A 102,670-nucleotide genomic window follows, 5' to 3' on the forward strand; every position below is an offset into this window, starting at 1 on the left:
ATCTATCAAAAAGTGTTTCACAGTGCTAAACCTTTCATCTTATTTCTAAATTGCTGGATTTGTAAATTCCGAAAGCCAATATAAAGCAATAGCAGTGATTATAAAAAGTACTTGTGGGTTTAATTATTATTTTTTTTTGTATTTCTCTTTTTTTTTCATTGACAGACACAGCTCCTGATCTTTATAACCATTGGGTTATACTGCCCCCTACAGGAGGACGCTGGGAAGAAAAATAATCTGGCTATGCTCATGGGCAGTCCCAGGGGGTATACTCTAGTGATCGACCGATATCAGTTTTTCGTTGCGGATACCGATATTTTGGCCATTGCATATTGGTATCGGACGATATTTCAGTACATTTAAAAAAATGTTTTATTTTTTATTTTTATCACTTGACAGGTACACTTGTGGAGGGATCTGGGGGTCTAAAAGACCCCAACCCCCTCCTCTGCGCTTAAAGTGGTTGTAAACCCACTTTGTTGACATTTACCTATAGGCAAGCCTATATTAAGGCTTACCTATAGGTGCTATAAATATCTCCTAAACATGTACCGTTTAGGAGATATATACAGTGCATGCAGCCGATGATGTCATCGGCGCATGCGCTCTGAAGGAACGGCAACCCGTGCCGTTCCTTCAGAGCCCAGTGCCGCATGGGAGTGATGTAATCGCGCCTCCAGCCAATGAGATGGCCGGAGGACGCGATCCAGGAAGCAGGGCGGCCGAACATGTAGGCCGTCCAGTCGGCACTCCGGGGGCTCCGTTTTTTTCTCACTTTATAATGAGCTAGTATGCAACGCATACTAGCTCATTATGCCTTTGTCTTTACAGGTTTATTTTTTCAGCAGGTTTACTTCCTCTTTAAAAGCATTCAAAACGCCAAGTTTGGCTGTTTTGAATGCCATCATTTTTTTTAATCTGACGCCGAGTACCCGGAAGTGACGTTATGACATCACTTCCGGGTTTTACATGGAGACCCGATCAGAGCCGAATGCGCTCTGATCGGGTCTCCATGTAAAACCCGGAAGTGATGTCATAACGTCAAACTTTGATCGGGTCTTTGGCGGCCGTGCAGGCTGGTTGCCCGGGTCTCCTGGTGGGACGGGAGACCCGGGCGAGCAGCGGAAGGCGGCAGGAGACGTCCCCTCCCGCTCCTTGTAATGACAGCCGGGCGACTTCTCAGCCGCATTGGTTGTCATTACAAGACAGCTGACCGTCGGCTATGGACGCCGGTACCGGGGTGATGCTTCTAGCTGCAGGCATCACTCCGGTACAATCACTTTCCCGAAATATCGCCAATATCGGTAACCTCCGGGCCGATTCCGATATATCGGGGAAACTGCATATCGGCCCTCGATATATCGGCTTTGCCGATAATCGGTTGATCACTAATATACGGTCCCCTGGTGTTGGCTATATGCGGTGAACGCTTCTCTCCTATACAGCATTTAACCACTTGAAGACCACCCCATGCAGATATACTGCAGCAGGGCAGCCCTCCTGCGAAAATCACGCACATGTATGTGATTGCGTGTAATGAGCCTGGGGCGCATGCCCTTGCCATCCGTGACCCGCTCTTGCTGTGATTGGACACAGCGGGAGCCAATCAGCGGGTCCAGTGGACGCGATGTCCGCTGGGACCCGCCGATCATTCACAGGAGAGGCAGAACTATGTAAACAAGGCAGACCGAGAGGAAGATGGAGATCTTGTGTTTCTGCTAAGCAGGAACACAGATCTCTGTCTTATTACAGTACCAGCACCCCCCACACAGTTAGAAAGTATTCCCTAGGAGCGCATTTAACCCTTTTATTGCCCCTGATGTTAAACCCTTCCCAGCCAGTGTCATTAGTACAGTGACAGTGCATTTTAACACTGATCACTGTATTATTGTCACTGGTTCCCAAAAAGTGTCACTTACTGTTAGATTTGTTGCAATCCCGCTAAAACCCGCCGGTGTTTAACCACTTGCCGACCGCCGCACGACTATTTACGTCGGCGGTCAGCCCCTCACAGGCAGAGTGACGTAGATCTACGTCGCTAGCCTGTGAGGGTCTAGGGAGCGAGCGCGCGCCACCGGAGGCGCGCTCCCACCCCCACGCGGTCACGGACCGCCCCGCGCGTGTGACTGACGGACCCGATGTCCGCCGGTCACTCGGCGATCGTCGGTGGAGAGGGAGAAAGGCAGGCAGCTGATGTAAACAAGCCGCCTGTCATTCTCCCCTGTGTAGAAACAGTGATCATACGGTTCTACTATGTAGGACGGTTGATCACTGTTCCTACACCTCAAGCCACAGTCAATCACAGTTAGAATCCCTAGGGATACACATAACCCCTCCCTCTCAAAAAAAGTTAACCCCTTCACTGCCAGTGTAATTTTACAGTAACAGTGCATATGTATAGCACTGATTACTGTAGAAATGTCACTGGTAACCCCAAAAGTGTCAAAAATGTCAGTCAAGGGTCCGATCTGTCCGCCGCAATATCGCAGTACCGCAAAAAAAAATCGCAGATCGCCGCCATTATGCGTTAAAAAAATTACAAAAATCTTTCCCTTTGTTAGTAAACGCAATAACATTTGCGCAAACCAATCAAAATACGCTTTTTTCAATTTTTTTTACCAAACATGGTAAAAAAAAAAAATTGGCCCAAAATGTTAAAAAATTTAGATTTTTACTTTTTTTGGGGGGGGGGGGAAATTTCATATAAAAAAAAATGTGAAAAATATTGTTATTTTTGCAAAATTTACGCTGTTTTTTTGTTTATAGCGCAAAAAGTAAAAATCGCACAGGTGATCAAATACCACCAAAAGAAAGCTCTGTTTGTGGGAAAAAAGGACGTCAAATTCGTTTAGGTAAAGCGTTGCACGACCGCGCAATTGTCCGTTAAAGTCACGCAGTGCCGAATCGCAAAATAGGCCCTGGTCAGGAAGGGGGTAAAATCTTCCGGGGCTTAAGTGTTTAATGGTTTGTCTCTGTGACTTCTAAATTCTGCTGGAGAGCTTGTGAAAATAGAAGAAAAAGAAAGCCCAAAAAAGAAAATAAATGCAGCCATCACATCTAAGAAATGATAAGCTGCAATATAATAAATGTTTGCTTTTAAGTTTTCAATAAAAAAAAAAAAACTGCATTCTGCAAAACTAACGCTAGATGGCACTATTGTAATAGACTCATTCCCATGTCTGCCTAGGAAGGTTTGTTTTGGAAGGTTGTGTGTGTGGGACTGGTTGGCAGCAGGTAAGGTGAGTGTGATTGGTGAGATGGTGGGCGTAAAGTTTGTTATGATTTACCCTCTGACATTCCCTGGGGCTCATTCTGCTGCTTTCTCATTCCTCCTATAGAATCTTATATTGTGATCTGGGAAAGGTCTGTCATTGTTATTGTCCTCATACATATTATTGTGTACACAGGGCAGGGGTAACCCATAGCAACCTGTGATAGACCGATGGGGGACCAATCAATCGTCTATCCATGTCTGAGGATCCGCCCACTTTCAGGCCTCATGCACGCTGGACACTAAAAAAACCCCGGTAGCTTTAGCTGTTGAATACAGCATTAACCACTTTACCACCGGAGGATTTTGCTGTCTTACGTCCAGGCCACTTTTTGCGATTCGGCACTGTGCAACTTTAACTGACAATTGCGCGGTCATGCAACGCCGTACCCAAACGAAATTTATGTCCTTTTTTTCCCACAAACAGAGCTTTCTTTTGGTGGTATTTGATCACCTGTGCGATTTTTACTTTTTGCGCTATAAACAAAAAAATAGCGACAATTTTGAAAAAATAACAATATTTTTTTTAAAATTTTTTATATGAATTTCCCCCCCAAAAAATGTAAAAATCTAAATTTTTTTAAATGTTTGGCCAATTTGTTTTCTGCTACCTATGTTTGGTAAAAAAAAATCACAATAAGCGTATTTTGATTGGTTTGCGCAAAAGTTATTGCATTTACTAACTAAGGGAAAGATTTCTGTCATTTTTGGTGTTTTTTTTTTTAACGAGTAATGGCGGTGATCTGCAATTTTTTTTGCGGGACTGCGACATTGCAGAGGACAGATCGGACCCTTGACTGACATTTTTGACACTTTTGGGGGTACCAGTGACATTACTGCAGTAATCAGTGCTATATATATGCACTGTTACTCTAAAAATGACACTGGCAGGGAAGGGGTTAATTTTATTGGAGAGGGAGGGGTTAATGTATGCCTGGTGCTTACTGACGTGTGTGTGGGGGGAGGTGACTGAGTGACACAGGGACAGATCGCAGGTTCAGCTATGCTGAACCCTGCAATCTGTCCCTGTCTGTCACTTAGGAGATCCGCCCGCTTTGTTTACACAAGCAGGCGGATCTCCAGACTCGATTCCCCGACGATCGGGGAAGAGCAGCAGCGATCCCTTGGCCCGACTCCCGCTGTGACTGAAAACAGCGGGAGCGAGCCTCCGGCGGCGCGCGCGCGCCGCAGAGAAACGGGAGTGTCTGGCGACGTAGGTCTACGTCGCCAGACGATAACGAGCCACTTTGCCGCAGTAGAGCTCTACTGAGCAGACGGCAAGTGGTTAAAAACAAAAGCTTTGCAGTGTTTTTGCATTAGAGTTCTTTTTTAGTGTTTTTTTTTTAGCAAAACTATACAAACCATCCGCCTCACAAAGGCTAATGGCTCAAGAAACGCTCATAAACGCCAAATAGCTGAGTTTTTCAGCATTTTTTTAGAATAAGGCTCCATGCACACTAGCGTCTTTCACAACCTCAGAAAAAGCTAGAAAAAATGCTCATAATAGCATTTTTGTGTCAGCTTCTTGTAGCATTTTAGTAGCTTTTAGGAGCATTAGCATTTTTTGCAATACATGAAAAAAAAAAGCTGTTAGGAGCATTTTAGTAGCATTAAGGCCTCATGCACACTGGATGTTATCAAAACGTCAGTAGAAAGCTGTAGCTGTAGAAGGAGTTTTTCAGCCTTTTTGCAGGAGCGTTTTTCAGCATTTTTTAGCTTTTATCAGCTGTAACGTTTTTTTAGCAAAACTATACTCCCCCGGAAGCTTATGACTCAAAAACGTTACATAGTAGGTGAGGTTGAATAAATACAATAGTCCATCCAGTTCAACCTGTGTAGGTGTGTGTGGCTGTAATCATCTCACATAGCCCTGAATGTTCTGATCCTTGAGATGTACGTCTAAGAGTCTTTTGAAAGCCACCATACTTCCCGCAGAAACCACCTCTTGTGGTAGAGAATTCCACAATCTTGTAGCCCTAACAGTAAAGAACCCCCCACGCTGCCTGAGGTTAAAACGCTTCTCCTCTAATCACATTGTATGTCCTCGAGTCCTCATGCAATCCCTTCGACTGAACAGCTTCTTTTCTAAGCTGAGATCCCCATTGAGATATTTAAAAATTGCTATCATGTCCCCTCTCAGGCGTCTCTTCTCCAGGGAGAATAAATCAAGCGATTGCAGATGCTCTTCATAATTAAGGTCCTCCAATCTAATTAGTTTAGTTGCCCTCCTCTGGACCCTCTCCAGCTCCAACACATCCCTCCTGAGGACCGGCGACCAGAACTGGACAGAATACTCCAGATGTGGTCGGACCAGAGTTTTATAAAGTGGAAGGATTATAGACTTATCTCTTATAAACGCCGAATAGCCATGTTTTTCAGTGTTTTTACAGCCTGCCAAAAACTGCTGATAACAGCCTATGTGTGCATGGACAAATAGGATAACATCCTGGGGAGTTTACTGGCTGCAAAAGAAATAAACATCTGAGCCCAAAAGCAGCCACGGTAAAAATGTCTAGTATGCATGAGGCCTTAGACGCAGTTAGGAGCATTTAGGAGCATTCAGCATTATTTTTCTGTTGGAAAAATGCTCCATAAAACTCTACAAAAACATTTTTTTTTTTGCTCCTTGACGCTGAAGCTCACAAAATGCTAATAGCCTAAAGTAGTGAGCGTGGACACATCGAATAACACTGTTTAGCTTCCAGGCGCAGAAAAAAAAATGCTAACAGCCTCTAGGAGCTTAAAAAAAAAAAAGTGTGCATGTTTTACAGCTGAAAAACTCTTCTTCAAACCCACTAGCTCTGGGTTTTTTTTTTCAGCCAGAAAATGCCCCTGCCAAAAAACGGTGATAAAAGCCTACAGTATGTGTGCGTGGGCATATGGGATAACATTAGAACCTACAGTGCATTGCGAAAGTATTCGGCCCCCTTGAACTTTTCAACCTTTTGCCACGTTTCAGGCTTCAAACATAAAGATATAAAACTGTAAACAAGTGGGACACAATCATGAAGTGGAATGAAATTTATTGGATATTTTAAACTTTTTAACAAATAAAAAACTGAAAAATTGGGCGCCACCTTTTGCTGCCATTACAGCTGTAAGTCGCTTGGGGTATGTCTCCATCAGTTTTGCACATCGAGAGACTGAAATTTTTGCCCATTCCTCCTTGCAAAACAGGTCGAGCTCAGTGAGGTTGGATGGAGAGCGTTTATGAACAGCAGTTTTCAGTTCTTTCCACAGATTCTCGATTGGATTCAGGTCTGGACTTTGACTTGGCCATTCTAACACCTGGATATGTTTATTTGTGAACCATTCCATTGTAGATTTTGCTTTATGTTTTGGATCATTGTCTTGTTGGAAGACAAATCTCCGTCCCAGTCTCAGGTCTTTTGCAGACTCCATCAGATTTTCTTCCAGAATGGTCCTGTATTTGGCTCCATCCATCTTCCCATCAATTTTAACCATCTTCCTGTCCCTGCTGAAGAAAAGCAGGCCCAAACCAGGATGCTGCCACCACCATGTTTGACAGTGGGGATGGTGTGTTCAGGGTGATGAGCTGTGTTGCTTTTACGCCAAACATAACGTTTTGCATTGTTGCCAAAAAGTTCGATTTTGGTTTCATCTGACCAGAGCACCTTCTTCCACATGTTTGGTGTGTCACCCAGGTGGCTTGTGGCAAACTTTAAACAACACTTTTTATGGATATCTTTAAGAAATGTCTTTCTTCTTGCCACTCTTCCATAAAGGCCAGATTTGTGCAGTATACGACTGATTGTTGTCCTATGGACAGAGTCTCCCACCTCAGCTGTAGATCTCTGCAGTTCACCAGAGTGATCATGGGCTTCTTGGCTGCATCTCTGATCAGTCTTCTCCTTGTATGAGCTGAAAGTTTAGAGCAGGGGGGGAACCTACGGCCCGGGGGCCGTATGCGGCCCTCGAAGTCATTTGGTCCGGCCCCCCATGCAGCTGAGTCTGTGTCTCTTAGCTGATCTGTCAGAACGGAGCCGATGCTTCCTGTATAGTTCTGGCTCCATTCTGACAGTCTGAGTGAGTCACAGGCGGAGTGATATCAAATGCACTCCGCCTGTGACCAATACAATTGCCTCTTCCTCCAGCGCGGTGCCACTGCTAGCTAGCATTTCCCGCCAGCAGCACACACAGATGTACCAGCCAGAGGCAGCAGTACTCACAGCAGTACCAGCCAGAACCAGCAGTACTCACAGCAGTACCAGCCAGAACCAGCAGTACTCACTGGAGTACCAGCCAGAACCAGCAGTACTCACTGCAGTACCAGCCAGAACCAGCAGTACTCACTGCAGTACCAGCCAGGACCAGCAGTACCAGCCAGAGCCAGCAGTACTCACAGCAGTACCAGCCAAAACCAGCAGTACCCACAGCAGAACCAGCAGTACCAGCCAGAGCCAGCAGTACTCACAGCAGTACCAGCCAGAGCCAGCAGTACCAGCAAGAGCCAGCAGTACCAGCCAGAGTCAGCAGTATCCACAGCAGAACCAGCCAGAGTCAGCAGTACTCACAACAGTACCAGCCAGTAGTACCCACAGCTGTACCAGCCAGCAGTACCAGCCTGACCCAGCAGTACCCACAGCAATACCAGCCAGCAGTACCCGCAGCAGTACCAGCCTGAGCCAGCAGTACCCACAGCAGTACCAGCCAGCAGTACTAGTCATTAGTACCAGCCTGAGCCAGCAGTACCCACAGCACAGTACCAGCCAGCAGTACCAGCCTGAGCCAGCAGTACCCACAGCACAGTACCAGCCAGCAGTACCTACAGCACAGTACCAGCCTGAGTCAGCAGTACCAGCCAGCAGTACCCACAGCACAGTACAAGCCAGCAGTACCAGCCTGCTGTACCCACCAGCAGTACCAGCCAGCAGTTCTTTTCAAAACCTACCACCACAAAGTCGACTGCGCTCCAGACTGACCAACGCAAAGCTGGAAAGCCAGTTGCGAGTAGCAACATCATCAATACAAGCTAACATCACACACTTTACCAAAGAGAAGCAGTTGCAGCCATCACATTAGAGGTGAGTTAATTAAATGTTTGACCAAATATAATAGGCACATTTTTAAGTTGATAATTTTGTATGGCCCCTGAATGATTTTATAAACACACAATGGCCCTTGGCAGAAAAAGGTTTCCCCACTCCTGGTTTAGAGGGACGGCCAGGTCTTCGTAGATTTGCAGTGGTCTGATACTCCTTCCATTTCAATATTGTCGCTTGCACAGTGCTCCTTGGGATGTTTAACCACTTTACCACCGGAGGATTTTGCTGTCTTACGTCTGGGCCACTTTTTGCGATTCAACACTGTGCGAATTTAACTGACAATTGCGCGGTCGTGCGACGCCGTACCCAAACAAAATTTACGTCCTTTTTTTCCCACAAACAGAGCTTTTTTTTGGTGGTATTTGATCACCTGTGCGATTTTTACTTTTTGCGCTATAAACAAAAAAAAAGCGTTTATTTTGAAAAAATAACAATATTTTTAACATTTTTTTATATCAAATTCCCCCCCAAAAAATGTAAAAATCTATTTTTTTTTACATTTTTGGCCAATTTATTTTATGCCACCTATGTTTGGTAAAAAAAATCACAATAAGCGTATTTTGATTGGTTTGCGCAAAAGTTATTGCGTTTACTAACAAAGGGAAAGATTTTTGTCATTTTTTTTTTTTTTTTAACGCGTAATGGCGGCAATCTGCGTTTTTTTTTGCGGGACTGCGACATTGCGGCGGACAGATCGGACCCTTGACTGACATTTTTGACACTTTTGGGGGTACCAGTGACATTACTGCAGTAATCAGTGCTATATATATGCACTGTTACTGTAAAAATGACACTGGCAGGGAAGGGGTTAATTTTATTGGAGAGGGAGGGGTTGATGTATGCCTGGTGCTTACTAACGTGTGTGGGGGAAGGTGACTGAGTGACACAGGGACAGATCGCATGTTCAGCTATGCTGAACCCTGCAATCTGACCCTGCCTGTCACTTAGGAGATCCGCCCGCTCTGTTTACACAAGCAGGCGGATCTCCACACTCGATTCCCCGACGATCGGGGAAGAGCAGCGGCGATCGCCACTGCTCCTCCCCTGGCCCGACTCCCGCTGTGACTGAATACAGCGGGAGCGAGCCTCTGGCGGCGCGCGTGCGCCGCCGAGAAAGGGGAGTGTCTGGCGACGTAGGTCTACGTCGCCAGACACTCCCCTTTCTCGACCTAGGCGTAGGTCTACGTCGCCAGACGATAACGAACCATTCTGCCACAGTAGGCTCAACGTGAGCAGACGGCAAGTGGTTAAAGCTTGGGAAATCTTTTTGTATCCAAATCCGGCTTTAAACTTCTCCACGACAGTATCTCGGACCTGCCTGGTGTGTTCCTTGTTCTTCATGATGCTCTCTGCGACTATCACAGTGCGGGTGCATTTATACGGAGACTTGATTACACACAGGTGGATTCTATTTATCATCATTAGTCATTTAGGTCAACATTGGATCATTCAGAGATCCTCACTGAACTTCTGGAGAGAGTTTGCTGCACTGAAAGTAAAGGGGCTGAATAATTTTGCACGCCCAATTTTTCAGTTTTTTATTTGTTAACAAAGTTTGAAATATCCAATAAATTTCGTTCCACTTCATGATTGTGTCCCACTTGTTGTTGATTCTTCAAAAAAAATTACAGTTTTATATCTTTATGTTTGAAGCCTGAAATGTGGCAAAAGGTTGAAAAGTTCAAGGGGGTTGAATACTTTTACAATGCACTGTATGTGAAGTTTATATTGCAATCTGCGCCTTTTGTTCTACTGACTTCTTCTGGTGTCAAATCATTAAAAATAGAGGATAAATTACCCATAATACAGATTGCAATGAATAGTAAACTTCTAACTGGATTTTAGAATTGTGATGATAGCACAGTCAATCTCACCTTGCTCATAGATTTTCCAGCCTTCTGGACAACAATCTTAGCACCAGCAGACAGAGGGATTGCAACTGGAGCAGGTTCACTGAGAGGGTAACCCTTTGCACACACTAGCTGACACACCCAGACAGCAATGTAACAGAGTTTACACTATGGTAGCTTCTTCAGAAAGCAAAGTTCTTTAGTGTCTAGTTAAAGCCTAATGTTTTTTTTTTTTTTTTAAATATGGTTTAAGAATAATTAGAGTGTGCCTGGTCTTTGCAAGTGATTTAAAATCTGCACTTGACCAGAGTAATTCCAATCTGATATGGCAGGATAACTGGCCTTCAGAAACAGGATTTCCAGCATTCTTGGGAGTTTCAATGGTAAGCAAGAGCTTCAGCGGCCAAAGGCAGCAGCTTTTTCTTGTTACTTTGAAAAGGTATCACAGAGTCAACTCCACCCAATCGAAGGGTCTGAGCGGTGTATTGTGGGTATGCTGCAGAGTGTTTTATTATGCTCACCCATAATGCCTACTATTCTGGAAAACACCAGAAAGTACCTGCGTGAGTATGGCACAAGGACAGGCTCAGGGCACCTCGGCTTTTCTCCCCAGTGCTGATAAAGCATGCATGCACTGTACTGTCACCATTTGATGAGGTGACAAGAATGGTGAGACATGACAATGCATGCATCAGTGACACAATCCCCCCTGTGTTCCTGCTGGAGCATACACTGTGTGGCATTATGGACAGAGCACTCAAGGCAGAGCAGCGGGAGGAAGAGGAGGACTTCCTTTCCTCTCAAGGCCTGCTTTCTGTAGACACCTTTCTGTCTTTCCATTTGACAAGCTTTTACTATCATAAAGCCAACACACTATTTAAAATAATGAAATTACGATTGGTTAGATACCAAATATGATATAGACTTGAGGTATATTTCTCTTAGGAGGTCTAATGGGTCTTGTTAGCTTTCTGGACCTTGTAAATTAGACGCATTTGGGTTCCGATTGGAAGGTTATTATAAATTACTGTAACCACTTTTTTTCTTGCTGTCTTTAGGCCAGTCCCAGTAATGTCATGGGTCCTTCCTTTTCTTCCTGGATGAGCTTTCCTCCTGGATACGTAAAGATGTGTGAGCACTGTTCAATGTAAGAGTACTGTGAGCCCAGGCTACATGATGAAGTGCCCCAAGGGGGTGATTTCTGCTTTGATGATTTAGAGTCCTAGTGCACAACCTGCCACCCAAGGGGCGTGTGCAACCCTTTGGTAATTTTTGTGTGGTCTTCGGGGCATCTGCAAGCATTAATCTTTGCTTCCTTATTGCCCTGTGCAGTGATATCTAGCAGTCTACTGTAATGTGTCTCCAATCTATCTCTCCTGAACCATGTCTACCATCGCCAACAATTCCCATAGCATGTTCGCTGTCTCTTGCAGCATGTCAGCGCTCTCAGACCATCTCTTGTATCAAACTCATAGTCTCTAAGCAAGTGCCTGTTATTTTCCCCTGTTTCTTTCCTACATAGGTCTGTACAGACTTAGCCTAGCCATACACCATACAAACTTCTTGTACAATTTTCCTTTAGATTTAACAAAACCATATAATATGAGGTCACGCCTAAACACTTTCAATTTGTATGCAATCAGGCAGGTCCTTACACTACATAGTTTAAGGTAAAGCTGGCTATATATTATACAATTTTCTTGTTAATTTTCCTTTAGATGTACCTTCAACTATGAAGGGCATTTTTTTATAGAATAATTCCTCCTGAACTATACTCCTGATGAAGCGGATCCCCACGAAACATGTTGAGTGAATTGGAGGTGGACTAGTAGTCCCTTTCTGTGGGAAACCACACTGTTATTACAATCTAACGCTAGAAGAATTTGTATGTTTCCTAGTGCATTGGTCTATTTCCTTGTGTGGGCTTCATTGCCCCTGGTTGACCAATACGCTATTCTACATGTGTTTCCCCCTTCCTTGGGTGGTTAAGGGTTTTTAATATTTGTAAACTAATAAATATATAATTTTTATATAAAATAATATTGTTTGCCGTACCCCTATCTTTCAATGCTATATGAACCTTAGGAAGCAGATACATTTTCATTCATTCAATATCTTGTAGCACATTCTTATATATGGAGTGCATGGGACTGCCTGATTGCAGGCAAATTGAAAATGTTTAGGTTTGTCCTCATATTATATAGTTTTGGTAAATCTAAAGGAAAATTGTACAAGAAAATTGTATAATGTATGGCCAGCCTTAATCTAAAGAAAATTGAAGAGAATTGTATAATGTATTGCCAGCTTTAGGCTAAGTTCCCACTAGAATGTGGTGTGCACCACATTCAAAATGCACTGCAATAAGGGGGACTCGGCCTACATGACTACATGCCTGCTCTCCTTCCCATATCCCTTCCTCCCTTCCTTCCCCACCCAGACATAATACCCAAAATACTCTTGACTCTGCATAGGTAACCCTGACAGTTCCACCCTCGAAATTCCTTGGTAAGACTGTTTCATTTAGCAGAGCACATCATCGTTGTATGTAATTGTATCACCTATGTTGTTGATGCTGTATCCATACTCACTGTTTAATTCTCTTGTACTGAGTTGAATTTCAATAAAATGTTGTTCAAAAAAAAAATGCACTGCAATTGCAATCTGCAGCAGGTATTAGTGATAAGTTAACGACAACCCAAACGCAGGTTGCAAAAAAAGTGTGTTTGCCTGCACCAGATCGCATGGTACAAAAGTACCATGTGATCTGCTTGTAGTGCGTTTTCAAAAGTAGTGCTTGTACTACTTTTGGTGAGATTGCAGTGTGATTTGAGCCCATTCAAAATTAATGGGCACAGATCATACCGCACTGAATCACATGTAAATTGCACATGAATGCGATCCCCCATGGGCTAAAAGCTGAACTATAGCATTGTCAGGGAAATGCAGTACTTGCCATAATATACACAGCCTATGTGGACATGATGGCAGACCTACCTCTGTGTTTGTCCTCCACCATTGCTCTATGATCCCTGTTGCTACTCTGTCCCCTACTACTCCTATACATGATCTTTGTTGCTACTCTGTCCCCAACCACTCCTATCCATGATCTTTGTTGCTACTCTGTCCCCCACCACTCCTATCCGTGATCCTTGTTGCCACTAAGGTCCCCACCACTTCTATCCATGATCTTTGCTGCTACTCTGTCCCCCCCACCACTCCTATCCATAGTCCTTAATGCTACTCTGTCCCCTACCACTCCTATCCATGATCCTTGTTGCCACTAAGTTCCCCACCCCTCCTATCCGTGATCCTTGTTGCCGCTCTGTTCTCCACCACTTCTATCCATGATCTTTGTTGCTACTCTGTCCCCCCCACCACACTCCTATCCATAGTCTTTAATGCTACTCTGTCCCCTACCACTCCTATCCATGATCCTTGTTGCCACTAAGTTCCCCACCACTTCTATTCATGATCTTTGTTGCTACTCTGTCCCCCACCACTCCTACCCATGATCTCTGTGGCTTCACTGTCCCCCCACCACTTTTTTCCATGATCCTTGCTGCTACTCTGTCCCCCACCCCTCTTATCTTCTCTGCTGCTTCTTGAGGGTCTGGCGTCTTCTATGTTCAGCCATTAGGTGGCCTTTGATGACGTAACTTTTGCACATGAGTGCTAGATTTACATTGTCCCAGCACCCAGCCCCATTCTTGGCATCTGACTGGAATGAGCCAAAAGTGTACACTTCGCTGCGCATGCGCCATAAGCGGCGCACACAAGAAGAAAATTGCTATGAGACAGAAAAAAAGAGTTTGGGTTAGAGAATTGAAGAGTACCGCCAAAGCGTATTGACCGTTTTTCATAGGATATGCTATGAATTAAATAAAAAATATTTGGACTCTCAACCATTGGTCTTACCCAAGTCATTGACACACTAGGAAGTCTACACCCTCAATAACCAAGTCAGCAGAGATATCAGCTGTATATCAGCCCAAGGTTACATTGTTAGAGTTTCTGTATGCAATAAGATTTTAAGACAAGACACGTTTGTAATTAAAATATTTTATTGTAAACAGCCACAGGATCCATGATTGAAGCGCGCCTATAAAAAGATCCTACCACTGCGCCATGCAATAAGGTCTATAAAATATGTATCTGTGCACAGCTGCCACTTTAACATAAAAGAAAGGACAATGTATCGATCAAAGTGCAAATATATAGATATAGTAGATAGTGACGCTATAAATAAACAAACCACTGTGCATAACAAGTGCACAAAGTCCAGAATAAATTAAAATAAAAGTCCTCAATCAAAAAAATTAAAAATCCAAACAATGATAATAGAAAGCATAAGAGTCCATAGTAACTTAATTTTCTCCAGCAACTATCCACCACACCATGTGCACAGGTGACACCTCTCCACTTCAGATGTCCACTCACCAAATAGGATTGCCAAATATTTTTATATTCGCAAAAATAGGCAATCACCCCCTCTAGGGTTGAGGATGATCCATACCCGGTGTCCACTCTTCAGTGTTGAGCCATACAAAGGGTATATGTATAAAACCAAGAAAAAAAAAAAAAAAAAAACGCTAGTGCAATAACGTTTAACACAATTTATTTTAAATGAATCCACATACAATGTACTCACAATATGCATAGCAGGGTATCGCATTAAAAATGGCAGCAATACTACTGGCATATCCTGGTTGCGGCAGACCGTACGTCTGTAAAGCCGGGTCTCACCCAACCACACTCGGATGTTCCCGGATCGTCACTTCTGGTATTGCGTACTATGTCACTTCTGGTTTTTGTATAGCAAACGGAAGTGACAATCTGGGGACATCGAGTGGGGTTGGGTGAGACACAGCTTTACAGACGTATGGTCTGCCGCGACCAGGATATGCCAGTAGTATTGCTGCCATTTTTAATGCGATACCCTACTGTGCATATTGTGAGTACATTGTATCGCATTAAAAATGGCAGCAATACTACTGGCATATCCTAGTCGTGGCAGACCGTACGTCTGTAAAGCTGTGTCTCACCCAACCCCACTCGATGTCCCCAGATTGTCACTTCCATTTGCTGTACAAAAACCAGAAGTGACATAGTAAGCAATACCGGAAGTGACGATCCGGGGACATCCAAGTGTGGTTGGGTGAGACCCGGCTTTACAGACATTCGGTCCACCGCAACCAGGATATGCCAGTAGTATTGCTGTCATTTTTAATGCGATACCCTGCTATGCATATTGTGAGTGCATTGTATGTGAATTTGTTTTAAAGAAAATGTGTTAAACGTTATTGCACTTTTTTTTCTTGATTTTATACAGATAACATTTGTATGGATCAACACTGAGAAGTGGACACCGGGTATGGATCATCATCAACCCTAGAGGGGTGATTGCCTATTTTTGCCAATTTGAACATTATTTGGCAATCCTTTTTTTGGGGAGTGGACATCTGAAGGGGAGAGGTGTCATCTGTGCACGTGGTGTGGTGGATAGTTGCTGGAGAAAAGTGAATTATGGACACTTATACAGTTACATAGTAGGTGAGTTTGAATAAACACAACAGTCCATCCAGTTCAACCTGTTTAGGTGTGTGTGGCTGTAATCATCTAACATAGCCCTTAATGTTCTGATCCTTGAGATGTACGTCTTATAGTCTTTTGAAAGCCACCATACTACCCGCAGAAACCACCTCTTGTGGTAGAGAATTCCACAATCTTGTAGCCCTAACAGTAAAGAACCCCCCACGTTGCCTGAGGTTAAAACGCTTCTCCTCTAATCGCATTGTATGTCCTCGAGTCCTCATGCAATCCCTTTGACTGAACAGCTTTTTTTCTAAGCTGAGATCCCCATTGAGATATTTAAAAATTGCTATCATGTCCCCTCTCAGGCGTCTCTTCTCCAGGGAGAATAAATCAAGGGATTGCAGACGCTCTTCATAATTAAGGTCCTCCAATCCCCTAATTAGTTTAGTTGCCCTTCTCTGGACTCTCTCCAGCTCCAACACATCCCTCCTGAGAACTGGCGACCAGAACTGGACAGAATACTCCAGATGCGGTCGGACCAGAGTTTTATAAAGTGGAAGGATTATAGTCTTCTCTCTGGAATACATCTCTTTCTTTATGCATGCTAATAATCTGCTGGCTTTGGCAGCTTCCGCTTGACATTGCATGCTGTTGCCTAGTCTATCCTCTACCAAGACTCCCAGATCTTTCTCCATTTTTGATTCCCCCAAGGGTTCCCTTCCTATTTTGTATTGTGCTTTTATGTTTCTAGTCCCCAAGTGCTAGTCCTTATGCTTTCTAGTATAATTTTTTGGATTTTCAATTTTTTTGATTGAGGACTTATTTTAATTTATCCTGGACTTTGTGCACTTATTAGTCACAGTGGTTTGTTTTTTTTATAAACGCCACTATCTATCAGATCTATAAATTTGCACTTTGGTAGATACGTGGTCAAAATATTTTATTGCAGTTTTGAGTAAATGAGGTAAAAAGATAATTTATTACATTCAATGGCTACTAGAAGGATTAGTCCCAGGCTGAGGTAGTGTCAGTTACAGTTAATGTTTAGAATGATGTCACCATCAAGCTTTTTCAGTAAGGTAAAGACTAAAATAACTAAAATGTGTTAATACAGTAACCAAGTAGACTTGCAGCTGATTGACTGATATGAATTTACAACCCTGTATACAACACCGCAGCCCTCTGCACTGCAGGAAGAGATTGTCATGAACGGTTGCACACAACAGCACTACGATAGGAAATATAACTTCACCACTATGCCATCACTTTCATCCCCATTCAATAAAAAAATACAGTTTTGGATGCAGCTGTTATTTAAGAGTTTTTCTATTTTAGCTAAAACACTGGATGGCTGCAATCTATAGATTAAAATTCTTGGAGCAGCGTTTTGAGAATGATCATCTACATAACAGCTGTAGACTAGAAGCATGCACCTATGTGCGCTCCTAGTTCTTAAGCCACACTGTCACTCACAACTGCCGGTCTTGGACTAACAATCAGGAATCCCTCCTTGTGCTTAATCACTCGGACAGTCGATTGTGGTGATCACAGGCAGGCTGGAGTAGTTTGTTCTCAATTTTTTAATGAAAATGATTTTGGCAAACTAGAAATGCTGTAGAATTTGGCATAAATTTCTAGGCTTCATTATCCTCTACCCTTGAAGGTATTAATGTTTTTCCAATCAATATGACAGAGGTAGCCTGCCCTGTAAGGTTCACATTTCCATGCTATCACAGACTTTATCCCTAAGCCCCTCTTCCAGTGATGTTCTTCCTGTAGGTTGGGTGGACAGATGATTACGTGAAGGGATATCTTTTCAGTCTCCATACTGGAAAGATTACCAAGATGGAAACTTCACCAATTATAATGTTCTCTTTCTCACATGAGTAGAAGGATCTTATTTCAGAATGATGGCAGTTATCCATGAAAACTACATCTGGACAGTTGAAGGAGAAGTAGGGCCAAAGCTCTTTTGGCCCTACTTCTCCTGTAGGTCACAGAAGTGCACTTTGTTCTGCACTCCTGTCACCAGTATTTAGCCATACTCATGGGATGCCATTGACGAGCCAGACTCCTGGACGCCATTGGCGAGCCAGTCTCCTGGACACCCTTGGCGAGCCAGACTCCTGGACGCCCTTGGCGAGCCAGACTCCTGGACGCCCTTGGCGAGCCAGTCTCCTGGACGCCCTTGGCGAGCCAGTCTCCTGGACGCCCTTGGCCAGCCAGTCTCCTGGACGCCCTTGGCGAGCCAGTCTCCTGGACGCCCTTGGCCAGCCAGACTCCTGGCCGCCCTTGGCCAGCCAGACTCCTGGCCGCCCTTGGCCAGCCAGACTCCTGGCCGCCCTTGGCCAGCCAGACTCCTGGCCGCCCTTGGCCAGCCAGACTCCTGGCCGCCCTTGGCCAGCCAGACTCCTGGCCGCCACTGGAGAGCCAGACTCCTGGCCGCCACTGGAGAGCCAGACAACTGGCCGCCACTGGAGAGCCAGACAACTGCCCGCCACTGGAGAGCCAGACAACTGGCCGCCACTGGAGAGCCAGACAACTGGCCGCCACTGGAGAGCCAGACAACTGGCCGCCACTGGAGAGCCAGACAACTGGCCGCCACTGGAGAGCCAGACAACTGGCCGCCACTGGAGAGCCAGACAACTGGCCGCCACTGGAAAGCCAGACAACTGGCCGCCACTGGAAAGCCAGACAACTGGCCGCCATTGGAGAGCCAGACAACTGGCCACCATTGGAGAGCCAGACAACTGGCCGCCATTGGAGAGCCAGACAACTGGCCGCCATTGGAGAGCCAGACAACTGGCCGCCATTGGCGAGCATTGGGGGGTATGCAATAGGAAGAGGACCAGATAAGGCTGTTTTCCTTGCAAAGGCTCTGCAGTGCTGGGCAGGGTCTCGCAATAAAAGTGGCAAGATGAGTATTTTACAAGTTGGGCTGCCATTGGAGAAAGGAGGAATGGCTGGTGGGTTGTGGTATTAAAAATACATCTTTATTGAAATTAAAATCGGCTTTCAATTTGTATAACCACCTATCACTTACAGACAGGTGATTTGCAATGTGTGAATTAGGACTTAGCCTTAACAAGTAGAATAAGATTCATTAACAATCAGAAATCAATTAGATTTAGGGGAAAGGTTAGAAGCTTTCAGATTTTTACTGCTGTTTCCTCATTGGGGAGATTTGCAATAATTTCCTATGTGGTCATCAGAACAAGGTACAGAGAACGCACCCCAGTTGGGACACAGTCACGGAAAAAAAAAATGGATTCTAACCTTTTCCTACCTAAAAGTATAAAAAAAGGTTTTAAAAATATTTTTGGTGTGGTTGGGCTTTAATGTGGATTTCCAGGAAAAGCAAATATTGTCTAAATCCATTTGTCATGTAAATTGCTTTATGAATCTTGGTGTATTTCTTCCAGATCTGTGCAGTTATCCAGTGTGAACCTTTATCTCTGTGTGGGCGCTTTCTGTAATAAAGACTGCTCACTGCTGCTCTCTCTACTTGAGCAGGGTGACTGGTCTTGCCTCCGCCCCTTCTGTAGTTTTCTGCAGGCAGCCTGTAGTGGGAGGGGCTGCTGGGCCCCTCCCACAGCTAAGCTTTCTGCACAGGCTATGTATAGCACAGTAATGATGTAACTGCTACTTTTAACAAGGTAATATCTGGGTTTCTAAAGACACTTTTTATTTATTTCCTATGTGACTATTAAGCATTTTTGTGCCCAGAGTTCAGCTTTAACATGCTACCTCTCTATAAAGTGCATCTTATGTAAAATAATCATTTGGTAAAATAGTTGTAAAATAGAATATGAAGCTCTTTAATTATGTACACTTTCAGCTTTATTCAAATAAACAATGCAGAATGCAATGGCTCATAGCAGCCAATCAGAATTCTCATTAGACTAGTGAAAGTCGAATCTTGATTGGTGGCTAGTGTTAATGTCATTTGTACTGATCACTTTTCACTGTTTTATTGAATAAAGACATTTATTCTTACCCATGCATAGATTTTAACCGCAGTGCTTCTCTATTTAACACTTAACTATAAAAATATTTCACCAACTGCAGGGAAAAAAAAAAAAAAAACTTAAAGGATATGTGAACCCCAACAATAAGCTTCTCTTATTTGCTCCCCTTTTGGCATGTTCTATATGCTATTAGAAGTATTTTGTTATATCTGATCAATAAGCGCAAAAAAAAATAAAAAATACTTGTTGATCCTGCCAAAAATCCAGCAAGCTGACACTGCCACTTTGCCTGAATAGGCAAGGGTGCTTTTCTTTTTTTGTATATACCAAAACCATTTCTTCAACACATCAAAGATTACACAATGCCCTTATTTTTTTCATTGTAATGCAATGCAGGTGTATGCCTGGCAATACATTAAGGTCAAGTGCATTTTTTTGATGTGTTAAAGTTTGTTGAGACCCCGTTGGACACAAATGGTATATCCTCCAAGCAAGGAAATATTAACCACTTGCCGACCAGTCACGTTGACTGTACTGCGGCAAAGTTGTTCGTTATCGTCTGGCGACGTAGACCTACATCACCAGACATTCCCCCCTCTCGGCGGCGCGCGCGCGCCGCCGGAGGCTCGGTCCCGCTGTATTCAGTTACAGCAGGAGTTGGGCCAGGGGAGGAGCGGCGGTGATCACCGCTGCTCTTCCCCGATCGTCGGGGATCGAGCGTGGAGGTCCGCCCGTTTGTGTAAACAAAGCGGGCGGATCTCCTAAGTGACAGGCAGGGTCAGATTGCAGGGTTCAGCATAGCGGAACCTGCGATTTGTCCCTGTGCCACTCAGTCACCTCCCCCCACACATGTCAGTAAGCACCAGGCATACATTAACCCCTTGATCACCAATAAAAATTAACCCCTTCCCTGCCAGTGTCATTTTTACAGTAACAGTGCATATGTATAGCACTGATTACTGTAGTAATGTCAATGGTACCCCCAAAAGTGTCAAAAATGTCAGTCAAGGGTCCGATCTGTCCGCCGCAATGTCGCAGTCCTGCAACAAAAAAAATCGCAGATCGCCGCCATTACTCGTTAAAAAAAAAAAAAAAAAACACCAAAAATGACAGAAATCTTTCCCTTAGTAAACGCAATAACTTTTGCGCAAACCAATCAAAATACGCTTATTGTGATTTTTTTTACCAAAAATATGTAGCAGAAAACAAATTGGCCTAAAATGATAAAAAAATTTGATTTTTAAATTTTTTTGGGGTGGAATTTCATATAAAAAAATGTGAAAAATATTGTTGTTTTTTCAAAATTGTCGCTCTTTTTTTGTTTATAGCGCAAAAAGTAAAAATCGCACAGGTGATCAAATACCACCAAAAGAAAGCTCTGTTTGTGGGAAAAAAAGGACGTCAATTTCATTTGGGTACGGCGTTGCATGACCGCGCAATTGTCAGTTAAATTCGCACAGCGCCGAATCGCAAAAAGTGGCCTGGACGTAAGACAGCAAAATCCTCCGGTGGTAAAGTGGTTAAGGTCAAGTGCATTTTTTTGATGTGTTTAAGTGTGTTGAGACCCAGTTGGACACGAATGGTATATCCTCCAAGCAAGGAAATTCAATTTGTTTACCTTTTCTAGATGCTATGACAAATGTATCAGACATGGCCACCCCAGGCAGACACGTAGGATGTCATTTTACATGTAATTAGATGTGTAACTAGAGCATGGGTGTCCAACCTTTTGCCTTCTCTGGGCCACATTCAGTGTACAGAAATTTTCTCGGGCCGAATATAAAATATATACTATTAGTTAAGGTATATAAGTAATAAAACGCCGCCGTGCCTTTTCTGTGCTGACGCGCCCCCTCCCCCCCCCAGCACTAATTTAACACAACCGGTGGATGATCCCCTGGACTTCCTTTCTCCCCAGCAAAAAAAAGAAAAAAATTGTCAGGGGGCAGTGGACCGCATTGCCTGCAGTTCTGGGCCGCATGCGGCCCCCGGGCCTCAGGTTGGACATGGCTGATCTAGAGCTATGCCAGACCATGCCACTGCTATCGGGTTTGGAACCCCAGGCACTGTCTGGCTACACAGATTGAGGCAGGTAGCAGAGGAACTTTAAAAATATATTAAGATCAATGTATACATAGTTTAAGCATCTATTATACATTTGCTAAAAAATAAATTAGTATTTTTTGTAATTAAAACCATTTCTTTTGAAATGGGGCCTAGAGAGTTTAGAATTTTTGTCTGTGCTGCAATACTCATTCTTCCCAGCAGGTGGCATTGCAGAAGGAAGCTATAAGTACAGCTCTGGGTCACAGAAAGACTTGGAGACTGGGGGACCCCTCTCTGTAAATACATGGCAGGATCACAAGTAGTTTTGAGATTTTCAGGTACAATGGAAGCCCATTTTAAGGATCTTAGATCAAAGTAAAGAGTTACTGCCTGAGCAGTGTATGAGCAACTCTAAACGTAGTTACAAAAATAATCATGTTTTCAGTTGCAGGTTTGGAGCGTTGATTCTAGGATTCTGGTACCTTCATGTTCTTTCAGGTTTGAAGCATGATGCCAGTTATTGGACCAAGTGTCCCCACCTTTCCCAAATACGGACGTTTAGATAGACTCATCTCTGTGATCATACTGATGTTCAGGGCGACTTAGCGGAAATTCTGTTCAGAAACTGGAGGTTAATCGGGCGGCTCGGGGTCAGCACAATCCTGGCCATAGCAGGAACCTCCACACCTTGGGGGTCAGGCTTGATCTCATACTTCTTGATTATCTATGAAAAAAAGGATAACAAATGTATGTTACAGTGGCTCTTTATGAGTTCTGCCTCAACCAAAGGTGAGAAAATGTCCATGCACCATGTGCCTTGCATTGCTTCTGTTTGCTGCTGGAGGACTCTTCTCCTTCCTCTAAAGGCCCGTACACACGTACCGATCGTCGGCCGAAAAGCTTCTGCCGACGACGATCTGCCGATTGTAGGCTTGTTAGTATGATGCCTCCGACAGCCGACAGCGCACATTCGGCCGAAAAGAATCTGTCATGCAAGCATTAAAATTTTTGTATGCCGACACCAGAACGGCCGATTGTTCGCCAGTCAGTACAGAATTCGGCCGACAGACAGCAGATTTGCAAGACTGGGCATGCTCAGAAAAGAAAAAACACAGGGAAAGTTAACCATTACATGACATCACTTCTGCAGTCGGCTGTAGTCGGCGGACAAAATTCTTGTGCAGTCTTTTGCACTTTTCAACAGACACCGACAGCCCTGGACAAAAGACGGCCGATCGTTCGGCCGACGATCGGTATGTGTGTATGGGGCTTTACTCTCCTCTCCTAAAATACTTTGCAGTGCTGGAGGACCCTGCTCCTTCCTCCACATAAATCTCCTCTTCAGAAATAGTCTGTCTTCCTGGAGGACTTTGTTCATTCCTCACTTTAAAGCGGACCATGGTTTGTTTTTTTTCCAATCAGCCAGTGGGCTGAACCAAAAAAACCAAACTGATTGGATTCCCCCATCCACACATTCGGGGTGAATGGGGGAATCCTCACCGCTGTGCTATTGTATTTTGTATATTTCAGAATACACAAATCAGTGCTGCAGCCTATTGTCTGCAGCACTGATTGAGCAGCTTTTATGACAGGGCAGTGGAATGGAAGTGTATGGGTAGATCGAATTCTGTTCAGCTGCAGTGGCCACACATGGATCGAAATTCGACCAGTTCAGCAGGTTCAGTCCATCTATGGCAGGGGTCTCCAAACTTTCTAAACAAAGGGCCAGTTTACTGTCCTTCAGACTTTAGGGGGGCCGGACTGTGGTCAGTTGGAGTAGACAAAAGGAGCCGAAATCGGTGGGAAAAAATAATGCCCCATCGTTTGTTTCAGTGGGAATAATTGCACCCCATTATTGGTGTAAGTAGGAGGAATCGCACCACATTATTGGGGTCAGTTAGAGGACTTGAGCCCCATCATTGATGTCATTGGGCCCCATAGCTTGTGTCATTGGGAGGAATTGTGACCCCTCTGTTGGTGTCAGTGGGTGGAATTGTACCCATGGTTTGTGTCATTGGGATCAAATGGGAGAAAAGGTCCTGATATCAGTGGGAATAAACAATGCCCCATCGATGGTGTCAGTGGGAGGAATTGTGCCTCGTATTTGGTGTCATAAAGGAGTATCTGTGCCCCATTGTTGGTGTCCTTGGGAGGAATTGTGCCCCATTGTTGATGTACTTGGGAGGAATTGTGCCCCATTGTTGATGTACTTGGGAGGAATTGTGCCCCCTTGTTGATGTACTTGGGAGGAATTGTGCCCCATCGTTGGTGTCCTTGGGAGGAAAAGCTCCCCATCGTTGGTGTCATTGACAGGAATTGTGCCCCATCATTGGTGTCATTGGGAGGAATTTTGCACCTTTATTGGTGTCATTGGGAGGAATTTTGCACCTTGATTGGTGTCATTGGGAGGGAATTGTACCCCATTGTTGGTGTCCTTGGGAGTAAAAGCACCCCATCGTTGGTGTCATTGACAGAAATAGTGCCCCATCATTGGTGTCATTGGGAGGAATTGTGCACCTTTATTGGTGTCATTGGGAGGGAATTGTGCCCCATTGTTGGTAACTGTGGAAGAAATAGTGCCCCAAGGGCCAGATAAAAGTAAGCAGAGGGCCACATTCAGTCCCCAGGCCGCAGTTTGGAGACCACTAATCTATGGCCACCTTAACTCTCCTCTCTCTAAATAGTCTGCACTGTTGGAGGACTCTGCTCCCTCCTCTATCTAACTCTCTTCTTCTGAAATACTCTGCTGGAGAGTTCTATGCCTTCCTCTCTCTCCTCTCCTGAAATACTTGCCACAGCTGGAATACTCTGCTCCTTGCCCTACCCAACTTTCCTCTCCCGAAATACTCTGTATTCTGGGGGGACTTTGCTCCTTTTTGTATCTAACTCTCCTCTGCCAAAATATTCGGCACTGCCGTAGAACTCTGCTCCTTCTTCCATCTAACGAAATTCCCTGCAATGCTGGTGGATTCTTATTTTTTCCTTTTTCTCACCCTCCTTTCCCAAACTACTCTACACTACTGAAGGACTCTGCTCCTTCCTCTATTTAACTCTCCTCTCCTGAAATGTTCTGCACTGCTGGAGGACTCTGCTCCTTCTATCCAAATCTGTTTTCTGGAAATACTCTGCACAGCTAAGGAATATGCACGTTCCTTTATCCAACTCTCCCCTCCTAAAATAGTATGCACTGCTGGAGGACTCTGCTCCTCACTGTCTCTACTCTTCCAAAATATTTTGCACTGCTGAAGAACTCTGCTCTATCCTCTGTGTAAAATTCCTCTAATAACTTTTTCTGCACTGCAGAGGACTCTGCTCCTTCTACCACTCCTCTTCTGAAATACTCAGTGGAGAGAATTTTACCCGTGATAAGGCGAGATACATTTCCAATTCTGCGATCCTGCGGCCAACACAAGCTCGGACTCCGTATCCAAATGGGATGGAGCTGAAGGGATTATTCTTCACCTTGTTATCCCGATGCCAGCGCTTTGGGAGGAATTTGTTAGCGTCTGGAAAGTTGTCCTCATCTCGAGAGATCTGGTAGTGATTTAACGCAAACAGCGTCTGCGGGAAAATAAAAGAAAATCATCATCACCAGCTTTGGACAATTTACAGGTCTTATTGCTCTGCAGATTGTTCCATAAATGGCATAGGATGAGTCTATGGCCAGCTTGGACCCTCTGCAGAGCAATTCAGGGGTGGTAACAAGAGAATAGTGATGCAAATATTTCAGCTTTTGTCATGTGACCAAGCATGGGAGGGACACAAAATTATCATGGTTATATGAAAACGATACATTTTTCAGTTGTTTACATAATAGGGCCGATTTACTCTGCAAGTGTATTTGCTCCAGGGCTTAGTAAATGAGATAAAGCTTCACTTTGCAAAAAATACCCAATCACGTGCAAGGAAAATAGAAAAACAGCATTTTTTGCTTGCACATGATTGGATGATGGAAATCAGCAGAGCTTATATTGATTTACTAAGCACTGGAGCAACTGCTCTTGCAGTGTGTAACTGCACTTTGTAAAGTGCACCGTTTATTGCCTTTAGTAAATCAACCCCAATGCATATTACACAGTGGAACTTGAACATTTTGAAATAACTTTTTTTTTCTTTAAATAAAGTGTGGTTTAACCCCTCTGTGCCAGGCAGTCATTGAAGCATAGTTGCCCAGACCAAATTTAGCTATTTAGCTGCATCAGTACGTGTCGGGTAACAACTGAATAATTTGAGTACCTAAAAACTTTTTTTTAAAACCAGTACACCACTTTAACCACTTTAATACCGGGCTTTTCACCCCCTTCCTGCCCAGGTCAATTTTCCCCTTTTAGCGCTGTTGCATTTTGAATGACAATTGAGCGGTCATGCAACACTGTACCTACACCAAATTTATGTCATTTTCCCCCCACAAATAGAGCTTTCTTTTGGTGGTATTTGATCACCTCTGGGTTTTTTCCTTTTTGCTAAACAAATAAAAAAAGACCGAAAAGTTTGAAAAAAAAAAAAAGTTTTTTGTTTAGGTTATACAATTTTGTAAATAAATACGTTTTTTTCCTGCACTGATGAGCACTGATGAGACTGCACTGACAGGCACTGATGAGGAGGCACTGATGGGGTGGCACTGATAGGCGGCACTGATAGGCACCACAGATATGCAGCATTGGTGGGCACTGATAGGCGGCACTGCTGGGCACGGATAGGCGGCATTGATGGGCACTCATAGGTGGCACTGACAGGCACTAATGGGCACTGATAGGCGGCACTGATCAGGCCTGACGGGCGGCACTGATGGGCACTGATAGGTGGCACTGGTGGGCAATAATGGGCACTGGTGGGCGACACTGAAAGATGGCAATGATGGGCACTGGTGGGCAGCACTGATAGGGAGGGCAATGGGGGGCTCCCTGAGCCCTGATTGCCATCCCTGGTGGCCATAGTGGGCATCCCTGGGGTCATGGGTGGGCATCCCTGGTGGTTCTAGTGGCACCCCCCCCCGAGGGTCTGCACTGGTAATCAATGATCTGATTACCGATGCTGACCCTCCCCCCCGTCAGGGGAGCCGCCGATCGGCGCTCCTTTACTCGTGCCTGTCAGGCACGAACTAAGGAAACCCGATCAACGGCTCTTCCTGTTTACTATGTGACCAGCCGTGATTGGACACGGCTGGTCAAATGGTAAAGAGCTTACGTCAGTAGGCTCTTTACCGAGATCGGAGGTGCAGGGAGTCAGACTGACACCTCGCATCACCGATCGCCGCTCTGCGTCGTCATACGACGTCCGGTCAGGATAATACAACCACAATCCCGCCGTTAATCTGCTATAGGGCGGGCGGGATGTGGTTAATAAAAAAAAAAAATATGATCAAAACACGTTTTTAATATAGGATAACAAATGGAGCAAAAAAAATTCAACTTTTTTGTAATACTTTTTTTTGTCACTAACTGTATCTGACAGTTACAGTACAAAACCAATGCACACTGCCATTTTCAGGCTACAGTAGAATCTGCAGGCTAAAACTTTTTGTTTTTTTATTTTGTCGGGATTAAAAAAAGAAAAAAAACAACATATTATACCCCTCTAGGTGGATGCAGCATAGATCCGATGCTCCACCTGTTCCTCGCCACCTCCTTTAAACCTCCAACTTGTATATGATTGCTATGTCATAGCCAGTGTTGGGGTAGTTACTCAAAAAATGTAACTAGTTACTTCTGTAAATTGTAATGAGATTACTTTACTAGTTACTGCATTTGAAAAGTAACTTCACTACTTATTACTTTACTTTCCTCTTTCTTAATTGACCGTGTAGAAGAAGATACATGACACTCTTTCTGCATAGAGTTTATTGTATAAACACAGGCTTTGGGAAACCTGAGAACAAAACCTGAAAAAAACAGAATAAAACATAAAGTGCAACAAAAAGTCATAAACTTCATCCCTCTCTATTCTTCCTAATAACGATTGCATCGCACGGCTTGGGTAACGCAGGAAAGCGCGTTCCTATAGTCTAGTAAAGTAGTGTAGTTACCAATATTAGCATTGTAACTAGTTACGTTACTTCGTTACCAAAAAATGTAATGTAGTTACTGTAATCCATTACTTTGTATCTCGTTACCCCCAACACTGGTCATAGCTGACCATTAGTGGGGATGGGATCTGTCAGTGACCGAGTCTAACAGTTCGTAACCATGCATAGTCTTGCTAGCTGTGAAAAGAGAGGGTAGATTAACGTTCCCTCAGCATGGAGCATTCCTGGAAATGGAAAGAGTATGGCACAACTGCAAACCTACCAAGACATGGCCGTCCACCTAAACTGACCGGCCGGGCAAGGAGAGCATTCATCAGAGAAGCAGCCAAGAGCCCCATGGTAACTCTGGAGGAGCTGCAGAAATCCACAGCTTAGGTGGGAGAATCTGTCCACAGGACAACTATTAGTCGTGCGCTCCACAAATCTGCCCTTTATGGAAGAGTGGGAAGAAGAAAGCCATTGGTGAAAGAAAGTCATAAGAATTCCCATTTGCAGTTTGTGAGAAGCCATGTGGGGGACACAGCAAACATGTGGAAGAAGGTGCTCTGGTCAGACGGGACCAAAATTTATATTTTTTGCCTAAAAGCAAAACGCTATGTGTGGCAGAAAACTAACACTGCACATCACCCTGAACACACCATCCCCACCGTGAAACATGGTGGTGGCAGCATTATGTTGTGGAGATGCTTTTCTTCAGCAGGGACAGGGAAGATGGTCAGAGTTGATGGGAAGATGGATGGAGCCATCACTCACAAATGAAGTCACTTTTTAAATTATATAAATATATGGGCTATAACTTAATCTTTAAAGGTGTCCCACTTCCTTCCATTGTTTTCCACTGTCTTGATGGTGAGATCTGTTGGGATCTCAGCGAGAAAAAAGGCTCTTTTTCAGATAAGTGTAATGTTGTATGGTGCATGCCCAGCTGTTTATTGTGGTACAGCGCATGCGCAAGATGAGACGCATGACATCATTGGTGGGCAGGTTGAGAAGGATGAAGCTAGCTGCTTATGAGATTTTTTTTTAAATGGCTGTGCAGATTTTAAACCAGTGGATGACACACAACTCTCAGACAGGAGAAACAATGCAAAAAGGAGGCAGGTAAATACTGTTAACTTCATTAGTTAATAGATTGTATTTAAATAACCAAGATTATTAAGGGGGGGGGGGTCTGCTTTAGGATTTCATCTTTGGGAGTGAAATGCAGGGAGAAGCTTGGGTGGTCTTCCTTAAACTAGGTAAAATTAACAGAGATAACAGATATGGAGTGTGGCTGTTTTTTTCTTTGTGTGCTACAGTAAGAGGGGATGAGCCATTTGAGAGTCGGCATCTGGGGCCGAAACACGTGTGGATACACTTATCTGTAATGGAGCAATGTATTATTTTGTATTATGGGCTTTGGTAGGGTTTAGTAGAGGTTTCAATGAGACAAAGGCAGCCTTCAGGCAGGCAGCTCCTGCTGTGACCTGTGCTGCTCTGGGAATCCTGTTTCACATTATTTGTAAAAAAAAAAAAAAGAAATATAAGTTTTAAACATCTTAATAAATAAATAAATAAATGATGCCCAAAGTTTCTTGTTTTTATAGTTTATAGCGTCTTGAATGGCAACTTTTCCTGTTTTTGGGGCACTAGGGAAATGTTCTGCCCTGATGGTGATCGGATTGCGCTTGCATGTCTAGTATCTATGGGCTGATTCACACAACAATCCACTTACATCTTTGGGAAACCAGTAGCCCCCGAGGGTTATGTCCTTCTCAACGGTCATTCTGGAATTAGTCGGTACAACTGGGTACAGTCTAAAGAAAAGAAAGAAAGTGAATTTAGTTCATCATATGCATCTGCCTTATTAACCCCTATTTCCCCCCACTCCTTATATCGAACATTCTTGACCCTGGTCTATGGTAATGATTTGTCAAGGGTAATGATCAGGTCCAAGACGATTTGTAATTAGACGTGGGAAGGATCTGTGCACTTAATGATTTATTTTACTCTTAGAGCAATTTTTACTCTGAAACATATAGTGGTCTGCTTATTAAAACAAAATGGGCAGTATGTGTGCAGTAGTAAAATACCACATTTGGAGATGACGATGAGGAGCATAAAAATACATAGAGCTTTGTAACAAAAGGGAACAATGTAACAATTCTAGAAAAGGCTAAAGGGAATTAGCGATAATGACTGGTTACATTGTAACCCTGGTTGCAAAGATGTTTGCATTTTGTATGCACCTCAGCTCCATCTAGTGGCCATAATGCATTTTTTTTTTTTTTACCACTGCTCATAGTAAAAACAAAACATTCAACACATTGGAAGAGAAAATAGTTTTAACGCGCAAGTTAACTTTAATCAGAAAAAATGAACAAGAGTAAACACCGTACACACTCCCTAGTCGCCGCTGTCCCTGGTGATGAGCTTTCAGTGCCCATGCAGCACAGAGCATTTCTCTGACCAGTCTCAGAAGCGCTGCAGAAAGAAGAGGGAGAAGAGCGAGGACTTCAAAGTGCTGGACCACTACAGCGGCTGCATTGGCACTGACAGCTCTGCGGGGCAGGGAGGGTGTACCATTTTCATCTTATTTTTTCTGAAAAAGTGAACTAACCATTTAAGCAACTTTCGTTTTTGATGAATAAGGGCTTATATATAAAATATTTACAGTCCACATGTCTTAAGCATTCGCACAGGCATAATGAATGATAGCCACGTTTGTCATATTATCTCTTATGATCATCAGCTCCATCTAGTGGCCATAATGCAGTATTTTCCTTAAATACCTAAAAAAAAATTGGCCCTACTGTGTATGTATGCGAGTTAGGGACCTTAGATTATCAGCTCCTTGAGGGCAGGGACTGATGTGAATGTGCAATGTACATGTAAAGCGCTGTGTAAATTGACAGCGCTATGCAAGTACCTGAAATAAATAATAAATAAATACCTCAAGGTGCATTATGGCCACAAGATGGCGCTGATGATCACAGGCGACAATCATATTTCCAACAATACAACAATCATTCGTTGTGCCTCTGCAAATGCTTAAGACATCTAAATTTTTCATACATGAACCCGTAAGGGGCCAATCGGTGGTCTTTTATCTTTTAGTGCAGTTTAACCCCTTAGTGGGATCGGTGCAGCAGATGCCTCAGAGGCATACCACTGATGAAGACCTGAATTACCATGCTCCCCCCAACATTTCCAGGGGTTACAACTCTATGAACATTTTTAACAGCATGGCAGCCAGGCAGTTAGTATCTGCAGGAGAGAGAGGCAATGGCAAAAAAATTCCTTCAGTGGGTGTTTCCTCTGAATGATGGGGTACAGCTGGACGCTGGGGTTTGCTTACTCGTTGTGTTGTAAGCAGGCACTCATATTTATATCCTTAGTAATGAATGGTATGCATGAACTGCACACAGTCCGGTCCTCTGACATGAAGAGGCTCATGTTACAGGGAACTGTTGAAGAGAACCAGTCATTACTGAGCTTATGTATGAATCTGAATCTTTAATGTTAAATATTACTGAAAATTCTACTTTTAAAAGCTTTATATTTGCGCCCCTTATTAAAAAAAAAAAAAAAAAAATACTAATGGGGTGAAAATTGTGGAGCATCATGCAACCCAGATGACTTAGGACATCTTGTGGCAGATAACAGGTACTGCCTGGGGAAAGCTCCAGGTAAAAGGGGAGTATTGCAGTAGCAGTATTTTTTTTAAACCTCCGGGGTAAAAAAGAATTAGCTCAGAGCCAGCCATTAAGACTTGTTTTGCCAAACTATTTTCCATAAGGATTAGTTAGCGTTTTTTCACAACACTTTTACTTTCCTATTGCGGATAATGCTAAAGTTTTGCCAAACTCCAAGCTGGTCTCTGGCTCCCCAGTATCGGTGAGAGATCCCACCCTGCTGTTTAAGGGGACTTACTGCAGGAGAGCTTGGGGACCTAACCCTAACCTGCTCTCATGCAGTAGGTTGCGGGCAGCAGGGAGCCAAGGACTGGCATCAAGAGAGGTCTCTAAAACCAACGCTGAGACATCTTTCCCCAAGATGCCTCACACCCCCTGCTGATCAACATCTCCTTCAGGCCCACTTTTACCTCCTGCTAACTTGCTGACACCCCCACAAAGTTGGCAGACACCCCTTAGCTGCCTTTTACTGACAGACATCTCCTTCAGGCCCACTCATACCTCCTGCTAACTTGCCAACTGACACCCCCCCCCCTCCTAAAGTTGGCAGACACCCCTTAGCTGCCTTATACTGATAGACATCTCCGCTCAGGCCAACTCATGCTGTTAAACATCTCCCCCAGCCATCTCCCCCTCCACCCCAATCTATGGTATGTGAGCTGCTCAGGCTGCATGGAAGTTTAGTCCTGTGCCTGCTGCGGTGAGTGCTGGCTGGGATGGTGCGCGCCCACGCTCCAGGCGATCATAGACGAGAACTAAAAGTCCTGGGAGCCGCACATCAGAAGACCCACTGTGTGTTAACAAGTGGCAGTTTCAGCCTGGACCCCCACCTGGCCAAGTCCCCTAGTGGGGGTCTGGGCTGAGACTGGCACTTGTTCACACACAGCGGGTCATGTTCTGATGTGCGGCACCCAGTACTTTTAACCCCCCCAATACCACAGACACAAATATCCCTTCTCAACCCACAGACATTAATTTCTGCCCCCTGCTGACACACCACTTACTGCCCACTCTGCTCTTTGCACATTTTTCCTAACTCTGCACTTACTCTCCTGCCCATACTCCATGCAATGATACCCCCCAGCACTCCTATTCTACACATTATTGCCTCCATCATACACTCCTAACTCCGTCTCTACACACAGACTGGGAATGCCTCACTGGTGGAAACAACTAAGAGTTGTATCAAACCAGCCAGGTAGACTCTGCCCAAAAATGAAACGGCTTTTTTGAACTGACACAAGAATAGAGAAAAGAGGGTGTAAAGGAGTGTCTGGTGTCCAGTAGATGTAAATATCGAAATGTTTTATTGAGGGGTACAGATGATAGGATAAAGCCAACGGGTTTCGGGGGACAAAAGGACTTCACCTTCCTCAGGGCTGCTAATGAATGTTATTGGGAAAGTATCCTGATATAGTCTGTCTGGGACGTATCACCTACGGAAGCAACCATCAGGCTGCATCCCGAGGTAGCAGCCCAGGCCCCCAACAGGGCACACCATTCTCCCAAAAATCAAGGCACTAATCTTTAGAAGGAAACCCTTCCTATTTGCCCCTTTGACCTCCTGTCTATAAACAGTGACCGTTCCAGTCAGTCCAGCACAATCTCTACACTCGAAAAACAAGGTACCAGAACAAATAGGGAAAGGATATGAATAAAAGGTACCGGAGTATTTCTTTAATCACAGATTTTAGCAGCGGCATCTTGGCAATATCCTCAGCGGTGGGTATACCATCATCTGGGACAATATTGTTCACCTCCTGATAAAGGGATTCCTGGATCTCTGGGTCCCTGGCAAGGTGGTACAGTGCCCAGGAGAGGGTGTTGGATGTCTGAGGGCATAGAACACAAAGATTAGAATATTTCACTGAGAGGACAACCAAAGTTCACAGACCAGTCTGCCATGTCAGGGGGTGATTGCGTAACAGCTCACAAAGCCATAGAAAAATGGTCTGCCACAGAACAGACTGAAAATATAATCAATACATTCCAGTATGTAGCATGTAGTAGGACAATGGTTTACTGCTCCTTATCTCCTTTCCATATTCAAGAGATCAAAATGGTTGTAAAGGTAGATGCATTATATGCGTTAAGGTGAAAAACCTTCTGTGTAGAAAGATTGGGGGGAGGGTAGCTTATAACAAAAAAAAAAAAAAAAAGAAGAAGGACAGGCACAATACCCAAAAGGTCAAAAGTGAAAATAGCAAGGTGTCCCCAAATCTCCCACTAGGGGAGACACGGGTACATGGGGGTAGTAGACACAAAAAAAAAAATCAATATATATTTAAAAACTAGAATATTTCATATACAGGTACATAGTTTAAAATCTGAAAGTATATTCTAAAAACATGTAAAGAAAATGCGGCCAGGTTTGTTAGTCAACCAGCAAAGTACAAAGTGATGGTCGGATCGATGCGTTTCACTCAAATTGGGCTTGTTCAGGATCCACTTGATATTTGATATGTCAACCCAAACATGGTGTTTAATATGAAGTAATATAGATGTGGGGGGGGGGGGGTGCTAGTTCTAAAGTTCATGCGACTTGTTACTTTGCTTGATATCACATGGCTGGCTCAAACTTTAGAACTAGCCCCCACAATCTTTTCAGGATCCTGATGATGCCTGCATTGATTTCTGAATGCCGTCCAGGGCCGTCTTTAACGCAGGGCAAAAGGGGCACCTGCCCAATGTCCAGTCATTGTTGGGGGGCCCCTTGAGCCTGCAAAAAGTTTGGCCACCTCGGCATTGCCGTCTACTTCCTGTAAACCATTGATGTCACGTCCGGTCACTCCTTGGAACGCATGCCAGCCGGCTGATCAGAACAGAGAGAGAGGGACTGACAGTCAACGGTGTTTCGTATGTGGGATGCAGTCTTAGCGCCATTCAAGCTGATGCCGGCTTCGGCACCGCATTTGTAAGCACAACCTTTTAGCTGTTTGTTGGTTGACATTCAATTAACCGGGTTGCACTATTATTGTGGTGTTTTTATGCCTTCATATTTATGCCATCGGCCATCTGAGATGAGGTTGTCATATGGGACGGATATGAAAAGGTGTACTGATCCTTGATTAAGCTTTGTGGTCTGTTTGGACCTAGAGTTGTGGTGAGCACAATTATTTGTTATTCACGCGGTGGAGCACTTAAATAACAGAAAAGAAGATTTCACAAATTTTGGTTGGGGTATATGGACATATACTATCACGGACATCATTTTATGGACTGTTCTCATGTTTATTATTTCAAATTTGTATAACATTTTATAGAAGGTTTCTTGGTTTAACAAATTTATCACAACTGGAGTTTATGTGCAATTTTATACACGTTTGTGGAGGTGGTGTATGTATACATATTATTTTTTCACTTAGTAGAATCTATTGACGACGTCAGCCTATGACGAAACGCGCCGGGTGGAGGAGACGCGGCTGCCATTTTGTTGGAGGGTTACGGTGGTAACCGATCACTATGAGAGGAAACACACTACGCTCCATTTGTTCTGCTATCTTGTAAGTTTGATTTTATTTTTTGCGTTAAATAAACCCATCAAACAGTTTTACACTATGTGGAGTGCTCTGTTTTATATCTTTTGAGCCTACATTTGGTGGAGAGGTGATCGTATGCCATTCCTTTGGGAGGAGAGGAGGACCCTATCTTATCTTGATCTGAAAGCTGTATATGACCTATGTAGTGAGGGTCATATATTTCTGGTAAGAGACAGTGTAAGCTGATCTTTGGTGGTGGTTCTCTGGGCTTACGGACTTTCACCTTTGTTTGCATTGAACACTTATGGACTGTGGTTTCCCTCTGCAATATATGGACATTCTATGAGAGCAGTGTTCTAGACCAGTGGTCCTCAACTCCGGTCCTCAAGGCCCACTAACAGGCCAGATTTTAAGTATTACCTTGGGGAGATGCAGACAAGAGTACTGCAATCACTGAGCAGCAAATGATATCACCTGGGATGTATTTCAGTTATCTTGCAAATCTAGCCTGTTAGTGGGCCCTGTAGGCCAGGGTTGAGGACCACTGTTCTAGACTAGCGCCACATTTCTATTACTATTCTAACAGCGCCTTACTTTACCATTTTTCACTAGTTTAATGTGTTGGGTTTTTTTTTCCAATTTAAAGGGGCGGCAGTTAGGGGTTAGCTTATCAGGTTGGCGCCTTCATAGATTACACTTTAAACCTAAACCCCTGCAGTGCTAGAAGCCACCAGGTCACCCTAGCGTCCGCCCCCTTATTCTGGCGCAGTCAATAAAAGACACATAATTGGAGATCAAGCCAACCTTTCTTCCCAACAAATAATACCAGAGTTAGTCCAAAGCCCATTTTGGTCAGGTATTCTCTCTTACAATGGCAGTTTTTCTCAGCCACAGTAAACTTTCAGCTGAGAAAAACTACGAGGCGCTCCTTTCTGTGTATGACCAGAGACAGAACAGCTTCTAAGCTCACATTGGATGCACTGCATGTGTTTGAACAACACATTTTTTAGAGAAATCACAGGCTTCCAGGGGCCAGATGGTGACACAGTACAGACTTGAGCTCCATGATAGCCCTCTGAGCCTCTGGGTTTCATTCTACCGTGACTGATTTCCAGCCTTTAGTTAGGACGGTCAAAAGATGCCACCAAGGTAGTAAAACTTGGCAGAAATCAGTGATAGTACCCAATAATAGCCAAGGATGCATGTACCTGTACAGGATTAAATAGCCTCTATTTTTTAATCTGTGGTTTTACTAATCATTTCCCTACAATTGACCCAAGGTGCTTTGCTTCCCCCATTCCTACAGTGCATTTTTTGGGGTTTACAGTGATCCCTGTTTTCTTGAGGTAGTCCAAAACCGCCTACACTTTTGGCAGGTGAGACTCCCAATCTCCTCTAAATATGACAATGTATTTTCAGTAAACAGAGGCATATCTCAAATTGAGATATAACAACTTATCCTTTGCCAGTTGGAATATGGCTTTTGCTGTCTGAAGGCCAAAAAGCATTCTTCAGTATTGAAAATGTCCATCTGGATTGAAGAATGCCATTTTCTCCCAAGTGGCCTTGGTCAGGTATATTTGCCAGTAACCCTTTGGGAGGACAAGTGGTCATGTAGTTGGCTGAGCCTAGTCCTTCAATGAGCTCATCCACTTAGGACATGGGATGGGTGTCCAATTTTGAAATGTAGTTAGGTTTCCAAAAATAATTATGCAATAATAAAAATAGAACCTGCGCACCCTACTAGACACCAGCAGCTAGCTTAAAACACTGGCAAGAAAAACAATATATAAAAACACACAAGCAGTGCTGGTTAAAATAGAATAAAATGTTCATCAAAGTCCAGCATGAATAAAGGTAATCCAGAAGCCTTTGAGCAGGAAACTTCCACCCAGGTGCTGGAAATCACACAATAGTGAGATAGGGCCTTCACCTTCACCACACACTAACTCTTACCGACAAGTATGGATTATCATTCCCACAATGGTCAAATACAGCAGGGGGTGATTTGAAGGATCACTCAACCTTAGACCTCCGGATTGGTGTGTAAAGAACATCCATAATTCCAATCGGTCTCATGCATAGGAAAAAGGTCAAGGAAAGAGGCCCATAGCGTTATATGTTTCAAAATATTTATTAAAAAAAGCTTAGAATCGCACTCACCAAACAAAAAGTAAAATATGCAGGGTATACACTGAACACGCCCCCTGATGACGGCGTAATGACGAAACGCGTTGGAAGGAGCTAGCCTTACGTTACTTCATCACGCCCGGAGGCCGGCCATTGTTCTGGTTGGAACTGATGAGTGTTCAGTGTATACCCCTGCATATTTTACTTTTTGTTTGGTGAGCGCGACTCCAAGCTTTTTAAATGAATATATTAAAACATAACGCTATGGGCCTCTTTCCTTGACCTTTTTCCTATGCATGAGGCCGATTGGAATTACGGATGTTCTTTACACACCAATCCGGAGGTCTAAGGTTAAGTGATCCTTCAAATCACCCACTGCTGTATTTGACCATTGTGGGAATGATGGTCCATACTTGTCGGTAAGAGTCAGTGTGTGGAGAGGGGGAAGGCCCTATCTCACTATTGTAGGATTTCCAGCACCTGGGTGGAAGTTTCTTGCTCAAAGGCTTCTGGATTATCTTTATTGATGCTGGACTTTGATGAACATTTTATGCAAAAATAATTGCAGAATTGCAAGGTTTTATTGGGCTTGAAAGCAATATTATGGGGCTTGACCACTCACTGCACAATTCCTCAATGATCCCCAATGCCAGCATTTTGCTTACTTCATCGGAGACCACCTTCCTTCGGGCTCCAGGAATGCCATAAGACCTAATACAAACCCTGGCCTCTATGATTAGATCCTTAAGATTCCTTAATTCCCAGCAGGAATTATTTTGCTTGTTAGGTTTCATGTTATGACAAGGTAGACACCACCCACACCAATCTGCAATCCAGTGTATATCCCTTTTGAATGACACCCTATCTGAGTTGAATCCCAGGGACTGTTTTCAATGCTGATTAGTGGTGAGTTGCCAACCCATGGGCATCTCTCTTCTGCTAAATATAAACTGACTTATTAGTCTGACTGATCAGCAATTTTTCATTCTTGAAGGAGTTTGAGCATATAGGAAGGCAAGAGATAAAGTCAAAGGATTCCTCCTTATCATTCCTATCTATTTAGGCTTCATGAAAATAGAACCTCTATTTTTGTAGTCTATTTTTGGTAAGTAGATGGTCCGAACCATTGCTGTAATATTTTTACAAGTATTTCAAGTAGTTCATGACAATATTGTAAATGTAGATTTGGATTTTTTATTTCTAGTGACCGTCTGTGTAACAGATCCCCAATACTTGGATCAAGTATTTCTGTCTTAGGTCTCCAGAATCTCATGTGATGCAGTGACCTGGCCCCTCAATTCCCCCCCAAACATCAGCCGAAGCTGGATGAAGGGTAAAACAAAAGACACTTTATTCAACAAATCACTTCCAATATATACAGTCTCATATGTTTGATTGTATTATCATATGCAAATGCAATTGCGTACAAAACATAGTCAACATACCTTGGCCTTCTGGAAAGATAGGTGAATGAGACTGCAACATTATCATAATTAACTCAACAAACAACAAGCCCAAAACATAGCCGAATACGCATTCCTAGAAGTGTGAACACACTCCATCTCTAAACAGATGAAAGCAGAAGACATAGGCTCTTAGACTGCCCGTCTCCATTTTCAACACACCTTACTATAACTTAAGTGTCAATTCACATCCCCCCAGTATACCAAAGCTGAGTCTTATGTCATTAACATCAGTTTAGTCTCTCATGGTGTGAAGTCCTTTGTTGTAATATGCAGCTTAGGCCCAAAGTCTGTGTCGCTTGGGGTGACCGGGACTTGAATTTAAAGTAACGGTACTCCAAGGGTCCCCCAGCATACACCCCCAACCAGAGCCACGCTCCCCTACAAGCCAGGGCCGTAGTCCGTGGGCAGGAGGCTGGCCTCCACACTCCTCCAGTAACCTGTGACGAACGTCCCAGCAAATGGGCGTTCGTCACAGTCTGCATATCAGCTTGATCATTTCCCTCAATAATGCTCAACAGCTACTGAGATTACAGAATAAACCACTTAGACCAGGCATGTCCAACCTGCGGCCCGGGGGCCGCATGCGGCCCAGAACCTCAGGCAATGAGGCCAACTGCCCCCTGACAATTTTTTTTTTGCTGGGGAGGAAGGAAGTCGAGTCTGGGGCACGGCCACAGAGGCAGCCTTGGAGGGGATCATCCACTAGTTGTGTTAAACTATTGCTGGGGGGGGGGGCGCAGCAGCACGGGAAGGGCGCGGCGGTGTTTTATTACTTATATACCCTAACTATAGTATATATTTTATATGCGGCCCGAGACAATTTCTCTATACTCAATGTGGCCCAGAGAAGCCAAAAGTTTGGACACCCATGACTTAGACTGTATTGTCTAAGTAGAATAATAGGTTTGCATTTACACACAAGACCAGTAAAGAACATCCACCATGCAACACTATGACACCGAAATATTTGTATTATAGCAAATAGAAGAAATCTGTATGTTATAGAATGCAAATACCGTGTCCACTCCGGCCAACAGCAGCTCTGCCACACTGCCGTTCACCTCCTTATTGGTCAGTTTTCCACTAGACAGCAGATAGGTTAGGTACTCCCCCTGCACCTCCTCCCCACGGTCCAAGCGAGCTTGAATCTTTTCCATCTTCTGCTCGATCATCTTGTTTCCTATGGATTTACCAAAAGATGCCATCACTGAGCCACAAAAGGACCATCGGGTTACACATTTATTTCTGCATTCATCATTCATGTAAAAGCCAGCTCTGCACAATCTGAGCAAAGAGGGAGAGGAAGTGTGTACAGAGAGAGAGGAGAGAGTTGAAGAGAGAAGAGAGTGGATAGAGAGGGGGAGAGCCAGAGCTGGTCCAAGAAATAAATGCTTCCAATAAAAAAATCACGCCCACCAAAAGGCCCCCACATCCATTATTTTATATCATGATAATTAAAACTAAAATAACATTTTTCAGGAAGTCAGATTTACATGCAACAGCACCTTGTCTATGAGCAGCATTATATGACATACCACCAGAGATGTATAGTAACTAAGTAGAACTACTTCACTACTGTACTTAAGTACCGAAAGGCGGTATCTGGACTTTCCTGGAGTAGAATTTTTTTCTCCTACTTCCACTTTTACTTCACTACATTTTTTCGATGATTTCAATACTTCTACTCCAATACTTTTTTTTGTGCTGCATAGTTACTCGTTACAATTATAAAAATTACCACTGCCAGAACAGTAGATGGCAGGTTTCATGAAGCTCAAAACATGTGTATTATCAGCGCATACGAAAATAAATGCTACTGTATGTATAAATAAAAGCTGCATTTGAAATAATAAAAAACAATATGATGTTCAAACTTTCGACTTCTTTCTTTAATAACTACATAACACAGTACTTGTACTTTTACTTTCAGTACTTGAGTAGCAAATTTTAAAAAAAAAAAACTACTTGCAATACTTAAGTACAAAAAATGTTGAATACTTTAGTACTTCTACTCAAGTCACTTTTTGATCGAGCACTTCCACTTCTACTCAAGTATGGGTTTCGAGTACTTTATACAACTCTGCATACCACCATGTTACATTCATTTTTTATTTCCAATCTTAAACTACTCACCAAAATTAAAAATATTGTCCCAGTTCTCTAGGTAGAGTCTGTAATAGGGTAGTAAATTTTGGGTCCAAGCTGGAAGAATGCTCACATATATTGAATATTTCAACATGGCTCCAATAGAGTCGATAAATTTTTGAGACTCCGGGGGGATGTTTTTCTCCAGACAGCCAATACGGGTCTCAAATAAGATGTACGAAATTCCTAGAGGAGAAGCAGAAGAGAGAGATATACAGATTTAAATACAGGGATGCTTAATGCAGCATGAGTGCAGACATTTTTGGGGGCCTGCTATGAAGCTAAAAACTTAAGGAGGCGCAAAGTTTAACAATGCCACAAGGCCCATAAAGTGACCAAGTCCCAAGTAGGACTACAGAAAGTCACTCCTTCACGTCTCTTTTGCTTTACTGCATACAGTACGTTTAAAGTGTCTGTAAACCTCAGACATTAAATATGAACAAAATATATCCCTCAATAGTGTGTACTTGTCTCAATCCAGAGACAAGTACTGCAGCTTCCTTCCTCTGCTATAGACACGAGTCACTTCTGACAAGTTTTTCTGACACCAAGTAAAAAAAGGTGACAGAGGAAGGAGCTCCAGCACACAACCTGGGATTGTCAGCTCTGTTCCTGTGTGAAGGGGAGATTGGGGAGGGGGGTTCCCTTCCCTTCAATAAGCTCTCTGAGCTCCGCAGAATGTAACTACAGCTCCCCGACCCCCCCCTTTTTTTTTTTTATTTACAGCCCAGACAAGTATTATAAATTCTGGATTTTGAAGTGGTGTAGAGAAGAGAAGGCTACAGATATACAGGTAATACTTATGTAGAAGGATTTTTTAATCTCTGTGTATCACCTGAAGCCAGTCACTTCACTGGGGATAAGGGTTGACAACCACTTTAAATCTCTAGCAGGTTTATGGAGGACTGGAAATTAAAACAAATTTACTTCTATAGAAATGAGCCCTTCATTGGAGGAGTGAGACAGCCGAAGGTCTTAACCACTTGAGCTCTGGAAGATAAATCCCCCTTCATGACAAGGCCATTTTTTGAGATGCGGCACTGCATTACTTTAACAATTGCGCAGTTGTGCGACGCTGTATATAAAACATATCAAATTAAAAATTAAAAATAAATAAATCGAATTTCTTCAATAAATTTAGGCAAATATGTATTCTGCTACATATTTTTGGTAAAAAAAATCCAAATAAGCGTACATTGATTGGTTTGCACAAAAATTATAGTGTCTTTATACTATGGGGTATTTTTATTCATTTTTATACTAGCAACGTTGACGATCAGCGACTTATAGCGGTGCTGCGATATTGTGGCGGACATTTGGACACTGACACTTTTGACACTTTATGGGGACCAGTGACACAAATACAGTGATCAGTGCTAAAAATATACACTGTCACTGTACTAATGACACTGGCTGGGAAGGGGTTAACATCAGGGGCGATCAAAGGGTTAACTGTGTGCCTAGCCACTGTTTTACCACATTGTGGGAGGTGCCTTTACTAGGGGGAAGACATGGATCCATGTCCCTCCTTTGCAGAGACACAGGATCCATGCCTTCCCTCCTGTCAGAGCGGCGACCTGCCTTGTTTACATAGGCAGACTGCCGTTTTGTTTTTCTGCAGGATGATCGGTGGACATCGCATTCACGCCTGTTTCTCGGAAGAGCCGGATTATATATATAAGATCCAGCGCACAGGTGCCGCCCTGTAGCAGTAAAACTGCTAAAGGGCGGTCAGAAAGTGGTTAAAGAAGGTATGAAATAACCACTAAGTCTGTTCTAGGAACAGTAGGGTAGAGTTGCAACCTCTTGATGTACAGTGCTCAGCATAAATAAGTACACCCCAACAGATTTGTCAGAAATCCTTAACTTTCCTTTCAGAATCAACATTTTCTATGGGACATTATACTACAAAATACTCCCAGAAATGCCGGCCATTGATTGCAATCAAGATTTGGTAATTTGCACACACACAAAAGTATTTTTCCTAACAAATTCATTCAAGACCCTGTTGCAAAAATGAATACACCCCAATGAAAGTCTTAGGAGTAAGGCCCCTTTCACACAGGGAGTCCATCAGGCGGTGTCAGGGAAATGGCCGTAGGAGAACTGGCAACATTGCCAGTAATAGCAATGGACATTCCTGACTCAACTGACATAGCCCTCTGCTGGCCTGTCAGGGAAATGGCCTATAAAAGGATGCCATAGGATCAGACTCATTGCTGGATTATCTCTCAGCTTCCTGTGTTCTGTGCTTCCTGTTTCCTGTTTGGATTTCCTGTTGTGACTTCGGCTTGTTCCTGATTCCGTTTGATCTCCTGCTCCTGGTTTGACCCTTGGCTTCTCCCACTGACCCTGCTTCCGTTACCTACCATGGATGACCCCGGCTTGCTTCAAGACCTCGGATATTCTGATTGTCTCCTGTGCATGACCTCGGCTTGTACTACGGTTCCCGCTGCCTGCTCCAGTCCCAGACCACGGCCAGTACCTGTCCCCGCTACTAGAGACTATTCCTTGGCACAAGGTAGCCCGGCTGCTTCAGAGCCCTTGAAAGACATACTCTGCTGTGATTCCAGCCTGTTCCAGTTCGCTCTCAGATTGCTCCTGATTCTACCTACCTGCCTGCAGCTGGTAACCCGTGCCACTTGGGGCGCCACACCCTCTGTACCATCTCCAGGGGTGCGCCGCACTGAGCCGCAAGGGGAGCCCTCTCAGCACTTCGGCCTCGGATCAGGTAACCCTGACAGGCGGACTCCGTTTTTCTCAGCGGGAGATCGATCCGCCGATCTCCCGCTGAGCAGGCGGATGGCAGCTGTTCTCTGCACTGTGTTCGGAGACACAGCTGTCAGGTCCTGCTGTTCTCTACGTGGGAATAGGAGGGGAACGGAACGTCTGTCCGTTCTCATCCGTTCCGCTGGACGGATGCAAAATAGGGTTTCCATCCGTCCAGATTTGACGGATTGGATGTCAGCGGCTATCTCCGCTGACATCCGATGCCCCATAGAGATGCCTGGGGTGTCCGTTCAGATCCGCCAAAAAAACTGACAGGCGAAACTGAATGGTCCGCCTGTGTGAAAGGGGCCTAAAGCTAAATTTTAGACAAAGTCCTAATTAACAAGTTATTCAACTACAGGTGAGTCTATTCATTAAACAGGTGTCCAGCAGAAAGTTGATTATAAAAGGGTGTTACTTAACAAAGAAAACCCCTCCCATTTCATGTCAGCAATCGCACCACATGGAGGGGAAATGTCACAAGGTCTGAGAAAAAAAAAATTCTTTACACAAGAAAGGTTAGGGCTACAAGAAGACCAGCAAAGCTTTACTTATCAGAATACTGTAGCAAAGGTGATACAAAAATTTAACAAAGATGGAACTGCAACCATCTCACAGAGAGGTCCAGGCTGTCCACGGAAGTTAACACCATGACAGGAGCGTCTTCTGATGAGAAGGGTTGAAGAAAATTGCCATGCAAGTTCACTGCAGTTAGCTAAAGACGTGGAAAGCCAAACTGGGGCGATTGTTTTCTGGAATACAATACGGCGTACGCTGCAGAGGAATGGCTTTCATGGGTGTCATCCACAAAGGAAGCCTCTCCTAAAGCCCATGCACAAAAAGGCCCACCTAGAATTTGCCAGGGCCCATGCTGAAAAAGAAGAAGACTACTAGGACTCTGTACTCTGGAGTGATGAGATCAAGATAAATGTTTTTGGAACTGATAGCTTCAAAACTGTATGGCATCACAAAGGTGAAAAGTGCAAAGAAAAATGCATGGTGCCTACAGTGAAACATGGTGGTGGCAGTGTCCTTCTGTGGGGCTGAATGAGTGCTGCTGATGTTGGGGAGCTGCATTTCATTGATGTTATAAGTTCTCAGATATACTTCTCTATATTGAAAGAGAATATACTACCATCACTCTGTGCCCTTGGTCGTTGTGCACATTTTCAACATGAAAATGAACCAAAACACACATCTAAGGCCACTGTTGCATTACTGAAGAACAGGGTGAAAGTGATTCAGTAGCCAATTATGTCTCCGATCTGAACCCAAAAGAACACCTAATGGGGAATTCTGAAGCGACAAGTTGAGCATCACTCCCCATCCAGCATCCAAGGCCCCTTACACACAGGCGGACCGTTCAGATCCGCCTGTCCATTTTTTTTGGCGGATCTGAACGGTCCCCCCATGCATCTCTATGGGTCATCGGATGTCAGCGGAGACATGTCCGCTGACATCCGATCCGTCAAATCTGGATGGTTGGAAACCCTATTTTTCATCCGTCCAGCGGATCAGATGGGATCGGATGAGAACGGACAGACGGTCCATTCCCATCCAATTTCCCCATAGAGATATATGGGGCTCTGACAGCTGTGTCTCCACACACAGTGCAGAGAAGAGCTGTCACCCTCCTGCTCAGCAGGGGATTGGCGGATCGATCCCCCGCTGAGATAAACGGAGACTGTCATGGGGTCATATCCACTCTCCCTTCCAATTACCATCTGAGCCTCATATAAGTGTGGGTATGTATGGGGGTTTGCCCCCTCTCCCTTTTCTCCAATTCATATTATCAGCATAGTGTCAACTTCCTTATAGGTTTCCTTTAGATTTTTGCATCTTCTTCTGAGAAGTGGCGATTCGGGCCACGAAACGCGTTGAGCTCATGTTTTACATCCTACTACTATTTTATTACCACTTGGAATCCCAGTTTGTGATACTATGTATACTCCCCAATACTCTGAGCTCATGAGGTTTTAAATCCTACTACTATTTTATTACCACTTGGAATCCCAGTTTGTGATACTATGTATACTCCCAATACTCTACCATATATGGAATCCTACTCTGTTGACCTCTATGTAATTGGACTATGGGATCACTTATTAGCTCTCTTAATATGTAACAATTTCTTGCAAAACATTGTATATGTCATTTGAACTGTATGTACCAATAAACATGCCGATTGTTTTCTGCCAGCCTGGTCACGTCTCTCACTCAAAGTCCCAACCTCCTCTTCTTTTTATCTATTGAACCGGGATGAAGTCGCACGGCACTCCCACTGTGCGCCTCATTTAAAGTCCCAAACCTCCCCCCCCTATGCATATGTCGCCAACTTGTTCATTCCATGCCTAGAAAACTTGGTGCTGTCTTTACAAATCATGGAGGTCATACAAAATACTAGATGTAGTAGTTTTTTGTTGTGGGGTGTATTAAATTTTGCACCAAGTTAAACTGAAGATTTTGTAATCCAAGATATATTATTAACCTTACTTTCATGTAATGGAGCTAAATAAATGTTCTATAAAACGGAGTTTTGTCAAAATTTTGGAAATTGTTCTTGTGTTCATTGAGATATTGATAAAAATCTTACTTTTCAAAAGGGGTGTACTGTTAAACTTTCAGTGCAAAATAGAAATACATTTTTATTATTACAGGTCAAGAATTGTGAACTTTGAGGCCTCCATTGACCTTGCTACATATTGAGTCAAAACTCTTTCAGTTTGAAACACACATTGCGTCCATTGTTTGAGATGGTTTTGTTTGCCTGTACTTTGAGATGAGAAGCTGTGTCATTTGCCCCGAAAGGAAATTGTGTTTGTTAAACTTTGAATAAGAGAAACCAGAAAGATCATAAAACTATGTTCAGGCCATGAGACATTTTATCACACAATGGCCGAAACTCAATTTCAGGATAACACCTGTGTTCACCCATCCACAAGCAGGATAAGCTATTGTCTATATCATGAGGAGACAAACCAACGGAAACGGACAAAGGCTAGAATCTATCATTCATTTACCTATAAACCAACAGGGGGGTAGGGTTGTTGGAATCTACATGGAGTCAAATAAACATTGTCACTTAGAATGACGAGAACTGCAAATCTCAAAATGAATTTCATAAAATCATAAACTGATACAACATCTTTGCCCCATCATATACAAAAGGTGTTATGGAACTATGTTGTTATGACAACCTCCTACTGAGAAGTACATTATATTCTATCATATAGTAGTGTCAAATGGTCAGAAATTTCGCCCATATTTTATCATCCAGTCCAAATCATAAATGTACTGTTGTTAACATAATAATCCCTTAAATGGATAATACTCTAATTGGAAACAAACCATGTGTAGAAAAAGTTACATATACAAGCTGTTGTGCATCAATATATATAACTGTATATGTATCTATATAATTCTTACTGCTACTAATCGAAGTCTTGGGTTAAAAAGTAAAATCCAATATATATATATATATTACGTAAGATATATTAAATATTAGAATAGTGTTACCAAGATTAATCTTTATTCAGATACCTGGTGGATTAAATGGACGTCATAGATGAGAGCATGATTACATTTTATGTTTTTTTTATAATAGTCTTAAATGGAGAAATTTTTATTTAATTTTAATATACTGGTTAACCAAGAGGTGTCACCCTATGACATCACCAGTTAATGAATAAGATGTTCCAACCAATAGGAATAATGTTCCTCCCACTGGGTTTGGCTTATGATAATTTTTACTGCCCTTTTGTTCAACACAAAATAAAAAGAAATCAGAGATGTAATAGGACAACACAACACAACGGACACACACAAGACACAAGACACATCACACTTACAACATACACACTACTAACAGCCATGCATAGACTCATCTACACAGACGCCATCTTGGTCCACCATGTATCTGAACCTTTGAGGGACGACAAGCGAAACTCCTCCCTAATTGGCCACCATCTTGGAAATGCAGCCTTCTTAAGGAACCTGGTAACTACCATTCTAAATTAGCGGCCATTTTAAATATAGTAATTATGCCTTGCTGTTACTTGATTATTATTCAATATTGTTTATGTACTTCCTTAAATGTTTTACATTTCCTATTTAAAGGGTAACAAAAGTACAATCCCAGCCGTATAAACCATATGTAGATTTTTCTCTAAAGAGATGATTTTTGTTTTTATAACATTTTTAATATCAGATTAAGCGCATTATTTGCGATTTTACGTCTTCCGTTTTGCATGGCTTATTCTCACTTCATCTGCAGTGGAATGACTTTCGGCCATGTGATTCGCAGACTATTGTGGTCTGATTATATAGAATATTAATTTATGGTTCATACTACACCTGGGAAAAACATAATCTTGCTTTATTTTACTTTCATCGTTTAGCTAAATATCACATTGCATTTATCGTTTTAAGTTGGTATTTTATGTAAGGTTATCTCTTTGTGTCACTCAAGTATGATCATTTATGGTGAAAATATGTCTTGCGAATAAATATTCTTATATATATATTCCCTACTGTAGACTGTTTCACTAAGATTGGTATATGCTTTTAAAAAGAAATTAACTGATAAAAAAAAAAACTCAGGAAAATTACGTGGTATACTATGAGTGTCTGAACAAAATTGATTGGGTTTTGTTTTTAGTTATTAAATTATTTGCCGTAATCGGCTGGAGGCACTGCGTCATAAATTCTATTGATAGTTCAGACATCGCCTTTTAGTAATAAATTAAAAATAGTCAAATTTTATACCAAAACGCACAACAGTACTCATTTATGCTGAGCACTGTATAGGTCTCTGCTGGGGAGATATTTCCTTGCTTTCTGTGTGGTCATCGACGTGACCTCCATATTTTACCTACAGCCGCCTCACCTTCAAATGCGAATCGATAGAAGACGTTGGCGATGTCGTTCACCATGACTCCAGACGGCGTCTCTTTCCGCAAGGCATCCAGTGAGTTTACGAAATCTGTTACTACCTCGTTGATGGCCCCGGTGTACAGAACGGCCTCAGCGGGCTTCAGCATTCTCTTATTGAGCACAGTGCGCAGCGTGTGCCAGTGGTGACCCTCCCTATGGGGACAGATACAGCACATAAGTATTTGCCCAGTCTCTTAGTGCAATTTATATATACATTTCTACTCTTTTTTTTAATAAAATCTTTCTTTAAACAATTACAAATAGAATACAGGGTTTATATATAGCACAACGATTTGCGCAGCCCTTTACAAAATAAAATAATATGGGGGCAAGCCCCGATACAATACAAGAGTCTGTAGTAGCTGTTCCCTTTTAGACTGCCTTTCTCTAATTGAAATGCCACACAGAGCCGTAGATAGTTGGAAGACAAAAGGGAAAAGCCACTCCTTCAACTCATTCTGCTATGTGAGCTTCATCTTTTTTAGCGTTCTAAACAGTGGGCTATTTTCAACCATGTAGTTCTGATTAGATCCCTACAGATGACAAAGAGCCAGCATAGCCATTTATAGCCCAATGTCAGTGAACTCACTCGGTAAAAGGACCGTAGGCCAGGTTCCTAGAGTCTCGGTGAACTTTCCAGAGGTCCATGTCTACCCTCTTTGGATATTTTCCCTCCTGTCTCAGCAACGTCTCCAGGAGATCCACATCTGTTATGTAGACTGTTTTATACATTCCAATAGTGGATTTCCATATAGGCCCATATTTTTTCTTGAATATGTCCTGCAACACAGGAATTAAAGAGGGGCAGAGCTGTTAGAAATGAATGAAGTGTGCAGCAGCTGCTTGCAAGCTTTATTTGTGCGGGAGCTCCCAAAACAAAAGAGTAGAACCTTCACTTTATGTTTGACACCGGGAAAGCGGGGGTCAGCAACTCAGCTATCGCAATCTACTCATTGATTTCAGCAGCTGATGGGGAGATCACCACCAACCCTTCTGTATCGTCCCAGACCTGAGCTCAGAGTGCCAATGTGAATGCAGAACTGAGGGAAGTTCTAGGCTACTCCTGGTCTCCGACATGTCTTGTGATCCCTGCACTTGGCGTTGCTTGCGACCGACCCCCAGCCCTTCAGCATTGCTTGCGAACGACCCCCCCTGCACTTGGCACTACTACTGACCTTCGTTGGAAATCATTTTCTGCAGTAAATTCTCCACCTCATTCCGCCCAGCCTATTGTAAAATGACCTCCTCCCAGGATTGAGCCGTGCTCTGGCGCAATGTCACCCACCATGTCTACTGGATACAGCCAATAACAGCTCACTGTATCGGTTGGCTACCGCTACCATGTAATCACTGTGTTCAATCACAGTTGTACACAATGAAAGGCTTTGTTACATGCCTTTCATTGTGTATCTTTGGGATAAGCACTGTAATTGGTCACGGTTATCACATGGTACATACAGGGCCAATCACAGCCCATCTATCCATGTAATTAGCTGTGGCCAATATCAGCTCACCACAATAGTAAATACTATAAGGGAAAAAAAAATTATATATATATATATATATATATATATATATATACATACACATACATATACACACACACGAAAATATATATACACATACATACAGTGGGTACGGAAAGTATTCAGACCCCCTTAAATTTTTCACTCTTTGTTATATTGCAGCCATTTGCTAAAATCATTTAAGTTCATTCTTCTTCCTCATGAATGTACACATAGCACCCCATACTGACAGAAAAACACAGAATTGTTGACATTGTTGCAGATTTATTAAAAAAGAAAAACTGAAATATCACATGGTCCTAAGTATTCAGACCCTTTGCTGTGACACTCATATATTTAACTCAGGTGCTTTCCATTTCTTCTGATCATCCTTGAGATGGTTCTACACCTTCATTTGAGTCCAGCTGTGTTTGATTATACTGATTGGACTTGATTAGGAAAGCCACACACCTGTCTATATAAGACCTTCCAGATCACAATGCATGTCAGAGCAAATGAGAATCATGAGGTCAAAGGAACTGCCTGGAGAGCTCAGAGACAGAATTATGGCAAGGCACAGATCTGGCCAAGGTTACAAAAAGATTTCTGCTGCACTTAAGGTTCCTAAGAGCACAGTGGCTTCCATAATCCTCAAATGGAAGACGTTTGGGATGACCAGAACCCTTCCTAGAGCTGGCCGTCCGGCCAAACTGAGCTATCGGGGGAGAAGAGCTTTGGTGAGAGAGGTAAAGAAGAACCCAAAGATCACTGTGGCTGAGCTCCAGAGATGCAGTCAGGAGATGGGAGAAAGTTGTAGAAAGTCAACCATCACTGCAGCCCTCCACCAGTTGGGGCTTTATGGCAGAGTGGCCCGACGGAAGCCTCTCCTCAGTGTAAGACACTCAGTGTACTATGTGTACATTCATGAGGAAGAATAATGAACTTAAATGATTTCAGCAAATGGCTGCAATATAACAAAGAGTGAAACATTTAAGGGGGTCTGAATACTTTCCGTACCCACTGTATATGATATATACATACACACATTAATAAATTATATATACACACACACACACACACACACACACACACACACACACACACACAGTGAGGGGGAAACAAGTATTTGATACCCTGCTGATTTTGTATGTTTGCCCACTGACAAAGAAGTGATCAGTCTATAATTTTAAGAAAATCCAGAAAAATAAATGTATTTACATTTTTTTAAAATAAGTATTTGATCCCCTATCAATCAGCAAGATTTCTGGCTCCCAGATGTCTTCTATACAGGTAATGAGCTGAGATTAAAAAGCACTCTCCTAAAGGGAGTGCTCCTAATCTCAGCTTGTTGCCTGTATAAAAAGACACCTGTCCACAGAAGCAATCAATTAGATTCCAATCTCTCCACCATGGCCAAACAGCTGTCCAAGATTGCCAGGGACAAGATTGTAGAACTACACAAGGCTGGAATGGGGTACAAGACCATCACCAAGCAGCTTGGTGAGAGGGTGACAACAGTTGGTGTGATTATTCGCAAATGGAAGAAACACAAAATAACGTTCAATCTCCCTTGGTCTGGGGCTCTATGTAAGATCTCCCCTTTTGGAGTTTTAATGATCATGAGAATGGTGAGGAATCAGCCCAGATCTACCCAGGAGAATCTTGTCAATGATCTCAAGGCAGCTGGGACCATAGTTACAAAGAAAACAATTGGTAACACTACCATAGCTCCCAACTGTCCTTGATTTCAAGGAACTGTCCCTGATTTGGAACAAAGTCCCTCTGTCCCTCCTCACTTGTCCCTCATTTTGGTCTGCTCTATATAGTTGTATATAAATTGCACTATTTATCTTTCAAAAAGGGTTTCTTAGTGCTAAATCTTTCATCCAATTTCTAAATTGCTGCATTTGTAAAATTCAAAAGCCAGTATAAAGAAATAGTAGTGGTAAAAAAAAAGCACTTGTGGGTTTAAGTAATATTTTTTTTTTTGGTATTATTCTCCTTTAACCACTTGCCGACCGCTCACTTTGAGCGTACTGCGGCAAAGTGGTTCGTTATCGTCCAGCGACGTAGGTCTACGTCGCTGGACTCCTCCCCTTGTGGGTGGCGCGCACGCCGCTGGAGGCTTGCTCCCGCTGTATTCAGTCACAGCAGGAGTCGGGCCAGGGGAGGAGCGGCGGTGATCACCGCCGCTCTTCCCCGATCGTCAGGGATCGAGTGAGGAGGTACGCCCACTTGTGTAAACAAAGTGGGCGGATCTCCTAAGTGACAGGCGGGGACAGATTATAGGATTTAGCATAGCTGAACCTGCGATCTGTGTCTGTGTCACACAGTCACCTCCCCCCACACACGTCAGTAAGCACCAGGCATACATTAACCCCTTGATCACCAATAAAGTTAACCCCTTCCCTGCCAGTGTCATTTTTACAGTAACAGTGCATATTTATAGCACTGATTACTGTAGTAATGTCACTGGTACCCCCAAAAGTGTCAAAAATGTCAGTCAAGGGTCCGATCTGTACGCCGCAATGTCTCAGTCCCGCAAAAAAAAAAAAAAAAAAAAAAAAAAAAAAAAAAAACGCAGATCGCCGCCATTACTAGTTAAAAAAAAAAAAAAACCAATAAAAATGACATAAATTTCCCGTAGTTAGTAGCTGCGATAACTTTTGCGCAAACCAATCAAAATACGCTTATTGCGATTTTTTTTACCAAAAATATGTAGCAGAAAACAAATTGGCCTAAAATGTTAAAACATTTTGATTTTTAAATTTTTTTGGGGGGGAATTTCATATAAAAAAATTTGAAAAATATTGTTATCTTTTCAAAATTGTCGCTTTTTTTTGTTTATAGCGCAAAAAGTAAAAATTGCACAGGTGATCAAATACCACCAAAAGAAAGCTCTATTTGTGGGGAAAAAAGGACAAATTTAATTTGGGTACAGCGTTGCACGACCGCGCAATTGTCCGTTAAAGTAACGCAGTGCCGAAAATATGGCCTGGTCAAGAATGGGGTAAAATCTTCTGGTCTTAAAGCGGTTAAAAATACGCTCATTGAGAATTTTTTTGTCAAAGACATGTAGCTAAATACTTTTTGGCCTAAATATACGACAAAATTGAATATATTGGATATTTTTTAACTGTCAAAGTAGAAAAATATTGTTATTTTTTCAAAATTGTCACATTTTTTTATTAATATCGCAAAAAATGAAAAGCGCAGAGGTGATCAAATACCACCAAAAGAAAGCTCTGTTTGTGGGGAAAAAAGGACGTAAATTTGTTTGGGTACGGCGTTGCATGACCGCGTTGCATGACCGCGCAATTGTCAGTTAAAGTCGCACAGTGCCGAATCGCAAAAAGTGGCCTGGACGTAAAGCAGGAAAATCCTCCGGTCCTAAAGTGGTTAAAGGGTTGTGGCAGGGGGTGTGTCCTATGCTTATATACTTTTTCTAAGGATGTCCCTCGTTCCCATCTCAAAAGGTTGGGAGGTATGCTCTACACAGTGAAACACTATGAAAGCTCAAGAAAGCACATGTACAGGTCCGTCTAAAAGTTGCTAATGAACATCTGAATGATTCAGAAGAGAACTGGGTAAAAGTGTTGTGGTCAGATGAGACCAAAGTCAAGCTCTTTGGCATCAACTCAACTTCCTGTGTGTAGAGGAGGAGGAATGGTCCCTATGACCCCAAGAACACCATCCCCACCGTCAAACAGAGGTGGAAACATGATGCTTTGGGGGTGTTTTTCTGCTAAAGGGACAATGGATAGGGCCATGTGCCAACAAATCTTCGGTGAGAACCTGCTTCCCTCAGCCAGGGCATTAAAAATGTGTCATGGATGGGTATTCCAGTATGACAATGACCCAAAACACAAGGCAACAAAGGAGTGGCTCAAGAAGAAGCACATTAAGGTCCTGGAGTGGCCTAGCAACGTGGAGCAGTCTCTCTCGCTCTCTCTCTGTGGGGAAACGTGGAGCAGTCGTTCTCTCTCTGTGGGGCAACGTGGAGCAGTCTCTCTTTGTAAAATATAGAATATATCTAATATTCTAATATCTTTAGGCGTTTCGTTTTGAATAGCATTGATAGCCAGACTGAGTTAAAAACAAAGTGTGATTTTATTCAAACACACTCGGCATCAACAATACAATGTAAAAGGTATAACAGTTCAGTTCAGTGTAGGTAAAAATATAAGGAATAAAACAATACTTCTGAAAAATGTGTCCAGCTTGGAATCATGGCTGTATAGACATGTGTATGTTCCTCTATGTCCTTCAGTGTAAAATCTTCAAGTACAGGAAGAAGCAGGAAATGACGTCTCTAGGTTTCAGAGGCCAAACACCTGCTTAAGTTGCCAAAAAGTCTATGTATAGATTTGCGGAGAAGAAGTGATGTGTGTGATCTTTCCTAGTCTGTGTGTCCTCTAGTGAAATCCCAATCTCCTGGCAATCTTACATGTAGACGTCATAATCTCAACGCTCAAAACCTTGTATGACATGCATAACTTCTGCTAACATCAGTTATTCTATACAAGAGGAGGTACTAAACTCATATATGGACTTTGATTGACAAGCCCACATGTAACACTATTCTTGTAATGTTTCTTATGTGACTGATGTCATGTTACACCATATAACCATCATTTAAATAACTTGTATAACATTAAATACATACAAATACTATTAATTATGACTGGGATTACACTAATCCTAACTAACATTATTTAAATATATGTATTATTCCTCGTATTACATGGATCATGCCTATTCTTGACTTCCATGACATTCTATACCAGATACCTTATATGTCATCTTCCAACTAGCCACATTTTACTGTCTCAGCTCAGATGAAGAACTGTTCTTTCTTAATCACTGGAACAAGGTCATTCACACATATTAATATTATGATTAATCATAAAATCACATATATTTTGCAAGCTTGCTGTGAATATAATATAATTCCAATAAGTGTCGAATTATGAATTGGGAATACATATCTAACAATTCCCCCTGAATTATGATTAATCATATTAAAATAAATAAATTCACACAAAACATTTGTATCAAATGATCGAACACAATATTCTTCAGAACTGAACCAGCCAGAAATAACTCTCCTTCTAAACTCTTTTCTCCTTACTTTAGCTCCTCTTGGATCTATCTATTCAAATTTCTAAAATAATCATATATATTTTTAAATATGTATAACATAATGATAACCGATATCAATAATGATTATTGATAGTAATAATAATAATAACTAAATAATGTAATAATATATTTCCATATTTGTGTTTAATTAATATTTTCGCTCTTTGGAAATATACTTGTCATAACTTTCTAATTTTCTTCTTTTTTAAGAGTGATATATTTTCTTAACTTAGTAACAAAAGATGTTCTATTAACTAGCATGATAGTGAAATTTTAATTAAAAAATATTCAATAAAAAATAATAATGATAATCTTAATTTAATATAAACATTAGTTTCAAAATAATTGGATAATCAAAAATGTATATGTGAAAAAATAATAATGTTTCAGTCCTTATTTTTATCAATAGTAGATAAAGTTTCTTCTGATGAATCCTTTCTTCATGCAATGTTTATGAAATATGTTCTTCTTTAAGTTCTGTTAGGTTAGAAAAACCTTATTGAATAAGATAAAACAGTCATAAATATGAAGTATAAATCGTTCGTCCAATTTTCATCTCGAAAAGATCTCTTCTTCAACTTTGAATTGCTTGATATTATCTTTGCGCTTCTTAGGAGCTTATTCTCCTCCATATTTATTTGGTTTCAAATGCCATTCTGTAAAAGAAATGCAGTATAATTGCTTTGGCATAAACAATTTACATTATTCTTGTATCCTTTTTTCCAACAAATATTAAAACATTACAGGACAAAAGTTTCATGAATTTGTAAAACTATATGTGAAATAATACTTTATATGTTTCTTCAAGGAAAACTTCTGTATGAAATGTACTTTCCTTATCCTATCTAAAGCCTCGTACACACGCATCAATTATTGGCCGGGAATTTTTGGCCAACATCCGATCGGCCGATTTTCGGCTTGTTAGTATGATGCTTCCGACAACCGACTCCGACTTTTCGGCCGAAAAAAATCTGGTGTGCAGGCTATAAAATTTATGTTGGCCCTCAACACAACGGCCGATTTTCCGTCAGTCAGTACAGATTTCGGCAGACAAAAATCTGATGAGCAAGATTGGGCATGCTCAGAGATGAAAAAACACACGGAAAGTAAACCATCACATGACATCACTTCTGAAGTAGATTTTTGTTGGCCGAGAAAATTCGTGTGCAGTCTAGAGCACATTTCAACCAACACAACAACACTGTACAAAAGTCGGCCGATAATCGTTGCGTGTGTACGGGGCATAAGATGTCCTAAACTATAATACAAATGTACTGTGAAGTTTAGGTATGACAGAACGCAACATCTCCTTTTGGTCATGACACAAAATCTTGTTTTTTACAAACAAAGAAAGGTTTTGTATCACCCCAGAGATGACAACGGACTATGCCTTTGTTCTCATCTCTATAAAATTAGAAATATGCATAACTGTTTTCTGTGTTGAAGCACTTATTCTAGTGTTAGACTGTTCTGCATTAACAAGTACTGGTTCAATACCTTTCTCAGCTCTTATCCTGGAAACATCAGATACAGCTGTATAAACATGTACTGGTGAGGTTCCCTGAAAATGTCTTGTTACATCTATCTGAATGTGTTTAGATGACAAAGTTCTAAACCAAGGGTCTTCAAACTAAGGCCCTACAGCTGTTCAGAAACTACAATTCCCATCATGCCTAGTCATGTCTTTGAATGTCAGAGTTTTACAATGCCTCATGGGATGTGTAGTTCCGCAACAGCTGGAGGGCCGTAGTTTGAGGATCCCTGTTCTAAACCATTGACAATATTTTTCTCGACATTCTCTAAAACCATCTTTCTCAAGAATATCTTTTAGTGAGCAGTCGGATGTCTCTAATATGATTTTGTTTGATTTCACTATTGTCAGAGAAACGGCCATGCTGCAACTGGCAACTCCGCCAGTACTTCCAATGGCCACAATGGACTCAGGCCAAAGACTAATTCACTGGCCTATAAAAGGACTCTGCTCAGCCCATCAGATTGCTGGATTGTCTTCAGCTCTTCATGTTTCCTGAGCATTGCTACTTCCTGGATTCCAGTTTGACCCGGCTTATTCCTGACCTGTCTGCTCTCTCTCCTGGCTTTGACCCTCGGCTTCGTCTGACCATCCCTGCTCCAGTTTGGGTCTCCCGTTATCTGATCTCGGCTTGGCTCTCGGACTTACTTCTTGTCTACCTGCCCTCCAGTACCTGATCTTGGCCTTCCCACGGACTTGTCTGCTTCTGGCCTTCCTGCTATACCTTTGGCTTGCACCTGTTGCAGCTTCCTGCCGAGCCCTGTGTTTGGCCGCCGGCCGGTCTTACACCCACTGCCTGGTTGTTCCTGGTTCCGCCTTGGACTGTCCGGTGTATTCCTGCCCAGCACTGTGCTAGAGACCACCTGTCTACCATCAGGACCCTGCCGGCAACCAGTGCTTCTGTGGGCGCTGCACCCTCTGTCTCAACCCCAGGGGTGTGCCGCACTCAGCCGCAAGGGGAGCCCTCTCTGCATCTCGGCCTAGGATCAGGTACGTGACAACTATGCTCTCTGTGGCTTTAATTGCATAGTAAACACTTAGCAGTTGCTTTACATCCGACTCAAAAGTTTTTTCCAAAAATGATAAAACTCTGGAGAAATAGGCAATTATTTTCTCCTTGCCTTCTTTTAGTTGAGACAACGTTACTGAGATTGCATTCTCAGATACATGAGTTTTCAAAACAAAAGGTGCTTCAGAACAAACTTCTATTGTACTTAACATTGGAGCATTCTGCAAATCTTTTTTCAACACTTCAAAGGCATTTTTCCTCATTTGGACCCCATTGGTCAACTATATTACCTTTATTCCTCAAAACATTATATGGTGGAATAACTTTCTCTGCGAAACTGTTTACGAATCCTCTACAATGATTTATTTTATTCAAAAACTGATGCAATGCCTTTTGAGTTATTGGAGTTGGAATAGAAGTAATATCTCCAATTGTTTCTTGCAACAATTGTTTCTTTCCTTGACTAATTTGCATGTGAAGGTATTTCACCTGACTTTTCATAAGCTGAACTTTTGCAGTGTTTTTTTAGACCTGCAAGTTGTAACAACGTAAACAACTCAGACAAAAGGTGGTTTATCCCCATCCGGGGGAATCGGTCTGCTGTCTGTTCGAGTCTGATGTTTTGATATCTCTTCTCTGAGGGACTCCCCACATCTTGGACACATTTGTGCCACATTTACTCTGGCCTGTTGCTTCCAATTGGTTACAACCATCGGTATCTGTCCTAAGCAGACATATATTTAGTTTTTTTGTCTGTAGTGACATCAGCTGATAGACTCACCACAGCCGACACCCCCCCCCCCCCCCCCCCCGTTATTTATGATCTATATACTTTTTGTGCCAAAATACATCGGCCATTGTGAATTACTATTCGTCTCTACAGGGAGTCTGTATACCAGTAGCTCCAGAAGAAGCTTGATTCCTCAAGCGAAACGTGTAGGGCATCTGGCTACATGTACTATCCCTTATTTCAGGGCTGTACCAACTACACTCGAGGACCTATATAGCGTAATTTTCCTGGCACTACCTTCGAGTCTTGTAGGATGTAATATATAGTATTCCGATACCACCATGTCTCATGTGTTATGCAATTTCTCATTTTATTATTGATATACATGTCTTATCGTCTAGGTACATTTTGGTGCTTTTTATGTATATTGTGTATGTACAAATACGCATTCCCCTGTTGTCAGGGGCTTTCCCTTTGTTTTTATATGTCAATCAATAAACAAAATTTTTTACTTCATCCTTATTTGTGCCTTTAAAGTCCATTCAACTTCTCCCAATAATTCGATATACCTATTAAGGATGTGGCACACTGTCTCCTAAACATTGTTGCACCCGTATTGTGCTGCTGTATTGGTTGCGCAAAATATCCACTTATTCAATTCAGACAAAAGAGCAATATGTTTATCACTATTCTGGGTACTCCGCAAAATCGTATCCACATGCTGATAAATACATTCTGGCCTTGAAAAGTTTAACAGTATTTTTGCTATAGATTCATGAACTACACCATCACCAATACCTAGGCTAGGTATTAATCGAGTGAACGTATAACTCTCTTTGTTGAATGTGAACGCAAGTTTGTATTGACAACTTTTAGTTAAAAGCGATTGAAAAATGACTGTTCGAGATTTCTAATACAGAAAACACTTTAGCTTTGGTATCCAAACTTAGCTTTATGTTAGATTTATCAGGAATGACCGTGTTATTTGTGATATGTTTGTTCAGTGTCCTTAAGTCAACTGATAAAGAATATGAATTATCAGCTTTTTTTGATAGGCCAAATACAATTATTTACCACTGATTGTGCTTTGTTTAAAATTCCTAGCTGTTCAAACACTTGAATAATGGCAGAAAGTGGACCAACTGATTCTAGTGGTAACTCATACTGATTATGAGGTTCTGGATCTTTTCCTTCAATATTCAGTTCAGTATTTTTCAAAGTCCCTATGTCATTTTTGAACTTTGACCACAAACATGGAAAACGTTGTACCACTTCGTGTAAAGCACAATTGCCATCAGTATTAGACCATTTTTGTTCTGTTGACATATCAGTAATGGAACCAACATTACTGTACACAGAGGGATCAATTAGCACTGATTTGGGCCTAGATGGATCTTTCCAAATACTTTTATTAGCCAAATCAATCACCCACTTTTCTTTATTGATTACATCACTGCCAAGTATATTCTCTGCGCCGTGACAAAACCAAATGTCAATGTTAGTTTTTACTAGTCCGGGTACTTCAAATGTTACATAAAAGACACCGGTCTAGCAGTAGAATTACTTTTATTATGAAAACCCACAATATGACATATAGAAGAATTTGGTTTCACAGGCATGTTTTCTCTGGTTAGACTAATCTCAGCTCCGCTATCAATGAGAAGATTCATTTTTTTACCATTCAGCAAACCTTGTATATGTGGTCTACCATTCTCATCCAATATAATTGGCGCAACATATTCTAATGGTAGAGAAATTGAAGGTCGATGTGATTCTAATTTTGGCATTGGCAATAAACCATCTCTGTCAGTGAAAGCTCATTTTGCCATGTTTGCCATGTTGTCTGAACTGCTGTGAACAGTTAAATTACTGATCTGTTTGACTTCGGTGGCATAGGGTAAGGCCCCGTTCACACTGGGGCGATCCGACTTCCCGGGGCGACCTCCGAGGTCGCGGTGCGAGCAGCGCGCCGTGACCTCGGAGCGGCCGGCACGGACTTCATAACATTGAAGTCTATGACGGTTGCTCCGGGTCGCCCCAAAGAAGCTCCGGACCCTTTTTCTAAGTCGGAGCGACTTGTGTCGCTCCTATTAGAACGGGTCCGCAGCTTCCCTATGGAAGGTGACCTACGGCGACCTGTGAGGCGACCAGGTCGCCTCACAGGTCGCCCCAGTGTGAACGGGGACTCATTCAGTCAAAAATGTATCTTGACATAATAAAGCAGGTTGTAAAAAAAGCCGCTTTTTCATTCTCCATGTCTTGAATGTTTATTTGTGAGTCTTTCTTAAGTTTACAACAATGTTTTTTCATATGGCCAAGTTTACCTCCTTGTCTCACTTGCCTACACCTGTCTTCGTCATTCTTGCTGAGATCTGTAGTGTCTGACATGTCTGCTGTTGGACTATTTTCGTCACATTGAATCATAGCTACCTCATATGTGAGATTGCTCCGTTTCAATTGTCTCCTAACTTTATCGATGAAATTTACTATATCGTTCAAATTTTGTCGTTCCTGTACTATGGCTAATGAAGTTGGGTCAAGGTAATTGAACTTTTTCACAAATAAATGTATCAATCCAGTGTCGTTGTCATCGTCTACACCCAAAATCATTTTATATGCTTTGCAAAATTTAATCTTAAATTCAAACGGGTCTTTGTCTACAGTAGTTTGTAATAATTCTAACATTTCTATGGACGGTACTTCTTCACCAGTCGTACATAGCAGCAATTGTTGCAATCTGTCCATTGCATCACTATGTCTCTCCTGTCCTTGGTCATCAGTAACAGGTGACTTTGTTAACCGTCGAGCATAATTAACAGGAACCCACAGCTGAAATATGTAATTGCGTTGATCATTTGTCAGATTAAGGCTCCGTTCACATCTAGGCGTTTTGGGGCGTTTTTGGGGAGTTTTTCTGCTCTAGGATCAGCTCTCAAAACGCCCAACAAGATAAATCCTATTCATTTCAATGGCCCCTGTTCACATCTGAGCATTTTGACGCTGTAAGCAAAACGCCCAACGCTCAAAAAAGTGCATGAGCTTCTTTTTGGGCAGATTACAGGCGTTTTCCATTGAATAGAAACCAATCTAAAAACGCCTGCACAAAAAACGCCTGTAAAAACGCCTGTAAATCGTGGTAAAATCGCGGTAAAAACGCGCGAAAACGCTACGCTCAGGTGTGAATGTAGCCTAAAACGATCCGCATGTATAAAAATAAATCTCCATTAGAAAACGCATTTGCTTCCAAGTCATAAGCAGGAAAATCCTTTAAAACTTTCATTAGTTGGTCATGTATTTGCAACTTTAGTTTTGCAGTTCTACATAATATGTTTTTTTGTTTAATCTCTGTTTTGTCATCAGCATCAACATTCTCCATTTCCGAACTTTCAGGAATATAAGGCTCCATGTACACGGGACGCTGGAAATGGCCGTTTAGGAGCAGTTGGGCGTTTTTATTAGAAGCCCCTGAACCCATCTACATTTTATCTTATCTGTCCATGTACACCAGGTCGTTTGCGGTCGTTTGCGGGCAGTTGCGTTCAGGGACTTTTTTTAGAACGCAATTATTTGCGTTCGAACGTGTGTTTCAAACGCAAAAATGCAACCAAATGTTTCCGAACGCGATTACCTGCGTTTGGCGTTCGCGTTTTTTCCATTTTAAAGGGGAATAATTTTTTTGACCTCTAGGAACGGTTCTAAACGCAAACGCCCGCTAAACGCGGGTACAAACGCGACCGAACGGACGTTTCAAACGTCCTAAAAATTCCAGCATTCAAAGGGACTTTTAACCACTTAAGCCCCGGAAGATTTTACCCCCATTCCGACCAGGGGGTATTTTGCGATTCGGCACTGCGTGAATTTAATGCACAATTGCGCGGTCGTGCGACGCTGTACCTAAACGAATTTGACGTCCTTTTTTTCCCACAAACAGAGCTTTCTTTTGGTGGTATTTGATCACCTGTGCGATTTTTTGATCACGCGCTATAAACAAAAAAAGAGCGTCAATTTTGCAAAAATAGCAATATTTTTCACATTTTTTTATATGAAATTCCCCCCAAAAAAAATGTAAAAATCAAAATTTTTAAAAATTTTCGGCCAATTTGTTTTATGCTACCTATGTTTGGTAAAAAAAATCGCAAAAAGCGTATTTTGATTGGTTTGCGCAAAAGTTATCGCGTTTACTAACAAAGGGAAAGATTTTTGTCATTTTTGTTGTTTTTTTTTTTAACGCGTAATGGCGGCGATCTGCGATTTTTTTTGCGGTACTGCGACATTGCGGCGGACAGATCGGACCCTTGACTGACATTTTTGACACTTTTGGGGTTACCAGTGACATTTCTACAGTAATCAGTGCTATACATATGCACTGTTACTGTAAAAATACACTGGTAGTGAAGGGGTTAACTTTATTTGGAAGGGAGGGGCTGTGTGTGTCCCTAGGGGCGTGGTTTCTACTGTGATTGGCTGTGGCTCTAGCTGTAAGGACACTGATCAACGGATCTACATACTAGATCCGTTTTATCAGTGTCTTTGCAGCAAGGAGAATGACAGGCAGTTTGTTTACACAAGCTGCCTGACATTCTCCCTCTCCCCCGCCGATCGCCGAGTGGCCGGCGGACATCGGGTCCGCTGGTCACACGCGCGGGGGGGTCCGTGACCACGCGGGAGCGCGCCTCCGGGGGCGCGCGCTCGCTCCCTAGACCCTCACAAGCAAGCAACGTAGCCCTACGTTAGTTTGCCTGTGAGGGGCTGACCGCCGACGTAGATAGTCGTGCGGCGGTCGGCAAGTGGTTAACAACGTCCCGTGCACATGGAGCCTAAGAGGGTTGAGCCTTTGACTTGCATTCAGTCTTTTTGTCATCTGTTGTTCTTACAGCAATCTGTTTACTGTCATTTTGTAACTCTAACAAAAGATTTGTTTTAGATTCTATTTGTTTTTCAAGATCCTCTTTGCAATTACAAAAAATCTCACAGTTTGGACAGTTAAGGGAATCTTGGGATAAATTTTCATGTATTCCTGTGTTCTGTACATTGTTAGTCTCTGTCTGATTTAATCTGCAAACATTTTTGGCAGGTATATTAATAATCATCTTATTAAATATTCTCACTAACTGTAACACATTATTTATCTTTCTTCGTAATTTGTGCACAGTAAACCTGGATTTGTCAATCTGTGTATTGGCCTGTAAACATTCATTGTACATATATTCCCATAAGTGACTGTCATTTGGATAAAAAGACACATCTTTAAGCACTAGCTTGCTTTCTCTAGCTAAAGCCCCGTACACACGCACAAATTGTTGGCCAACTGATCGGCCAACTTTTGTCCAGTGTTGTTTGTTGGTTGAAATGTGCTCTAAACTTGCACTGGACTTTTGTTGGCCAACAAAAACCAACTTCAGAAGTGATGTCATGTGATGGTTGACTTTCCCTGTGTTTTTTCTTCTCTGAGCATGCCCAGTCTTGCTCATCTGATTTTTGTCTGCCGAAATCTGTACTGACTGAGGAACAATCGACCGTTCTTTGTTGGCCAACAAAAATTTTATAGCATGCACACCAGTTTTTTTTTCGGCCGAAAATTTGCAGTTGGTTGTCGGAAGCATCATACTAACAAGCCGACAATCGGCAGATCGGACGTTGGCCAACAATTTACGGCCACCAATCTTTGCGTGTGTACGGGGCTTTAGTCATCAATAAATTCCATATTTTTTACTCACCGTGATCAGAAGATTTTCTCGTTTTCAGTCGGCTCAATCACTGGACGTCTTGTCCACATCTGATGAATCAAACGCCTCGTTCTTTCTAGGCTCTTTGATCGTTTTTTCCTTGAGACTTGATTAATCACGAAATTGTGTTAGTCTCCCCCCTTGATCGAGGATCAGGGAAAAATTACGACTATGGCTGGCGCTCGCCAAATGTAAAATATAGAATATATCTAATATTCTAATATCTTTAGGTGTTTCGTTTTGAATAGCATTGATAGCCAGACAGACTTAAAAACAAAGTGTAATTTTATTCAAACACACTCGGCATCAACAATACAATGTAAAAAGTATAACAGTTCAGTTCAGTGTAGGTAAAAATATAAGGAATAAAAACAATACTTCTGAAAAATGTGTCCAGCTTGGAATCATGGCTGTATAGACATGTGTGTGTTCCTCTATGTCCTTCAGTGTAAAATCTTCAAGTACAGGAAGAAGCAGGAAATGACGTCTCTAGGTTTCAGAGAACAAACACCTGCTTAAGTTGTCAAAGTCTATGTATAGATTTGTGGAGAAGAATTGATGTGTGTGATCTTCCCTAGTCTGTGTGTCCTCTAGTGAGATCCCAATCTCCTGGCAATTTATCTTACATGTAGACGTCATAATCTCAATGCTCAAAACCTTGTATGACATACATAACTTCTGCTAATGTCAGTTATTCTATACAAGAGGAGGTACTAAACTCATAAAGTCATATATGGACTTTGATTGACAAGCCCACATGTAACACTATATTCTTGTAAAGTTTCTTATGTGACTGATGTCATGTTACACCATATAACCATTATTTAAATAACTTGTATAACATTAAGTAAATACATACAAATACTATTAATTATGACTGGGATTACACTAATCCTAACTAACATTATTTAAACTAATATATGTATTATATGGATCATACCTATTCTTGACTTCCATGACATTCTATACCAGATACCTTATATGTCATCTTCCAACTAGCCACATTTTACTGTCTCAGCTCAGATGAAGAACTGTTATTTCTTAATCACCGGATCAAGGTCATTCACACATATTAATATTATGATTAATCATAAAATCACATATGTTTTGCAAGCTTGCTGTGAATATAATATAATTCCAATAAGTGCCGAATTTTGAATAAATATCTAACACTCTCTCTGTGGGGAAACGCGGAGCAGTCTCTCTCTCTCTGGGGAAATGTGGAGCAGTCTCTCTCTCTCTCTCTCTCTCTGTGGGGAAACGTGGAGCAGTCTCTCTCTCTCTCTCTCTCTCTCTGGGGAAACGTGGAGCAGTCTCTCTCTCTCTGTGGGGAAACGTGGAGCAGTCTCTCTCTCTCTCTCTCTCTCTCTGGGGAAACGTGGAGCAGTCTCTCTCTCTCTGTGGGGAAACGTGGAGCAGTCTCTCTCTCTCTCTGGGGAAACGTGGAGCAGTCTCTCTCTCTCACTGTGGGGGAACGTGGAGCAGTCTCTCTCTCTCTGGGGAAACGTGGAGCAGTCTCTCTCTCTCTCTGTGGGGAAACGTGGAGCAGTCTCTCTATCTCTGTGGGGAAACGTGGAGCAGTCTCTCTATCTCTGTGGGGAAACGTGGAGCAGTCTCTCTATCTCTGTGGGGAAACGTGGAGCAGTCTCTCTATCTCTGTGGGGAAACGCGGAGCAGTCTCTCTATCTCTGTGGGGAAACGTGGAGCAGTCTATCTCTCTCTGTGGGGAAAAGTGGAGCAGTCTCTCTCTCTCTCTGGGGAAACGTGGAGCAGTCTCTCTCTCTCTGTGGGGAAACGTGGAGCAGTCTCTCTCTCACTGTGGGGAAACGTGGAGCAGTCTCTCTCTCTCTCTGTGGGGAAACGTGGAGCAGTCTCTCTCTCACTGTGGGGAAACGTGGAGCAGTCTCTCTCTCTCTGTGGGGAAACGTGGAGCAGTCTCTCTCTCTCTGTGGGGAAACGTGGAGCAGTCTCTCTCTCTCTGTGGGGAAACGTGGAGCAGTCTCTCTCTGTCTCTGGGGAAACGTGGAGCAGTCTCTCTCTCTCTCTCTCTGGGGAAACGTGGAGCAGTCTCTCTCTCTCTGTGGGGAAACGTGGAGCAGTCTCTCTTTCTTATTAAGGGGAAATCTCTTCAGTTTGACATAGGTGACAAAATACTGATGGTAGTAATGTTTCTTTACCATACTGAAAATAAGAAATACGTGTTTTTTGCATTAATATCTACCTTTAATCACATTGCTAATTGCATATTGTACTTGTTTGTAGCCTAAATACTGAAATGTACACTTAAAAATTTACATTTTTAACTTTTGGAAATGCCAGTAAAAACTTGGCTGTGCCAGTAGATTTTGGGTGTTGTGTCCGTAAATTTCAATCTCGTAGGTTGGCAACACTGGGTGGCAGGGGCGATAAAAACAGGTGGCTGAGCGCCTTTTTTACTGCCTCCCGGCTGCCCACCTTGCTTCTAATATTACAGCTAGACAGGGCTGTAGACATGCTATGGCCACAGCAGATTTTGGTCAGCCTTGACAGGTCTTGCAACCACGGGCCAAAGGGTTGCTGTGCTATTTTTTAATACAGAATCTCCTTTGGGAATAAAAAAAACAAACATTTAGTCGATCCATCGCAGAACGCTTTTCAGATGGCAGCAAGCACTGCTGTCAAAGTATGAGAGCTCTGAGTCTATAACCCTTGTAGAGTTTCCACAGCGAGGTGAAGGAGTTCATAGACAGGTGATAAAGCAACATACAGACACCTGCATAAACTGGTTATATAATTGAGGCTTATGATGAAGCCAGTTGTACTAATAGCAGTACGTGTGGAACAATTCCAAAAGGAATAAAATATTCCAAGAGGTAACAAAGTTTATTATTTAAAGTGATTATAAACTTTATATAAAGTTATAACCTACAGTACAAACACCCCAATAATTACATATTACCAGTAGAGATGGGCTCATGCTTGTTCGGTATCCTAATCCCAACCCACCTGCTCGATCCGCGAGGAGGCCGACACTGCACACCGCCAATCACAGGCAGCGAGACATTTCCCGGTCTGTGCAACTGCGGATCAGGAAATGTGATTGGCGGTGCGCAGTGTCGGCTTCCTCGCGGGATCCAGCAGGTGGGTTGGGACTAGGATCCCAAACATGCCGAATCCCATCTCTAATTACCAGCAGTGTTCATGTTTTTTTTTTTTTGGGGGGGGGGGGGGGAATATCAAGCTACCATCAAATAATTTGTAATCAGGATATAGTGTAATGCCTCGTACACACGCACCGATTGTCGGCCGAACGATCGGCCGTCTTTTGTCCAGTGTTGTTGTGTTGGTTGAAATGTGCTCTAGACTGCACACGAATTTTGTCGGCCAACAACAACCAACTGCAGAAGTGATGTCATGTGCTGGTTTACTTTCCGTGTGTTTTTTCTTCTCTGAGCATGCCCAGTCTTGCTCATCTGACTTTTGTCGGCCGAAATCTATACTGACTGACGAACAATCGGCCGTTCTGGTGACGGCCAACAAAAATTTTATAGCATGCAGACCAGATTTTGTTCGGCCGCAAAGTTGCAGTTGGTTGTCGGAAGCATCATACTAACAAGCCGACAATCGGCCGATCGGACGTTGGCCGAAAATTTACGGCCAACAATCGGTGCGTGTGTACGGGGCTTAAAACTCCACGTTTTTGTTCCCCTGAAAAGTAAAAGGCATAATGTGCTAGTAGGCATCGTGTACTAGCACATTATGTGACACTTCCCTCCAAACTAAGCCCTCGTCGTCCCCACTGGAGGCCGCATCCATCTTCGCCCGTCTTCCTTCCGGGTCTGCGGATTCCAATGAGGTTATCGGCGCACTGTACAGTAAATATCTCCTAAACGGTGCAAGTTTAAGGCTACGTTCATATGTCAGCGTAGCGATCGCGGGGAGAATCACCGCGATTCTGCCTGCGATCTGGAATCATTGCAAATCGCGGGACTCCTGTGCGTTGCCTGTGATTTGCAATAGCACTCCAAACGCTGTGCGATGTTGCCGCGATTTCCGCCTGCCGAATCGCGGTAACATCGCGCAATTAAAATTGCGGGACGCATGACGCCCAAAAAAGGTACAAGAGCTTCTTTGGGGCATCATGCGTCCCGCGTTTTTGCGCGATGGTACCACGATTCGGCAGACGGAAATCGCGGCAATATTGCACAACGTTTGGGGTGCTATTGCAAATCACGGGCAACGCACAGGCGTCCCGCGATTTGCAATGATTTCTGGATCGCGGGCAGAATCGCTGTGATTCTGCCCGCGATCTGTACGTTGACATGTGAACGGAGCCTTAGAGATGTTTACTGTAACTATAGGTAAGCTTATTTATAGGCTTACCTATAGGTACAACTTACTGGGGGGGGTTTACAACCACTTTAACTGGTTGACGACCGCCTGCCGCAGTTACACTGCAGCAGGCAGCTGCTCCCATGCAAATCGCCGTACATGTACGGCGCTCGCTCTAGTGAGGCTAGGGGGTGAGCGCGCGACACCGGCGGGGAAGCTGATGCAGCAGGCAAGCGGCTCCGATTGCCATCTGACACTCGCGATCGTTCCCCCGATGAGAGAGAAGAACGGTCGGCTGTTGTAAACACAACTGACCGTTCTTCTCTCTGGAATGATCACAGAGCCCCTGTGATCCTTCGATATAGGATCACAGGTCTCTATGGTCCTTTAGAAGCCACGCCCCCCCAAAGTTAGAATCACTTCCCTAGGCTCACATTTAACCCCTTGATCACCCATAATGTTAACCCCTTCCCTGCCAGTGTCATTACTACAATAACAGTGCATATTTTTAGCACTGATTACTGTAGTAGGGTCACTGGTCCCCCCAAAAGTGTCAAAAAAGTCAGTCAGGGGTCCAAACTGTCTGCTGCTATCTCGCAGTCCCGCATATAAAAAAAAAAAAAAAAAAAAAAAAAAAAAAAAATCGCAGATTGCCGCCATTACTAGTAAAAAAAAAAAAAACAATAAAAAAACTACATAAATCTTTCCCGTAGTTAGTAGATGCAATAACTTTTGCCCAAACCAATCAAAATACGCTTATTGTAATTTTTTTTTACCAGAAATATGTAGCAGAAAACAAATTGGCCTAAAATTTGAAAAATTTTTGAGTTTTACATTTTTTTTTTTTTTTATATGTCATAGCAGAATGTGAAAAAAATGGATTTTTGTAAAATCTTACCGTAAAATCCTTTTCTCTTAGCTCATTGACAGACGTAGTCCTCGGTGATACAGCACCTTCGGGTTATGTTGCCTCCACAGGAGCAGGACTAGACAGGAAATTAAAAAGCTCTGGCCACACCCTAGGGGCAGTCCCAGAGGGTATATCCTCTCTCTCTCTCTGCCTCAGCAAATCAGTTATGTGAAAAAGCAGTCTTTAGAGATTTTAACCCAACCCAACCCAACCCAACTCAAAAAACAGAGGGGCGGGGACTACGTCTGTCAATGAGCTAAGAGAAAAGGATTTTACGGTAAGATTTTACAAAAATCCATTTTTCTCTAGCGCTCATTGACAGACGTAGTCCTCGGTGATACAGCACCTTCGGGACGTCCCAGAGCAGTATCACAAATGAAGGGTGGGAAAATGAAAATCAAATCCCAATCTAGAAGGCCCAACCGGTGCCAACTAGAAGTTTACAATGCTCATCCTTAATGATGAGACTCAACAAAAAAGAGAAAAAAAATTTTTTTTTTTTTTTTCAAACAGAAAAAAAAACCCTCGAGGTAGACCACCGGTCTCCTCAAATTGCGGCCTGCAAAACCTTGCGGCCAAATGAGGCATCCGCCGATGCCGTCACATCAATTTTATAGAATTTTGTAAAGGTATGTACCGACGACCAGGTGGCCGCCTTACATACCTGGACCACTGACGCCTGATGGCGAAAGGCCCAGGAAGTACTGAGCGCTCGAGTGGAGTGCGCCCTAACAGGGAACGGAGGACTCTGACCCTTAATAGAATCAGCCTGTACCACCGTTTGTCTAATCCATTTGGCAATGGTCGCGGCAGATGCAGGCAAACCCTTTCTGGGGCCATCCGTGATCACAAAAAGTGAATCCGTCTTACGGAATGATTCCGTAGCTTTCAGGTAAACCCTGATTGCCCGAACCACATCTAAGGAATGCAACGCATGTTCCCGATGATGCTTGGGCTGAGGACACAAAGAAGGTAGTACCAGAGGCGTAACCGACCGACCGACCGCGTGTGAGTAACCCCCCCCCAGGAGAGCAGCGGCGGGGAGCGGCGCTCGAACCCCCCCCCCCCCAGAAGCGAGCGGCAAGCGGGTCGGGACCCCCCCCCCTCTCTTATCGCGGGTGGCGAGCGGTACAGTAAACCCCCCCCCCTTTTTTTTTTTTTTTGCGGCGGGCGGCGAGTGGTGCGGACCCCCCCCCCCCCCCCCCTGACAGAGAGGGAGCAGAGGAGACTAGCGGAGCAAAGGCTGACTGGGAAGTGACAGAGGCAGGCGGGTGCAGAGCGGAGACTGACCGTCTGAGGGAAAAAAAAAAAAAAGCCAGGAACTGCTAGAGTCAGACTTAAAGGGACATACACTAGGTAAGTAAGACTGGTGACTGAGATTGTACACTGACTGAGGGTGTAGTGTAGTACCTGAGTACCTGTGAGTACCTGTTACTACCTGAGTATCTGCGAGTACCTGAGTATCTGTGAGTATCTGTGAGTATCTGTGAGTACCTGAGAATCTGTGAGTACCTGAGTACCTGTGAGTACCTGAGTATCTGGGAGTATCTGTGAGTACCTGAGTATCTGTGAGTATCTGTGAGTACCTGTGAGTACCTGTGAGTACCTGAGTATCTGGGAGTATCTGTGAGTACCTGTGAGTACCTGAGTATCTGGGAGTATCTGTGAGTACCTGTGAGTACCTGAGTATCTGGGAGTATCTGTGAGTACCTGAGTATCTGTGAGTACCTGAGTGTGAGTACCTGTGAGTACCTGAGTACCTGTGAGTACCTGAGTACCTGTGAGTACCTGTGAGTACCTGAGTATCTGGGAGTACCTGTGAGTACCTGAGTATCTGGGAGTACCTGTGAGTACCTGAGTATCTGGGAGTACCTGTGAGTACCTGAGTATCTGGGAGTATCTGTGAGTACCTGAGTATCTGTGAGTATCTGTGAGTACCTGTGAGTACCTGAGTATCTGTGAGTACCTGAGTATCTGGGAGTACCTGAGTATCTGGGAGTACCTGTTACTACCTGAGCGTTGTGCGTCTGACCGGGCTGTGCGACTCGGGGTTGTGCGTCTGACCGGGCTGTGCGATCGGGGTTGTGCGTCTGACCGGGCTGTGCGACTCAGTGTTGTGCGTCTGACCGGGCTGTGCGACTCGGTGTTGTGCGTCTGACCGGGCTGTGCGACTCGGTGTTGTGCGTCTGACCGGGCTGTGCGACTCGGTGTTGTGCGTCTGACCGGGCTGTGCGACTCGGTGTTGTGCGTCTGACCGGGCTGTGCGACTTAGTGTTGTGCGTCTGACCGGGCTGTGCGACTCAGCATTGTGCGTCTGACCGGGCTGTGCGACTCAGCGTGGTGCGTCTGACCGGCTGTGCGACTCAGCGTGGTGCGTCTGACCGGCTGTGCGACTCAGCGTTGTGCGTCTGACCGGCTGTGCGACTCAGCGTTGTGCGTCTGACCGGGCTGTGCGACTCGGCGTTGTGCATCTGACTGGGCTGTGCGACTCGGTGTTGTGCGTCTGACCGGGCTGTGCGACTCGGTGTTGTGCGTCTGACCGGGCTGTGCGACTCGGTGTTGTGCGTCTGACCGGGCTGTGCGACTTAGTGTTGTGCGTCTGACCGGGCTGTGCGACTTAGTGTTGTGCGTCTGACCGGGCTGTGCGACTTAGTGTTGTGCGTCTGACCGGGCTGTGCGACTTAGTGTTGTGCGTCTGACCGGGCTGTGCGACTTAGTGTTGTGCGTCTGACTGGGCTGTGCGACTTAGTGTTGTGCGTCTGACCGGGCTGTGCGACTGAGGGTTGTGCGTCTGACCGGGCGGTGCGACTCAGTGTTGTGCGTCTGACCTGGCTGTGAGATTGTGAGTGTTGTGCAACTGAGTGTCAAGTGAGTGGAGCGGAATACCAGAGGGTGAGAAGGTAGCGTTAGGAAGCCAGGAAATAGCCACATAGGATAGGCTTAAATTGCTGAATCCCCATTAGATTAGATAGTAGGTACAATGCCCGGCGGGTGTGGAGATGCGACTCGGTGTACATCTTGTGATATGTATGCGTTCCTCGGTCATGTGATCGAGGGCGAATACAAATGTGCAAAATGTAAGCACGTTGCTTCCCTGGAAGCTCAGGTCCTGAATCTAGGGAAGCAACTGGCAACACTGAGAAGAATGTCCATACCGGAGGAGAGCCAGGATTGTACCAATCAGGTGCAGGCAGGGGTCTGCACAGAGGTGGGCGGAGTATCGGAGGTGCAGGCATCAGAGCAGAGTAGAGGGGTGACAGTTAGGAGGGGTAGAAGGGAACAAGGCAAGGAGGCTGATCCTGGGCTGGAGCACCCCAATAGATACGCCCCGTTGTGTGATGTTGGGGAAACCAGTCAGGGGCCAGCATTGCTGGAGCAGAGCGACGCCCCTAGCAGCCAGGGGAAGAACTCCTCCAGTGAGGCTGGGAGAAAGGGAAAGGAAAGACAGGTGCTGGTGGTAGGGGACTCAATTATTAGAAGGGCAGACAGTGTAATCTGTGACCAAGACCGTGTGCGCCGAACAGTCTGTTGTTTGCCGGGCGCTCGGGTTCGGCACATAGCGGATCGGGTGGACAGATTATTGGGTGGGGCTGGGGAAGACCCAGCTGTCATGGTACACGTGGGTACCAATGACATAGGCAGAGGAAGACGGAGAGTCCTAAACGATTTCAGGGACTTAGGCGCTAAGTTGAGGACTAGGACCTCCAAGGTAATATTTTCCGAAATACTACCTGTACCTCGAGCCACACCAGAGAGGCAGCGGGAGATTAGGAAAGTTAACGAGTGGCTGAGGAGCTGGTGTAGTAAGGAGGGTTTCGGGTTCCTGGAGAACTGGGCCGACTTCTCAGTCGGTCACCGGCTCTTTGGTAGGGACGGATTGCACCTAAATGGGGTGGGTGCAGCCGTACTGGGTGCGAGGATGGCCAAAGAGTTAGAGGGGCTTTTAAACTAGGGAATGGGGGGGAGGGTACAGATGTAGAATTACCCAGTGGAAAGCAAGTTTCAGAGGGCAGAAATGGGGGCATTAGCGATAGGGTGTGCGGAGCTCCTATACCCAGGGTGGGTATGGGGAAAAAATCAAGAGAGCAGCCTAAAAACATCAAAAGAGGATAAATATAACCGATCAAAATTACGAGGCTTATATACCAATGCCAGAAGCCTGGCCAACAAGATGGGAGAGCTGGAGCTGCTGATATTTGAGGAGGACTTAGATTTTGTGGGGATAACTGAGACTTGGTTTGACAGCTCTCATGACTGGATGGCGTCCATTCAGGGGTATTCCCTTTATCGCAGAGATAGAGAAAGTAAAAAAGGGGGAGGGGTATGTTGGTATATTAAGAACAGTATACAGGTAAATATGAGGGATGATATTAATAATGGAGCTATGGACGAGGCAGAATCCCTATGGGTAGAGCTTCAAAGGGAAGGCACGGCGGGGAAGGTAATATTGGGCGTATGCTATAGGCCCCCCAACCAGAGGGAGGAGGGTGAGGCGGACCTCATGTTACAGATAGGATTGGCAGCAAGGATGGGAAATGTCATTATAATGGGGGACTTTAATTATCCGGATATAGACTGGGCAGAAGGAACCGCACACTCAGCCAAGGCTCGGCAGTTCCTAAATGTTTTGCAGGACAATTTCATGGGTCAGATGGTGAATGCACCGACAAGAAGCGATGCGGTACTTGACCTACTGATTACCAACAATACAGACCTGATCACGGATATAGAAATACGGGACAACTTAGGGAACAGTGACCATAGGTCAATTGGTTTCAGTATTAATTACAGTAATAGGAAACACAAGGGTAATATAAGGACGCTGAATTTCACAAGAGCCAATTTCCCTAAACTGCGCTCGCTGCTAGAAAATATCAAATGGGATAGAACCCTGGGAACAAAGAACACGGAGGAAAAATGGGAGTGCTTCAAGAGCATACTTAACAAGGGAGTGGGCCAGTGCATTCCACAGGGAAATAAATTTAAAAGAGCAAAACTAAACCCTGGGTGGCTAAACTCCAACATTAAAATGTATATTAGAGCTAAAGAAAAGGCCTTCAAAAAATACAAGACTGAGGGGTCATTGGCAGCATTTAAGCACTACAAAGAGTGTAATAAGAAATGTAAAGATGAAATCAGGGCGGCTAAAATAGAACACGAGAGACATATAGCGGAGGAGAGCAAAAAGAACCCCAAGAAGTTCTTTAAGTATATAAACAGTAAGAAAGCCAGGCCAGAGCACATTGGCCCCATAAAAGATGATAAAGGAAAAATGGCCACTGAGGACAGAGAAAAGGCGGAAGTGTTAAATAATTTCTTTTCTTCAGTCTTCACAAAGGAATCGGGGGGCTACACGAAACCCGCTTGTAAGGCCGAACTAAATAATACACCTCAGGAAGTGCCGCCATGGCTAACAGAGGATAGACTTAGAGCTAAACTAGAGAAACTTAACATAAATAAATCCCCGGGACCGGATGGCTTGCACCCGAGGGTTCTTAATGAGCTCAGCCAGGTGATTGCCAGACCATTATTCTTGATCTTTAAGGATAGTTTACAGACGGGTATGGTGCCAGCTGATTGGAAAAAAGCCAACGTGGTACCAATATTTAAAAAGGGGCCGAGATATATCCCGGGTAACTATAGGCCGGTCAGCCTAACATCAGTAGTCTGCAAAATTTTGGAGGGGATGATAAGGGACCACATACAAGACTTTAGTAATGAAAATGGTATTATAAGTAGAAATCAGCATGGATTCATGAAAAATCGTTCGTGCCAAACCAATCTGTTAACCTTCTACGATGAAGTGAGCTGCCACCTAGATAAAGGTAAGCCTGTGGATGTGGTGTATCTGGACTTCGCAAAGGCCTTTGACACCGTTCCTCACAAACGCTTACTGTACAAACTAAGGAAGGTAGGTATGGATCATAAGGTGAGTACCTGGATAGAGACCTGGCTCCAGGGGAGAGTACAGAGGGTGGTGATTAATGGGGAGTACTCGGATTGGGCGGGTGTGGAAAGTGGGGTCCCCCAGGGTTCTGTCCTGGGACCAATCCTGTTTAATTTATTCATAAATGATCTAGAGGAGGGGATATCTAGTACAATCTCAGTATTTGCAGATGATACTAAATTAGGCATGCCAATATCTTCTATGCAGGATGTGGAAATCTTGCAAGCAGACCTGAACAAAATAACGGGGTGGGCAACCACATGGCAGATGAGGTTTAATGTAGAAAAATGTAAAGTAATGCACTTGGGTGCCAGAAACCAGAAAGCAAGCTACTCACTAGGGGGGGAACCTCTGGGAGAGTCTAGGATGGAAAAGGACTTGGGGGTACTGGTAGACAACAGGCTTGGCAGTGGCATGCAATGCCAAGCCGCCGCAAGCAAAGCCAACAGAATACTGGGATGTATAAAAAAGGGGATTCACTCCAGAAATAAAGAGATTATTCTCCCGCTCTACAAGACTCTGGTCCGGCCACATCTGGAGTATGCTGTCCAGTTCTGGGCACCGGTCCGCAGGAAGGATGTGCTGGAACTGGAGAAAGTCCAGAGGAGGGCAACAAAAATAATTAGGGGAATGGAGGACATCGGCTATGAGGAAAGACTACAAGCACTGAACCTATTCTCTCTGGAGAAGAGACGATTGAGGGGGGATATGATATCAATGTACAAATACTGTACTGGCGACCCTAGCATAAGGAACAAACTATTCAGAGAAAGGGAATACAATAAGACACGTGGCCACTCACTAAAACTTGAGGAAAGGCGGTTTAACCTTAAAGTGCGTAAGGGGTTCTTCACTGTAAGAGCGGTAAGGATGTGGAATTCTCTTCCACAAGCAGTCGTATCAGCGGGGAGCATAGATAGTTTCAAAAAACTATTAGATGTACACCTTAAAGACCACAACATACAGGGGTACACAATGTACGGTTAAAAGCAAACACACACACGCATCATGGGTTGAACTGGATGGACTTGTGTCTTTTTTCAACCTCACTAACTATGTAACTATGTAACTAGAACCTTCAGGGCCGCGATGCAAGAAACCATGAAGGGCCCCCCAGACCCCTGGCCGGGGCCCTTACCTTCAAGCCCAGGGCTCTTCCCACTAATCCTGGGGCTCTTTACTCTCATTGCATGGCCTTTTATTATGGTCCCGCATCAGGATCCTTTCACAAGTTCTGCAGTGGGCCCCCTTCCTGCAATCTTGGGGCCTCCCCACAGTGGTGAAATGCCAGGGCCCGGGCGCAAGTGTGACCTTTGAGATCCTAGAAGTTCACCCACTGGTTTGCTACCGGGCCCCCTGGAGCATGGGGCCCGGTAGCGATTGCAACCCCTGCAACCCCTGTAGTTACGCCCCTAGGTAGTACAATATCTTCATTCAGATGAAAATCTGAAACCACCTTAGGAAGAAAAGATGGCTTAGGATGAAGTACTACCTTATCCCTATTAATCACTAGGTATGGGGACTGGCATGATAATGCAGCCAGTTCTGACACCCTGCGAGCAGAAGTAATAGCCACCAAGAAGGCCACCTTCTGGGATAAAGTAAGCAAGGGAATCTCCCTGATGTTTTCAAAGGGAGGTTTCTGTAGAACCGACAAAACCAAATTAAGATCCCAGGGCGGTAAGGGCGCGCGGACTGGTGGAGCCAGGTGCCGCACCCCCTGGATGAAATTCCGCACCAAGGACTTGGTAGCTAAAGGCTTCTGAAAGAAGATTGCTAATGCTGAAACTTGACCCTTGATGGTGCTCAAGGCTAGCTTCTGCTCAACCCCTTGTTGCAAAAAGGCCAATATTCGAGTCACCGAATAGGTACGTGGAGGAAATCCTAAAGATTCGCACCACGCAATATAAGTCTTCCATGTGTGATAATAGACCTTGCTGGAAGTCACTTTCCTTGCTTTAATAAGGGTAGGAATGACTGAAGCTGACAAACCTCTGTCCTTCAGTACTTGGGTCTCAATGGCCAGGCCATTAAAACCAGCGACTGTAAAGCATGATGGTAAATTGGTCCTTGAGACCACAGACACTCCCTGAGACGAAGTTCCCACGGAACGTCTGCGACTAACATGTCCAAGTCGGCCAGGCCGGCTTGAGGAGGCCAGCCTAGAATTTCTAGGACCACTGGCGCTGATAGAATCTGAACCAGGCGTCCCTAGAGGTATCTGGCCCCGACCATCCGAGAAAGTCTGGTCGTTTTCTGTTCCCACACATTTATCAGATACCTGATTGTTATCAGGAAGGGTGATCTTTTCTGGTTGAACCTCAGGGACCGAAGTCACCCGACTAGAGGCTACTTGGCCTATCTGGTCAACCAGATCCGATTCCTGTGAGGTATAGGGACTATCTTAGGAAAAGGTAAAGGAAAAGATCTATTCAGGGAACGGTAACTACCGCTTCCTGTAGTACTTAAATGTTGGAAGGGAAGAATCGCACCGGTAGTAGTGGTTGATGCTCGATCTAATGTCCTGAATACCGGTGAAAACGTCCCCCCACCCTGAAACCGGGTGGGGACGCACCTTCAGGCTGTGTACTCCTTTGCTTCGGGTTTGGCTGGGTTGGTCCTCTGCTTGTCCGACCAGCCCTTCTTGAACCCTCCTGGAGGAGTCTTGCCTTTCCCGCTTGTACCAGCCGGGCGCCCTTTATGGGCGGTAAAGAAAGGTCCTCGCTTGTTGCGAGGTCCCTTAGCTTTAGCAGCCTGTGGCAAAAAAGTGCTCTTGCCCCTAGTGGCATCCTTAATGATTTCATCTAGGTTGGCCCCAAATAGACGATTCCCCTGAAAAGGGAGATTTGTCAAGGTCTTTTTGGAACCTAGGTCAGCTGACCAGCATTTTAACCACAGCACACGTCTGAGGATAACCGCTGACATAGATGCATGCCCTAATAAGGGAGTAGTGTCCAAGGCTGCGTCACAGATAAACTGTAGCCCTTGTATAATCTGTTCCATCAAATCAGATGTCTCCTGGGGAATATGTTTTCCCCTAAGGTCTTGGCGTACCAATCTCGCCCATTCCGTAAGTGTCTGGGAAACTAGACCAATAACAATTACTGGTCTAAATGCTGACCCTATCAGAGAGAAGATGGTGCGGGACTCTGCTTCCATCTTTCGATCCACCGGATCCTTAAAGGACGAAGTGTCCTCCACTGGGATAACTGTGGCTTTATTCAGCCTGGAAATAGGTGGATCCACCACTGGTGGTACCGTCCATTTCTTAATGATGGATTCCTCAAACGGATAGCGTCTAGCAATACGCTTGGAAATAGTAAAGGTACGTTTAGAATGCTCCCATTCTCCTTTAATCTGATTACCGAAACACTTGGGTACAGGAAAAACCTTCACCGTTTTGATGGGCTTATTAGTACCAAAAGGAATCTCTGTTTCAGTTGCCTCTGCCGGTAAAGCCTCAAGTTTTAAGGTTTCCTGCACTGCCACAACTAGTGCGTCCACCAATGCTTCTTCCTGAATTATAGCGGGAGAAGAAACGTCCTCCTCACTGTCTGAGGGGGCTTTACCTGAGATAACAGCCCTTGCAGAGGAACCTGCAACTGCAGTGACCATCTCTGAATCTGAGTCAGAGGTGTCAGATAGTATAGGGGTAGGCGGGGGTCGCTTCCTTGACCCCCGTCCCTGACAGGCCGCCTCCACCCGAGCCACCATAGACTCCAAAATTGCTGTAAATGACTCTACACTCTGTGCACCAGCGGGTCCCGTGGCCCCCTCGAGGGAAACAGGTGGGGGAATATGTGTGGCAGGGTCCATGATAATTCCAGTCACTTCCTGGATAATATAATTCAAAAATAAAAAACTTTTTTTTTTTTTTTTTTCTCACAGACCCCCAGCGCCACAAAAAGCCCCTTAGTGTTACCTGCTAGGGATCCCTATCGATCGAGAGAGAGAGAGATAGACCCCTAGGCTCACCACTTGATGCTCAGAGTTTAACTGCAACAGGTTACAGCGCTGTCTTGACAAACAGGAAGTCTTTTGGCTGGCTGCCCAGGAAGAAAGGAGGCGGCTCCGCCCCTCTGCACGCCTTCCGGCGCCTCCCCTAGCTCCACGAGGTGTTTGGATCACCTCAAACATGGCCGCCCCCATGCTGGAGACACGAGGCTACGCCAAAATGGCGGCTCGTGCGATCCAGCAAAAAAAATGGCGGCGGCCTGTACTGAATAGCGGTGTGCTGCAGGGCACACAACACTCTCTCTGCATGGGGATTTGGCGTGGTTGGCGGTACCGGCCCTGGCGGACCGCATGGCCATTCGGGAGGCCTGCTAATAGCTGGAGATCTGATTAGGAAGGCAGTCTACATGTCCGTGGCTTCTGACTGGTAGGTAGCTTATTCTTATCACCGTAAGATACCCAGAATGCCACTGATTACAATCTTTTTAACATGTATACAATTAGATTGTTAGCTCCCAAACCAAGCCTCCTGGCTTTTTGCACATAAAATCACACTCAAAGTAGGAGGATCTGTGTCATTTATAGGATAGAGAGGGACTCTATCTCACCATACAGAGAGGGGCCCGCGTTCACCACAAGACCCGTCAGGGGAAAAGGGGGAACATACTACTCACCATACCGGAACCAGGCGGGCACCAACTCCTGACAGTACCCCTCTCCACCGGGGCGGGAGGGCTGTCGACCGATATGGACGCCGTGACTCATGGTCTTTGGCGTTTCAGCGAGACGTTTAACTCGCGGGGTCAGTCCTTTAATGGGACTTTGTCGCGGCCGACCCAGCGCGGAGCTATGGCCTGCACGCGCTCGTAGGCTGAACTGGGGTGACCACCGGATCTCAACATCCAGCCCGTCGCCCAGTTCAGCTTTCTTGCTTGAAGATCTCACAGGAACACTGGAGAAAAAAAGCTGTCTAAAAAATCTTTTAAGAAAAAAATCTTGCCAGGACCTAAGATCCCAGCAAGGTATCTAGGTCCTTACTCCTAACTAGACAGAAAATAACTGATTTGCTGAGGCAGAGAGAGAGAGGATATACCCTCGGGGACTGCCCCTAGGGTGTGGCCAGAGCTTTTTAATTTCCTGTCTAGTCCTGCTCCTGTGGAGGCAACATAACCCGAAGGTGCTGTATCACCGAGGACTACGTCTGTCAATGAGCGCTAGAGAAATATTGTTTTGTTTTCAAAATTGTCGCTCTTTTTTTGTTTATAGCACAGGTGATCAAATACCACCGAAAGAAAGCTCTATTTGTGGGGAAAAAAAAGGAAATCAATTTTATTTGGTTACAGCGTTGCACGACTGCGTAATTGCCTGTTAAATTCATGCAGTGCCAAATCGCAAAATATGGCCTGGTCATTAACGGGGCAAATCCTTCCGGTCTTAAAGTGGTTAAAGCGGTTGTAAACTCATATCATATATATATATATATATATATATATATATATATATATTTATTTAAAAAGTTTCCTTCTGCAAGGCAATATCATAATGTGCTAGTATGCGCCGCATACCAGCAAATTATGAAAGACTTACCTTGGAACGAAGCCCGTCAGTGCCGTGCTGCCACTGCTGCAAAGGCTTCCATCTTCACATGGTCTTCCTTTCCGGTTCGAAGACTTTTGACTGGCCAAGTCGCGATGCCATCACTCCTTCAGAGTGCATGTGCCAGAGACGCCATTGGATGCTGCCTGCTAGAATATCTCCTAAGCACCGCACATTTATATTACTTTTACCTACAGGAAAGCTTTACTATAGGCTGCTTACCTGTAGGTGAAAATAATAAAACAGAGTTTACGGCCACTTTAAACCCCAAAACAAAATGATCATTTAATACAGCTTACCAATCCTTAAGCCCCCGTTCACACTGGGGCGACCTGTCAGGCGACCTGGTCGCCTGACAGGTCGCCGTAGGTCGCCTGCCATACAGAAGCTATGGACCCGTTCTAATAGGAGCGACACAAGTCGCTCTGACTTAGAAAAAGGGTCCGGAGCTTCTTTGGGGCGACCCGGAGCGACCTGCATAGACTTCAATGTTATGAAGTCCGTGTCGGCCGCTCCGAGGTCGCGGTGCGAGCAGCGCACCGCGACCTGTGAGGTCGCCCGGCGAAGTAGCGTCGCCCCAGTGTGAACGGGGCCTTAATGTAGTGGCTGTATTTGTTTATTTATTTATTTTTTTTTTTTTAATAGGGGTTTCCCCATTTTCACCAAGTGATCTGGCTAGTAACACACCTCCTGTCTTAGGGTGTCTCCACTCTGGATAGAGGAGCAAACCGAGGAACAGCAGCATTGTCAACCTGGGGAGAGGGTAGTGTTGGATGTAGTAACAAATTTAGGTGGACTTGACTAGCATATTAAAGGGATTGAAAAACCATCAACATGTTATACTTACCTGCTCTGTGTAATTGTTTTGCACAGAGCAGCCCTGATCCTCCTCTTCTGGGGTCCCCTGCCAGCACTCCTGGCTCCACCTGTTTGAGGAGTGTCCCCAAAGGAAGCTGCTTCCTATAGGGTCACTTGAGCAGGTTTGATCCCGAGCCACGCTGTCTGCGTCTATAGGCCCTCCGCTCTCTCGGGCTCTGATGAAGAGGGTTCTCCTTTGAAACGAGTCAGCCCCATTACCATGGATGCCTTTCCAGTCCTCCTGCTTTATCGAAAAATACTTATTTTCTGGAGGTCTCCGGATTGTAAAAGAAACCTTTCCCATGCTTACCGCTAGCATATGTTTGTGAGTACTATGTGTGGCATGTGTTTTAATTTTTCAATAAATGTTTTATGGTATTGCGCTAGGTCGGTGCACCCTTCTCTTGTTTTTTATGTTTCCACCTGTTTGAAGAGTGTCCCCAAAGGAAGCTGCTTCCTATAGGGTCACTTTCGCATGTTCGATCCCGAGCCACGCTGTCTGCATCTATAGGCCCTCCACTCTCTCGTCACCAGATTTGATTGACACCAGCAGGAACCAATGGCTGCCACTGCTACACAATTTTGCCCTGTGAGGAGGAAGAGAGACCCTGCTCTTTGTTGTCAGGATTAGGCTCAGGTTTTTTTTTACCGTAATGCAGAGCATGAATTAACCACTTGCCGACTGCCGCACGCCGATCTACGTCGGCGGTCAGCCCCTCACAGGCAAAGTGACGTAGGGCTACGTCACTAGCTTGTGAGGGTCTAGGGAAAGAGCGCGCGCCGCCGGGAGGCGCGCTCCCGCTCCCGCGTGGTCACGGACCCCCCCGCGCGTGTGACCGGCGGACCCGATGTCCGCCGGCCACTCTGCGATCGGCGGGGGAGAGGGAGAATGTCAGGCAGCTTGTGTAAACAAGCCACCTGTCATTCTCCCCTCTGTATGAGAGCTGATCATATGGATCTACTATGTAGATCCGTTGATCACTCTGCATACAGCTGAAGCCACAGCCAATCACAGTAAGAATCACGCCCCTAGGGACACACACAGCCCCTCCCTCTCAAATAAAGTTAACCCCTTCACTACCAGTGTATTTTTACAGTAACAGTGCATATATATAGCACTGATTACTGTAGAAATGTCACTGGTACCCCCAAAAGTGTCAAAAATGTCAGTCAAGGGTCCGATCTGTCCACCACAATGTCGCAGTACCGCAAAAAAAATCGCAGATCGCCGCCATTACGCGTTAAAAAAAAAAAACAACAAAAATGACAAAAAGCTTTCCCTTAGTCAGTAAACGCAATAACTTTTGCGCAAACCAATCAAAATACGCTTTTTGCGATTTTTTTTTACCAAACATATGTAGCATAAAACAAATTGGCCGAAAATGTTAAAAAATTTTGATTTTTACATTTTTTTTGGGGGGAATTTCATATAAAAAAAAAGGGAAAAATATTGCTATTTTTGCAAAATTGACGCTCTTTTTTTGTTTATAGCGCGTGATCAAATACCACCAAAAGAAAGCTCTGTTTGTGGGAAAAAAAGGACGCCAAATTCGTTTAGGTACAGCGTCGCACGACCGCGCAATTGTCCGTTAAAGTCACGCAGTGCCGAATCGCAAAATACCCCCTGGTCGTTTAGCAGCCAAATCCTCCGGGGCTTAAGTGGTTAAGGTAAGGTAAAAAAAAAAAAAAAAAAAAAAAAAGGAAGATTTTCCCTCTTATGACCAGGCCATATTTTGCGATTCGGCACTGCGTTATTTTAACAGACAATTGCGCGGTCGTCCGACGCTGTACTTAAATAAAATTGATGTCCTTTTTTCCCACAAATAGAGCTTTCTTTTATTGGTATTTGATCACCTCTGCAATTTAAAATTTTTGCACTATAAACAAAAAAAGAGTGACAATTCTGAAAAAAAAAAAAAAAAAATATATATATATATATATATATATATATATATATATATATATATATATATATATATATATATATATATATATATATATATATATATATATATATTTTTTTTTTTTTTTCACATTCTGCTATATGACATTCACAAAAAAAAAAAAAATACAAAATCAAAATTTTTTAACATTTTAGGCCAATTTGTTTTCTACTACATATTTTTGGTAAAAAATAAAAAAATTGCAATAAGCTTATTTTGATTGGTTTGCGCAAAAGTTATCGTGTCTACTAACTACGGGAAAGTTTTGTCATTTTTATTGTTTTTTTTTTTTTTTTTTTACTAGTAATGGCGGTGGCGATCTGCGATTTTTAACAGGACTGCGACATTGCAGTGGACAGATCGGTCCCCTAACTGACATTTTTGACACTTTTGGGGGGACCAGTGACATTACTATGATGGGGAGGGCAATGGGGTGCTCCCTGAGCCCTGATTGCCATCCCTGGTGGCCATAGTGGGCATCCCTGGGGTCATGGGTGGGCATCCCTGGTGGTTCTAGTGGCACCCCCCGAGGGTCTGTACTGGTAATCAATGATCTGATTACCAGTGCCGACCCCCCCCCCCCTGTCAGGGGAGCCTCCGATCGGTGCTCCTTTACTCATGCCTGTCAGGCACGAACTAAGGAAAGCCGATCAACGGCTCTTCCTGTTTACTATGTGACCAGCCGTGATTGGACACGGCTGGTCACATGGTAAAGAGCCTACGTCAGTAGGCTCTTTACCGAGATCGGAGATGCAGGGAGTCAGACTGACACCTCGCATCACCGATCGCCACTCTGCGCGCCCCGGGGGGCGCGCAGAGCGTATTATCCTGCCGCCGTCATATGACGTCCGGTCGCGATAATACAACCACAATCCCACCGTCAATCTGCTATAGGGCGGGCGGGATGTGGTTAAGTAATCTAAATAACCCAACTAGGTCAACCATAATCCATATCTTCCAACTTTTTGAGATGGGAACTAGGGACACCTATTAGCAAAAGTATGTAAGCATAGGACACCCCCCCTGCCATGTCCCCTTAACCACTTCCCGCGAATCGACGTTCCCGTATGTTGGGTCGGAGAAGTGGTTGTAGCGGGATGATTTGCACCTGCAGGCATTAACCCGGTACCGTTCTTCAGCATCGGCAGTCGGCTTTCAGGAGAGAACAGCTGATGCGGCTCGGGAGCCGCTTGGCCATTATCTCTGCAAGTGGGAGGGGACACCCCCCCCCCCCCTCCTACTGCCGCCTTCTGCGCTCTGCCCGGGTCTCCTGTCCTACCGGGAAACTTGAGCAACCAGCTGGCTGGTTGGAGCCCCAAACAAAGCCGGCTTCGGCTTTGATCGGGTCTCCGATGTATAAACCCGGAATCGGCGTCATGACGCCACTCCTGGTTTACTCGGCGGCTAATGGCGCTGATTTAAAAAACCTGTCCGTATTCTAAAATGCCAATTTCAGCATTTTGAATACTTTGAAGTGCAGTGGAGGGGTTTGGGGTCTTTTAGACCCCCGATCCCTCCATAAAGAGTACCTGTCACTGCCTATTACTGTCACAAGGGATGTTTACATTCCTTGTAACAGCAAAAAGTGATCTGTTTTTCTTTTTTTTTCTTTTTAAACAGCGCAAAAAAGAAAAAATTCAATAATATAGGAAAAAAAATAAAAAATGTTAAAGTGCCCCGTCGCCGTGAGCTCGCGCACAAAAGAAATCGCATACGTTAGGGCTCTTTCACACGGGCGTTCCGTATGTCCGTTTTTCATCCCATCCGTTTGCAGATGAAAAACGGACATAATGTATCTCTATGTAAATACGGATCTCAGTGGATGATCATCCGCTGACATCCGTTTTTCGACCTTTCAGTTCAGTTCAGTTTTTTGGAATGGAAGAGAAACCTATTTTTTCTTCCGTTCAAAAAATGGAACGGACGCAAAAACGGATGTCAGTGGTGTCATCCGCTGACATCCGTATTTACATAGAGATACATTGTGTCAGTTTTTCATCCGCAAACGGATGGGATGAAAAACGGACAGACGGACCGTGTCCATTTAAAAAAAAAAAAAAAAAGGACCTGATCGGGCAAAAAAAACTGAACGCCCGTGTGAAAGAGCCCTAAGTCGAGCCCGCAAATAAAAATGTTGTTCATACCACACATGTGAGGTTTCACTGCGATCGCCAGAGCGAGAGCAATAATTCTAAAAAAAGACCTCCTCTGTAACTCTAAACTGGTAACCGTTACGGTTACCGGTAAGCTTCACCTATGGAGATTTTTATTTACCGTAGTTTGTCGCCATTCTTTGAGTGTACGCACTTTGGAACCGTAACATGTTGGGTATCTATTCACTCGGCGTGACATCATCTTTCACAATATACAAAAAAACTGGGCTATCTTTACGGTTTAGTTTTTTTTTTTTAAATGCAGTGAAATCAATTTTTTCCAAATAAATTGCGTTTAAAAACAACGGTGCAAATACCGCGTGATAAATATTGCAACGACCGCCATTTTATTCTCCAGAGTCTTTGGTAAAAAAATAAATATAATGTTTGGGGGTTCTAAGTAATTTTGTAGCTAAAAATACTGATTTTAACTTGTAAACAACAAGTGTCAGAAATAGGCCTGGTCCTTAACCACTTAAGCCCCGGAAGATTTTACCCCCATTCCGACCAGGGGGTATTTTGCGATTCGGCACTGCGTGACTTTAACGGACAATTGCGCGGTCGTGCGACGCTGTACCTAAACGAATTTGGCGTCCTTTTTTTCCCACAAACAGAGCTTTCTTTTGGTGGTGTTTGATCACCTGTGCGATTTTTTGATCACGTGCTATAAACAAAAAAAGAGCGTCAATTTTGCAAAAATAACAATATTTTTCACATTTTTTTTATATGAAATTCCCCCCAAAAAAAATGTAAAAATCAAAATTTTTTAACATTTTCAGCCAATTTGTTTAATGCTACATATGTTTGGTAAAGAAAATCGCAAAAAGCGTATTTTGATTGGTTTGCGCAAAAGTTATCGCGTTTACTAACAAAGGGAAAGATTTTTGTCATTTTTGTTGTTTTTTTTTTTAACGCGTAATGGCGGCGATCTGCGATTTTTTTTGCGGTACTGCGACATTGCGGCGGACAGATCGGACCCTTGACTGACATTTTTGACACTTTTGGGGTTACCAGTGACATTTCTACAGTAATCAGTGCTATATATATGCACTGTTACTGTAAAAATACACTGGTAGTGAAGGGGTTAACTTTATTTGGGAGGGAGGGGCTGTGTGTGTCCCTAGGGGCGTGCTTTCTACTGTGATTGGCTGTGGCTTGAGCTGTAAGGACACTGATCAATGGATCTACATAGTAGATCCATGTGATCAGTGTCTTTACAGCGAGGAGAATGACAGGTCGCTTGTTTACACAAGCTGCCTGACATTCTCCCTCTCCCCGCCGATCGCCGAGTGGCCGGCGGACATCGGGTCCGCTGGTCACACGCGCGGGGGGGTCCGTGACCACGCGGGAGCGCGCCTCCGGCGGCGCGCGCGCGCTCGCTCCCTAGACCCTCACAAGCAAGCAACGTAGCCCTACGTTAGTTTGCCTGTGAGGGGCTGACCGCCGACGTAGATAGTCGTGCGGCGGTCGGCAAGTGGTTAAGAGCCCATTCACACAGGGGCGACACGACTTGCCGGGGCGACCTGTGAAGTGCACCGCGACCTCAGCGCGACATGCACGGACTTCATATCATTAAAGTCAATGCAAGTCGCCTCCAGGTCGCCCCAAAGTAGTACAGGACCCTTTTTCTAAGTCGGAGCGACTTGTGTCGCTCCTATTAGAACGGGTCCTGTGCTAATCAATGGCAGGCGACCCACCGCGACTTGTCAGGCGACCAAGTCGCTTGACAAGTCGCGCTAGTGTGAATGGGGACTTAGTGGTTACACTGGCAATTGCGTGGCCATGCGACACCGTACCGTAATGAAATTTAGTAGTTAAAGGATAATTTTTTTTTTTTTTTTTTTAACCACTACTATTTCTTTATATTGGCTTTTGAAGTTTACAAATGCAGCAAGTTAGACATTAGATGAAAGGTTTATCACTTTTTGAAACATAAATACAACTATATAGATCAGACCAAAATGAGGGAAAAAGAGGGACTTTGCTCAAAATCAAGGACAGTTGGGAGCTATGCAACCAGCCTGCCCATAGATGGATGGAAATTTGGCCAGTCCCTGCTGAACTTCAATCCTTCTATGGCTGGTTTAAGTAATCTAATTAACCCAATTAAGCATAATCCATACCTCCCAACTTTTTGAGATGGGAACGAGGGACACCTATTAGCAAAAGCATGTAGGCATAGGACACACCCCCTGTCACACCCACTTAAAGGAGAATTATCCAAAAAAAGTGGTTAGTTAAACCCACAAGTGGTTTTTTTTTTTTTTTTTTTTTTACACACCACTGCTATTCCTTTAGGCTACGTTCACATGTCAGTGTAGCGATCGTGGGCAGAATCACAGCAATTCTGCCTGCGATCCGGAAATCATTGCAAATCGCGGGACGCCTGTGCGTTGCCAGTGATTTGCAAAAGCACCCCAAACGCTGTGCGATGTTTCCGCGATTTCTGCCTGCCAAATCGTGGCAACATCGCGCGCAAAAAAAAACCGCAGGACGCATGACGCCCAAAAAAGGTACAAGAGCTTCTTTGGGGCGTCATGCGTCCCGCAATTTTTTTTGCACGATGTTACCGCGGAAATCGTGGCAACATTGCACAGCGTTTTAGGGTGCTACTGCAAATCATGGGCAACGCACAGGCGTCCCGCGATTTGCAATGATTTCCGGATCGCAGGCAGAATCGCGGCGATTCTGCCCGCGATCGCTACGCTGACATGGGACCGTAGCCTTATACTGGCTTTTTGACATTTACAGATGCAGCAATTTAGAATTTGGATGAAAGGTTTAGCACTGGGAAACACTTTTTGAAAGATAAATAGTGCATTTTATATACAACAATATAGATCAGACCAAAATAAGGAGGACAGAGGGACTTTGTTCCAAATCAGGGACAGTTCCTCGAAATCAGAGACAGTTGGGAGCTTTGCATAATCCCGTTTTGGGAATTAAATTGAATGCGTCCCCCAGGGTCTGAATCAGGAGCAATGACATAGGTGTGCGCAGCCTATTGCATTAGGGTGTGCACCCCAAAGCTCAAACACATATGTGTGTGTGTATATATATATATATATATATATATACACACACACACACACACACACACACACACACACACACATACTGACAGTGTCCGTAGAGCTGTGGACAGTGTCAGTCGAGCCGAGATTGGTGTCAGTAGGGCAGTGGATGGTGACTGTCGTTTTTTTATAAATTTTTTTTAATTATTTTTTTATTTTTATTTATTTTTATTATTTTTTTACAATATTTTTAGCGTATAAATAGCAATGAGATCGAGGAACAAAGTGCTTCTGCATATCCATGCGGTTAGTAATGCTGGATACACACTAAACAACTTTTGTTGTTTGATTTCCTTAAGGCCCCTTTCACATTTGTGCGACTTGGGACTGGAAAGTCGCATGACAAGTCGTACTCCATGATTTCTAATGAGTACCATTCATATCTAATTCCTCCTGTATTGAATTGTATTGTAACTGTAATGTCTGCCCTCATATTGTAAAGCGCTGCACAAACTGTTGGCGCTATATAAATCCTGTATAATAATAATAATATTAAAATGAATAATAATATCTGTGTGACCTAAAGTCGCAATGACTTCAAAGTAGTCCCTGCACTACTTTGGTCCGATTTTGATGCATTTGGAGGTCCATAGACCTCAAGATTACACAGGCATTGCTTTAACCACTTGCCGACCGCCGCACGACTATCTACGTCGGCGGTCAGCCCCTCACAGGCAAAGTGACGTAGGGCTACGTCACTAGCTTGTGAGGGTCTAGGGAGCGAGCGCGCGCCCCCGGAGGCGCGCTCCCGCTCCCGAGTGGTCACGGACCCCCCCGCGCGTGTGACCGGCGGACCCGATCGCCGCCGGCCACTCTGCGATCGGCGGGGGAGAGGGAGAAAGTCAGGCAGCTTGTGTAAACAAGCTGCCTGTCATTCTCCTCGCTGTATGAGAGCTGATCACATGGATCTACTATGTAGATCCGTTGATCACTCTGCATACAGCTGAAGCCCCAGCCAATCACAGTTAGAATCACGCCCCTAGGGACACACACAGCCCCTCCCTCTCAAATAAAGTTAACCCCTTCACTACCAGTGTATTTTTACAGTAACAGTGCATATGTATAGCACTGATTACTGTAGAAATGTCACTGGTAACCCCAAAAGTGTCAGAAATGTCAGTCAAGGGTCCGATCTGTCCGCCGCAATGTCGCAGTACCGCAAAAAAAATCGCAGATCGCCGCCATTACGCGTTAAAAAAAAAAACAACAAAAATGACAAAAATATTTCCCTTTGTTAGTAAACGCAATAACTTTTGCGCAAACCAATCAAAATACGCTTTTTGCGATTTTTTTTACCAAACATAGGTAGCATAAAACAAATTGGCCGAAAATTTTAAAAAATTTTGATTTTTACATTTTTTTTTGGGGGAATTTCATATAAAAAAAAGGGAAAAATATTGCTATTTTTGCAAAATGGATGCTCTTTTTTTGTTTATAGCGCGTGATCAAAAAATCGCACAGGTGATCAAATACCGCCAAAAGAAAGCTCTGTTTGTGGGAAAAAAAGGACGCCAAATTCGTTTAGGTACAGCGTCGCACGACCGCGCAATTCTCCGTTAAAGTCACGCAGTGCCGAATCGCAAAATACCCCCTGGTCGGAATGGGGGTAAAATCTTCCGGGGCTTAAGTGGTTAAGTCCAGTTAAAATTACGTCAAAAATCGCACCACTTTTAGGTCGCCCAAGTATGAAGGGGCCATAGATTTACCTTCAACTATGTAGTACAAGGGCCTGCCTGATTGCATGCAATTTAAAAGTGTTTAGGTTTGACCTCATATTATATGGTTTTGGTAAATCTAAAGGGAATTGTATAGTGTGTATCCAGCGTTAGTCGCACCATATATTAGATCAGTTTCGGACTTACCTGTAGATCGTGTGAATACAGCATGTAGCCCCGGACGAAGAGCCAGTAGATGTTGGCCAGCAGGGACGGGCCAGGTAAGTCATCAAACGTCTTTACCTTTTTGTCCCCCTCTGTTATTCCAGCTGCTGCTGCTCCGCTCACCGCTCTGTGCTGTACCCCCCATACTCTGCTCGGTGCACTGCATCGTATTCCCCCGACCCCGGTCACTGGCCTGTGCCCTATCCATTCAACCCTGCAAGCCTGACCCCTGGATCGGCTCAATACCAGCAGCCAGGGCCTGAAGAAATGAGATATCATGGCTTCAGAGCTTTGTGATGGCCGACTGCACAGCTCCTTCCTTACACAATGCATAGACAGGAACTCCCTCTAACGCTTTCACTGCTGGAGGAAAGCACACAGTGGGCTGATCCCATCTAGGAAACCAAGAGCTACATTGTAACTGCAGCTTAGCAGCTCTTTCACTTTACAACTAAAGAAACATTTTGTCTTCTGCATGGAACATGTTAATTTATTTTGCCTGAACTTTTTTAAAATGTGAAATGGCAGCCTGCAAACTTGTGAGTGAGCGATCAGGGCTCGTTCACACACATGCAATGGTAAGCCCCGTACACACGTAGCGATTGTTGGCCGAACGATCGGCCGTCTTTTGTCCAGGGCTGTCCTGTCGGCTAAAAACTGCAAAAGACTGCACATGAATTTTGACGGCCAACAACAGCCGACTGCAGAAGTGATGTCATGTGATGGTTAACTTTCCGTGTCTTTTTTCTTTTCTGAGCATGCCCAGTCTTGCTAATCGGCTGTTTGTCGGCCGAATTCTGTACTGACTGGCGAACAATCGGCCATTCTGGTCTTGGCCAACAAAAATTTTAATGCCTGCACAACAGATTCTGTTCGGCCGAAAAGTCGTTGTCGGCTGTCAGAAGCATCATACTAACAAGCCTACAATCGGCCGATCGGTCGTCGGCCGAATATTTACGGCCGACAATCGGTACGTGTGTACGGGGCTGTAATGTACATAGCGGTGCGTTCAGACCTTTCTGCTGCATTGTGCCAATGCTAACCTGTTGTATTTTCAGGCTTTAGACCTGGGGTAACACTGACGCGGTGTGAAATTCGCAAAAATTCCTGTGTGTCAATGTTAACCACTTCTGGACCTGAAGATTTTGCCCCCTTAATGACCAGACTATTTTTTGCGATTCAGCACTGCGTTCATTTAACCACTTTACCCCCTTCCTGACCAGGCCCTATTTTGCGATTCAGCACTGCGTGACTTTAACGGACAATTGCGCAGTCGTGCGACGCTGTACCCGAATGAAATTGACATCCTTTTTTTCCCCACAAATAGAGCTTTCTTTTGGTGGTACTTGATCGATTTTTACTTTTTTGCGCTATAAATAAAAAATGAGCGACAATTTAGAAAAATGAACAATATTTTTCAAATTTTTTTCCCCCCAAAAAAATGTAAAAATCAAAATTTTTTAACATTTTTGGCCAATTTGTTTTCTGCTACATATGTTTGGTAAAAGAAAATCGCAATAAGCGTATTTTGATTGGTTTGCGCAAAAGTTATTGCGTTTACTAACTAAGGGAAAGATTTTTCTAATTTTTATAGTTTTTTTCAACGAGTAATGGCGGCGATCTGCGATTTTTTTTTTGCGGGACTGCGACATTGCGGCGGACAGATCAAACCCTTGACTGACATTTTTGACCCCCTAATGGCTTGCGGGCGAGTGACGTACCCCTACGTCACTTTGCCCAGGAGGGGCTGACCGCCGCCGTAAATAGTCGTGCGGCGGTCGGCAAGTGGTTAACAGACAATTGCGCGGCCATGCGACACTGTACCTAAATAAAATTGATGCTCCCCCCCCCACTAATAGAGCTTTCTTTTGGTGGTAGTTGATCACCTCTGCGATTTTTATTTTTTTTGCGCTATAAACAAAAGAAGAGCGACAATTTAAAAAAACAATGTTTTTCACATTCTGCTATATAACATTCCCCAAAAAAATATAAAAATCAAATGTTTTCATCATTTTAGGCCAATTTGTATTCTGCTACATATTTTTAGTAAAAAAAAAACCCAATAAGCGTATCTTGATTGGTTTGCACAAAAGTTATCGCGTCTGAAAACTAGGGGAAAGATTTATGTCATTTTTATTTATTTATTTTTTACTAGTAATGGCGGCGATCTGCATTTTTTATCGGGACTGCGCGACATTGCGGCGGACAGATCGGACCCCTAACTGACATTTTGGACACTTTTGGGGGGACCAGTGACATTACTACAGTAATCAGTGCTAAAAATATGCACTGTTACTGTAATAATGACACTGACAGGGAAGGGGTTAGCCCATGGGCGATCAAAGGGTTAAGTGAGAGCCTAGGGGGTGCTTCCAAACTGTGGGGGGGGGGATGGGCTTGTAATATCAACACAGAGACCGGTGATCCTAAATAGGAGGATCACAGGGGCTCTGTGTTGATAGCTGAGAGAACAACGATCTGCTGTGTTTACAACAGCAGACCTCCATTCTCTCTTCACGGGAACAGTGTTAATTTCGTCGACTAAAACCGACTAAAACGTTTTTGTCGACTAACATAATTCAGATGACTAAAATATGACTAAAACTAAAATGGCATTTTAGTCTTAAGACTAAAATACGACTAAAACTAAAATGGCATTTTAGTCAAAAGACTATTAACTAGTACTAAATGGAAATTTGCTGCCAAAATTAAGACTGGTGCATGCTGAAAGCTTAATACCACCATAAATAATAACATATTAGATTTTTCACTCCAGGACCAGCAGTAGTATATAATGAGTTTGGAAATTGTAGAGAAATGCTTAAATAATGCATTACAAATTACAATTGAACTACACCCATTTGATTATAGAGGACTAAAATGAGTTTTAGTCGACAAAAATGTAGGGCGTTTTAGTCGACTAAAATATACTGGAGTTTTAGTCGACTAAATACGACTAAAACTAAAACACTTGCAGAAGACTAAAATGGGACTAAAACTAAAATGCCATTTTAGTCCTAAGACTAAGACTAAAACTAAATTGAAATTTGCTGCCAAAATTAACACTGCACGGGAAGCAATCGGGGGTGCCCGGTGGCAATCGTGGCCACTGTCGAGTGGGTGCATGCGTCAACAGGGGCGCTCCCGCGAACCGCTGTACAGGTATGGCGATTCGCGGGAACCTGCTGACCTGCCGCTGTATAACCGAGGCTGGTCGGCAAGTGGTTAAAGTGATACTAAAGTCTTATTTTTTTTTGTTAAAAATAACAAACATGCCTGCTCTGTGTAATGGTTTTGCACAGAGCAGCCCCGATCCTCCTCTTCTCAGATCCCCTGCCAGCACTCCTGGCCCCTCCCTTTTGTTGAGTGCCCCCACAGCAAGCAGCTTGCTATGGGGGCACTTGAACCGAGCCACAGCTCCGTGTATCCATTCAGATTCTGAGCCAACGCCCGGCCCCACCCCCTTTCTCTCCTTATTTGGCTCACTGATGTTGATTGACAGCAGCTGGAGCCAATGGCGCCGTTCCGTTGTCTCAGCCAATGAGGAGAGGAGTCCCAGACAGCTGAGGCTCTTGTGCAACATCGCTGGATCTAGATGGGTCTCAGGTAAGTATTAGGGGGCTGAGGGGGGCTGCTGCACATAGAAGTTTTTTTTTTTATCCCATTGCATAGAATGCATTAAGATAAAAAAACCTTCTGCCTTTAGGCCCCCTTTCACATCGCCGTGATTTGATTTGTCAAATCGCAGCCTATTGCCGGAAAACGCTCTGTTCCAATCTGCGCGACGCCAAGTTTGTGGCACCGCATTGATTTCCAAACGTAGTTCCTGCACTACTTTTGGCCACTTTGGGGATGATTTCAATAGAAATGTGTGCATGAACCCGCACAGATGTCTATTGAAATCACCCCCAAACTCGCAATAAAATGTGGGTTTGAAATCGTGCGAGTTCAGCTGAAATCGCACAATTACAAACCCACATTCAGTGTGAACGAGGGCTAAAATCACTTTAAGTTAAAGTGATTGTAAACGGTCACCTTGTAAAACAACCCATTTACTTTAGAAATAGAAATGAAAGTTTCTACATTTGTGTATAAAAAAAAAAAGAAAAAGCATTATAAATACCTTTTTCCCTTCTTTATAAGTGATCACATGACCTCTGTTCTCGGCTGCATTAGAGCTGGGGGAAGAGAAGCAGCAGAACCCTTATGCCCCATACACACGTGCAGATTATCTGCAGACTTTTGTCTGCAGACTTACCAAAACCATATAATATGAGGTCAAACCTAAACACTTTCAATTTGTATGCAATCCGGCAGGCCCTTGCACTACATAGAAAAGGTAAATCTGCAGACAAAAGTCTGCAGATAATCTGCACGTGTGTATGGGGCATAAGCTTCCCCATGAATGGCTGTGCAGGGGCGATGGATGTTAGGACAAGTCTGATCATTGGAGGATAACATACTGAGTTCCCAGCATAGCTAGAGAACTGACCACACTGTGCTCTCCTGCTTAGTGTGGTCAGTTTTTTTACTAGGAAAGCAGAGGGATGGGCAGGAACACCAGGGATTTCACACAAAGGAAGAAATACAAAGATTAGGAGACTTTCTCATACAAGCACATGGAACAGCAGCCACATAAGAGGAATATGAAGTTTTGGGTTAGTAAACGCTCGACACCCCAAAAGCAGGTCGCAAAATGCAGTGCAATTGGCTGAATCGGATCACATTTGTGTACAAGCTCATGCCATCCAATTTCAGTGCAGAAAAAAAGATGCATGCATCTTTTTAATGCGGGTGCAGTGCGATTTGAGCCATACAAAATGATTTGGCTCAAATTGCACTGCAAACGATCGCATTTGATCTGAACAGGTATGCTATGCGATTCTTGTCTGAATCACATGCAGTTTCCCCCTCCCCCACATCAGTGTGAACCAAGACTTAAAGTAGTATTAAACCCAAAAGCAAACATATTGGGTATTTCCTAAAAATGGAGCACTCAGAATCTGGTGCAGCTGTGCATGGTAGCCAAAGTTTGTCGCCATTCCATGAGCGTGCGCAATTTTGAAGCATGACATGTTTGGTATCTATTTATTTGGCGTACGATTATCTTTCACATTATAGAAAAAAATTGGTCTAACTTTACTAATTTCTTATTTTTAAATTTAAAAAAAAGTGTATTTTTTTTTTAAAAAAAATTACGTTTGCAAGACCACTGCACAAATACTGAAAGGGGGGGGGGGGGTTGAGAGATTTGGGACTTTAAATGAGGAAATGACAGGGTAAGGTCATATTCCTCCATCCCTATGCATAAATAAAACAAAAGGAAATTGGGACTTTAAATGAAACATGTGGCTGCAATCAGAGGAAATATACAGTGGGTACGGAAAGTATTCAGACCCCCTTAAATTTTTCACTCTTTGTTATATTGCAGCCATTTGCTAAAATCATTTAGGTTCATTCTTCTTCCTCATGAATGTACACATAGCACCCCATACTGACAGAAAAACACAGAATTGTTGACATTGTTGCAGATTTATTAAAAAAGAAAAACTGAAATATCACATGGTCCTAAGTATTCAGACCCTTTGCTCAGTATTTAGTAGAAGCCCCCTTTTGATCTAATACAGCCAGGAGTCTTTTTGGGAAAGATGCAACAAGTCTTTCACACCTGGATTTGGGGATCCTCTGCCATTCCTCCTTGCAGATCCTCTCCAGTTCTGTCAGGTTGGATGGTAAACGTTGGTGGACAGCCATTTTTAGGTCTCTCCAGAGATGCTCAATTGGGTTTAAGTCAGGGCTCTGGCTGGGCCATTCAAGAACAGTCACGGAGTTGTTGTGAAGCCACTCCTTCGTTATTTTAGCTGTGTGCTTAGGGTCATTGTCTTGTTGGAAGGTAAACCTTCGGCCCAGTCTGAGGTCCAGAGCACTCTGGAGAAGGTTTTTGTCCAGGATATCCCTGTACTTGGCCGCATTCATCTTTCCCTCGATTGCAACCAGTCGTCCTGTCCCTGCAGCTGAAAAACACCCCCACAGCATGATGCTGCCACCACCATGCTTCACTGTTGGGACTGTATTGGACAGGTGATGAGCAGTGCCTGGCTTTCTCCACACATAACGCTTAGAATTAAGGCCAAAAAGTTCTATTTTGGTCTCATCAGACCAGAGAATCTTATTTCTCACCATCTTGGAGTCCTTCAGGTGTTTTTAAGCAAACTCCATGCGGGCTTTCATGTGTCTTACACTGAGGAGAGGCTTCCGTCGGGCCACTCTGCCATAAAGCCCCGACTGGTGGAGGGCTGCAGTGATGGTTGACTTTCTACAACTTTCTCCCATCTCCTGACTGCATCTCTGGAGCTCAGCCACAGTGATCTTTGGGTTCTTCTTTACCTCTCTCACCAAGGCTCTTCTCCCCCGATAGCTCAGTTTGGCCGGACGGCCAGCTCTAGGAAGGGTTCTGGTCTTCCCAAACGTCTTCCATTTGAGGATTATGGAGGCCACTGTGCTCTTAGGAACCTTAAGTGCAGCAGAAATCTTTTTGTAACCTTGGCCAGATCTGTGCCTTGCCACAATTCTGTCTCTGAGCTCTTCAGGCAGTTCCTTTGACCTCATGATTCTCATTTGCTCTGACATGCATTGTGATCTGGAAGGTCTTATATAGACAGGTGTGTGGCTTTCCTAATCAAGTCCAATCAGTATAATCAAACACAGCAGGACTCAAATGAAGGTGTAGAACCATCTCAAGGATGATCAGAAGAAATGGAAAGCACCTGAGTTAAATATATGAGTGTCACAGCAAAGGGTCTGAATACTTAGGACCATGTGATATTTCAGTTTTTCTTTTTTAATAAATCTGCAACAATGTCAACAATTCTGTGTTTTTCTGTCAGTATGGGATGCTATGTGTACATTCATGAGGAAGAAGAATGAACTTAAATTATTTTAGCAAATGGCTGCAATATAACAAAGAGTGAAAAATTTAAGGGAGTCTGAATACTTTCCGTACCCACTGTATAATGAATGTATCAATGGTCTGACATAGGTATTGCATATGTGTACATGAAATCCTTAACAACATAAACATATAATGTCTCATTTTATTTGAAAAATACACATGTTAACATCACAACATAATGACAATGATACATCATTACTGGTTGATAACATTAAATAAATACATAAAAATCATAATATCATATTTGATTAACCACTTTACCACCGGAGGATTTTGCTGTCTTACGTCCAGGCCACTTTTTGCGATTCGGCGATGTGCGAATTTAACTGACAATTGCGCGGTCGTGCGACACCGTACCCAAACTAAATTTACGTCCTTTTTTTCCCACAAACAGAGCTTTCTTTTGGTGGTATTTGATCACCTCTGCGCTTTTTACTTTTTGCGCTATAAACAAAAAAAAAAAGCGTTTATTTTGAAAAAATAACAATATTTTTAACATTTTTTTATATGAAATTCCCCCCCAAAAAAAATTAAAAAATCAAAATTTTTTTAAATTTTTGGCCAATTTGTTTTCTGCTACCTATGTTTGGTAAAAAAAAAAATCACAATAAGCGTATTTTGATTGGTTTGCGCAAAAGTTATTGCGTTTACTAAGGGAAAGATTTCTGTCATTTTTGGTGTTTTTTTTTAACGCGTAATGGCGGCGATCTGCGATTTTTTTTTTTTTTGCGGGACTGCGACATTGCGGCGGACAGATCGGACCCTTGTCTGACATTTTTGACACTTTTGGGGGTACCAGTGACATTTCTACAGTAATCAGTGCTATAAATATGCACTGTTACTGTAAAAATTACACTGGCAGGGAAGGGGTTAACTTTATTGGAGAGGGAGGGGTTAAGTGTGTCCCTAGGGGCGTGTTTCTTACTGTCATTGGATGTGGCTTTGTGTGTAACAGCACAGATCAACGGTCCTACATAGCAGGACCGAGTGATCTGTGCTTTTACACAGGGGAGAGTGACAGGCGGCTTTGTTTACATTAGCCGCCTGCCTTTCTCCCTCTCTACCCCATGATCACGAGTGACCGGCGGACATCGGGTCCGCCGGTCACACGCGCCGGCTTCTTCGGGTACGAGCGGGGGCGGGAGCGCGCTTCCGGCGGTGCACGCTCGCCCCTTATTCGCTCCCAGGCTAGTGACGTACCGGTACGTCACTTTGACTGGGAGGGGCTGACCGCCGCCGTATGTAGTCGGGCGGTGGTCGGCAAGTGGTTAAGTGGTTAAACTGGCAATTGTGTGGCCGTGCGACATTGTATCCTAATGAAATTTATATTATTTTCACACAAATAGAGCTTTCTTTTGGTGGGAGTTGATCACCGCTGGGGTTTACAAAGAAGAATTGAACATTTTGTAAAAAATATATATATATAAAACATATCCAATAAGGCCTCCTGCACACAATACTCCTGTTTGAGCATCTACTTATTCAGACATGTTTTTTCTTGTTTGTATTTGCACGTATTTTCGTGCAAATGCACGAAAACTTTTTCTCGCGTTCTTGTTCTGTACTATATGTAAATGGGCATTTGCGGACCTTTGTGCGTAATCGCGCGTGTTTGCGCACATTAGGCGTAAATGACCAACTAAAAATGCTGATTTTTCTATTTTGTTTTTACTGAAGAATGCACAGCACTTGCTTACGCACCTGTGTGCATAGGCACATTACAATTAATTGGCTGTATTTTAGCTTAAAAAAAAAAAAAAAAAAAAAAGCTGTACTGAGCTTTTTCAAGCTGCAGTGTGCAAAAGGCCAAAAAAAAAAAAAAAAAAACAACAACATTTCTTCATACATTTAGGCCAAAATGTATTCTGCTACATATCTTTGTTAAAAAAAAATCCCAATAAGTGTATATTAATTGGTTTGTGTGCCAGGTATAGCTTCTACAAACTATAGTATATGTACTGGAATTTTCGCAGCTATAGACACTACTGTATACTGGAATGGTGGTGATGATCAACGATTTATAGAGGTTGATTTACTAAAGGCAAATAGACTGTGCTTTACAAAGTGCAGTTGCTCCAAAGCTTAGTAAATGAGCAGACGTTCCATCATCCAACCATGTACAAGGAAAATGCTGTTTCTTTAACCACTTTACCACCGGAGGATTTTGCTGTCTTACGTCGGGGCCACTTTTTGCGATTCGGCACTGTGCGATTTTAACTGACAATTGCGCAGTCGTGCGATGCCGTACCCAAACAAAATTTAGTTCCTTTTTTTCTCACAAACAGAGCTTTCTTTTGGTGGTATTTGATCACCTGTGCGATTTTTACTTTTTGCGCTATAAACAAAAAAAGAGCGTAAATTTTGAAAAAATAACAATATTTTTCACATTTTTTTATATGAAATTCCCCCCCCCCAAAAAAATGTAAAAATCAAAATTTTTTTACATTTTTGGCCAATTTGTTTTCTGCTACCTATGTTTGGTAAAAAAAAAATCACAATAAGCGTATTTTGATTGGTTTGCGCAAAAGTTATTGCGTTTACTAACTAAGGGAACGATTTCTGTCATTTTTGGTGTTTTTTTTTAACGAGTAATGGCGGTGATCTGCGATTTTTTTTGCGAGACTGCGACATTGCGGCGGACAGATCGGACCCTTGACTGACATTTTTGACACTTTTAGGGTTACCAGTGACATTACTACAGTAATCAGTGCTATAAATATGCACTGTTACTGTAAAAATGACTGGCAGGGAAGGGGTTCATTTTATTGGAGAGGGAGGGGTTAATGTATGCCTGGTGCTTACTGACGTGTGTGGGGGGAGGTGCCTGAGTGACACAGGGACAGATCGCATGTTCAGCAATGCTGAACCCTGCAATCTGACCCTGCCTGTCACTTAGGAGATCCGCCCGCTTTGTTTACACAAGTGGGCGGATCTCCACAGTCGATTCCCCGACGATCGGGGAAGAGCGGTGGTGATCACCGCCGCTCCTCCCCTTGCCCGACTCCCGCTGTGACTGAATACAGCGGGAGCGAGCCTCCGGCGGCGCGCGCGCGCCGCCCACAAGGAGAGGAGTCCAGCGACGTATGTCTACGTCGCTGGACAGGAACGAGCCACTTTGCCGCAGTACAGTCAACGTGACTGGTCAGCAAGTGTTTAAATTTTCCTTGCATGTGATTGGATATTCTTTGCAAAGTGAAGCTTTACCTCATTTACTAAGCTCTGGAGCAACTGCACTTGCAAAGTGCACAATCTATTTGCCTTTAGTAAATCAACTAATTTAGTTTAAAATAGAAATTAAATGCAAAACATTTGTGTATAGATATAAAAGAAAAAAATATAAATAAATACTATTTCTCTTTTTTACAAGTGATCACATTCCCTCTGTTCTCAGCTACATAAGAGCTGGGGGAGGAGAAGCAACAGTGCACTAATCTTCCCAGTGAAAGGCTGAGCAGTGGGGGAGTGTCAGGACTGGCCATTGGAGGAGAGCACACTGAGTTCCCAGCATAGCTAGAAAACTGACCACAGTGTGTGCTCTCTTGCTTAGTGTGGTTGGGTATTAAAATATTACTAAACCCACAACAGTAAAATCAGTCTGTATATGCAGTAAAGCATGCTTGTATACTCACTGGGGAACCTAAGGGGTTAATCCTCTGCATTGTGTAAAAAGACTGTGTGATCCTGTCTTCTTTGATCCTCCCCCTCTTTCACTGTCCCCAGTCTATCTCCTAATAGTACAGAGCCTTGTGGGCACTCTGCACATGCTTAGTTTGATGTATATTGCTAAAGGGTACATGTGATCAGCACAGGGCCAATCAGCACTGTCCAGACAAAAGGTCAGGGGTCATGCAGCCTCAATGGATAACCAGAGGAGAATGAAAACTCCTCCTATAAGCTTTAACCAGACACAGATAGAAGTCACAAGACTGCTACATACTGCTGATGACAAAAGGTATTAGAGCAGTTTATATTTACTAAAATAATTGCATTTCCATGTTCTGTGTACTGTGGGAGACCAGATATAGTGACTACAGGCTCCTGGGGAGACCAGATATAGTGACTGTAGGCTCCTGGGGAGACCAGATATAGTGAATGCAGGCTCCTGGGGAGACCAGATATAGTGAATGCAGACTCCTGGGGAGACCAGATATAGTGAATTCAGACTCCTGGGGAGACCAGATATAGTGACTGCAGACTCCTGGGGAGACCAGATATAGTGACTGCAGGCTCCTAGGGAGACCAGATATAGTGACTGCAGACTCCTGGGGTGGCCAGATATAGTGACTGCAGACTCCTGGGGTGGCCAGATATAGTGACTGCAGACTCCTGGAGTAACCAGATATAGTGGCTGCAGGCTCCTGGGGAGACCGGATATAGTGACCCCATACCGAAAAAAATGGCGTGGGAACCCCCCCAAAATCCATACCAGACCCTTATCTAAGCATGCAGCCCAGTAGGTCAGGAAAGGGGAGGGGAGAGCGAGCGGCCCCACCCCCCTGGACCATACCAGGCTACACGCCCTCAACAGATGATGACATAAGTGGGTGGGGCCTCTGGGTGACGTCACAGGGAGGCCACGCCCTTAATTGCTGCATAGACCTGACCCGGCATAATCACCTGCGATATCATCGGAGGAGGACCGGAGGAAGAAGAAGAAGACCAGAGGGGAGAAGACCAGAGAAAGAAGACCAGAGGAATATTTTTAATAAAGGACTTCTCAAAATGTCTCCTGTCATTATTTACATACACTGCCTTTCATGGGTGAATGAGTAGGGGGTACAATGTACCCCCTGCCCATTCACATAGGGAGGGGGTCTGGGATCTGGGGGGCTCCCTTGTTACAGGGGGCATCCAGATTCCGATAAGTCCCCTGCCTGCAGACCCCCACAACCACCGCCCAGGGTTGTCGGGAAGAGGCCCTTGTCCTCATCAACATGGGGACAAGGTACTTTGGGGTGGGGGGTGCATAGCTCCCCCTGCCCCAAAGCACCCCCCCATGTTTAGGGCGTGTAGCCTGGTATGGTCCAGGGGTCGCTCGCTCGTCCCCTCCCCTTTCCTGACCTGCCAGGCTGCATGCTCAGATAAGGGTCTGGTAT

The 102,670-nt window shown here is 43.8% G+C and overlaps 1 protein-coding gene across 1 annotated transcript; it reads right to left on the reverse strand.

The window, feature by feature from the left end:
* Positions 1-21,742: 21,742 nt before the first annotated feature.
* LOC309557388 (sterol 26-hydroxylase, mitochondrial-like) lies at positions 21,743-90,957 on the reverse strand. Its single transcript, XM_082260100.1, has 9 exons — positions 90,605-90,957; positions 48,943-49,133; positions 48,307-48,506; positions 40,641-40,838; positions 39,524-39,687; positions 33,098-33,264; positions 29,473-29,554; positions 25,094-25,294; positions 21,743-22,457 (listed from the first exon to the last, which is right to left on the reverse strand). The coding sequence occupies exons 1-9, from the start codon at positions 90,953-90,955 to the stop codon at positions 22,326-22,328; spliced, it is 1,686 nt and encodes a 561-aa protein (XP_082116226.1). The 5' UTR covers positions 90,956-90,957; the 3' UTR covers positions 21,743-22,325.
* Between the last annotated feature and the right edge of the window lie 11,713 nt (positions 90,958-102,670).

This window comes from Pelophylax lessonae, assembly GCF_965119305.1.
Source record: "Pelophylax lessonae genome assembly, chromosome: 6".
Taxonomy (NCBI): Eukaryota; Metazoa; Chordata; class Amphibia; order Anura; family Ranidae; genus Pelophylax; species Pelophylax lessonae.

Excerpts from the sequence above, each read along its gene's own strand:
- LOC309557388 (XM_082260100.1), bottom strand. The coding sequence starts at position 90,955 with ATGCATTGTGTAAGGAAGGAGCTGTGCAGTCGGCCATCACAAAGCTCT. Across the intron at positions 39,688-40,640 it reads GGACAATATTTTTAATTTTG|GAAACAAGATGATCGAGCAG; the intron begins GTGAGTAGTTTA and ends GTAAATCCATAG. Across the intron at positions 29,555-33,097 it reads GTGATTAAAGAAATACTCCG|ACTGTACCCAGTTGTACCGA; the intron begins GTACCTTTTATT and ends TCTTTTCTTTAG.